The sequence below is a fragment of the Ctenopharyngodon idella genome, chromosome 18 (assembly GCF_019924925.1).
Source record: "Ctenopharyngodon idella isolate HZGC_01 chromosome 18, HZGC01, whole genome shotgun sequence".
Classification (NCBI taxonomy): Eukaryota; Metazoa; Chordata; class Actinopteri; order Cypriniformes; family Xenocyprididae; genus Ctenopharyngodon; species Ctenopharyngodon idella.
In genome coordinates, this window is record NC_067237.1 from 20,161,046 (window position 1) to 20,305,224 (window position 144,179).

At 36.7% G+C, this 144,179-nt stretch overlaps 1 protein-coding gene and 1 long non-coding RNA gene across 5 annotated transcripts; one reads left to right on the top strand and one right to left on the bottom strand.

Annotated features, from left to right (window-relative positions):
• Positions 1-4,613: 4,613 nt before the first annotated feature.
• Positions 4,614-18,522, bottom strand: LOC127500206 (arrestin domain-containing protein 4-like). Of its 4 annotated transcripts, none has more exons than XM_051871179.1 (9): positions 18,221-18,522; positions 10,282-10,530; positions 10,107-10,173; positions 9,783-9,930; positions 8,361-8,463; positions 6,447-6,703; positions 6,048-6,207; positions 5,726-5,877; positions 4,614-5,290 (listed from the first exon to the last, which is right to left on the bottom strand). In XM_051871179.1, exons 2-9 carry the CDS (start codon positions 10,520-10,522, stop codon positions 5,270-5,272), a joined length of 1,149 nt encoding a protein of 382 aa, XP_051727139.1. In that variant the 5' UTR covers positions 10,523-10,530; positions 18,221-18,522; the 3' UTR covers positions 4,614-5,269. The 4 variants fall into 4 exon arrangements, with proteins under 4 accessions (XP_051727139.1, XP_051727138.1, XP_051727137.1 ...); XM_051871178.1 differs by lacking the exon at positions 18,221-18,522 and adding an exon at positions 10,957-11,009; XM_051871177.1 differs by lacking the exon at positions 18,221-18,522 and adding an exon at positions 10,957-11,005 and having other exon boundaries at positions 10,282-10,544.
• Positions 11,176-82,619, top strand: LOC127500207 (uncharacterized). Its single transcript, XR_007926280.1, has 3 exons — positions 11,176-11,522; positions 11,894-12,035; positions 82,463-82,619. It is a non-coding gene; the product is annotated as an uncharacterized LOC127500207 (long non-coding RNA).
• The last annotated feature ends 61,560 nt before the right edge of the window (positions 82,620-144,179 follow it).

Sequence of the window (144,179 nt, forward strand, 5' to 3'; positions counted from 1 at the left end):
ATAAAAGGAGATTAGAGCCTGAGTGTAATGAACCACTTCAGCCGCATCCTCTGGTGCCTTTCATTTGCCTGTGGAGTGTATCTTTAAAAACTGTTGGCAGTGTGCTGTTCAGTATGAGAGATGGACAGACTTTTTAATTGTTTTTCTATGTAAACATATGCTTGATGAGCATCTTAAGCCACGGTCACACTAGACTTTGAGCATGTGAAATATGTACAAACACTACAACGGTTGTAGTATCACTATCTGTGGCGTTTATAAAAAAAGAAAACATATTCAACATATCCCATCTAGCAAAAATGTGTTTTAAAAACATTTTGCTTACGTTCCCATTAAGTTATGAATACGTTATTTCTGAATGTTCTCTGAATATTTAAAACATTCAGTTTTTTAAATGTTTTAAAAAAAAATTTTTTTTCTTGGTTATATGAATGTTAACACTGTGTCTACACCAGACGCGACTGGAGGGATGCGACAAAAGTGAATAGAACCTATTATAATCAGCGATGCTGTCTACACTGGATGCAGCGCAGCGAGGAGCGACGTGACAGAACAAACTCCAGACAGAAAACTGGTGCCCCGTTCTATTTCTGAAGTCCTTCAAGTGCTCGCACAACTTCTGACATGAAGAACAAATGGATTTGCAACGCTTTGTCGCACCTACACTCTAAAAAATGCTGGGTTAAAAACAACCCAAGTTGGGTTGAAAATGGACAAATTCAGCGATTGGTTTGTTTTAACCCAGAGTTTGGGTTAAATATTTGCCCAACGTGCTGGGCAGTTTTATTTAACTCAACTATTGTTTAAAAATTACTGTATTGCTTGCTTAAAATGAACCCAAAATAGGTTGGAAATGAAAAATCAGACACATAATTACTAGAGGCAACAATAATCATCAAAAGGTGAACATTTATTAATAAGCAATTTAATAACTAAGTTAATCTTAAAGGATTTGTTTATTGTTTAATTATTATTCATTCAACTTATTAATAAATGTTCATTTATTAAACAAATTAATAAATATTAATTTCCAACATACTTTGGGTTCATTTTAAGCAAGCAAAGTCATTTTTAAACAATAGTTGGGTTAAATAAAACTACCCTACAGGTTGGGCAAACATTTAACCCAACTGCTGGGTTAAAACAACCCAATTGCTGGGTTTGTCCATTTTCAACCCACCATAATTTGTTTTTAACCCAGCATTTTTTAGCTGTTGCGGCACGGCGTGATACAACAACTATCAAGTAGACCAGTGTAAGGGAAACATCCATTTTATAATTTTGCAAACATTATAGGGTTGTTACTTTTGAATGTTCTCTAAACATTATGAAACAAGTAGTAACATTTAAAAAATGTTAGACGAACATCCAAACAAAACGTTTCAGAAAAAGTCACATGAACGATGTATAAATAATGTTTTTGTGCTAACATTTTGAGAACATTATTAAAAGACCAGATAACTTTGAATGAATGTTCTGTTAAAGTTGGCATGAAACGGAAGTTGCAATAGTCTTTTCTTCCTTATTGTGACATTTTTGAAAGAAACGGCTTTTGGAATGAGAAAAAAAAAAAAAAAAAAAATGTAGTCTTGATAACGTCTTTCGGGAATTAATTTGATCGTAGGAAGTTGGGTGTTGCTAACTATGGACGCAAATCTGAATGCCAGTTTGCAGTCAGGTGTGGAGGATATTTAGCCCCACCCTGTGCTGACACACACGCTGCATCCGAAATCGAATACTTCCCTACTATATAGTATGAGAAAAACAGTACACCAAAGAGTATATGTAGTATTCGAAAAACAGTAGGCGAAAAGTCCCCGGATGACCTACTACTTCCGCCGAGATTCTGAAGTGCGCATTCGATGGACACTTTACTATCCCATGAGACCACAAGAGAGGATTTATGAATGGAAATAAAGTGACGCAATTGACGCTGGTAGGTCACGTGACAGCAACATGGCGGATGTAGTACGTTCGAATTTCATTCATACTACTCATATTCATACTATATACAGTGTACTTTTTTAACGGTCGAGGAGTAAATTAAAATACATACTCAGTACACAATTTCAGAAACAGCGACACGTCATGAAGAGATGTTGCAAGGGGGAGGGGATGTTAACATTTTTGATTAAAGAATCTTCTGTCACACGTCTTTATGTGATATGAATTCACAGGGCAATGTTCACCAAACTTGAAATTTGGAATGCAGTGAAATATGTATGAGTTTTCAATTCCTGTCTTCTGCATTTGCATGTGTATGAACGTTAGTCAACAGGTGTGTTCGACTTCATGTGGCACTGCGCAGACCGATCAGCATCTGACTTGAAGCAGTGCATGCCGGTTAGAAATTTTGTCCGTCTTAAGACGACACTTTGACATTACAGTTGCTGTTCATATTTCCAAAAAATGAGATCTTCGCTAAAAAGATTCAACTGTCCTCAAAGAATCAAGTCCTGTTTCACATTGCAATTATTACAGCCAAAATAAAATCCTCAGGATCAAGACATAAATATCGAACAGCTTAAAGCAGTCTATATCAAACCCTGTCTCTGTTCACAGGAGTGACAATGTTGCACTGTTTTGCGACTTCCAGATCAATCACTCTGTAAAGGGATGCACCATGCATGAAATTAATGCTCTAATAACTTGTTTTTGCCACATTCATAAGTAAGCGATAACTGATTTTAAATGGCTTTAACGGAAGTGCAACACATTATTGTAAAAAAAAAAAAAAAAAAAAAAAAAAAAAAATTTATATATATATATATATATATATTTATATATATATATATATATATATATATATATATATATATATATATATTTATATATATTATATATATATATATATATATATATATATATATATATATATATATATATATATATATATATATATATATATATATATATATATATATATATATATATATAATACAAATATTTTACTTCTGTAAAATCTGTAAAAGCTTTCCCCTCCCAAAAAGTGTCTAGCATTTTGTTAGGGTTCTTAATATTGAAACTACTTCTCGTTATAGCTGCTTGATGCAGAACTGTGGTATCTTATACTTTCCAATGTGAAGTGTTCATTTGTGTTTGCCTAAATAACAAAGTACAGAAGTGTTAGTGATATACATGAAAGAAGTGAATGAAAAATGCCTTTTGTTGACTGCACAGGATACTGGAGGAGAAGGATATGGAACATTGACCAAATAATGAGCAGCACATGGATGATGTATTTACGTAAAGCCTTGAACAAAGATTTGCTGTACCTGATGTGACTCATCTCTGTGTCTTAATATATGAGGTGATAGAAGATAAAACTGTAAGATCACATTAAATCCCCATTCAACCAAGCAAAAAGGCAGAGTTCATATTCTCATGATCTTCTAAGATCATAATAAAGAGTTGCAGACATGGTTTCTATGTAGAACATTGTTAATTTAGGGTGAGGGAGGTCTGAATGTTGCGGTAACACAGAAGTTTACATTATATTAACATGAAGGTTAACATCTTTCATTTCAGCCTCCTTTTTTTTTTTTTTTTTTAATCAATGATGCATTTCAGAGGGCAAAAACTGGCTGTGTGACGGCCACATGCTAAATAATTCACACTTCTTATAAATATTGCACATTCACACTTGGATAAAATCTCACCCGAGATATCTCTTTGGGTTCAGGGCATTCAGAGTTCAGGTGGCTCCGCCGGTCCAATAATCCACTTTATGGGACTACTGAGACACGGCAAGTTAAATACACAGATTGTGAGGTAGGTCTTCGTCCTATTTATGCTCATTTGGTTGCAGTATATAGGGGAAAAGTGAGGATGTTTAATGGTTGCGGAAAATGTATTTTTCAGTAATAGGCACATTTTTATCAGATTGGTTGACGCTGATGTTTTCTTTTGCGTCTGAGGGGATAAACTAGTGACATTTGTAAACTGATGTAAAGTACAGATTGTGAGCAAAAATGGTTAGCTTTGCAACATTTTTTTTTTTTTTTAGCAAACTTTGTTAACCTTTCTGGTAAAACTTCTTTTTTGTCAAATAATAGTTAAAAGTTTGTACAATAACATTGAAATGTTGTCTTTGAATGTCAAAATGGGCACTGAATGTGCCACAAAACTGCATTATTTGTTGACAGAAATAGGTGTGTGTAATTGTATCTACCTATCCATTCATCCATCAATCCATACGAATATAATAACTACAACTGTGAAATTTTCTAAGTGCAATCTCAGTGTAATTACTAGAACTTAGTATACAGTAATTATATAATAATATTTAATAAAGCTATAGTTCATGAAACTGTGAAAAGTGTTGCTGTGAATATTTCTTTATACTTGTGCACTTTTTCCAAAACTCACTGAGTATTTTTTCAGATGTCAATTTTTACAGTATGTGTACATCTGACACTGAATGACCACACCTATTTATGCCATTCTAATCTTTCCCATTCAAAGGAAAGGCCTCTGTAACAAATGAGGTGACGGGCGAGACTGTGAGGGGTTATTGATGAACATTTGTGCTAATTTGTTCTGCCCAAGATTAGGCATTTCAGATTATTACTACTCAAAAAGTAGTAAGACATTTTCAGAAAAGGCAAAATATCTTAAGCTGTACAAAAATGAATAATTTTATTATGTTATAGTGCTGTGAAAAACAATACAAATCCAGTTAACTTTATTCGGCTTAGTTAATTAACCATTTTTGTGATAATTTACTAGCTAAACGTGATATATATTACAACATAAGTGCACATATGCTTGTGATATCTCAACCTGGACCCAAAGCAGCACCTCATAATATTAACAGTTAAGTCTGTGCATCAGATTCAAATAATTACATAAATCACAGTATTTTGAAATAATACATTTTGAATACAAATTCTAATTAACATGTTCTTAAACCAATCATGATAGTTTCACATAGCCTAGACTGATGGCACTGCAGTTAACTCAGCCCAATTAGACGGGACGTGTCTGTCTGATTGACTTATAAAGAGAACAGTTTTTGTGCATTTTATTTGCAGTTTATCTGAAATTGTACATGTCACAATAACAGATGGAAGAGTACAGAAACAAACCCTTCAGAAAGTCAGAATAAGCTGCAAAGTGGACAAACCTTGATTATGATGTGCTCATGATCAAAACAGAACAAACATTTCACCAAAAAGAGCAGCAATCTGCAATTCATAATCCAAAGAAAAGGGGAAAATGCTATAGTGTAGGCACAAGGTCATTCTTTGATCTTCTCCACAAAGTAAGCTCAGTGTTCAGTTGGGTAAATCTGCAATGTGAAAAAGGCTTGATAATATGACAGACACTATTAAAGGGTTAGTTCACCCAAAAATGAAATTTTGGTCATTAATTACTGTCATTCCAAACCTGCAAGACCTTCGTTCATCTTCGGAAAACAAATTAATTGTGCACAAAAAGTACTTTGTCACTTCATAACATGAAGGGTGAACCTCTGTAGTCACGTCAACTATTTTAACGATGTCTTTACTACTTCTTTGGACCTTGAATGTGATAATTTGGTTGGTTTCTATGGGAGATTAAAAACCTCTCAGACTTCATCAAAAGTATCTAAATTTGTGTTCCGAGGATGAACGAGGGTCTTGCGGGTGTGGAATGACATGAGGGTTAGTAATTAATGACAGAAATTTCATTTTTGGGTTAACTAACCCTTTAAAGGTGTACCAGAAAGAATGGAATGACTGACCTCTGAATACGAGGGAGGAGGCTGGAGGCAGAACTGCTGAATGTAAGTGATTGCTGGGCCATCCAACAGCCAGTCCGGTTGTGGCTGGCAGGTCGAAGTTCTGCGCTCTTCAAACTGTTCCTCTGACACAACCTCTGCATAGCTGGGTGGGGCTGTCAGGGAAATTATTATTAATATTAAAGGTGGGAATATGTATATATCTGTACATATTTTAACTTTGTTTTTAATGATAATTTCTGTCCATCCAAATGTAATATGTCTATATATACATTTTATAATGTTTATAAGCTGCATTCACTGCATCATTAAATCTGCACCATACCTTCAGCTTCATCTGGTAGGGTAAATGTGGGGTACAGCAACCTCATGTCCACAACGGAACGCCTGCTCATGTTAAAGCTGTGACTGCCATGACTATCGGTACTGATCACCAGTGGAATCTGTACTTCTAGATTTTTGGCACCTGGTATCTGAACAATAACCTTAAACAGAGAAACAATAGAAACATAAAGAACAAAGACACAGCCATTTATATAATGGTGTTTTTAAATACATATGTTAGCAAGTAGAGGTTATAAAAATTATTATAATTATTAGTAAATCAACATTTTTTACATCTATACTATGCTTATCAGAAAAAAAGAATATTCTTAAGATGACTGGTAGCATTGAATATGAGAAATAAAGTCTTTCATATAATCATTATAAAATTATTACTCACTGCAAGCAAGTATTCTACTTTCAGGATGTCTGAATTCAGAATGGATGGAGAAACTGGAGGAATCTTCAGCGTGTTTCCATTCCACCTGCTGGAACAGTCAGACGGCACTACATTTCCACTAGCACTGGCAACCACCTGTTTGATGATTTTTGTTTTACCCTTGGCCATATAGGTCTGTATCTGGTATATCACAGCTTTTGGCACAACTAGACGAGAGGAGCGGTTCTCAATCAGAGCACAGATTGGGAGTGATTCTCCTAGAGAAGACATGAAAAAAAAAAAAAAAAAAAGTGTCACAAGATAAAAAGCAAACTATTTAAAATAACATACTGCTATTGTAGCAGAATGCAGGAAAATTGCTAAGCAGTCATATCTCCCCTGAAATAAACTCTGTGGAATCATAAGCCTACCTTTGGATCTGTGATGGCCAAAAAGAATTGGCCAAGCCAAAAATGGCTAAATATTTAGTGGTCTTTCAATGGTCTTAACCACTTTAATCACAGGAAATGGTCAGGAAATTAGAAAGAATTGCACAAATGCTGTAGATAAAGTAACTTAGCACAGAATATAGCCTTCCCAACTTGCAGACAGCTTTTTACAGAAAGAAGAGTCAGCGATGTTCCACTCAATGTTAATGGCTTCAAAAACAGTTGATGAGTTGAAACATGTCTCCCAGTTCATTTGAGTTTAATATGAGACCAAATATTCTTGATACGGTTAAATTCTGGCCAAATTACAGGCCAAAACATGATTTGTTCTCTGATGGACTTGTTCTCAAGCCACTTCTTGGTTGTCTTTGCAATTTGGGCAGGAGCATTGTTGAAAAATAACATCTGGTCATTCCTCTTTAGATAACAAATTTTCAACTGTGGGAAGCAAGCGATTCTGCAATATTCTCCTGTACTCCCAAGCATTAAATGACTTTTCAAAGTGAAGTAGTTCACCAATACCAGCAGCTAAAATGGCTCTCCACACCTCTTCCTCCATGCTTCACTGTGGTAGAGATGCATTTATTCTTATATTTCTCAGCAAATTTTTGAAGACACCACTCTGGAAAAATCACCATGCAACTTGTGTTTCATTGTGATTCATCACTCCACACACAACCTCCCAAATTCTGCTAAAAATCTATGTTTTTCTGAGACAGAAATGGCTTTTTAAGTAGAGCATCTGCTTAAATTTAGCTAATTTCCTGATCAATGATTTGTGGTTAAAGACAATTAAAAGCTTAGTGTTTAGCCATTTTGGGCTTGGCCTTTTTTTTTTTGTAGTGTGGAGTGTATATATTTTATTCAGAATATTTAGCAGCCATTACTCCAGCTTTCAGTGTCAAATGATCCTTCAGAAATCATTCTAATATGCTGAATTGCTGCTCAAGAAACACGGAAGCAGTGATACATTTTTTTCCCAGGATTCTTTTATGAACAAAGTTCAAAAGAATAGCATTTATTTGAAGTAGAATTTTTTTCTAACAATGTAAAAGTCTTTACTGTAATGTCACTTTTGAACAATTTAATGCATACTTGCCAAATAAAAGTATTAATTTCTTTCTGTATTAATAAAATTAATCACTCTTAATATTAATACTTTTGGTAACTTTAGGTTACCTTAGGTCAGGGTTCCTCAAATCCAGTCTTAGAGGGCCGCTGCCCTGCAGAGTTTAGTTCCAACCCCAAACAAATGCACCTAAACAAGCTAATCAAGGTCTTCAGAGTTACTAGAAAATTGCAAATAGGTGAGTTTGATCAGGGTCTGAACTAAACTCTGCAGGACAGTAGCCCTCCAGGGCCGGATCAGAGGATCCCTGCCTTAGGCTAACTTTAGGTTAGCAAAAACCTGCGATATTCAAATACTGTCATCCTGACAGTCCCAGAAAGCTTCAAAGCTAATAAAAATATACTTATTTTATCTTACCATTGAAATAGCCCTGTCGGTCTATGCTGACAGACAGTGAGATGGGACCCGAAGTAAAGATCCAGCAGCCGATCATCTTCTTACAGGTTTGTGACACTGGAGACTGTAATAACAACTCTGCATTACAGAACATCCTCCTGACCTCTGACTCAGTGCTTCTTTGCTTCAGATTTTACATTGGACATTGAGTGATCCAAGCAATTAGCTTAATTATTTTGCTGTCCTGACTATGTAAAGTTATATGGGTAGCTGTTTTTCAATATTTGCATTTAGCATCGTTTCACCTACTGCCAATAAGTTTAAAACAATTGTACCCGCCAGTTGAGAGCAACATTGTTTTAAGTATCTCTCTTTAGTGTCAGTGGTGTAATATAATCATATTCAAGTATACAGTAAATGAAAATGGCATTTCAGCCAAATATATTCTATTTTTTATAACCACAAAGACTCAAAGCATTGAAGAGAGAGTATTTGTCCAAGTCATCTTCTCTGCAAAACTTGCTGAAAAACTGAATTTAATTGCTCTTCCAGGTGTCTGCTACTTGGGAATATCCGTCTATGGCATGTACTAGTCTGGGAAGTGAGCTGCTTTGCAACATGGCTTCCTGTCAGGTATGGTATAACCAACTGTATGCAACCTGTTGAGTTCATGATCATCAGTCCCATTTACAGTACCATCCCATTCCGGTATTACAGGTTTTAATCTATGAGGCTGTGCTCTATGCTGACCTATATCTTTTACAATGCGGTTTTATCAATTATACATTTAATTTTGAACTGATGCTAATGTGTCTTTAATATGTCATATCCTGAGACCTTGATTAGCAGGTGTGTTTAATCAGGTTTGATGCTAAACTCTTCAGGTGCATTAAAATCACATACTAAGTAAAGTACTACATTAGAAGAGGAACTAACTTTACAGCCATTAAAAAAAGTATGTTCTGTATAGTATGAATGAAGTCAGAATGTACTACATCTGGTATGTTAGCTTTGTCATGTGACCTACAGCATCAGTTGCATCATTGGCCCTGTCCTAAATGGCACCCTAAACACTCGCGGTCTTCCTACGAGTCCACACTTTCGTGACGTAATGCCACTTTGACTGTTGGGAAGATATCTGCTGCGGAGCTCGCACCAGTGCGGGCTCAGCAAAAGTGCGCATCGAGGGCGCGGCACCTTTCTGAAACCTAAAATTGACAAATTGGACACCCTACGGTTTCGTGGACTTAATGGACACATGTACGCAGCAGCCATTGTAAGTCCATGAGACCGAAAGTGCTATGTGTGCCATTTGGGACAGGGCCCTTGACTGCTATTCACAACTCCTCTCACATGGCCTCATGGGACAGTAAATTGTCCACTGGATACACACCTCAAAATGGTTATGCGTGGAAAAACAGAAGGCATTTTTGACATACTCACTATTAACGTTGGCATATTGACATCAATAGGATTGATGATGCAAAGTTCTCTGCAAACACGTTGATTCTCATGAAATGGCCTTTTTAAAACTGCCTGCACCATGTAGTAAACATGGCCATGTTTTCCAGAAAACGAGGAAACCAAGGGACTAGGAGACAATTAAAAATTTGTAGTGTCAGTGCTCAGAGTAGGGGGAACACAAGAGTTAATTTTAAACTGCAATTAATATAGCAATATATACAATGCATTTACATCAAGTGCGTTGGGCCCCGTCCTATGCTTGGAATGCTCAACACTATTAAAAAAAACAAACCTTTAACTTACCTCTGAGGTAGCTGCAGTTCAAAAGGGATCTCATACACGCCACTATGAAGGATAAGGTCTTGGGTACCTAATCAAATTTTAATAATTCAAACTGTACTACATTAATGAGTTCAAAGGCAGTGCAACATTTCACACTTCAATTACCACAAAAATTCATGAGTAATTGCAGGCCTACCTGTTGATGCTAAAAGTTTCTTGGATAAGGAGAGATATTTCCTCTCTTCAGAACAGCGGGACCGTTTGTGCATCCAACTCACCTGAGCATATCCCTTCAGTAATACTTTTATGGCTTTGACTGTGGTGGCTTCAGAGATTTTGAGCGAAATATGTCCAGACACTACTTCACCAGAGCAGTAACCATCTCTCTGGTCGTTGTCAAGAATCAAATCCAGTGATTTTCCTTCAGTATGTGTCATCTTGGTTTCTGAAGAGTGAATACTAGTACATTTCAATAGGAAAAACACACATTGTTTATCTCATTGCAATTGTGGATTATTGCATCAAGATTTTGACAATGCTACCACTACTTCTACTAGGCCTGCCTGCCTGCCTGCCTACATATATATATACATACACATACACATACACATACATACATACATACATACATACATACATACACACATACACACACACATACACACATACACACACACACATACACACATACACACACACACACACACACACACACACAAACAATAGAACTTAAACGCATGTCCAACATGACGGCATCAAGTTATATGTTTGCCAATATCAACATAACTTTATAAAGACACATAAATACTTTCTAGCAATGGTTAAAAGGAACTACATAAATAAACAAATATTATGAAATCTTTTGAATTACTTCTCACTATTCTGCAGCAGCACACGCCCGACTCAGGTTGTTTGCAAGCCACGCCCAGTGTTTATTTATATGGGGGCTGATTTGCATGTCTTTCAGGCACTATCTCCTACCATCTGGATGTTTCTGTCATTCAATTCGAAAGGCATTTACAATAATACCGCAGCATATGAAGTACTGTACAGTGCAGAAACAGATAACATACAAAAAAGAAGGTAAAGAAATAAAATAAATAAATATAAAAGGTAGAATAAAATAAAAGTACCCCCCCAAAATAAAACATTTCATTAAAATATTTAATTATATAAATGTTACATTTATTCATATTTTACAATTACATTTAGATACATTTAGACATATACTTTTTTTTTTTTGGATTGGTCAGTTACTGACTCACAGCCAATCAGAATGCTTGCTTTGGATTTCATGCATCCCTGGTCCGTTAACGGCTCTGACGCAGCCAAACCGCTCGCAAGTTCGTAGATGAATCTGGAAAACCTGTTGTGGTTTTCAGAGGCCTTTCTGACGCCTAGAAACTTCCAGACAACTATCCACAGAGCTAATGAAAGGTTTGTTATTATGTTCCCGCTTGTTCACAGCACAAGAGTATATTCATTTTGCTGCATTGTTGTTTGTAATTGTACTCATGTTCACCACTTTCTGTAAAGATATCCATAAATCTCTGATGTATGCACTTTTGGCCTCTGGCTTCACTTAAAAAAGTACCATGGTAACTTACTACCTTGTTTTATTTTACATTTACCAAGGATGTAGTGTAATTTTGATATTAAATGTTACTGATAAACGTCCATTCAGTCAAGTGTACAGTCATATTAAAGTTCTTAAGAGAACACGGGCTAATTTGTTAGGTTTAAATGGTTTACAAGGCTTTCCATTTGAGATCCAAGTAGGCAAATAACACTAATTTTTCTATTGACAGGATAAGGTGTTTGTTTTTTTAATCTGTTAAGACCACCTCAATTCTCATACTTATCTTGGATCAGCAAACATCCCACCTTGAGGACATTTAATAGAAGATATTCTCCTCTGCAGAAGTGTCTTCTCTTTATCACCACCCAATGGTCAGTATATAAACCTACACAACACTGTGTCTAATGCATTATATTTCATAGAGCCATATATTCTCTGAAAAATTTCAGTTGATTCCCAGTGTTGATGATTACATACTACTTTCTATCTTAGAAATGCAACTCAGTAATCCTGAGGAAAACATTGTTTTGAAAAAAGTTTCAACATCCAAGTGTATCTTTCCAGGTGCAACTCGAAAGATGTTGCTTACCTAAAGTCATTTGGGATCCTTGTAAATTTACTAAGACAGCAAATGCAATAAGCAAGACTGTTAAACCCATTCATGATGGCACAAGAGAACTGTACCGAATATGGTAGAAAGCAGTAACAGTTAGATATACTGCATTGTTTGATAGGATTATTCAGCATGAGCGAAAAAGGGAGGTCAGAATCAGGTCATTGAATGCAATAATCTCAGTTACAGGCGCCATCAGTACAGAAATGTGAGGGTTTGCAGCTTACCTAGAGTGTACGCGAGTTGTGTGTGTGTGTGTGTGTGTGTGTGTGTGGTGCGTGGACTGCTGCAATCTCCCCTGTGGGCTAATAGATTCGAGATGACATGTTCTCCGCTTCCATGCTGAATGTTCAGTGAACTTTCTGGCACAGAGGCTGCCTCTAAAGTGGGTTCAACCAGAGGTTAATATAAACAAACAGCAGAAAATGGAGAGCCAGGGATTATTAAATGTTAGGATGACTGACAAATCCCTCATTGCCATTAGCCCATGGCCTTCACCTATGCCCTGCTTTCCAAAAAATACTGTACCGTGGCTCGACAATTTTCTTTCTTTTTTCTTTTTTTGACAGTGCCGTGTTTAGTTGGGTTTGAGAATTTGTAATGTGTGGTCAAAATATGAGTCACTTGGCCAGGGAAAGCTTTTGCAAAAATGTCCAGTCACTATGGATGAAAGATTGTGTGCCTACATTTTAATGAGTTTATAAATATGAAGTGTTGGGTACGTTTATGACAGCTGTGGTGGCCATCATCTAGCATAATTTGTTGATGTTATATCATGTAACTATTCTTATTATGATGAATTATTATTTTTAGTAGGTATCCCTGCTCTTGACAGATTCTTTTCTCTCTGTTTGACAGTATAATTTATTTTAGTTTCAGGGTACTAAACAATTATAAAAGGGAATATAACTTAATTTAATAATTTAAAATTGCAGTTCTTGATCTAAAATATGATCAGGAAGCATAAAATATTTATTTATTATTCTCAACATTTTATTAAACATAGCTTAAAACATCCCTTGCTTAGAGTCTTTTCCCCAATACTTTCTCTAGTACATAAAGATATAACAGGAAAAGAAAGGAGAAAATTTCAGTCAGAGTAAGAATAACAGTGCAGGATGAAATACAATTTGTACATATCTAAACATAAATAATATTTAAATATTGTCTATAATTGTCACATTTATTTATATATGGTTTTTGAAAAGTACTTCAGTTTTTTAAGTTGCAGAAAATCATATGCACTGCCCTCTTGTGGATAAGCGATCAAATTGCAAGCAATATAAATAAATTGCCCCTTTCTACTTTTTGTGATATAACAGACAAATATCACCATTCACCATCATCATTTGCAGCTTGCATTAATAAAGTATTGAGTTTAGTCTGTTATCTACACCTGGGTAAACCTAATTGCAGTTCCAGCTATGACAGATTGTGTATGGAACATGATTGTGTTTTTTTCCTTAGTTAACAATATCTGCAGTGCTCCTTTGAAATTCCTGCTCATATGGAAAGAGTTAATTCCAGGATGTGAATTGTCCCTGTCCGAGCAGCTGAAATTTATCACTGCCAACGACAATGTGCAAATTTTGTGATGTCGGCAGTGCATTGTTAACAGTGATTGTCATCTAATTAAATCGTGGCTCGTCACAAGAGATGCTTTTTATGCTGAGATAAGCAATGGGAGTCTACTCAAGCGTTCCCAAGATCAATAAAGATGTTCCCTTCTGGATTACGAATAGTCTGAGGGTTACATGGGGCAGAGGAATTAATTAGGAAAGAATTCTTATATCCCCCTATAGAGACACACACAGTTTAACTTTTATAGTTGGTTAGTTGAGGTGGGAAGGGGGTATTTAAATGGTTTGATGTCAGCCTTCACTCCGCTTTAATGCGAATGTTTAAGAGAAAGCATCAGAAAAACTTCTAAATCCTACTCTATCTCAGAGCAAATTAAAATGTTACAAGTGAAACTATTTTTAACTGATGTGTCCTAGCATCCTAGCATGTTTTTTGTACAAAATTGAAGTAAACAGTCTATTCAAAGGCATGTCAAATGTAACAGCTTAATCATAATCTACTAAATAAGAAATACTAAATAATAAATATGACTATTATTCTGAGCAAAAAAGATGACTTCCAGTCAAATTTGTTTTCGTAGATTTGTGCAGATGTATTGATTGATTTAGTGCATCCAGGCAGCAAATGCTTGGTGAGCCCTAACCTGTCTAAGTACACTCTCATCAGTTTTAATGTGTTCAGTCTCATTGACTTGACACAAGCCAGGGTCTCACTCCAATTCATTGCACCGTTCCCCCTTGAAAGAGCACAGCTTGAGACCCTTAACAAAATCAACAGTGCTTTTTAGTGCTGAAATGCAATCAAATCTATATATATATTAGGGGTGTAACGGTACACAAACATGATGGTTTGGTACGTGCCTCTTTAATGCTGAAATGCAATCAAATCTATATATATATATATATATATATTAGGGGTGTAACGGTACACAAACATGATGGTTTGGTACATGCCTCGGTACTGAAGTCATGGTTCAGTACAGCAGGGGGGAGAAAACTAAACATAAAATTGCTTGGTTTATTCAACAAATTGTGTCTCTTTAAATAAATTCAATTATAATTAACATTTTCTTAAGGATAAAAAAAATCTCAGCTAATTCTGTAAACTATAGGGAGCCCTTTCTTGCACATTGCTATAATATTAAAGGTTACAATTAACAACAGACCCCAAACTATTAAATTAAGTTGCTATTTATTTTTAGATATAATAATAAAAAAACAAAAAACAACACCAAAATAAATAAATTGCACACAGTGCAGGTATTAACTTCTAAATCTAATTATAAAAATTATTTTACAATTATTTTTCTATTCCAATTCATTTTTGAAATATAGTCATTTACACTGTCCTAACTTGTTTTCATGACAAAGTTATTTAAACATATATTAAATAAGACATTTCTAACAGGTAAAGTAAATATAATGAATATATAAGCTAATATAGTGCATATATTTAGTGAAATACTCCCCTCTAGAGTTCATTTCTCTAGAGAACTAACATGCTGTGGACACTAAATGACTTGCCTGAGGTAAATGTAATGTTATGTGAGATGTTATTCTCAAGCTGTTTTATTGATGTCTTTCCACGGTTGAAACACTTGTTGAGAGATTACACGTAAACATTTCTATGCATAGATTATCTGTTCTTCTTCTGCGCTTTTTCCTGTTGTGGCGGTTAGCAAACAGCATTGCATTACCGCGTGCGCCCCCTTCTTTATTAGGGTGTGGATCACCTGTGACCGACTGTATTCATCGTCTGACATTCGCACCGTGACTGTTTGGGACGAATACATGTACTGTTACACCCATAATATATACAGTATATGTAATAGTATGTTTTTAAGAATGTTTTCACTAGATATGGCAGACTAAATGCAGGGCATTTTATTGTCAATTGCGTGACTGGTCTCTTTTGTTGTTGCTGTGATCATGGAACAACCCCAGATATCACCTTCTTTGTTCAAGCTCTTTTGTAGATGGCGGCACATATGCACATAGTGTATTTTTACAGCACGCTCAGGTGCACGGCAGTGTCATCCCCCATTGCTTAGACATGCATGTGGGGAGTGAGAGGTGAGCTTGCTAAAAGACATGTAGAAAATAGACTGATTGCAGAATAGAGGTAGGCATGCCCGTTTAATGCACTCACACTCTAACCCTGCCATTCTTTCATCAGCCCCCACGCAACCCACCCCAAACACACACATTTTTCCATTGGCCTTGTGCAAACTGAACAAAGGGAACTGGTAAAAAGTAGAAGAGGAAGAAAAGCAACAACAGAAAAGCTGATGTTCTTATTCGTATAATCAGAGGGTGCTCCGAAGTAGCTTGGGGTTAAACCTTCCTTCACTCCTTGTTCCTATTTCACACTTTAATGGCATTTTAATGCGACTGTCACTCTGAGGCAGGGTTCACGGCATTCAGGTGTGGTCTTCAAAAGAGCCGAAGGAGGGGAAGCCTATAGTGCACTGCGTAGGAAGAACCTATAGTACTACAGTATAAATAACATATTCTTATGTACATACTGTATAAAAATTTTGTTTACATTTTTTCCAAGATGTTCTAAAATGTAAAATTGACATTTTAGTAGTAAATACTAGGTACATTTTTTTTTATTTCTCTATTTCAATATTTCAATAACTCTAATTCAATAAGAAAGGAAAAACTAAATGTTTGGTAGACCAATGTATAGTTCCTGTGTCCTTAAAGGGTTAGTTCACCCAAAAATGAAATTTATTGATGAAATTTGAGAGTTTTTTTTATCCCCCATAGAAAGCAACATAATAACCATATTCAAGGTCCAGAAAACTAGTAAAGCCATCGTTAAAATAGTCAACATGACTACAGTGGTTCAAACTTAAAGGGGACCTATTACGCAAAATTCACTTTTGCATGGTGTTTGGATATAAATGTGTGTTGGCAGTGTGTGTACACAACCACCCTATAATGACAAAAATCCAACCACTCCTTTTTTTTTTTTTAATCCCCATAAATCATAAGCAGTGTCTCAGAACAAGCCGTTTCCAGATCCCTGGCAGTGTGACGTCACATTAGCCACAGGGCCCATCCACGAATGTTTACAGACACTGCCGTTTTAACATAGAGCCGCTCTGAGTGAATTCAACCGTAATGCAGCATATATTCTTAGTTTCTGACATTATAGTGCGTCCTGACTGAATCCTGACACTGGAGAATCAGCTCTTGAAGCTCCACCCTCTTAGGCCGAGCGCAGCAGCTCATTTGCATTTAAAGGGCACAATCGGTGCATTTTTGCTCAACCCCAAAAAGTGGCTATTTTAACATGCTATAAAAAATTACCTGTGGGATATTTTGAGCTAAAACTTCACATACACACTCTGGGGACATCAGAGACTTATTTTACATCTTGTAAAATGGGGCATAATAGGTCCCCTTTAATGTTATGAAGCGACGAGAATACTTTTTGTGGGCAAAAACAAAAAAATAGACAGTGCAGGCTTCTGGTTATACATCTGAACGCTGGCTCAGTATTGACTGATGTTGTACACATGAGCAGCACGGCGCATGCGTGTTATGCTGATGCAGGAACCGGCCAATAATGAGTGCATTTTGACGTAGAACCTGGAAGCGCTGCACTGTGTCTACAATATAAACAGCATAGGAGAGTGACATGGAAGAGACAAAATTGTTGTATATAGTCATTATTTTTTTGTTTTGTTTTTGCACTCAAAAAGTATTCTCGCACTTCATAACATTAAGGTTGAACCACTGTCGTCACGTTGACTATTTTAATGATGTCTTTACTACTTTTCTGGACCTTGAATGTGGTAATTATTTTGAATGAACAGTTGATAGTACAGTAGTCAACATTTGAAGTGGATCAAAACCTTTCATCAAAGTTGTCCTAAAACCTTCTTCTTAGGACAACTTTGATAAAGTTTTTTGATCCACTTCAAATGTTGACTACTATATTATTCTTTCCATACTATTCCAGCAACTGTTTGGTTAGCCATATTCTTCAAAATATCTTATGAAGAAAGAAATTAATACAGGTTTGGAAGAACTTGAGGGTGAATAAATGATGATAGAATTTTCATTTTTGGATGAACTATCCCTTTAAGGTACTTTTTAATTGTTCTCTGAACAACAGATACTTTTCGGTCTTTATTTTCATCTTGTTAATTTCCATGTAAAATAATCACGTTATATCTGCTAACATGTTTTTAAGAATATTCTTTTTTTTTTAACATTTACAAAACTAAGGTTACAAAGGCTAAGTTGTAACAGAAATTCCCCTGTTCACCCAAAAAATGGACAGTCAGAGAGAATTTTAGATGGGTAGTTAATAGATATACTTTTCTGAGGGAGATGAGAGATTACTTACCTCATTTATTTCAGTTTGGATACACATTTGATTTGATGGGATCAGATAGGATATTCCTCAAGCTGTTCTCTTTTCTGAGCAATTAGATGTGCTTTGTTTGTACATATCATCAAACAGGCTGAGAACACAGGCTAAGATAACAAAAAAAAAAAAGAAAGAAAAAAAAGAAGCATACCTACATTTATTTTTTTAATAGGAAGCGCTTTTTAACACAAAAAATTAGAATAGACCTTGATTTGGCACCTGAGAGAGTATATTGTCCTCTGAGAGACAGAGCGGATACGTGTGAGGCAGATTCATTCAGGAGTTTCACATTAGCGTGGCGGCCAGTGTTATTACAGCTGTTATGAAATCTTGACAAAGAGGTGAATTCCACTCTCTCTTCCTCAATAATTGCTTTTTAACGGTCTGTCCTCTGTATCCATGGAAACATAAAAACGCCACACAGAATACACAGGAATTCCTGTTATTGCCTCAATGAAGCCATCAAAATGGATACATTTTAGAGGATATCTCAAGCTAGAGGCCGAATCTGAATCATCAGAGACTGTTCAACAAACCTGTAAGAGATACTTTTGATTTTTACAGACCCAAATGAGAGACGTTAATGATGCAGTGACAGACTAGTGACAACTATAATATTTATTATTTATTATTTAAACAACATCTATTATTTGCTTTTGAAGTTTCAGTGTACAACCTACTCTGTGGATTAAATGTGTGTGTGTGTGAGAGCATTAGAATGTAACTGCTGTCTTTGAGGAAAAAAAAGAAGGGAGGAAATGAATTTATCCCTCGGGGTTCGTTTGGAAATCTGCTCAGGTGTCGGCATTTTTAATGAATTTCTATAAATTCCAAATGACTGATAGTTGTTATCAGCAGCAGCTCTGGCAGTGATCTCTATTGCATAGTTAATTGAACAGCGAGCACAGTAATTAACAAAGTTATTCTCAGTGCTATAGGGCATTTGGTCTGAGCCATTATGGATCAGAATAGAGTGCTCTGCGATCAACAAGAAAGTTCTCGTTTCAGGAGAGCACAGTTGTCAGATGTCTCATGACCTCCCATGACCAGATTTGTAAGTGAACTGCAGTTAATTTATCATCAAACTGGAAATATATTTGACCAATTTACTGAAAACAAATCACTGCTTGCACATTTTAGTTAGAAAACAAAGTCAAACCCATTTTAGTTTCATAATGTGAATAATCAACTGGAAAAAATGTAGAGAGGGATCTTGGTTTTATTCATTAGGAATTGTTTGTATTGTAAAAGTGGGTGTTACTTACCATAATGGAGCAGGCAGGTATGGGGTAGGCTGAAAAGTTTTGTAATTTGTGAAGCCAAAGAGGAAAGTTGTCTTAGCATGACGCCTGACTGTCTATAGGAACTGGAACAAACTAAAGAATATGTGTGTGTGTGTGTGTATACATAGTATATAGAGTATATATATACTTTAAATATGCAATTATACTTTTGATGATAATATATAAATAATTTTCTAAAATGGTGTTTTTAAGAGATGTATTATGTGAATGCTTGGCCAAAGATGTGTCTTTTGTTCTGTTTATTTAAAATAAATAAACAGATGTGTTTATTTATTTTAAAAATTTCTATTGCAATAAAATTATCATGCATGTTTTTTTTTTTTTTTTTGGCCACAACAGTCATGTAGTTAGTCCTAGTGTGAACATGATTCTGATATCAGTTGTCAATTTGTTGTTTATTTGCTCTATTACAGGCCAGACTCGCCTTCTGTAGCCAATCTGTAGCCATTTTAAATTAGAGGCAGCCGCTGCATTTTAATCATGATCCAATCACAGTTGTTACACACATGTAGCATGAGCAGTAGTTTAAAAAAAATAAAAATAAATAAAAATTAGATTGTATAATTTCAAGATTTAAAGCAAAAACAAAAAGGTCTGACTTTAGCTTTGTGGACTTATGCTACATAAAACAAAAACTGCAGAAAATATTAATTCTCTCTCTGACAGTAGGTGGCGCTTATGGCTACATCTACATTAATCCGGATACATTTGAAAAAACGTTCTCAGGCCACATTAGCATTTTTTAATCAATTTCCAAATGTTGCATTCACACTGAAACGTCTGAAAATGCTTAAATCACCTTACGGTGTATGTGTAAAATGTAATAAAAGCTCACAAGATTATAATGAGAGAGCAGACAAAGTTCTCACACTGTTCTTCTGGTACAGTCATTGTATTAGCAAAATGTCCCACCTCTCACTGTTGCGCCCAGGTCACACTCAAAATCGTATGGTCTAAAACGCAATTGTCATCATGTTTTGCCACAGGACAGCAATTGTGAGTAAATTTTCTGTCATCTTTGCAGGAATGTAATATGAAAATTCTACAAGTAAACATTTATCGTTAGTAACACTATGAAAGTAAATAGCAGGCACAACAATGCCGATATATCCATAGATATTATTAGTACAATATGCGTCACATGACTAAACATGCGTCATCATTTTTAAATACTTCCCTTTTCAAACTCCACACTACAAAGTGAAAATAGCTTTTTCAGATTTATCCACTTGGGAGAGTGTTTTTAAAAAGCCTTGTTGACAAACGCTCTGTCTTTGTTGACAAAAAACGTCATCTCTGTGTGGACGGAAGACCAAAATGGAGAGAAAAAAGATGCGTTTTCAAACAAAAATGTATTAGTGTGGACAAGGCCTACGGAACAGTAGAGATAAAGCGTTTTCTTGGTTACCGCTGTACACAAAGCAGTGCTGCACTTCTAAACACTACTTTAAAAGGCATTATACAGAGGTAGAGGAAAAGAAAATACCATCAAATCTTTTCTGAAGATAGTCAGTTCCCTTCAGAGATACATTCATATAAACCCCCACTATCAATAAAATATTTATATTTTATTTATTTATATTTATAATATTTATAAAATATTTATAATTATCTTCCAATATTTCAAGCATCGCGGACAGTGAGCTGCTGGCGCATCTGTGCTCTCCTCTCCTTTTTGCGTTCGTCTTCAGCGTGTCCCGTCTCTGGTCTGTGTTAGCGTCCTGTCTACAGACTTTGTAATATTTCTATTTGCATTTTTGATTGGTCAGTTGACAGTTGCATTTCTATTGTATAACACTGTATAATACAGTACAGTAAAATTAGCAGTCATTCTCACCATTTGTGTGTGCATCCTTCCAAGATGTGTTATACTGGCCCTTTGGGGCCCTTTAGGCCCATCTACAAATTCTTTCTGTGGATTGGCGGAATGGGGTTGGTGATGGCTTGCCATGCCTGACTGGCCCCTGACCCTGGGGGTGACTCGCATGTCTGGGTCATGTAAGCTCCTGTAACCCACTTCTGCCCTGACAAGAGCCTGACAGCTGCCCTGCTCCTGTCTGTCTCACACAAACGCAATTACATTTTACTTACCATTTAATAAGCAGTACACTGAAAGCAGTACATGTTACTCCTGTTTCTAATGACGTACATGTCTGTAATAAGTGAAGAGGCTTCTGAGTGTTCTTTGCATGTCTTGTTTGACAACACCATCCCTATGTGACCTAGCTTTTGTTTACATGGAATAAGTCAAATATTGTTCTTTTTTTCACTAATCTTTGAGAAGGCAGAATGTTTCTCAGCACAGCTTGCCCCACATTGCTTAATGTGTGTGTGACTGGAGATGTCTGACCTCAGTCATACTATTTTTGCTCCCTCTGCTCTGAGTCGTACGTCAGAAGACACAGCTTGGCTTTATCGCTATAATGGATGTGCTCTGAATAGGACATTAAACAAAATAACCCCATTTCACCCTCAATGTAATGGTAGCAACACTCAGGTACATCTTTTTGTTACTTTCTTGTTTGAGTTATTTGAGGCTTATTGTTATGGGTATGGATGTATAATGGTGTTATTTTATAGACTGTTATATAATATTAGGGCATTATCACAATCAGCTGCATCAAGGCCATTTAAAGGCCAAGTGGATTTTGAACAAAACATAGTTTATATATGTATTAGGTTTTGTATATACATTACCATTCAAAAAATTGGGGTCAGTAAGATTTTTATGTTTGTAAAGGAAGTCTCTTATGCTTACCACTGCTGTGTTTATTGGATCAAAAATACAGAAATAACTAATATTGTGAAACATTACTACGATTTAAAACAACTGTTTTCTATTTTGATATATTTTAAAATGTAAATTATTCTTGCGTTGGCAAAGCTACATTTTCAGCATCATTACTCCAGTCTTCAGTGTCACATGATCCTTCAGAAATCTAATTCTGATTTGCTTCTCTGTTTTTGAATCAGTGGATGTCTGGGGGACATTAGTGGCATTAAAATTACACTTACACACTTTTCACATTTCACTATTCTGAATAATTTTTACAGATTTGCCCTCAATCAGTGCAGAAGTCATGAAAAATGTTTAGGTTCCTTGTGGTTTTAGCTACTATCCCATTAGATATCATTCTGTATATCTATGCTGGACTGAGTTGTGGTATTGAGAAGCGTGTGGAGCATGGACACGCCTGCTCATCAGAGATGACAGTTGGGATCTCGGGGCAGTGCTGAAGTGCTGCTGGCTATGGACACTGAGAGGGCAACACCTGCTCCTCCGCAGCTAACCTCCTTCCAGGGTACAGAAAGACATCACAGATGCCCCCTCCACTTCTCTCTTCTTACCAGACAGTCTTGCTCACTGACCCCATCCAGATTTTCTTCTCTGTGGTCTCCAGATACTTCCTGACCTGACCCAGAACACTGACTTACACAACTGCCAACACCTCAAGAACCTCTGTATTTCTCTGTTTCTCTGCTTTCTCTTCCTCTCTGTCTATCTTCAAATCATTGGGTGTGCGGTGCCTCTGTAAACTTAAAGGGATAGTTTACACAAAATTGAAAATTCTGTCATCATTTACTCACCCTGAAGTTGTTCCAAAACTGTGAATTTCACAGTTGGTCATTGGAACCCATCAATTGTTTGGTTAACGACATTCTTCAAAATATCTTCTTTTGTGTTCAGCAGAAGAAAGAAATTCATACAGGTTTGGAACAGTTTGAGGGTGAGTAAATGATGACAAAATTTTCATTTTTGGGTAATAATAATAATATTTTTGGGTAGTAATATAATAATAGTAATTTGTTGGTTCTCTCTTGTTTTTTCACGTGTTCATAATTTTTTTTGTATGACAGCCTTGCTCAAAATGATGTGCGCACAATTTGGCATGTTTCATTACCTTATCACAAATAAAACAATTGACTCCAAGCACAACTATGCAATATGCTGAACAAAATAGCATACATGAATTACTCGTAGCAGATCTATACAGGTGGAGCTGGGGACGGTGGAGAGTTTCTGAAAGCGCGCTGCAACTGCTACAACAAATGTTAACCATGTATTTGAAGGTTAAGCAGCGAGCTCATTGGCTACTGATACAGCATGAACCAGTCAGCTGTGCCCTATAGATAATGATGTGATTACGAGCAGATTGAGTTAAAGGACCTATCAGCCTGTGCCATCTAGAGTTTCATGACAGAACTTTGTATTTGAATTGAAAGGCTAAGGTTTTTTTTTTTTTTTTAAGCCCTGGATAATTTTGCTTTGACATACATTTCTTTCTTTTTATTTTTAAGATTTTATTTACTGTTAACAACTCATATTTTTATAGCACTTTCACTGATTTTAGACCCGAGTAAAGACATGAAATATATAACATGTACATATAAAAAAAGAAGTGTATTTGCAGTGAGAAAACAGAAATGAAGAACCAGGCAGTTTTGCCTGTCTCCTCTCTTGTAGTAGGTCTATTAGCTCATTGCTGCTCTCACACTATGTCATTTGAGTCTGTTACACTAGTAAACTGCCTTGTTACCCCTGTGTCGTGTTGTGCAGCCTGACCAATTACTTTTGATCTTAAGAGGACATGACATTTGTACGCTTTGCACTCCGAAGTGACTGCACATGTTAAAAGATGCATCATGCCTTTTCCCTCGCAAATAATTCATGGTGCCAAGTTTCTAAGGGCATTGCTCTTTGAACCTAAAAGTACAGGGTTTAAATATAGGTCCTTGGAGTAACTTGCGCTAGAGGGGTCTTTTTAGGACCACCTTGAACTGGGCGGGAGGATTACTTGGCTTGCCTTTAAAAACTACGTTTAAGTTTTACACGTCACAGTGTTTGCACTTTGAATTTGCATAAACTTGTCATCCTCATGCGTACATTTTGCGCATTTGTGGTTTTATAAATCTTTAACAGCGCATGTATATCTGCCTGGTCAGAGAGCTCTTTCTGACAGTCACCGATGAGACTGGCTTGAACTTTTGAACTTGTTCATGTTCTATGCAAAAGGATGTTCTATTCTCTGTCTATTGGGTATTTGGACAATTCCCACAGCTTTTAGAGGAGGTATGAAATGAATTGATCTAATAAAGCAATTAGATGATGTTTGAACGAATCAAAACGGGCGTCGGTGAGGATCGCATGTACATTGGCAAGGATTGAATTGATACATTCTGAAACACTGTGCAGTGTTTTGAAGCTTCTGCTCTGCTCCAGCTGTCTTTGAACACCTAGATACAAATACCCTCTTTCATTTTGTCTTATGCTCCTGCACATCATGACTCATTTGTACAGGGACCTTCGCTCATACAACCCTGACTCAGTTTGACGCAACAGGTCATCTTTGGGCCATGGCCCTTCATTTGGTACTCATCTTTGCAGAAAAGAAATATGAAGGCAAATATTGTACAAACTCTTAGCCAAAAAGTAGAGGTCAACCCAAAAAGTCAAGGCAATTCAAATTCAAAATGACTAAAAATATAACACCAGTAGTAGGTTATTATTAACAGTAAATGATTTGAAAAAACGGAAAATAACAGCAACTTTAAGCCACTTGATGGACGTGTTTGGCTGTTACATTTGCGTTTTGCGTCTTTTGCAGTTTCTCACGCATGAAACGGCATTCTTAAAACGCGGTGCTCAAGTTAAAAAAAGGTTCAGCTCACATCTCATAACCTTGCGTTTTTCCTATTCTACTGCCCGCATCAAATTTTTTTTTCAGCGCAATAATGCATGTGAATAGGACCACTTAGGACCAGTTCTATGTTACGCTCCTTTATAGAGCGCGTCACACAAGACCGGCTGATCAGGTGCGCCGTCATGTGGTTATCACTGTTATCTGTTATCATTGCAGTATTGTCAGCATGTTTGGCATAATTGTATAATTGTAACTTTTGGTAACATTTTTATTCCATATTTCTTGATTTAAAAAAAAAACTTGGCAAAACATTAAATTCAAATTAATCGAAAAAATTGCCCAGCCCCAACTGTGATATTCCATAAAAAAAAAAAAGAAGAATTGTCAATTTTGATTTCAGAGTGACTTTAAAGATATGTCACTTTTACCCCTCTAGCGGTTGAAGAATAGAACTACAAGTTACAGTACTTACAAAGGAACATTGTTTTGGTCATTACTTGAGTTGTGCTTTGGCTCCAGTATTCTTTGCAGGTATGAATCTAATGGTGTGAGATTCTTACGACGATTGCCTTATCAGTGCGAATATCACCAACAACATCAAAACGAAATAGGGAATAAATCCCAAAGACATTTGCTATCTGATGCTTTTCATATCAGATAAGGTAAAATGGTGGAAACTATTTCGGTTCGAGATTCATTTGTTGTGGCTTCAAGCTACTACGACACCTTCCACTGCAGGTAGTAGTTGCCTGCCCTTCTTTCCTTTTATTTACGGATATGATGTAATCTCAGATAAATGACAGATGCATGCAGTTTCCTGGGAAATCCATCCCAGCAGCTCTAAAATCTAAATTATTGTAGGCTTACCATAGTCATTTAGAGTAAGGCAAAAACACAATTTGGTTTTATAATGTTAATTTCAAACAAATAAAGTTTCACGGTATAGCGTTAAACTTTGAGATTCTATTATTTTGTGTACAGAAGAAAAAGTCATAGGAATTTGGAATGACTTAGGGGTATTGATCTAAATGATAGAGAGATAGATACAGAATGTTCATTTTTGGCAGAACTATCCCTTTAGCAATAGTTTATATTTCTATTGCCATTTTAGCTGTATGCTATGTGATATTAATATTCTGTCTGCCACTACATGATGCAGCTATACAGTACCTCAACCAATAAGCTACAGGTGGAAAACTGAGCTTGTATAGTGATTTGTTTTTTCCTGTGCAAAGCATTATGAAGTATTTGTTACTCTGATGGTAAAATTGAATGGAAAAGACCACGAGGCGATGCAAATGGGTCTTTTGATCTGTCAACAGCCTGCAGATTTTTGTTTCCTCTTTTACCCGGTAACTGCTAATGGGTAATATGATGTATTGCATGTCAGCTTGGCATTATTAGATACGCACTCAAAGACTCTTGTTCATAAGGATTTTTTTTCTTTTTTTGCTTATTCAGCCATTTGAATTCTCGCCTTTCATATACAAAATTACTCTGATGGATTGATAGGAAAACATGTACTAACAGGGAGAGAGAGAGAGAGGCTGGCGTGTTTGCTCGTGCTGGCAGAGCGGATTGTGGCATCTGTTGATAAAGAAACAGCATACTGCTCTTCAGCATGTCTAAGTCTGGTTTATTCTTTTTTCCTTCCTGAAACAAATTTTGATGTCTTGAGTGTTGTCATCTGGTTGTTCTTTTGTATGATATTTACCTTTATGCCTAAATGACAAATATTGAGTTGATTGTTGTGAGGTGTTGAAGTTTGGGTTTGTCACATCTAAACAAGGGAATATAAAACATATATTGTAGTGTATCTTGATTAATTTTGAGTAATAATAATGACCAATGTGCACTTAATCACTATTGTGTGGGACAATATGTAATTGGTGTTGTTTTTGAACAATGTTGTTAAAGTGTAATATGGACTAGTATAAAGTGTTTATTATGGATATTAACTACACAAATGTCACTTTGCTTCATTCAGGCCAAGATGAGTGTCTTGTGTCTTGACAACTTTAAATTCCTGTTTGGGGAAACAAGTGCCCCCTGGTGGTAATGAAATGAACTGGAAAATGGAGATTTGATTTAGACTGAAGTTTAATTCGCTATCTTAAACACTATTTGCCATTAATTACTCATACTATTTCAGTTAGTCAGTCAGATATTTGAGTAAACGCAGTGTGAGCAGAGCATCAGCGTTGTTAATACTTTATTCATTCTGTCGAAGGAAAATAATATAGAGATTGTTTTAATCAAAGACCTTGTATTTTTTGTTATATAACAACTGGATGGAACAATAGATACAATCCAGGTGAATATTACATAACATCTGTTGAATTAAACGTAGGTTGAACTGTAAGCAAATGGTGTCATTAAAATCATGAGTAAAAGTCATGGGAGATCAGTGGAAGCAAATACTAAGCACATGCTCAAACAAACAAATAGGGGATGTGAGTGCTTGCACAGCCAGATGGTTCAAGCGTGCACGTTTGCATGCGGAGGTCATCAGAATGTAGAAAATAAGAGAGAGAGAGAGAGAGAGAAAGCACGACTCTTTTAATCCCATCTGCAGAGCCGCATTCCCATAATGGGAAATTAATAACATGAGCATGATTTCAGATTAAACAGAGCAGTTAGGACCATTAGATCACTTTCATCGCTGGCATTAGGGCAGTGGATCAGGGATTTTCCTCCAACACAAATCCTGCAAAGTAGGTCAGTGTCTATTGAGTATTAGCACCATGGCTGTGTTTAGCTCCAGGACAAGGAATTAACCCTTGGGATGGCTGGACAGGATAGGGCAGGGGTTGTTTGAAGGGTAAGTTGAGGGGATAGAATGGAAGGCATGATTGGATCAGCCCCCGGTCACAAGGATGGACGTAGTCAAATGTAACAAGGCCTAAACCTTATGCTTTACTTATAATACATGTACGCCCTCTTTGCATTTTCTCTCAATAGAGCCAAATAACACTGCTGGAACTGTCTAAATCTCCACCAGCACCTGTCAGATGGCTCCCCCATTAGTTTCTCACCCATTGGATCTTCTTTATTGCTAAGCCCCAATTCCAGGACCAAAAACAATCAACTTATGGAAGCTTGTTCTCGCCATGAAATAAAAAAATAAAAAAGGTAATTGCAACTTTTTATCTCACAATTCTGACTTTTTTTCTCAGAATCGCAAAAAAACTCGCAATTGCGTGTTATAATATCCAATTGTGGGGGGGAAAAAAGACTGACTTTTTTCTCAGAATTGCGAGTTTATATCTCACAATTCTGACTTTATAACTCACAATTGCATGTTATAAAGTCAAATTCATGTCAAATTCTTACATTTTAGCAGTAAGTTAAATTAGAATAATAAGACATTATAGGGCTGTTACCAATCAAATGAAATCCACAATCCATCTTTCCACTGCAGAGGAAACAGAATCTGCATCTGAAGTGGCATTTATATATAGTTACACAGACTGTGTAAAGAAGCTCAGAGGTACATTAATGCATTTACACAGCAAAATTACAACTGCATAAATAATGTTTTAAATATTTTTTTGGGATACACAAATATAAGATGTTGGAAAAAAAAATGCAATGATACTTTAAAATATTTTTTTTAACCTCAGTATGTTTCTATAAGCTTCTTTGACTTTCTTTGTGTGTGCTTTTGCGCTCATTAGTCTTGATTTCTCAATGAGAATCTCTCTCACACAGAGACAGGCTTAGTGAGTTTACACTGAGTGTAATAAAATCAAAATCATTCTCACTGTAAAATATTTGGGGATGGAAGTTTCGGTGCTTCCCTAGTTATATTGTAAAATATTATTATAATTCAAAATAACTTTTCTATTTTACTCTATTTTAAAATGTAATTTATTGCTGTGATGGAAAAGCTGAATTTTCAGCAGGCATTACTCCAATCTTTAGTGTCACATGATCCTTTAGCAGTCATTCTAATATGCTGATTTTATTTATTTATTTATTTATTTATTTATGGTGAGTGATCCCTTTAAACAATTTGTCCTTAAAGAGGCTTTTAACGCTGTGCTGTCTTTTAACTTTAAGGACACTTACTTTGACTAAGCGATCTCACACCTCTCCAGCACTCCCTTTCTGGTGTGATCTGATGGTCTAATCCGGGACAGGATATTAGAATAAAAACTGTGGGAACTCTCACAGGAAATGCAGCACTGAGGGGGGACGTTCTTGTTGAATTACGTGCATAGTTTATGACACATGCACCACGCCTGTGCCCGGTTATTTCCACCTGACTTGCTGAACCCGGATAAGCTGCATCGAGGCAAGATGACGATGAACGGAAGGCGGTGTGTAGGTGGAATGTGTACACTGTACCAAGGGCTCAAATGACTTGACATGGCTCCAGGGACTCAGCTGCCTGGCAAAAGAATAATCAGCACACATACCAGAAGAACCAATTACAATCAATGTCTGTAATAACCACGTCCCGGAGTTGTCAGTGACAAAGATCATGAACAGAGGTCAAGGCCCTCTCAGATTAGTGGGGCTTGTTTTGCTTGGGTAGCTGTGGGCCCTGCAGGGGAACAGGGACACTGGCAGCTCCTGTCATATACCTGCGGAAATGAGCTAGGACCCTGATGTACTTCCAAATGGAAAATTGTCTTTATATCTAACTAAGGAGGAGGCTGCAGTATATTCGGCTGGTTGAAGCATGCATTCGTGTCTCAGAGTAACAAGCATTTTTTTTTTAATATATATATAAAGCAGATTGATTTTTTTTTTTTTTTTTCCCGCACAAAATGTTCAGTCTTGCATTACCATGTCAAAAAGGAAGTGAATAGACTGATCCTTCAAGGATAAATCCCAGAAAATGGACATTGGGTGAATAGTAGCACATAACAAAGAATGACATCAGTATCAGTGTTATCAGGCAGGTTTGAATAGGAGGAGTAGATGTATGCAAAATTGTGCCTAATGGAGCTGATATAATAGATTGGGAAATTCCTATTAATGACACATCAGCAACCTCCACTCTGGGCTGATCGCACAGTAATGTCATTAGCTCTGGTATGCAGGTTTCTGGGAAGAGAGACTACCGTAGTCTTCCGTTGAGAGAATGGAGTCTGGCGCATGGGAAAAGAACCAGAGCAAAAGGCAAAGGATAGCGAAGGCCATTTCATTGAAAGACTTCTCATAAAGGAGTTTTTGAAGAGTGGGGACTCTACAGGGAGCCACAAGCCTGGACTCAGTATTTGAGCCTCTTGCATTTTGCCTAGCCTCTGAAACACATTGAAAGAGAGAATTGGACTAAGCTCTGGGGTAATCTATGATGTCATTAAAAGTGACAACATCTGCTTCATCTGATCTGATGCTACTTTGTATGTAGCATCAGCTCCCTATACCAACTCTTAAAGTGGCAGATCACTTCAGATGTGCTGAATATCTATCTGTCTATCTATCTATCTATCTATCTAGACTAGTCTTACTTAGTAGTGTTGTCAAAAAAATCGCTATTTCGATATGTATCGATACTGAAATATCTGAAACGGTTCCAATACTCCTTTTCTGCAGTATCAATACACCGACTGTGAGTTAACAGTTTGACACACACCTGCCTCCTCTCAGTGACTCGTCTCATTTTCTCCGGTTGGATAGTGCTTGTATTTTGCATAATTTTAGTCATTACCGCAGGTTTCGCGCTCGCACCAAAAGTGAGCGCACCAATGATCTATATGAGCGGCGCTCTCATAAAGCCGCTTCTCAAACAGCTTGCGAGTACCAAATTGACTTCTTTTTCGTGGCTTATTGCACTTAACGGTCAAATACAAACAAAATTTGTCAAAATGCCCATCTTGCCGAGTATTCGGGTAAATACAGCCAGTTTTGGAATGTAAATAGTTGAGAGAAAACGCATGTTGTGTAACAGTATATTGGATTCGTGCATAAGCTCTTAAAGTGACCACAGTCCAATAAACCTGTCTGAATAACTTTTGTAACTTTAATTAAGCATTAATCTGTATTTAATTTTTACACCCTGTCCTAACCAGACCCGATGCGATTTTAATCAGAGTTTTTGTCCTAATCAGTCGCGACGGCGACACGCGCCGATTCTATTTTAGAAATGGTTTCTATTTCTCTGCGACGTTGTGGCTGGAACAGCAACACAAAGTATGGCAATGATAATATAAGGTACTGTTTATGTGCTTTATTTAATGTTAAAAGCGTCTAATGTGAGTTTGAATATCATTCTGTGTTCCCAGCTTTTGAGCTGTAATGGAAAAAACACTGGCTAATTCACCTCAAATCTTGAAAATCAATAAATGGGCACAAGAACGTTCAAACTGTCAACTCAATGCAAACAAACAAGTGTATTCTATGACAAAGATTGGTTCAGTCACTCCTTATGTATTTTAAATAATGTTTAAATGGTGTAATATTTATGAATTTTACTATGTACTTGGCCATTTCATTGTGTCTGCTGTGCTCTTGCCGAGAGAGCCCACCCACACTCTCTTCTGATTGGCTGTGGTTTTTGATTGATTTTATCGCTTCTCATTGTCGCGTCACGTCTAGTGTGGACGGTTAAATTACTCTTCGCTAGAATCTTATCGCATTGCGTCTTGTTAGGACACGGTGTTACAATGAAAACCATCCAGTGTTATTTTTTTATGTTTGATTACTAAGCTATTACAGCTTAAAGCTATTACAACCAAATTACCCAAATTATCAAAAAAACAAAAACAAAAAACAAACTATGAGATAATAACAAATTATCTGTATGGCGGTATATTGTATATGGCAGTTTTCCCTGTGGTATCGAAAATGGTATGGAATATCAATATTTTTAAAGGTATCTTATCAAAAAAAAATTCCAGTATCATGACAACACTATTACATAGCAATTACTACTATTTTTAGTATTCATGTAATTCTCTGTAAGTGATGATCTGAATAAACGTGATAACTATTGCTTAGTGTTTGCCAAAGTCAAACAATCGGCAAACTCAACAAGTGATAGCTCATATAATGACAGGACAGGAGTAAAAGCAGACTTAGATATTAGTTACTATGGCAACTTGAGCAGAGAAGTGTGTGTGTGAGTGTGCAAGAGAGATATGTCTCCCTGCAGTAGGACAATGACGCCAGCTGTGTGCATGATTGGCATCCCAATCTGTTTTGAGTGATGTGCCAGAGGAGAGGTGGGAATCCGGTGTAAATGACCTCTTTGACCTTTACTGAAGTTCTTTCCACCATATTAGAGTCTTTCACAACAAACAGACTTCTTTGTGTTCATTATGTGCTGGTCAGCAGACTCTGAACTTTGCTGTGTGTTTTTTATTTTATTAAATTCTTTAATTCTAATTCATTAAACCTTTCTTGAAAATTGTAAACGATAAATATAAAATGCCTCATTCTAAATATGATTTTCACAGTCTGCAGAATCAGTGAATTTGTGAAGCCGCGATGTCAGATGGTAAGGTTACATTTTATATGACCTCATGTCAGTGCAGCGCAGTTGTTTACACTGCCATTATCGAATCTTTCAATGGCATTACACAGTAACTTAAAGAGAATCATAGGTGAAGGTCAAGGCTGTTACAAGAATACAGAAGATCAGATCACACACTAAAGAAAGAAAGAGTAAAAATTTAAAAACAGCAGGTTTGAGGACCTGATGGGGTTTGCTCAGAGAAGTTACAAAAAAGCTTGTGAAATTTATAAAATCACTCGTCAGAAGGCTCAGGTCAGTGGGTTTACAGCTGATAATATGATGTTAGATGGTCTAGTGGAAAAGCAGGGGGCAGCGAGAGGTGAACAAGCAGAACCCATTGTTGTCTCATTAGTTCTCCTAAAACAGAAGGTGACCACATCAAGTAGCAAAATATACAGAGATAAGTGTTTTTAAATGTAGTTTCTCATACATTTGTCCTTACATTACAGAGGCTTGATATTAAATAAACCATGCTTTTTTTTATTTTAAATTTAAAAATCATGCTTTTTTCCCCCTTTTTTTTTTTTTTTTTTTGGATTGGTTGTGAAAAGGCAGTGCTTTTTGCAATATCAAGGGGAACAGCTCTTTTTAGTGCATCCATTCCATGCACTCACCTTTTCTGGCTGCAGAGGGCACTGAAGACACATGGCACTGTTAATATTAGTCAACCACTATGAAGAGAAGGCAAGCTCATGATCTCTGGAGAAGTTGTGTGAAGAGATTTTAAAGAATGGTGCATTGAAGGGCATTAGATGATGCAGTTTTTGACACACTCAGTAAAACCTGCTGCTGACTAAAAATATTTATATCTTAGGAACAAAAAGCAATATTTAATAGCAGCAATAATAAAAAGGATTCCCCAGGAAAAAAAAAAAAAAAGTCATCAATTAAAATCTGTAAATGTTTTGGTTTAAATATTTTTGCAGTTTATCCAGTATCATCATCTTTTCGTATGTTCATATATATTGATATATAATATAGGACCTATATTATAGACTATATAAATATTTTTTCAAGGTGTGAAAAAAGCTGATCATATCAAAACAAAACTTAAAACAAAACTATTGGAGTTGTTGTAAAATTACAGTCAAGTCTCTGCCAAAGTTGACACTGTTCTTTTTTTTTAGTTTCTCTTTGAGTCACTCTTTTGTGAAGCGTCTGTTTTCTTACCAAAGCCACTTCTTGTACTTGAGATTAAAGTACATATAAGCTTCAGACAGAGAACAGAAAAGGAAAAAAGAGATATACAATGAGAAACTGCCAGCAATTTAAGAACGGATCTCAAGAAGCTTAAATCCCTCTAAGCCTGAGCCCAAGCAATTTTTCAGTCATGAACAGGCATTGCTGGACACACAGCCCTCCAACGCACATACACTTTAGCGTCTTTTCGCCTCTGCCATAATGTGTAGGATAAGGATTAGGGCATTAATACCATTGATGGCATGTTAATTTAAAAAAATGTTTTTTTTTGTTTTTTTTTACATTCAAAGTCAAAGAGACCTGGATCCACTTAAAGTGATATATTTGTATCAGTATGATCCATGTATTTTAGTATTTATTTATTTTATTTATTAATTTTTTTTCTACATTTGCCTGCACATGCTCACTGAAGAAAGGGTGCTTGACAAAACGCATGATTACAAGTTGTGTCTGTGTCAGAAAGAGAGAATCTGATGTATAGCATTTGTTAAGCTGTTACTCTCTGTAATGACAGCCAATTTGAATGCACATGTAAATGCCTGGGAGAAGTTTCCTCCATTCTTCTTAGCACAATGAGGGCTGCCTCACCAGTTCCTAATATATATTAATCTGGCACTCAGCACTTTGAAAAAGGGTTGTTGTGTCGTGTAATGAGCTGTTCGTATAGAGAAAGATATTAGACAAGCTTTGGTCGCCATGGCAATTTTCCAAACAATGTTTAAAACCACGTTTGGTAATTTATAAGAAGCCACGTCTGTAATTTATTTTACATGCCTCCATCACCAAAAGGCCCATTTTTATGTATAATTAGTCATTTGTCTTTTAGTATCTCCAAAATGTGCATATACAGTGCTATGCTAAAATGCGCCACTATATCATATTAAGTTATAAATAATGTACTGGTGCAATTAATTAATTTTATATGTCTCCCCACCCCCCACAAATTCCTGGCAGTGTTTTACATTTCACTATGTCAGCAATTACTGATGCACTTCCTAAACAATGACATATCACATTCATTTCTTGAAGGTGGGCCAGTGTAGAAATCACTTAGCACTTGAAGAAGGAGCTATTTTATGCGTGGAAAGCTGAAATGCACTTGTTACTTATGGATTTTGGAATCATGCATATTCTTACATAACAGACCATTACTGATAGTTGTATGCATTTTGCTGACACTTGGTAAGGAATTTAGTACACTCTAAAAAATGCTGGGTTAAAAACAACCCAAGTTGGGTTGAAAATGGACAAACCCAGAAGTTGGGTTAAATGTTTGCCCAGCCTGCTGGGTAGTTTTATTTAACTGAACTATTGTTTAAAAATTACTGTTTAATAAAAATGTATATGTTTAATAAATGAACATTTGTGAATAAGTTTAATGAATAAAAATTAAACAATAAACATTTATTAAATAGCTTATTAATAAATGTTCATCTTTTGATTATTATTGTTGCCTCTAGTAATTATGTGTCTGATTTTTCATTTCCAACCTATTTTGGGTTATTTTTAAGCCAGCCATATAGTAAATTTTAAACAATAGTGGGGTTAAATAAAACTGCCCAGCATGTTGGGCAAACATTTAACCCAACCGCTGGGTTAAAACAACCCAATTGCTGAGTTTGTCAATTTTCAACCCAATTTGGGTTGTTTTTAACTCAGCATTTTTAGCAAATTTAAATACATAATAAATGTAGTTTCGCTATTATGATCTGTTTTTATCTCCCTTATTTTACGTAAACAAATATTGAATGTATGCCTATAGGACTGATTGCAAATGTTCAGGCATTGTGTAAATCAGAATGTGATGTAGAGGGCGACTGTAACACCATTGTAAGTCTCTAATTGACACATGTATTGAACAGACCGGAGGGGTCTCATTAATCCTATGAAGAAAGTGACTGGTCACAACATAAGACATCTCAAATCAATCAAGATCACTTGGACACCATTGACAAAAGTAATGATTTCCTCACCTGTTGTGAGTACTAGTTTTAAGCTGCCACCACCTGGGTGCTGAAGCACAGACCGAAAACGTATACTGAATATATTTTAGAAAATATCTTTTATTCTTATCTGATAATTAGCAGATCAGCAAGTGTAAAATAAAAATGAAACAAAACATTTATTATAATTGTTATAAAAATTCATGTTATATTGTGTAAATGTACATTGTTAAACTGTAATCTGAACAAAAAAAATTAATTTATTATTATTAACTTTCTAGGAATTTTCCAGATTCAATTAAAGTTAAAGGGTTAGTTCACCCTAAAATGAAAATTAAGTCATCATTTACTCACCATGGTGTTGTTCTTCTTTCTTTTTTGGACCACAAAAGGAGAATTTTTTAAAAAAATGTCCTGCTCGCTCTCGTCCATATAATGGCAGTGAAAAGCGAACAGCAAAAAAAAATAAGACACAAAAGAATCAAAAAATGGTCCGATGTTACACGTGTTGTATGTTCCAAGTGTGCTAGGGGTGTACGATAGGGTTTGTTAAAAAACAAACTGAAATTTAATGTATTATTTAACAAAAATCACCATGGCCGTTGGTCTTTTGTGCATGGCTGCGCGCATTTGTGAGACTCTGTTAGCGCCGCAGTTCACTCCGACTCACCCAGAAAAAGCACACAAGTTGTGAGAAATTAATACTAAGAAAAACGCGACATGAAATACAATCCATGTACTTTCTTGTCTGAGGTAAATATATCAGTTGCATTCATTGCAAAAAGAAGTCATTCTGACTGTTATCTGACAACTGAAGTTACGGTCTGGACATATTCAACTCAGTGAAGAAACTACACGGATACTTTTTTGGGGGATTTCTGGGCGTTATATTTCATGTTGTGTTTTTGTTCATTTTGATTCATCACTACTTGTGTGCTTTTTTTGGGCGAGTCGTAATGAACTGCGGCACTAATAGAGTTTTGTGAACACGCACTTCGCGTAGCCGTGCAAGAAGACCAAGGTCAGGATTTTCGTTAAATACATTAATAAAATACATTATAAACAGAAAACGAGATATACGACACATGTTGCATGGGATCATTCCCTGATGTTTTGCATCTTTTTTTAAAGCTTAACACTGGTCGATATTCATTGCCATTATATGGATGAGCGCGAGCTGGACATTTTTTTAAAAATTCTTCTTTTGTGGAACGAAAAAGAAAGAACGGCATACTGCATTAAAACAACACCAGGATGAGTAAATAATGACTAAATTTTCATTTTAGGGTGAACTAAGCCTTTAAGGTTTATCAACTGATGTTGGCATGTTGTTCAACACTGAAAATATTGACTGGTCCTAATAATAATAATAATGATGAAATATTATAATAATTAAAAAATTAATAATAATTAAAGGTCACAGTAAGGCAATTACAATTGAATAATAAAATAATAAAATAGTTTGTGGAAGTGCTATAAAAAAATTCCAGCTTCACATTTCTCGTTTTAAACCTTAGCTCTTCCATTACTGTACATTACTGTAACCACAACTTATTTATTTATTTATTTTTTTAACAACTAAGGGACGAGTCTTTATTTTCTGTGTTAATCAATGTTATGTCACAAATGCTGTCAAAACTAGAGCTTAACTTGTATTGAACTCGGATCACTCCTACTTTCTGAGACACAAGTGATAACATCTTTCAGGTACTACCAGATGGAAAAACCTGGTGTGACTAATTATTGTATATTTTCCTTTAATTATTATCATTTATAACTAGCAAAAGAAAAACATCAGCAAAGCTTTGCAGAATGGGAACAATGCCAGCATTCCAAATGAAGCGTTAGGATGGCCTAGACTCGTCCACTATACCAGCCCCTTCTGATGCCAGTGTGTGACTACAGTAGATTGTTACGAGGAATCGATGCATTGCAAAGCGGGCTGTTCTGGAACTGCCATGTCTTTACACAATGGTGTTATATTTTATGCACCGGCAGGGATTATTTAGTGCTCCGTTATTCAAGAATAATGCCAAGAGGCGTTGTAAGTGTATCAGCAACAATAGCACCTTTCAATGAAACATTCTCTAGTGCTCATTACTGTGACTAAACAAGCCAACACTCATGATCCAAGTCTACAACTACAAATGGCTGTTTAATAGACCACAGTGGTAAAAAATAACTCTTGAAAATGACCTTTAAATAAATCACAGAGACTCAAAACAGACTATGGTTTGCCACAACAATTAAAGCTATGTAACATACGCCAATATTTTTTTCCTGAAGCAAGCAGATAAAAAAATGCATTAGTAAACAAATTTGTGATGATTTAGATACAGTTAATTTTAAGTACCTTGATTATCTAGTATTTAAACTTGCATGCTAATAATGACAGGACTTGCCATCACTTGAACAAGATTATATACACACGTGCTTGTTCTGAAATGGGTAAAAGTGCCTTGGTGAGCTATTTTTCCTTTGAAAATCGGTGTAAAATATTGCTTACTATTCTTACTTATTTTCATCTTTTATGGGGTTTGGGGTTAAATTTTATTCAATTTTTTTGGGAGCATTAAACTCTATTTCTTCTAGTTTTTTTTTTTTAATAAATAAGCGATGTTGTCTTTGATGGCTGCTCAACAAAGAAGGAGCTGTCTTCAGCTGTAACCTCTACACACCGGAGTCTGGAACATGACACATGTCAGGCTATGATAAATGGTGCAGAGTCCCAGTAATTTCACCAGGAATGCCCTTGAGATGCCCAAGACCCTGATCGGAAATGTTATTGTTGAATTAAACCATAGAAAGAAATTCCCCCACCACCGACATGAACAGAAACACACATAACAAAAAAGAAAAGGAAAAAAGTAATAAACTTTGCTCCTCTCTTATGCGTATATGTGCATGAGTTATGCTAGAGTGGTCATCCATCTTTTCTACATTCTTTATGCAGTTATGTTCTTTTGGTTAAACTGAGATTCAACTTAATACTCATATGATAAATGGCATTTACGTGTGTGTGTGGTTAAATTGGCACTATCATACTAGCGTCACCCACAGAATCTGTTTTCCTCAGATACTATACAGTATGTCTGTTATACAGATTTCCCCCCAAAAGTTCAACTGGGGTACATGCACTCTTCCACCCTGAGTACAAGTTATTTTGCTGTGAAACGTCTTCCAGCTATTTCCTCACACTTTAATTAGAATTAAACACTTACAAACCTTAGTGATTGCACTGCTGTGAAATTACATTATGAGCTCAAGCTCACTGGGGGAAAAAAAAAACTCAAGCCAAACCACAAAAAAAAAAAAAAAAAAAAAGCAGAAATAATCACCAGAGTGGTCCAGTTTTACAGTACTAACCTTTCTCTCCCATTTGCAACGTTTTGGCTGGCAATTACTCCAAAAACTAATGCTAAGCACCCCTCTCTCGTTGTCCCTTCCGTCCTTTGACAAATAGGGCGTCCGGGCCTTTTAATTGGAATGGAAGGCATTGAAGATCTATTAGGGCAGGGCTGGAGAAACGGATGAGGCCGTCAGTGAGCACGGCAGGGAGCGGCGGAGCGAAGTCCCCCATCGCCCAGCTCTATCCATAACGGCCCGCGCATGCCACATGCTTCCGCTGTCAGATGTGCAGTGCCATGCCGGCCCCCCAGGGGCGGCACATGAGTTCCCTGGCCAATGCAGTGCTTCAACCTCACATTGGCACTGTTTGGCTTTTCCCAATTTAGAACACCTTCAGCACTACAAGGACTCGACTGCGCTGCTATGGGGGAGCCTTTCACCCCTGAAAATGGAGCTTCTGGTCGTCACAATGGCGATAAATCAGACTAAATGTTTGAGTGGCATATTGTTTATATCAGCAGTAAGTTAGCAATGGAAAATGCATTGTAGAAATGGGACTTTGTTTGTATTTTTTACATGTGAAACGTAAGTGAATTCCTCAATACAAATCATTTATAATAATTGTACACTTTAAAAATTGCTGGGTTAAAAACAACCCAAGTTGGGTTGAAAGTGGACAAACCCAGCGATTGGGTTAAATGTTTGCCTAACGTGCTGGGCAGTTTTATTTAACTCAACTATTGTTTAAAAATGACTATATGGCTGGCTTAAAATAAACCTAAGATAGGTTGGAAATTAAAAATCAGACACATAATTACTAGAGGCAACAATAATAATCAAAAGGTTGATTAATAAGCAAATTAATAAATGTTTATTGTTTAATTATTATTCATTAAACTTATTAATAAATGTTAATTTATTAAACATATTAATAAATGTTAATTTCCAACATTTTGGGTTCATTTTAAGCAAGCAATACAGTAATTTTTTAACAATAGTCTAGGTAAATAAAACTGCCCAGCAGGTTGGGTAAACATTTAACCCAATTGCTGGGTTTGTCATTTTCAACCCAACTTGGGTTGTTGTTAACCCAGCATTTTTTTAGAACTTATAATAAAAATAATATAAAATCTAAATAAGAAATCTAAAGAAGCTGTTTTTTTTACCGTTTTCTTTTTTTTTTTGCCCATCAAAGGCTTTGTGTCCTTCAATTAAGGATTTTTGGCATCTTCATTAAGTCAGCTCTCTATTGTAAGAGCGCTGTATTTTAATTGGTGGACACTGACTGTATTAAACTGCCATTTATTTTTGAAGCGAGTGCTTTCCCATCCACTCATACAGCGATGTGTGCAAACTTTTAAATTATCATCTTTCAACAATTAATGAACTCATTGTGGGCTGCTGAGAGGATAGAGTTACACACATTAATCTAGCTAGCTAGATTATCTTACAAAGTCTAGTCCCATGGTAGTCCTTGTTATCTGACCAAAATGATATTGAGTTGTGAACAGCAACACTGGCCAAAAGCATGTAGGCTGGACAGTCTATTGATAATTGTGCTCTGGACGTACAATACATGTGGAATATGAGTAGATAGATTATTTTGCTTGATGACTTGATACATTTGAAATGGCAATGCAATCATGAAGTGTTCTTTTCAAATCCCACGTAGTTAAATGTAAATATTTTCTTTTATTGCAGACCCGTTTTATTGTGGTTATTTTGTGATTTTACTGACTTGAATGAACTTGACCTGTACTGTACATGATTGTACTTAACATCCATCTCTCAACAAGTCTGCCTTTTAGCTGGCCAATGGATTCGTGCAGAGGGATAGAAGAAGAAATAGGACGTTATGGTCAATGGTGTTGACAGAAGTTGAGCTTAGGGATCTAAATTTTGTTTTGACATTCGCCCCAATGGAACAGTCCAAGTTCTCCCTATAGCTTGTCCATCCATATGTCTCTGGCCAGTGAGATTATTTGTCTTTCGATCTATTTTGTGTTCCCGTGGTTAATGGCTCATCATGAAGTGTTTATGACCGTCCTCGGGATGTCGTAGATGGCTCATCCCATTACTGGTCATTCAGACCTCTGAGCTGATCATTAGATGACAAGTGATCAATGATTACTTTGTGGTGATGTAGTCTTTGTTTTTGGACAAGATATAAAGCCAGTCCAAGACGTGTTTGGTGAAAGAACGAAAATAAAGCCCCTGTTTTCACTGTGGTCGTTCAGCTGGCTGCCTTCAATTTTATACCTGCAAAGTTTCAATCTAGCTTTCACCCACCTCTTTTAACATTTAGCTTCCCCCAGCCTCCTCTGCCTGCCTTTTCTCTCTTTTCAGGATTACTCTTAGAGACCGCTCTTGTGCTGTTATTTTCAACCCTGGGTGGACTGGGGTTTTGGTATGTGTTCTGGAAATACTTCAAAGAAAAGCAAAAAGGCAGCAATTTTCTGCTTGAATATCCCTCTGACTAAATCCATTGATCATCCTTGGGGTTCCTGAGAGAGAGGGAGTGAGATGGAGAGGCGTGTTTTATCCTCTAATAACTCCTACCTTCACCCCTTCCTGCCTTGCCGTTGTTGTGTTGTTGTTGGTCGCACCTCTGCTCTATTCCTTAGAGAGCCAGTGAGATTGAAGTTATTTTATGCTTCAGCTCCCCGGGCCCCAATTTGAAAACTCTGCGTGTCAGTTTTTCGCACGTTGCTGTCATATGGCAAGAAGTGGGCTTTTCTTTTTCTATTCTAACCTTTTTCTTCTGAAGGCATCTGGAGGAGGATTCTTCAGAATGTGACATCTAGGTCAAGTTAAAGAGAGCCAACTTTGAGTTCAGAGGTGCTATTGCAAATGGTCATGGAAAATATTGAGAACAATATTTATGCACTCCAGCTCCGGCATTGTATTCCATCTTTCTTGACCTCATTCGACAATCGGATTGGTCTGTTTACTTATCTGAGCCTTAATCAGGCTCCAGCCGCTATTGTCCACATCGCTGGTTAATAGCGCATTACAACCCTGTAAAAACATTATTAGCAGTGTATTAAAAGTTTCAAAGGTCACTAAAGCCAAAGATCATTATCTTTGCAAAGAATGGATTTCGAAATTCCTGTATTACCTTGAAAACAGATGGGAGGAGGGCCTCCCTCGGCCGAGCTCTGAACACGGTTACGTAGTGACATGAAATGACACATAAATAATCTGCATCCACAGTGTTGACAAATGAACACGGGGAATGCACAGAACCCCTCCGAGCACCGCTCCTTCCCAGAAATAACCACCGTCACAAATGATTGAGATTACAAGATTAGCCCCCTTGTTCTTTTCCATTGAGCTATGAAAGCACTACTGTGACGTTTTGGAAGGTTTCAAGGTTACCTCTGCTATCTCTTTTTCTTACTAGCTATGCCTTGACAAGCTTGGGTGAAGGGTGGATGATAGGGGGGGAGGGGGGAGGGGTTATGTGGAGTGAGGGTGAATGGGTCATACAGTTGCTAGGGTCATAAGTCAATCCTAGTCGGGTTGGGAGGCTGGCACTGGCACCTCTCAGACACCTCTCCTCACCTGCCAACATGCACTGTCTCCAACAGACTCCGTAAACGGCAGCTAATTGGGAGGTGATGACAGACAAGCCGGGCTCAATTTGCAGTGCTTTGGAGACGACCCATTCCCTCTCGCTCTGAAGCTCAACAGAGCCCTGCCCGTTCACGAGACACTAAGATCACCTCTACAGTGACTCTTGCTCCTAGCCTCATCACATTCACACTCATAAGTGAGGAAAAGGACATAGAAAATGTATGAATACTATATATATATATATATATATATATATATATATAATATATATAACTTTACTTTTTAATTTATTTAATTGCATATATTTAACTTATAACCCCTTGAGGTACACTGTTCCAACCTCGGGATTGATGTCATTTTGTTTACCATGGTATACATTTACTATATAGAATACTATCTAGAAATATTAATAAAGATAACAAATTATACATCATTTGAAAGTTCTAAGAGTTTACTGTCAATCTATGGTGCCTGTTTTACGATATAGATGCTCCAGCAACAGTAATATTGTAATTTGTTTCGGGAGTGCAAAAGACAACACGCAAAATCAAAACGGGACTTCATACCTTTGTTATGAAATAGCAATCGTGAGATGAATCCAATCTGTCGCACTTGAGTAAAATGTCCATGTCAAGCGTCCATTGAAAAACATCGAACAGCACTTTATGGCCACAAAAGCGTTAAATCCATGAAATATTGATATATTGTCCATCGTTTGCGTCATATTTCTTCGGAACGATCTGCTCTCCATCATCGTTCTTCAATAAATTATGCAATCTGAGCACCGTTTATGTTGTAAAACTGTATACAATCGTTTATATATAACTCTCACAAACAAATGAGCCCACCTTTAAAGTTTATTTTTCAAAATAGTGCAGCAGTTTTAGTTATAATATCCAAGCAGTGCTGTCAGGTTTTGTGGATTAAAAAAAAACTTTTTTCTTCATTGACGCTGTCAACCTTATTTGTCATTGACCCCTTTATCTTTAAAAAAATAGCAAATGGCATTGATGTGAAATCTTAAATGTATTAAGTGCTGAACAAAACCTCACACTGATTAAGCCTTTTCAGATTAATCAGTTTGCCTTGAGCTCGATTGTGCCACCTCATTCCAGTGTGTTTGTCATGTTTTTGAATTGATGGAGGCTGCCCTTGCTCTCAGAGCTTGCTGTGTTTATGAGCTGAATACTCCAATAGAGAGGATCAATACCTTCCAACCGTGTCTTATAAAATACCCAGGAGTAATTAAGCGTGAGCACCGGAGCGCTTCCATTGAAATGTTAATGACAGAGCTGAACGGTATAGTGTTCCAGGCCATAGGAGCAGCTTATGCATGACTGTCTTAAAACTGAGCTTTATGTTGCATTTGTTTCTGCTGTGAGAAATCGAAAGGAATGTTTGGCTAAATAAAGTTCTAATTGAACAAAAATCTATGAGATTACATTAAAATATTTTGCTTTTGTCCAAGGAGCCATGCGACTTTAAACTGATACTGCGAGCAATAAAGAGTTTCATCATGTGTGGTTGGCAAATAATAACAGGGAAACAAAGTGAGACAGTTGTGTTAAACCACAAATCACCCAACCTCCCTGCCTGTGGGTTGTTTCGGGTTAGTTAGCATGGATATTCACAGCCCTGTGTATCATCGTCCTTGCTTCATGGGTGAACCCATCCTCCAACCTTCCCCTTTTCAAACATGAGCACATTTCGCCATATAAATCTCACTGAGCATTTACGCTACACTAATAACTTTCTTTCTCCACTGCTTGATTGCTGAAGCTTGAGCCTTGACACTTGTGATGCACTCTGCCAAGAACATTAAGTATCCAAAAGTGATAAAGCTTCAATTTGCTAGACCATTAGACTAATTACTGCAATAATTAAGTAACTACTTGATTAGAACTAATGGGTACCTAATTATCCAGGAAGGAAGGATCAGGTGGTAATTAATAGAGTCAAGCTGATGTCTTATGACTTACCGTCCCTAGTTACCAGACATTAGGGAATGAGAATGGTAAAAACAAACATCACCACTCCAGTGTTTGTTTAGACCCCTGTAGGAAACAATCTGTTTATGTGGTTTTGTGCAGAGTGTGGGTGAAATGACAGGTAAACTGAATTTACTGATGATCATACTGGTGTCCATTTGTAAACTCACTCCATTTAATGTTCTGTGCTTGTCTGCGAACTGAAAAAAAGATGATTTTGTTATTTTTTGAGGGTAGCATGGATCCTTTACTGGCTCTGATATCCCAGAATCCTGTACATGCACTCTGAAAAACAAGTGGGAAAAAAATCTGCAAATAAGACAAAATAAGATATTTATATTTGAAGTCTTAGCATTTTATGTAGTGTTTCTTCTCAAGTAAATTTGTCTTGTTTTTTCTTTTAGATGTTTTTACTGAAAAACAAGTTTAAAAAAAAAAAAAAAAGGCTAATTAAAAACTCATTAAGAAGTCATTTTTTTGCAGTGCAGTGTGGTGGTTGGTGGAAAAAATGGTGTGTGAAAGAGCAGTTAAATAAATTTAGTAATGTCGCTTTTTTCAAGTCATAATTCATACATTTATTTACTCATTTATTTACTCTCTGCTCCTTCAGACGGCATGAGAAATAAGCATTGTATAGTCACTAAGTAATTGCATGGGTATCAGTCAAATCACATATATTAAAGGATTAGTTCACTTCAGAATTAAAATTTCACAATAATTTACTCACCCCCATGTCATTCAAGATTCGAGGAGCTCTTTGACTTGAGTGTATCTGAGTGAGGTCTGATATCAACAGTGTACAGTCTTATTCAAAGAGCAGCCTCTCCCTCTTTAGATTTTTTTAAAGAAACAGTGGGAAGAGGATTTGGGAAGTGTAGTCACAGAAACAGTCGGGCAGTCAGTCATTAAGAGAATTCATTCAAGATCTATTTGTGTCAGACATGGACTACTGCAATTTAAGATAATCCATAGGCTACACTTTTCTAGAAGTAAACTGTCAAGAATATTCCCAGAAACAGACCCAACATGTTCTAGATTTCACAGATATGAGGCTACTTCAGGTCATATGCAGGGCTTGACATTAACACCCGCCAACCCGCAAAATGCGGGTAGATTTCAGCTGTGGCGGGTAAGACAGCCACTCCTACTAGCCACTTTGGTGAGTTGAATATAATTTCAGCCTACAGCCTAATCAAAGGTAGCCAAGCTCCTCGTAGCACAAAATTACAATCCGATCACAATTCGTTATCGATTAATTTGCAGTTAGTGAAGGCGGGATCGGCGGAATCGCGTTGAATGACACACAACAGAAGTGCTCTCTCGCGTGCGCGATCAGATCTCCTTGCGTCTGAATAGTCAAAAACACGCACACACAGATTTTAAAATCGTGTGGAGTATATCGCGTGAATATAGTCGGTTATGACTTAAGTGTACGTAAACAGGTTGGTAAAAACTGGATATGTGTCAGTATATTACATGCATGCATTCAGCAGCCCAATTAAATACCTGTCTGTCATTAATGTTAATCAAACAACAAAAGATGTTAAATAAATGTTAAATAAACCTACTGTATCTGGAAAAAAGAGTTTAGGCTATTTAATTTACTATTGTATTTGTAATTTGCTAATTTGCTTCTTTGTTCTTATATATAAAAAGTTAATGTCAAGCCCTGGTTATATGTTTCACTCAAAAAAATTATACTTTAAACTAACTCAAGTCCATTATGGACAGTGGTTCCACACAACCAACTTAGTTTGTATTAACATTAAAAGTTTATTTTTAATCTATGCAAAATCCTTGTGTTGTGACAACACAACTGACTAAGGAAGAATCTATGTAAAATAGTTATGTCCAACCAACTCAATTCAATCATGGACAATGGTTCCACATGATTGAAACAAGTAAAACCCAATAGAATCAACCATGTTTAACTAGAATCAATTGTGTTCATTTAACTTGAATGAATGGTTTTAATTTAAATAAAATAAACAGTTTTCATATAAATTGATTTTTACAAATAATCCTACAATTAATGCTTCTTGTTTAGTCTTGTGATTTACATAATTTTTGTGATGTGATGTTCTGTGTTGGCAGTCTAGAAGTGATACTGGTTTCATCCAGAACGCTAACATAGTGATAACTTTATTATTAAAGTAATTTGAAATTTTGTTAGCAGGTCCTCAACCCAATCACAAGCCCCACACTTGGTACCACAATGGTAACCCCAAAACTATTAACATAACAGAAACTTTTAAATACCAACATAATAGAACAGTAAACATTAAAAAGTCTCTCCATTTTCTCATCTTGCTGAAAACTGCTTAAAATAACACTTTATTTCAACATTTTCTCTCCCAGTTCAGCCCCTTTGCAAAGCATGATGGGAAGTGAAAGTCCTGTTTGATTGAGTCCTGGTTGAGTTTACTTAATTGAAACATGTTATTTTAATATGAAAACATCAAGTTCAGTCAAAAAGTAATCGTTTCAAGTCAATTTAACATGAAGCAATTAAATCTGAACCAGAAACCTAATACAATGGTGTTGAATCAAAATAAGTTGTTTAAATAAAGTGAACAGCATCAAAAAATAATTTTGTTGAGTGTGGACATGCCCAGTTCTAGGGCCATTCTGGTCTGCTGTGTTTGAGACATTTTCATATGTGAAAAAGAGATAAAACCAGATCCCATAATAGCAATATTTGGTGTGGCATCTGAGAACCTCTTACTACCACCAGGTCAATCGGATGCACTGGCTTTCTCTTCTTTGTTGGCCCGACGGCTTATACTTCTACTAAACAAACCACCAACACATATCAAGTGGGTAGAAAGTGTCAAGGCATATTTAAAATTTGAGAAACTGAAGTATTCCATGCAAGGCTCTGTCTACAGATTTTTTTAAAGTCTGGAGACCTTTCCTTTTGTATCTTGAAGATAGATTCAGTCCAAACACTTATTGCAAGCTCCCCCCTTGGATTTGTCTATATGTCATCCTAGATGTTTATGTCTTTCTATCTTCAGTCGAAAAGAAGTTTAAGGTTTTTGAGGAAAACATTCCAGGAATTTTCTCTCTATAGTGGACCTCACTGGGGTTCAATGGGTTGAAGGTCCAAATTGCAGTTTCAGTGCAGATTCAAAGGGCTCTACACGATCCCAGCCGAGGAATAAGTGTCTTGTCTAGCGAAATCATCTGTCATTTTCTGAAAAACATTAAAGTTCTATACTTTTTAACCACAAATACTCATTTTGCACTGCTCTGTGATGCGCCACGCTTTACGTAATCATCTTGGAAAGGTCACGCGTAACATAGGCAAAAGTACTGATCCAGTGTGTACAAAGCGAACGTGTAAATACTAAGACAAATGTTCTTTACAAAAAAAGGTAGAATAACGATGTTGGATGATTTTGAAGTTGGAGGAGAAAACGAGATGGAGTTTTTTGCCCTACTGCGGTACTTCCGCCTACGTGATGCATGACCTTTCCAACGTGATTATGTATGCGTGGCACATTGCAGAGCTAGTGCGAGACAAGCATTTGTGGTTAAAAAGTATATACAATTTTTTTTTTTTTTTTTTTTTTTTAAGAAAACGACCAACTGTTTCGCTAGATAAGACCCTTATTCCTTGGCTGGGATCGTGTAGAGCCCTTTGAAGCTGCATTGAAACTGCAATTTGGACCTTCAACCTGTTGTACCCCAGTGAAGTCCACTATATGGAGAAAAATCCTGGAATGTTTTCCTCAAAAAACTTAATTTCTTTTTGACTGAAGAAAGAAAGACATAAACATCTTGGATGACATGGGAGTGAGTAAATTATCAGGAAATTTTGAATCTGAAGTGAACTAATCCTTTTATTTTACATAATGAGTCTTAAGTATTATAGTAATATTCATCAGATTGGATGAACTTTCAGTTAACTAGGATTGTACAAACTCACATCTGGACTTTATCATTATACATAAACTTTTTACTTCACAGTGACTCAGAGAATTCTCCCAAGTTTTCAATCACAAATACCTTCTGAATTGAATGAATAATTCAACGTATGCTGTAATCACATCTCATGATACAGATATTTAGGACATCTCAGACATTGAAAGAGATGGATGGGGAAAAATCTAAAATTTATGGAATTAGAGAATTAGCATAAAGAGTATTATCTAAACATATAAAGCATTAAGCTGGGGTGTTGAAAAGGTCATTAAAATTTAAGTGGATTGAATACAAAACCTTAGACATGATCCATCAATCAATCAGTCCGTCTGTTATTCGATGTATAATTGCTATAAGACGGGCTGCTGCTGCCGAGGCCTCTCGCCATATGTAATATGCATGACTGTGAATGCAAGCAAAAGAGAAACCTGAAGCTTTTTGATGTATAGGACCTTTATTAATGTTTGAATAATATGTGCCTGGAGGGAGGGCTATAAATTAGAATTGAGAATTGAGATATAAATTTTTATGAGGAACCCCTCGTACATTTCCATTATGTATTTAAAAATGAAAGAATTGCCTTGATTCTGATTGAGCTTGCAATTGTGTGGAGTTCTAAAATTGTGAAAACACACAGAGCTGACGGCCGAGGGGGAAGAGTCAATTCCTAAAGTGCTGACTTTTGCACATTACACTGACAAGTCTTTCATTATTTACACCTGTGATAAATTACACAAAAAAATCAGTAAACAAAGGGCTGTTGTTAATGTTCCATCAACATCCATTTACTATATGAAATGAAAGTAGTGCTTTTAATAATTCTTTTCTATTTCTAGGCAACTCCCACTCATTAGGTTACATCATTGGTCAGGGAAGGGATGTTTGGAGGCTCTGTATAGTACAACAGGTGACTTCTCTTTTGACTTTCCTCAGCATACTATTGACTCGCATTAATAGAGTGGCCTTTGAGCAGTGATTAGCTGGGCTTGAAGTCTTTGGGTCACATCAGCAATTCATCAATGCACTGTATAGACCCTGGATTGAGACATATTATCCGTTCAGCCATTTCTGAGCTCTGCCCTAATCAAAGGGAAGCAGGTAATGCCTCATAATCAGTCTGGCTACTGCTTCTCTCCCTGGACCAAGTCTAATAAGGGGAAACGGGATTAGGAAGGGCACTGATCTCACCTTTCCGATGATAAAAGTGGGACTCTGTTCTTGGTCAACGAGCACTGTATTTTTTTTGCACTAACATTTACTTTGTTCCAAAATCTTCTGAGCTTCTTCAGGGAAGGCAATTCCAGAATGCATTGTGATGAGCTCAGTGGGAAAAAAATCCAAGATGGCAGACAGGATAAGAGATGTGTTGATTAGAAGAAGTAAATAACCTAATGTGTAGAATTTGCAATTAATTATTTATTTATTTTTTCATTTGAGATTTTGGCTTCCTAGATTATGACAACAAGATAATCGAGATAAAATTAATATTATTGTGCTGCATTTCACTTCACAATGCACTCGTTTTGATAATCTCAATATTGACCAAAATAATTGTAATTATAATTTTTGCCATAATATCATATTTATAATATAGATATTTAGTCCTATTTTAAATTAGTTTAAAAATTTTAATTTTTATATTTTTCATTTTCATTTTAAATTTTTAGTAATTTGGTTGGTTTTATTTTTCATATTTATTAGTTTTTTATTTTAAATATGTCTATAGGTTTTATTAAATTTTCTTTCAGTATTAGTTTTAGTTATTTTAGTACATAACATTAAACTTAAAGAAAAATTAGAAATGTTGCATTGACAAGCAAAATAAGTTTATTTAATTTAAAGTAACACATATTTTTTTTTTTTTTTTTTACTGTATAGTAACCCTGCATCAAGCAACTCTAAGTACTGAAATATATTGATAAAACATTGTTCATTGTAATTAAAATTGGATTATTTTGCTAATATTTACTATGTGCTGTACATTTTTATTCTTACTAATCACAGTGTTAGGCTAGCAACATGCTAACATTAAACATAGAAATCAATTGAGAGTTGATCAGTTTGTATGGTGTACGGAGTTTCTCTCTATGCAGAGCATTCCAAATCACTCACTTGTGAGTTTTAATGTTTAGGATGCTGCCTGTATAGGCAGTGAGGCAGCTCACTAGGCTTTGGTTTAGTTTCGGACAGGGTTCCACTTTAACGACTCCAAGTGCTTCTGCCCCCAGGTCTCAGTTACGGGTAGTGCTGTTTCTGAAAGACAGGAGTGAGTGGCGAAGTGAGGGAGGAAGAGGACGGGAAAAGAAAAATGGGGGGTTTACAGATGCCTGCTCCACCAAGGGCTTCACTAAGGGGCTTAAACAAGATGAACATTAAGGGCACAGTTATGTTGTCTCCCTGGGTCAAGCAGGGAGAAGCAGCCTTTGATGTTGAGACAGGATAAAAATAGTGCTGTGCTTTTCCCTCTAGTAGGGAAAGATTGCACCATAATGTAGGGCCGTACACATGACTGGCAACAGCAGTGTCAATTAGTCAACTGTTTACGGGCCTCTCTCTGTGAAATGCCGCTCTCTGAAGAGAAAAGTGTATTTTTTTTGAGGAGGGTTATTTGTAGCTCTGTGCCCATTTGTGCTCCCATCTGTTGATGCTGGATTGCACCTCAAAGACCAAATGTGGGCAAGCAAGATAGTTTAATAAGTACCCAAGGTATCTTAGGCAAACACACCAGTGACAATCTGGATTGCCAGTCTCTCAAAGGGGTTTCTACTAAATTTAGTAAATGTAAAACTTTCAAGAGTAAACATTGCTATAGAATAAGAGAAAATATATATGATTGACCCACAAGGGGATCAGATAGGTGCTTTTGTTCGCTAGATAATCTGGGGAATCCAAAAAGGATACAAACATGCTTGTCACATGGCTCATTTTCAAATTTTTAGACTCCCTGAATGGTCTCTTAGCACAAGTCTTGAATCTATAACTGACAATAAATATGTAATTTTGTACAACATTTACAAGAAAAAAATGTATGTTTTTTATTATTTTATTTTAAATTATACATTTTTATAAATTTACATTTTTGAAATTGAGAACATAGCAACATATACACTGTAAAGTTTTTGAGACGCAACCATAGTGTTGGAATGACTCATGTAATTATTGTTATTTTTGACAACAGCACGGATAGAGCATTTTAACATCGCACAGTTGTTAGTAAGCCACCGTTGACTGAAGCACCATGTTTAGTTTCAGCTCTTTAGGCTGTTGCTTTTATATAATATGCTCTCTCTGGTTTATTGGTTGCCCCAGAACACAGGGTGTAACTTTTGTTTTTAGCTTTAAGAATAACATCTTAGGTAACACTTTATTTTACAGTCTCCTTGTTACATATGTTACAATGTACTTACTGCAGTAATAACAGTAAATTATGCATAATTACAAGCAACTAACCCTAAACCAAACCCTATTCCTAACCCTACTCTAGTACATGTTGTTAATTGATATTACTCAGTACGTAAATGTAACAAGAACATCTTTAAAATAAAGTCTAACCACATTTTATATTACCAGAAAATAATATTTATAGTTTTCCTAAACTTAATACAGAATTAATTCTGAAATTAATAGACTTTTATAAGAAAATTAATGTTTATTGGCCTCAAACTCTCACAACATCCTAATTGTTGAGACCTGGAATGAGGTTTAGGGGTGTGACGAGATGAGACACGAGATTGGGTTCACGAGAACGAGACAAGACAAGATTTTTGCACAATATTTTTAAGAAATCCACAATGACAAAATTCATGACTGGAAAAATAGTCTGCAGGTGCATTTTGAAATGTTTTAACTAATCATCTTGTAATGAATGTCATTTCAGTTCTACTTTCTGAGTATGGATTATCATATGCATTGAAAGACAACAATATACAAGCACTGTAAAAACTCAACTCAACAAACTCAACTGACTGGCTTCTCATGATTTCACATGAGTCTCTTCAGACCTTACTGTACATGAATTATGAGCTTCCAGAACTTCTGATTGAGGCTGTGTGTGACCTCCTAATTGAACTCCATTCCACAAATTGAACAGAGAAATAAAAACAGTATAAATAACAAAAATGAATAAGTTTTTTCATATTCTTATTAAGTGCAATAAGTGCAATCATAATCAAAGTACTCTCTCAATATTCAAAGTGCAAACAGAGACCAAAACTGAGACCAGAGCTAAGAGGTGGTTACAACTACACAGCCCAGCCTAAGATAGGTTTGATATTGGGAAACAGACTATTGTATGTAGCCTAATTTGCTTTTGTATTCACGATTGCACATACTCTGTGTATAGGAAGTGACGGTGCTGAGTGCGCATTTTACAAGATAAGACATTTATTAGATGCTTAGACTTTGTTGTGCAACGAATCCTCCGCCATGGTCTTGTCAGTCATCTAGCCTTACTCTCATCATATGATCAGTGAAGTGTGATTCCTGCTGCATTGTGTGCCACTCTGGAGCTCATGTTGGATGAGCAGAACAGACATTTACAGTAATTTACAATCGAAGCGACCATTATCCAACTAAATTAAATGGTTTTCATTTCTATAAAAAAAAGCAAAACGACAGTTGCGGCGGTGCTGTGGTGGGCACCATAATATAATGTAAACGTAGCGGTGGCATACTCTATGCTAATTTCACTCTCACACTCCGTCATGGCAATATCGCAAGACGGCTTTTCACCTCGATGAAAAATCTTGTCACATTTTAATATCGCGAGATCTCATGGCAATTAATTCAATTAAGTCACACCCCTAATACTTATGATTCTGTGAAATTGGTTTCCTTTTGTTTAATAGCACTGTACATCAGACAAGCTGTCCGTGTCCAAAACGAGAGTGGCGTCACTGCATCCACAAGTAGTTGTGCAGTGTAGTTCTTAAACTCTATCATCACACATCACACTGATTTAAAGTTAAGTAGACGGTACATAAAACAAATACTGCAAATGTAGAGTATGCTTAATGTAGAGTGTTATATCCCAGATAGTAGAGTTACAGTTTTATATTCATGCGAAAATAGGAAGTTAAGCAGGCGTTTTGCATGCAAAGACACCCTTTCATTGAGAAATGAAGTGCCACTGAAGTGTATCAGTAACTACACAAGTACAGTTCTGCTCTGCATAATAGAAAAACATAACAATAGATGAAAACGATCCAGTTAAGGTGTAGCTCATTTGTGCAGAAATCCAGTTGTTCTAATGTATGACTTTACTCCTCAGCACTTACCTATTCTGTGTAATTATACAAGGCCTTAGCTCTCTCCCTCTCTCACTAATTCACAAAGGCCGTGGTGAATTGATGTACGGCACAATCATCTGCTAGGAGCTGATGTGATTTAAATGAAACTAATTAGGGAAATGTCAAACATAATTAATAAAACAGGTTTAAGTTGCGAAAACACTGTCAACGGAATGAATGAAGATGCCGCTGCTCTTCTCCCGCTGCTGCCTCGTTCTCGCGTTTCAGCGCCGTTCAATTAGGTCATGGATCCGCTCTTCTCTCTCTTTGGCTCCCTCTCTTTTTCCACCTCTCCGTTGAGTTCCAGGGAAAAAGAAGGGAAGGGGAGGGAGGTGGAGGGGGGGAGCCACCGGTCTGAGGACGGGAAATAAATTTGCCTGTCCATCCGCCGCCTGGAAGAAATTAATTGCAGACTCCTCATCCTGTCTGGGTACAACAGGGGCATTAACATAAGCAATTTGCGTCCGACTTCTTCTGCCGGCTGCTTAATAGAGCATCAGACCTGGCCGATAAGGCTCGGGGTCCCTGATGCATTAGCATTTTCATAATATCAAAATATTATAGTGGCGTGAATCGCCCAAGCCCCATTCATTATTGATAAGAACAAAAGGTTTTATAAATTACAAAGGGAGAGCATGACCTATAATTACGGCAAGCAAATTAGGGTTGTGTGGTAAAGTCAGTTACATTTGGAAGCAAAATAATGATGCGGGAGCCCTTTTCTCTTTTCCGGCGGGATTAGAGGAATAATAGATTTACTCGCATCCACAGCTGGGACTGAAGAATATGTTTGTGTTGTCATCAAGGATAGTGACTGGAAATGGTGGGACAAGCATTTTTGGCTATCATAGCAATGGAATGTGTACAGAACAGATTATTACATCATATACTGTACATTAGTAGCTCTCAACAATTTATAACTGTTTTAAGATATTTCCTATAGTATTTCTGCTGTAATTATCACAAAGCAGCTTGTTTTCAAACGTTTTTTTATTAACAGAAACTAGGAAACACAATTCTATTTGATTCTAAAAGTTGTGTTCATTAAAGGGTTAGTTCACCCCAAAATAAAAAAATGGTCATGAGTTACTCACCCTCATGTCGTTCCAAACCTGTAAGACTTTCGTTCATCTTCGGAACACAAATGAAGATATTTTAAATGAAATCTTAGAGATTTCTGTCTCTCCATTGACAGTCCACACAACTACCACTTTGTCACTTCAAAAAGTTCATAAAGAGATCGTAAAACGAATTCATATGAATTAAATGGTTTAGTCCAAATTTTAGGAATAGACTGGATCGCTTTATTTGATGAACATTGATTAGTTATCAAACAAAAGATCAACCGTATATGCTTAACGCACAAGAATAAACCTCATTGGTTCTTGCGGAAGCTCAAACGTGCTGCATAACACACGAGAATGAACCTCATTGGTTCTCGCACAGATCAAGCATGCTTAAACTTCCGTTTACCATATCTTATGTGTGCGTTGATGAATGTTTGTATTATTTTAGTATAATTTATCTAAATATTAAGTCTGTGGCCCCCCTTGAAGATATGCTGAGGCCCCCTAGTGGGCCAGGGCCCCTTGGTTGCAAGGCTGCTTGATTATGGCTAAAATCATGATTAAAAATATTTTATTCAATATTGTAATCTAATCGCACTATTAGGAGTGTCTGATATGACCAAGATCTTATAGTTATTTTTTTCCATGACCGCAATATGTATCAAGTTTACTTGGCTGGAAATAAAGTTGCTGTGATATCAAAATTTTAGAAACCAGTGAAATTATTGATACCATTTTCGATACCACAGCAGAAACTAATATTAAGTCTAACCAATGTAAAAAAAAAAAAAAAACTTACTTTGAACTAAAATTTGATTATCGCACAGTCCAACTAAAATGTTCGGATGCGGTTGCCAGAACTTTACCGTAAAAAAACAAGGTAGCCACATTTTAGTTTTTATGGATTGAGCTTAAATTTACAGCTAAATAATGTTAAATCGGTAAATACTAATATATATAGAAGGTGCACACAGTTTCATGCACACAAATACAAAACACCCTTATGGTAACACACATGACACTAAAGTCATGAAGAAGAAACCTAGTTATTTCATGAAATGTCATTATGTGAAATGTCCCGTTAGATTTATTAGTTTTTCACTGTACTATAGTTAGAGATCCTACCGCTAACAGGTTTTTCGGTAGCATTGTGCAGTTTTTTTTTTTTGCCATTAAAATTACTATCATTATTTACAGTGTAGTGAGACAGATGTATGAAAAAGCCTTTCCAAGTATTAATGTTCATGTAAACAAAGATTTTTATTGACGTCGGTCAACTTCTTAGATATTTGTACAATATGCAGGAAGTGACCTCTAGTTGCTAGCGTTAAGCATTCGTCCTAGTGAACTGAAATACCCTTTAAAACAATCCTCAGGTGCAGGGTCTCGCACAAACTGTTGCATGATGGGAGTAACCTTTTTTGCTCTGACCTAATCTGTTTGAAGGTCTTTGTCTTGGTGAGGAAAAAAGTGAGGAAGAAAGATATCATCCCTTCAGCCCCTCAGTGATTCATCATGAAGGAAAGCTTTAAGCTTGAATTAAATATGACTTTGTGACACAGTGAAGTTTAAGGGAGGCAGGCATCCACTGAGAGAAATGGGTTTTTCTTATTGTCTGCTGACCTGGGCTCATGACTGATGAGGGCTCGGTTATCCTACTGAATTTTGTGTTCTATTCCCAGAAAGTAGCGAAGATCACACTCCACTTTGCCCGTGGATGAAGGATAGGTTGTGTGTATAGCTCAAATGCACTGTATAAAACACAGTTTATTGTTATTAAACTCATTTTGACTCGGAAACTGACCAAATTGTAACATAAAGCAGTTTAATTGCTTTCTGAGGCTCATATGTGTTTAAAACCACAATAGCTTCTAAAATGATCATGTCAGCACCATAATGTGTTTATGAACTAATGCGTTTTAAATAAATAATTAATTGAACGAATAAATAGAAATAAAAACTGCAATGCTAACAATATGGAAATATGAGGAGTAGCCTACATGCTACTAATTAGTATGAATCTCCACAATGCTGAAAGGAATGAGCTGTACAGTCCCTCGAGTTTTCTTATTGATTACACAGGATGCAAATGTAATTTCTTCCTTTAATGACTCTGTCCAAAAGCAAAATTTCTCTGTTTAGGACATAACCAAGTGCACAAAGCAAGTCCTTAGGGATGAATGCAAATACAAGCATAACATTACTGTAATAAAGCATAGAGTTCTTGCTAATAGTACATCTTAATGATTGAAATCTACCTCATCAGATAAGCCAGTTCACACATTACCTAATCAGAGCACTAAACGAAGACGTTGTTAATGTAGTGCTGTATGAAAAGCACACAAGTTCTTTCTGTTTTCCCCTAGTTACTTTAGTAATTAATCTAAATGTATGGAATTATATTACCTTCTAATAAACAAAGTTTTGTGGTGTTTGGACTAATAGTTTGGAAAACTTCTAATGAGCTAATATCAGAAGTGTTTTGTCAAAGTCCTTTAGTTAGTTAGTCCTCTGTTTACACCTGGTATTAAGATGCATTTTTTTGTTGATCCGGACAAGTGGATGGCGCTGAATACAGGTGTAAACGGGGTCTCGACCAGTACAGAGGTAGTTGAAAAAGCATTAAATTGGATTGCTTTCATAGTGTAAACTCTCATGTGGTTGAATGTGTTCGAACAGCTGCAAAAGACCTACTCTCCTATTGACCTAATTGCGTAAACATTATGGAAGAAGCGCTAGCCAGATGGGATTTAAACTTTGTCGGCTGAAGACCCAAGTTTGGTTTGAAGACGAAAAATGTACCAAGCACAATGTTCTCACCATTCCTGATTTCTAACGCTCACTCACAGCATTCGGCGTGGTCTTGCGGCTATCAGAGCAGAAACGAAAGCTGCTGCTCGCCGTATGTTTTTTCCGGCGTTTCCTTTCGCTATATGTAAATTGTGTGAGCTTATTTAGTTTATTAGATCGATAGATCAGAAAAAGTCCATATTTTAACCTGCACATAGACCCTCTCCTTGAAAAAATCAGCACAGAAGTGGTTGAAAATGGACAAAGAGACGGATTAAAACACCAGGTGTAAACGGGAATGCCTCTCTCTTGTGTACTTGTGATCCGAACGACCAAAACGCATCTTAATACCAGGTGTAAACAGGGCCTTAAGTGAAGCACATACGGTTTTGGGATTTTGTTCAGCAAAACAATTTTGGTTGCAAAACTAGAGATTATGGTCTTATATGGTGAAAAATTTAATCATCTTAAAAACACTGAATAGGCTCTACCTATGTTTGCTCTGCATGTGTGAAATGTGTATTTGTTGAAACTTTGTTTTTTTTTCTACACTAAAAACAATTTTCACTCAGAAATTGCTAGTACATTTCACAAATAATTGCAAAGAACTGGCAAATAACATTCTGAATTGAACATGAAATTTTGAAGTAGAAAGACTAGCTTTTATGTTGCCTCCACTAATGCACACTTATATTATTTTAATCTTTAAAAACGCCAATATTTACTAATACTGTTAAACTTAAGATAATTTCAACATAAATATCTATTTTTCATACTGTACATTAATGTTGTGATGCCTAAATTTACTTGAAACATTTAAAACTATTGATATTAGTTTTTATTGTATTTTTCATATAATTATTTAGACAAAATAGTATAGAAGTTTAATATCAGTAATTTATTCGTTAACATGAAAATATCCGTCAGTTAAAAGTAGTACTGTTTGATTATAGATTCTAGGAAAGCTGTGTGTGTAACAGTCTAACAGCGTCTCTGTTGCTTGTGTTTTTAATTGCTGGACTCAGAATGTCAAAGTCTTGATCCCTTAGCGCAACAGCCTCTTTATCATTCATTAACCTCTATCTGTAGTGTTTTCTCCTCTCTCTCGTCCCATCATATCCCCATACAGTTGAGGCCATGAAAAACGTCCCCTAACCAACCCAAGCTCTGACACACTAATGTATTGCAAGTTTGGTGCCCAACTAAAGGTGACATCATATTTTTTTTTTTCTCTCTTTCTCTCTTGCCAACCTTCCATCTAATTGCCCTGTGCCAATAAGAATTAATTAGTCTGCTTATTTTTCTTGGGTTTTGGAGAGCTTCCCCATCTGGCGGGAAGGCGGTCCTCTGTGAGTCTGATTAATGGCGCTGAAAGACAGTTGCTGGAGTGCCTCCGCTCGAGCTGACGGCTTGTGTTCTGGTCCGGGTCAGAACCCACAGCAAGCTGCGCGGTGCCACCCCATTATACAGCCGCAAATTTCCCAGACTCAACCTAGAGCGAGTCTACAGACCTCTTCCAAAAACAGTAACGTTGACAACAAAGGAAGTGATGACCGGGACAATTACACACCTGCTAATTCTTTCAAGGGCTATCAATCACCTGATTGGATGGTCAAGGATTTCACCTCAATCTGACATTGATATAAACAAAGTCAAAAGCAAACAAAATCGCTGAATGATAAGTTGACAGCGTGCGATAGGACAGCCGTCAATACGTGTAAAAAAAACGGAGATTAAAAATGCACAGTAGACGTCAACTGGGCCTCAAGATCACTTAACATTACACAGCCAACCTCAATCACAAAGTGAAGATCTGCGTGGTGACAACTGACACAAAGACAGGCTCAGTTTCTCTCTCCAGGTAGATGACAAATCAAATAATATACAGTGGGCTCCAAAAGTCTGAGACATATTTGCATTTTTCTAATTTAATAGATTTTTTAAAAAAGATTTTAAAAGAAGTTATAATAGCAGCAAAACAATTTGAGTAAAATGTTTAATTGAAAAGTTTACGTGAATTTTTGGTACATTGCCCTTTTTCTTTAATGAGAGCAGCACTCAAGCTGGCATGGATTAATAGTGCAGAATTTAAGATTTTTATTTATTTTGTATACACTACCTTTCAAAATGTTAGGGTCTGTAAGATATATATTTATTTTAAGAAACTGATACTTTTATTCAGCAAGGACCTATTAAAGGATTAGTTCACTTAAAATTTTCTGATAATTTACTCACCCCCATGTCATCCAGGATGTTTGTCTTTTTTTCTTCAGTTGAAAAGAAATTAAGATTTTTGAGGAAAACATTCAACGTTCACTGGGGTACAACAGGTTGAAGGTCCAAATTGCAGTTTCAGTGCAGTTTCAAGGGGCTCTACACGATCCCAGCCAAGGAATAAGGGTCTTGTCTAGCAAAACAATCAGTCATTTTCTAAAAAAAAATAAAAATGTATATACTTTTTAACCACAAATACTCATCTTGCACTAACTCTGCGATGCGCCACGCATTACATAATCACGTTGGAAAGGTCACGCGTGACGTAGGCGAAAGTACCGATCCAGTGTCTACGTCTAAGTGAATGTGCAGAGACTAAGTCAGACGCCCTTTACAATATAAGGTAAAACAACAATGTTGGATGATTTTGAAGTTGCAGGAGAAAATGAGATGGAGTTTTTCACCCTACCGCTGTACTTCCGCCTACGTCACGCGTGACCTTTCCAACTTTATTACGTAATGCATGGCGTATCGCAGAGCAGTGTAAGACGAGCATTTGTGGTTAAAAAGTATATACATTTTTTTTTTTTTTTTTTTTTTTTTTTTTTAGAAAATGACTGATCGTTTCATTAGACAAGACCTTTATTCCTTGGCTGGGATCGTGTAGAGCCCTTTGAAGCTGCATTGAAACTGCAATTTGGACCTTCAGCCCATTGCACCCCACCCCCTAAAGTCCACTATATGGAGAGAAATCCTGGAATGTTTTCCTCAAAAACCTTAATTTCTTTTCGACTTAAGAAAGAAAGACATAAACATCTTGGATGACATGGGGGTGAGTAAATTACCAGGACATTTTAATTCTGAAGTGAACTAATCCTTTAAATTGATCAAAAGTGACAGTAAATACATTTATTATTTCTATCTAAAAAATTATGTTCTTTTCAACTTTCTATTCATCAAAGAATGTTGAAAAAAATTTATCATGGTTTACACAAAAATATTAAACAGCACAACTAGTTTCAACATTGATAATAATCAGAAATGTCTCGAGCATCAAATCAGAATATTAAATTGATTTATGAAGGATTATGTGACACTGAAGATTGGAGTAATGATGCTGAAAATTCAGCTTTGTTAACACGAATAAATTACATTTTAAAATATATATTAAAATAGAATAGTTACATTTCGCATTTTTTTTGTATTAAATACAGCCTTGGTGAGCATCAAAGACTTATCAAAAACGTTAAAAAAATCTTACTATCCCCAAACTTTTGTTTATACATTTTAAATGTGTATGCATTTTCCCCCCTCAAATATATTTGTTTATGTGAACAGTTCTCACATTGCACTCAACAAAATGTGCCACAGGCAGATGACCGACCTCTCTCACCTGTCTGCACGTTGAGACGCATTCACCATGAGGTAATGCAATGCCCTCCGGTCAGTGGCTGATCCTGGGCCTGTGGAGCTCTTTCTCCAGCTCTGATAACTTTAAGCTTCCAGCCAAGGAGAAGAAGAGGGCTGATAGATCTCCCAGGCCACTGGAGCTTGGACTCATTTGTCAGCCACATGTCAAAGGGAAGATGACATTTACAGCCCTGTGAAGTGACTGCCTCCAGCTCGCCGGGTAGCCCTGAAGTAATAAATGTTTACCTTAAAGGAAGAGTGCTGCCAAAACCGACCTCTCTCCGACGACAGAAAGAGGGCCTTTCTGCTCTTGGGGTCCTTATTTCCACCACCCCTCACTCACGCTGTCAAAAAGAAACAGATTAATGATACAATTTGCCCGACAAATCATATTAGTGGAAGCGGACACAACGGTGAAAAACTTTTGCGGTACCTTTTCAAGAAGCGATATCAGTTCAAATAAAATGTATTCCTGTCTGACATTTATAAAGGTGGGTGGTGAGACGGAGAGGAATATAATGATCCTCAGAGACGGAGAGATGACCAGCTTTGAACAACAGTGGAAAAAAAAAAAAAAAAACGTGCTGGAGAAAAGTCTTTTCATAAGTGGCCTCCATGAAAAAAAAATTCTTTGGCTGTTTACAGTGAGCTGATATACACAGAGTGCACTCAAAAACTCTTATTGGACACATGCAGAATACTGTAGACCATATCCAATCAGCAAATCTTTTATAGCGGGAAACAAGCACCTCACATCATCAGAAAAGGAGCTCAACCATTGTCGCCTCTTATTTCAGTCTGCAACTGAATGAATAGACAGAAGATACAATGTTTTTTTTTTTTTTTTCTCCTTAGCAACCACAGATATTTGTCTCCTGTTTAAGTGCCTCTGTTCATATGATGGCTATTTATATGATTGCATTTTGTTCATATTCATCCTCATAAAAAGCCTGGATGATTCACCACAAGGAGTGAAGTCCTTGAAGAATCCCTCCTGACAAATCTTTGAATGCTCAAATAACCTTAATATTTAAAGGGATAAAAAGAAGTGTCCATTGAGATGCTTTAAAAAAAGACTTTGAGTATGAGAATGGGGGGGTCCTCAGAGGCCACTTTTCACGGACAGTACGGCAATCCGATTAGATTGGAATAGAGCCATACAGGACAGGCTGTGGAGGTGATTCAGTAGCTCCAGGGGGAGTATGTGTAGTCTCTTCTAATCATTGGTCTCGCACTCCACAGAAGACATGGAGATGACGAACTAAAAGACTCTATGTGGAAGGTGTGTAGATCTGTCACGGACATAACACCCTATAATCCAGCCCTCACGGTGAGAGAGGCACATGTGAGTTGAAGCAGAAATGGAAAAATGAGAATCATCCCTTCCTTCTGGGTTTGATTGACATTTTTATTTCTAATAATTGTAAATTTTATTTAAAAAAAATGCAAAATAGGGGATATTTCAGTAATACAGGAATTATAGAAATAAGTAAAGCCATGTCTTTGAATTAACTCTGGGGTCTCAGCATGTATTGACATGCAATTAATTGCATGCTTATCATGCAATAAAAATAAAGTGATTTTTTTTTTTTTTTTTTTTTGTATAATAGTACTAGTAGTACTAGCATTGTTGCTATATAGTGCTATTTTTATTATTACTTTACTTTGGGTTGGAATGCACTGTCTGTTTGCAATTTTTGGGTTCTCAATCTTTAATTCATACCTACAAACATTTTTGAATTTATTTCTGAAGTGAGACTGTCTTGAGAAAAGTTTTGATGGCAGCTTCTTTTATCTTTCCTCTGTATGATGACTAATAAAGTAGTGTGCAGGGGTAACCGCTGTATTTATGCTTTTTCATAAGTGACACTTACTGTCATTTCCTTTTTCGTTTAGCCTGTCTGCCATTTTTGTTCAGAGCGATTATATATAACATACATAATTTATTAGGTTAAAATGTAAGGTTTATCATTTTATAAAACTTTTTTTTTTTTTTTTTGTATTATTTGAACTGTAAAATTTGAATTAAATGAAACTATAGTTTTTATAGTCATTTTCACATTTTAGGATGCTATCACAGACATTGGTGTTGTTTTAAAACAAGTTTGCTACCTAAACAATGTTTAGTTCTATTTTAATATCAGAATTTTCTGCAACGTTTTCAACTACTGATTTCAAGAAATGTTTAGAAGAAAATCCCTCATTAAAAAACGTAATAAATAAATACATTTAATAATAATAATAATAATATAATGTTGTTTTAGTTTGGATTACATTCCATTTTCCTTTTGTACTTTCCTCTGTGTGGTGATAATGTTTGACAATGTGCTTCCCTTCACAAAACCCAGCAAGCAAATCTCATTAAAAGCTTATGGAGCATGCCATCCAAAAATCAATGCTTCAACAGTATGTGTGGGCAAAATGACAGAGAAGCTAAACTGTGAGGTTACAATGACCCCTGCGTGGACTATGGAGGGGGGTGTTACTTTGACATGGGCCTACAGTAGAAAGACAATTGAGATAGCTGGAGTGCAAGAATAAAGAAGTGCACGGAAAGATAGAGAAAGAGCTTGTGAAGGTCACTAAAAGGTAGAGAGAGACACAGAACACACAGATTGTAGAGAAACAGAGAGAGAGAGAGAACTGGGCTGCCCAGTGGCGGCATGTCAGAGGTGGGAGCAGTACTGTTATCTGCTGATCCCAGAACTTCCCGGAGGAGTGGTGGAGTCCACCCGTCTCACGTAGTGCAGTGTGCATAGGGACAACTCTGCCGGCTGACAGGAAAGCTCGATTAGCGTGCCACAAAGAGGCCGCCGCACAGGAACACTTCCCTCGGCCAGAGGGGGTGCGTCCGCAGCGCACACACTCCAGGCCTCCTTCCTGCGGGGGTGACAAATCACACACGGCAGTTCACCAAAGAGACAACGCCAGGGACGCATAAAAAAAGGTGTGAGAGGTCACACACGCAAACATGTACACTTGTAATGAAATGCAACAGGTTAAAGAGTAGCTTTTGAATATGACAAGGAAAACTGTATTCGATACAACCATTAATTTCACTTTAAAATGAACAACACTATTCTGGCAAACTTTGATTGCAAAACCATAAGTCCCAAAAACACCCAATTCATTGACATCAAATGCCTGTGAGGGTAAAGCTGCAGTCACTTTGACCATTACTCGACAAAATTTCGCCGGTGAACTCTAGTCATTCCAATTAAAATCCTTGTGAACGGGAATTGTGTGAGCTTTGACGTCTTACATCTCTACGCTACTGTTAATGGAGCTTTTCCCCTGAAATTTCCCTGAAAATGTTCTAATGTTACTGCACCTTTTAATAAACCTTTGTGCCCCCCTTCCTTGGAGTCTGCACACACAAGATTGTTAACCTGAATCAACTAGTTCGGCTTTACCAAACTTCTTTATAATTTATCCATAGTGTCACATACTTCACCTCTAGGAGAGTCTGTTGGCAATGCTCCAGAGAGTGAATTGAATATGTTTGGGCTAGCCTCGGTCCTGCGCGTGCTGCCTAGGATCACACAATGGATCCCGGCCGGGGAAGTGGGCCTGGGCCAGATGGGGAGAGAAAGATAGCAGAGGCGGGATGGGAGTTGGAGACCCGGTAAGCGGGGATCTGGCAGCCCGTTAGGGGACTCTGTCCTGGAAGCCCATTGTTCGGGAAAGGAAAAACACAACAACAACAACAATATAAAAAGCAGTGACACTTCCCGAATCTTTTTATATGATCACGCGAAGAACAATCGGCCAGGCGGAGCGCGTTGTTGCGGGGATATTGGAGGAAGCCTCCCCTCTGAGGCACTAAATGATCTTTTCACACCTCTTTCGAAAAATCGTGCAGGAAGAGGGATGAAAACAATGCGATTTGCTGACTAAGAGCAAGTGTGTTCTGCTCATTTGTGAGATTACAATGGCCTTTGGCCCAGTACAGACACGAACAATATTAAAGTGACAAATGGGGAATCCCAGATTAATGAAATGCAGTCATACCGAAACAAATATTATGCATCAAACATTCTACGTCATTTAAACATACGGCCTTAAAAGGTATAGTCTTCGGTTTGTTTGGATGTTAGCTATCACATCAGAAGACACTTGATCGTCCACATCCTCTGTTACAAATTTGTGGCGAGGAGATATTTAAGACCTCGAGACCACACAAGTTGCATAAAGTACTATAGTTTCTCAGATAGGTCTTGAAATAAGATCATCCTCTTTAGATGACAGAGATTAGGATGTGCGTGCTTGTGTGTGTGATGGAGAGAGAGGGTCTTTGTCTCTCGGTCTCTCCCTCACTCGTTCTCTTTCTTCTAACTGAGAATGCTTATCCTGCTCGGTTGTAGATTTCAGTAACCCCGAGGTCGAGCGCTTGGTATACCTCCAAATCATGCTGTTAGCTGGAGTGTAAAATCCTCTCAGGGGAGGGATGCATGAGGAGATAAGTGTCCTGTGGTGTGATGCAGTAATATTTGGCCTCAGAGCTCTAGATGAGACGTGGGCATTTCCACCGTGCACCTCTCACAACGCTCGGTTCCTCTCTCTGGTCCAGATGTGAAACCATGGGTTGATTAAAGAGACAATCTGAACTAGACGCTAAGGGAAAACACAATATTTATGAAGGATCTCTTCACTATCTGTGGGCTGATGTGATAGCTTGTGCTAATGCATCGCCAGATGGAATGGGGTTAAACGGGCTCAAAGTGTGGCACTGTGGCAAAAAGGAAAGCATCTGTGAGAAAGATAAGAAGGGTTAGTGAGTTGAAATTCAGCAAAATGATACAGCAGAATTAGAATCTGAATCTGCAAAAGGTTATTAAACAAATTCTGTAAAACAGAACAAAAATGACAATTTGGCTAATTACGTAATCAGTACATTTTATCACCATGTTTTCAACATTGATAATGTTAAGAAATCAGCATATAATATAATAATAATGAACTTTTTAAAGCTACATGGCACAAAGTACTTTACAGAAGGGAAAAAAAACATGAAGAGCTTTACAAAATATCAGGCAGACGTAATAAAACAAACACAAAATAATACAAAATATCCAAAACACACAAAAAGACTTTACAATGTAATAAAAGCAAGCTTATACAAATAAGTTTTTAAGTGAGACTATAAAAAACAGACACGGATTCTGTGGATCTAATATCCATTGGCAGGCTGTTCCATAGCATTGGAGCCTTCACTGCAAAAGCTCTGTCACTTTTTGTTCTATGTCTGGATCTTGGAACAGCCAACAATCCATAACAAGAAGATCTGAGACATCTAACTGTTTAATAAGGTCTTATACTACGGGGCTGTTGAATGCTTGAACCTGATTGGTTGACGGACTTTCTAAGGTGTGCAATTATTTTCAGGGAAACATACAGCTAAAGTAGTGCACAACAAATTAGTCCAACACATAAGAGCGTTTTTAAGGACAAAAGCCTGACAAATGTCTTCAAATACAACACCTGAACAATGTCTTGAGGTGTGGTAACCATAGTATAAGCCAAATAAATGACTCCGGTCCATTGAATTATTAGAAAATAATGCACACCCAATATTTCACAAAATTACAGTTTATTGTTTACTGTATTTTTGATAAAAAAAAAAAAGTCAGCTTTGGTTAACATAGGAGACTTCTTTCAAAAACATAAAAATGTGTAGTATAATGCTTGAATAATACATAAGTAGCACAGCAACTGGTTGTAGCACTTCCATTTCAATTTAATTATTTAGCAAGAAAAAGATGTTCTGTTGCTGCCTGGGCATGACCCTGAGTGTCTCTTCTATCGTCACTCATTTAACTAAACGAAATCAGTCAGACAAGAGCTGCCAAGTATTTTTAGCCTGTTTGCATGTCCTCTTAAATCTTCTGTTGAAGTGTGCGGACCCTTATCCTCCTTTGCCCTTGTTGATGGCATATTTATGAAAGGTATAATAAACAAATATGCATCTGAGACTTGTAATATCTGACATGCTTTTGTTTGTGCGAATGCATTTAGTTTTTTCCCCTGGAGTGTACTGAAAAATGCTTTGACACATTCTGGCAGGTCACTGTGATCTCTCTTTTTACCAGGCGAAACATGACGTAATGGCTTGGCAGCACACTCTAATCCCTCTATTGGAGATCAGTTGGATTTCTCCCAGTCGGAAAGCACTATGTATGAAAGCTAGCAAGAGCCAAGCACAAAGCATGCGGCCCAGCAGGTGAGGTGAGAAAGGTAGCGTACACAGTGGCAGGTGTCGTATGACAGTTCGTAATACACTCCGACAACAGTCTTCCGGAGCTCGCTGTCTCTCGTTCTCTCGCTCTCATCTCTCTCTCAGGTTCATGGGGTGATCTGTGTTTTTACATGGGGAAAGAAAGAGAGGGCTTTTTTGTTGTCTGGGTGAACTTTGGGATTTTGGCTCAGGCAGAGTTCAGCTGGGTGTTAGGTCAAGCCGCTTTCACTGCGCCTCGGTTTTGAAAGGCAGGTTCATATAACGCCAACTCATGGCTGGGTTGCGGAAATGCTAGATTAATGAAGTCGATTGTGGAGGACCCTTTGGCCTTGCAAAGCTGGTGGCCCTCTGAAATCTCAATGAGCCTACTGACACCCAAAACAAGACCCTTTTTTTGTGTGTGGGCATCAGGGGGGAGCAGAGTCATGCGGAGATTGATTCAGAACATTTTTATGTTACGCGCAGCTAAGGGAAAAAAAAACGAAGCGAGCCGATGAATAGAGATACTTTTTCATGCGATGAAGTCACTGAACTGAATCTAACCCTCAAAACCCCGGCTGTCTGAAAGACATTATCTGCTTCCTTTGATTCAAGAGGTTTTCAGTCCTGCCTGTTAGCAGCACTTTGTAACAAACAGCATTATTTACTCAGCTCCTGCCAGTGCTATTTGAAATGGGATGAATAACCTGCGTGTACTCTCCCATCCAGTATGCATCCCTCCCAGGAACTCCAGCTAATCCCGTGGAAGGGATTTAGTGCTGTTTTCTCACTGCCTGCCATTACACTACTATTATCACACTAAAAACAAAGGCTCGAGAAAAAGTGGTCATGAAAAACAGTGTGGCTACACTGAATGTGAGCAGCAAATGGCGAAGCTATTAGTTTAACGTCATTTCTCAGTAGTAAGACGTTAGATTCACTAGTTTTTAAATGTTAGTTTTTAGTTGCGAAGCCATTACATTTATTACATTTCTCTGTAGTAAAGTTTAGTGTAGCTATTATCCTTAAATCAGCTTTATTTCTTCTGATATTTCAGCAATCCGGTTACATGTCCATTTTCTGTCTGTTTAGACTCAGAACTAACGATGCCCTGTTTGCAAATTAATTGCTCTTTTGAGTCAGTTCTTTTCTATGAATTCGTCAAACACTTCAGTCTGAATAGTTTGGTTCTCTCATTCATGCACTTGAAGTAACATATAAGTACCATGAATATATAAGTACCATTCAGTATAGAATGATATATTTATCAAAGTATTACAGTACTAGCTGACTTGGTGATAAGTTATAGTACTTAAAAACTAGTCTATGGAATGTCCTCATTTACATAGCAACTGTAGATGCACAGGAAAAAAAGGGTTTAAAATTGTACCTTTAGGGGTACAACAGCTTGTTGGTGGGGCAGTACCCTTAGAAGGACATTTTTGTACCTTTTTTACTCAAAAAGGTACATATTAATACCTTATACAACAACAGTCAATATAGTATGTTGCTTTTCTGTTTTAATTCTTTATTTTTTTAGGTGTTATTGTCTTCTAATTAATAAATATTAGATCAAAAATTCCTGATGACTATTTTTAACATGTAATATTTATATAGCTTACTTGTAGCAGGATTTTGGTCATGTAGTTTGTGGTGTAATTAGCTTTAGCTTTCTCTGGTTTTAGGGTGCGTCTCAATCAGCTCTCTAGCTCCATAGGTTGTGAATCAGTATATCGTGTACACAAATTTGGGCACTGGTAAGGACTGTAAGACCCCTGGCTCACTACACATTGGGACAATGATGGTGATATGAAAGCGTCCTCCTTGTAAAATGTCACTACTGTTATTTATGAACAACAGCAGAACTGATATTTTCTGACATTTATTTTTTTTATGTTATTTAAAGTATATTATGATAAATACTTTAAAGGATTAGTTCAACCAAAAATGAAATTTCTGTCATTAATTACTCACCCTCATGTCGTTCCACATCTGTAAGACCTTCGTTCATCTTCGTAACACAAATTAAGATATTTTTGATTGAATCCGAGAGGTTTTTTTATCCCCCATTAAAAAAAGCAACGTAATTACCACATTCAAGGTCCAGAAAAGTAGTAAAGACATCGTTAAAATAGTTGACTTGACGACTTTGCGCGCAAAAACAAAACAAAAATAACGACTTTATTCAACAATTTTGTCTCTTCCCTGTCAGTCTCCTACACTGTTTACATTGTATAGACAGCGCAGGTTTCTATGTTAGAACGGCTCTCAGATTTCATCAAAAATATCTTAATTTGTGTTCTGAAAATGAACGAAGGTCTTATGGGTTTGGAATGACATGAGGGTGAGTAATTAAAGGTGCCCTAGAATTGGCATTTTACAAGATGTAATATAAGTCTAAGGTGTCCCCAGAATGTGTCTGTGAAGTTTCAGCTCAAAATACCCCATATATTTTTTATTATACCATGTTTTAACTGCCTATTTTGGGGTGGAATTAAAAATGCTCTGATTTGGTGTGTACACCTTTAAATGCTCGTGCTCCCCGCCCCCAAGCTCGTGACTCCATTAAACATTGCATAAACAATACTGGAGTTCACAATATAACTCTCAAAATGGATCTTTACAAACTGTTTGTGATGCATCAGATCACGTAAGTATGGCATGTCTGAATGAGTTCGATAGTGTTGCACGGCTAACGGGGCTAAAGCTATGCACAGTTGGAGAGACTCGATAAGAATGCAGATGCGTTTATGAATTATACAGACTACAAGCGTTTTCAGGTTAAAAATGAAAATAACGACATGGCTCTGATCTCCGTGAATACAGTAAGAAACAATGGTAACTTTAACCACATTTAACAGTACATTAGCAGCATGCTAACAAAACATTTAGAAAGACAATTTACAAATATCACTAAATATATCATGATATCATGGATCATGAACAGTTATTATCGATCCATCTGCCATTTTCGCTATTGTCACGACATTAATACTGCCTTGAACATGGGCTGGTATATGCAAAAGTTGGGGGCGTACATATTAATGATCCCGACTGTTGTGTCACAGTCGGTGTTATGTTGAGATTCGCCTGTTTTTCCATGGTGTTTTTCACACACAAGATTTACATATGAAGGAGGAAACAAGGGTGTTTGAGGCTCATGGTATATCATTTCCATGTACAGAACTCTTATTATTCAACTATGCCAAGGTAAATTCAATTTTCAATTCTAGGGCACCATTAATGACAGAAATTAAATTTTTGGGTGAACTGCCCCTTTATATGTTACAGGTTTTTTTTTTTTTTAAACATCTATTGTGTGTCATTATGTGTCCAGAGTTGGCTCACCTGATTTATGTTTCGCGCTTCAGAACTTCCATTAAGGGAACATAGTGAGCATCGATGCTCCCTGGTTTTCTCTGTGAATTGTGGGACTTTTAAGGGGGCTGACTTTTCAGTGCACTGGAAGGTTTTTACGATTGATACAGCATTTATAATGGCTGACCCCCTGATCAGTGCCCTGACTACTAAAATAAGGAGCTGATTGAGACGCGCCCTTAGTTTATCTTAGCTAATTTGGTAGCTATACTTACCTCTAATGAGCTGTGCTGTTTACCTTTGTGAAGTGAACTAGATGATTTAATGAAAATTTCAGTGATTTAATGGCAAGTTTATTACTGCAAGTTATTAATAGTGTGTGTGTTTTTTTTTTTTAAGCAGCTACCTGCTTACCTGTAATTGACATACAAGCCACATGGACATGAATGATTATGAGGGTTCTTTTGGATAAAGATTTTCTTTTGATTAAGGTTAATGTGTGTGCAAGTGGAGCAGACCCTGTTAAATAAAGCCCAGTTCATGGGTCCGGATTGGATTGATCATGTCTAGGCCGAACTGGATGCATGTTAGTGCAGTGGCCATATGCTTTCCTGGCTGCTTGCATAGGCTGACAAATACACATTTACAGTACTAAGAGGAAGGTTATTATTTGTTTTAATTTAATTTCATTATTTGTGACATGAAAATGCACCCTAGTGCATCCATTAAAGACCCACACAGGTACACATATGCTTGTGTGCCACACTCACACAAAGAAGAGAGGGCATGATAACAGCTGTCTTTTATTCTGTGCCGAACAGGATCTAACACCACAGGAGTGAATCTGGGTCAGAATACTTGGGAGACATGAATATCAGATGGAGTTCTGAAACTGGTGAATTAATATGTCTTTCACTGGTGACATTTTCTGCTGGCATATGGCAGCAAGCTCATGGGAGAGCAGGGCCTTTTTGATGAATATTTTTGAGTCCAAAACTAAAGGATGGTTCTGGGCATATGTTGCCGTCTGTTTTTGCCGTGTGAAATGATAATGCAGCAGTCACGCTTCATCTGGATGGAGCAATGCTGAGGAAACGGTCCAGCCAGTCATTAACCCTTGTTGTGCAAAGAGATGGAGCCATAGAGACTTTTGACAGTCTCTCTGTATGTCCCTGTCTCTCTCTATTTATATTTTGTTTATTTTTTTATATAAAGATCTCAATTGGATATTTCTAGTCTCACATTGCCAGACCTTTGCTGAACAACATGAGGTCTGTTCCACAAGAACCGCCCACTTAGACAGGAAGAGACCATCTGGCTGACATATAAAGGGACCAACCGGAGTTTGTTTTGCTTTTATGTGTCCTGTTTATCTGAAATACACTACCGTTCAAAAGTTTAGCATCAGTAAGAAGTTATTAATGCAGCATGGATGGTCAAAATTGACCATAAAGTAACAAAATGCTGTTCTTTTGAACTCATAGAATCCTGTAATAAAATGCATCATGGCTTCTACAAAAATATTAAGCAGCACAACCATTTTCAACTGTCATAATAATAGGAAATGTTTCTTGGGCAACAAATCAGCATATTAGATTGATTTTTGAAGGATCACGTGACACTGAAGACTGGAGTAATGATGCTGAGATCAGCTTTGCATCACAGAAATAAATTACATTTTAAAATATAGAAAAATAGAAAACAGTTACTTTAAATTGCAATAATATTTCAGAATATTACTGTTTTTACTCTATTTATGATCAAATTAAAGCAGCCTAGTCATTGAGACGCATTTAAAAGGTTTTGTAGTCAGGTCATCATTTAAATGTTCTTTTTAGTTAAAAATTACACTTGAAGTATTGCAGTTTAAAAAAAAAAAAGCATTTCAGTTCATTTTAATTCTACTTTCTCAAATTTAAATTTGCTGTTCGCTGCCTCGGTTCAAATCAATTCACATTCAAACTGAATTGAAATTTCTCTGTTCATTTCTGAATGATGCACAACCCTGGTTTTAGACCAACAGATATTTTGATTAAAAATGTCATTGAAATTACAATGAAATTACAAAATTTACTGCTAGTTTTTGAGCGTTTATTGAGTGAGGACTTATAATACATAATTTTTTTTTCCTGACTGACTGATGAAAATGATGAATAGGAAGGCCAATCAATAATTTTAGTGTTTGCCAGATCGAGAAAGTGTTTTCCAGTTTTGTGAGCAATATGCGACTTTAGACTCACCCTAGCGGAATCGTTTGAGGCTGAAACTAATAGTCAAGTTGATGACCACAAATCCCATGGTGCTTTGCGGTCAGTTGCACTGCAAGGCTGATACCTGACATTTCGAGCGTCATCTCAAAGTAATGTAATTTGTTTATCAGACTTGGATCGAAGAGGTCAGGGCAAACTCTCAAGCGTCTTTAGCTGAGGTGGACTGATATTGCGATAGACAGTACAACAATGTGGTATTCAGCAATCTCTGCATGAGAATCAAAATTAAAAAAGGCTAAAGTCAAAAATTAATTATCCATCTGAAACCAATGTAGTGGAAAATGTAATTTATAGAACAATTATGGAAATAACATGCTTAAATGAAGTATATAACACGCACATACACATAGTGATTAAGTCAATATATTAGCACTCATCTAGCTAATGTTTTTCAGCTATTGAATGTAGTAGCACTTCTGCGGCTTGTACCATTTTCAATTAAATCAGAATTTCATAAAGCATTGTTTTTACACTCGTAACAGGTGGCGGTCTCTGAAATTTCAAGTTGTTAATGGTTTTTAGTTGTTTCAATGACTCAACCTTGACTTTCTATGAGATATATACAGAGTTTTTTTGAAGTCTTGACAAGTGCTTGTGTCTTTGTGCACAAGTGTTTGCGTCTGCCGAAGCTGGCGGAGTGAAGCTCCAGCAGAACACACACATACACACTAACACACACACCTATTCTGTTTCTGGTACCCCCCACCCCCCCGCTCTCAGAAGCCCTACAGCACACAGAAGTGCTTTATACCAGACTCAAGTCACCCTTCTCCCTGTTCTCGCTCCATTGGGAACACTTCTCTCTTAGCACTCTCATTGGCATGCTAAAGAACTCTGATATTTTTGTCTGACATATTAAAGAAGGAATTAAGCAGAGCCATTGAAGGGCTTATGTCCTAAGCATTTTACTTTTTCATGGCTTTTATTTGAATGCCAGCCAAGTAGATGAGTAGAAAAGATGGGGAGGGAAGCGAACAGAGAGGGAGCTTATTGACAGCACTGTGGCCAGTCTCTCTGAGGGACAGGCCGAAACAATACGCTGACTGTTCACTGAGACCCTGCGATACTGTAGTGCACCGAGAAATAAGTGTCCTTTCTGTGCTTGTTTTTTCTCTCTCTCTCCCAAGAAAGCTGTTACAATGAAACCAAGTCTAAAGCAGCAATTTGTAAGTCAAGAGCCTGGCAAAGTGGATTGTAATGGGGGGAGGAGGGAGGCTGAAGGAGATTGGCTCCTGGAACTGCCACCACTTGTTCCAGGGGCTTTGTTCAACAGAAGGGGAAACTAGTGCCCTACTGTCCTTCACAAGACCGCTAGTGTTCTCCCTGTTACCTCGCTGGGTATTTCTCACTTAATCAGACAATATGTTAAAGTTCACTCAAACCTGAAAATTCTGTCATCATTTACTTACTTTCATGTTTGCATGGCAACCTGTATGACTTTCTATCTTCTGTTGAGTACTAAAACAAGTATTTTAAACTGGTTTTGTCCATGTAATGAAAGTCAACAGGGTCCAAAACAACATTGTACCCCACTGACTTTTATTGTATGGACAAAACAACACTGAGAACAACACTTTTGTGTTACACAAAAGAAAGTAAGTCATATAGCAAACAAGCATCCTTTTTATGTAAATTAGTACTATTATGGATTAAGATTATTATTCACAAAAGTCAGCGATTATTTGTCTGGCGCAATTAATGTTGCGCTATTACCGCTGTGTACATTTTCAGCAGTAATTCATCAAATGATGCATTGTACTGTAAGTTGTTGGATGCACTTTTATCTGTTTACGGAGAGGATTCAGGTGGGTCAGTGGTGCTAAATAATTATATAAATTGATTAAATAAAATAAAATAATTTGAGTTATTCTCGCTTATTTATCAGTTTTAGGTGCCTCTCAGTGCCCCTCACACCTCTTCCCTGTATAGGTCAGATAGAAAGGAGCTGGGGTCAATTTAAAAGTTAAGAACAATATAAATGCATAAAAGTATCATTGTCCCCAAATTTAATTTAATTTAATTTAATTTAATTTTTATATTATTAGTTTTATTTTATTTTATTTTGTAATGTTATGTTATTTTATTTTATTTTTTATTTTATATTATTAGTTTTATTTATTTTATTTTATTTTTTATTTTATTTTTTCATTTATTTTATTTACGGTAGATCCTTAGTAATTACAAAATGTGTTGTTTTTATGGAGTGGCCTGGTTGAGTATTAAACCCCTGGCCTGAAATTTGTCTCAGGATACCATAGTTACACTATTTATTTGGCTGCCAAAAGCATTTTTCTCCATTGATGGCCATTCAAAATAAATTTAATTTAACTGTAAAAAATTAAAAGTGGTTTCAACTAATTATTATTTAGTAACTAGTTCCACAGATTTTTTTATGTTCACTCAATTTCCCTCTTCAAAGTGTTACTTGAATTGATATTTTATTTATTTAGTTGACCCAAACTTGACTCCAACTTAAAAAATTCGTTCATTCAACTAGTTTTTTAGTTCGTTCGACTAAAATATTTAATCAGGATTATCTGGGAATCATAACTAGAAATTGCTATTGAATTATATTAATTAATAATTTTATATTGAGGTCAACAAAATTATTAATTGGTACCAATCACACAAAAAACACAAATAAAAACACATTACCCTTTATTTCATCCTCTGCATTTATACCATTTCCATACAAACTAAACATGGAATAATTTTTGCAAGCAGTTATTTTGTATTATATTATAGTCCATTTTTTTTACCTGTGCTTGATTATTATTCAATTATTTATTTATTTTTCCCTTTGGCTTTGAGTGGATGAACAATTTCTAACCATCGTAACATGAGGATCTGTTCCTATTACAAGCAGGCCGTACTGGTGTGTAAGCAGTGCAGACTCCCAGTAGTAGGGTGATAAATCCAGTGGACTGTTCAGCAGCAGGGAACATTACAACATTCAAGAGATGGCTTGCCCTGCTCTTTAGGCGGCCGTTTATGACGGAGTCCCCAACCACAATTATGGGAGCCTTGGGCTGCTACCGGAAACAAACCCACTGACACGTTGACAAAAATCCCTGCCCCGTGTTTATATGCCGTTTTGCAAAGAAATCGGAAAAGGTAATCATGTATGGAGGCTGGGGTTAAGAAGCAATGTAACAGTCTATTAACTTTAATATAGATATGTGGAATAAGCATATGCTGAGGCCCATTAGCATAAATCTTGGTTACACACGAGCGGGCCGCCACAGCGCGGCACGGGCACACTTTCTCTCAGTGGAGAGGTCTAATGACAAACACTCGGATGAAGTGAGCCAGCTCGCCGACTCCTCACTTGAGCTCTCAATTAGAGGCCCCACTGTTTAGCTCGCCCTACCATGCATACTGCTCGCTCCCTCTCAGAGCCACTTCTGAGCAGTAAGGAATAAATAGCGGAGTAAAAAACATTGTGATAATGTTGTTATTTATAAATAATAATGCTAAGGTCGGCAAGTTATTAGCGGAGTACAGTACACTGCAAGCAAACTTAATAAAATATGATTACTAGGGAAAGATTATGCTGTAAAACTTTACAATAAGGTTAAATTCATTAACATTAGTTACTGACTTTGATTTTTAGAACAGTGCTTTTACAGAATTATTAATAGGTTAAGGTTAACTTCCACATATATTTATCGATTTTTAACATTTTCAAGTTGTGTTAAGAACAACAACTATTATTATTGTTATGAAACTTTTTGTAAAGTGTTGCAGAATACTCATTTTCCTCTTTGCCTTCTTTATCATAATCTGTTGTTTTGCTTGATTTTTCATAAATCACAGAAATTTTCGGGAAGGTCTGACAGCACACATGGAATTGTATGAGGAAAAACAGACAATAGCGAACAAGTAATTGAGACAAAAAGGTTTGTCAGAGGAAAGAAGGTTTGGGTGTAGGAAAAAGGAACACTTTCCATTTTGTTTGATTCATCATCAAAGAGGACTGAAAGGATGCTGAAACAAGAGAGATATTCCTGACTCGACTTTCTGTAGTCCCTCACTACAAAACTCAGTTCTTAGTGTTTGATGTTTTACTGAGAGAGGCTTTCAAAAGAACAGATGTGCTTAGAACTTCCAGGAAAAAAAGGAAATAGAGAGAGAGAGGGAGGACACAGGAAAGAAGATTAATCGCGTTGTGTGCATGCGTTTTATTCTTTCATTGTTTACATTCAAAAACAATAGTTTGTTTTCTTCTTCGTCTTATTGTTGTCATAGTTTGCTATTGTCATCATTGCTTCAACTTTTATTGTTCGGTTAGGGTTATGGTTAGGTTGTAGTGTTGTTATTCAAAACATGTATGTTTGTTTTATTAAAACTGATGTGTGTAATATTTTTACACATGCTTTTTTTTTAAATGCTTTTTCATATCCCAGCTTGCTTGGCGGGATGCATCGATAAATTCAGAGCAACTGCAACAATGAGTAATTAAAGACATTTTTAGATTATTTTAGTCAAAATGGCTGAAAAATCACAAATACAATCATTTGTAATATGATTAAATTGCTTATCACCTTGACTAATAGGTGGCACTTTTCCAAATTGATGATGAGTGGTCAGTGTGAGGAGACAGTGACACATAGAAAGTCTGGTGTCAATATGCCAAAGCATTGCAGAGCCTCAGAATCAGCTTGGAGTCATGCCATCAAATTTGTTGATGCGTTCTTCAAGAAAGGTTTGTCCAGTCAAATAGCTTTTAATAACTTTTAGCCAGAATGGTCTGAAGATGATCTGAGCTGATTTTGGTGAAAATCGGACAAATGGTCTAGGAGGAGTTTGAAAAAAAAGTAGGTTTTCAAAGAAATTCAAAATTCCAGACAATAAGTTTGACCGAATATGGCATGATTGGTATTCACGGTATGAATCAAAGAATCTATCAAGACCAGTTTCATTAAAATAGGCACAGTTAATCAAAAGCTATTATCCTTTAAAAAAAAAAAAAAAATATATATATATATACATTTTGACCAGAAGGTGGTGCTGTTCAGAAACTTTTTGAGTACCTCCGGGGCATGGTCCTGATGACACATACTGAGTTTCGTAAGGATACACTAATGCATGCATAAAAGAAGTTATAAGCAAAATTAGCCATTTTTCATTATCTCCTGACCAGTAGGTGGTGCTGTGCTGAAACTGTACATGAAGCCTCAGGTCATGCTTGTGATGATGCGTACCATAATATTTCTCAATACGCCAAAGCATTGCGGAGATATAGCTTCACCTCCAATTTGGCGTGCTCTTCTTCAAATTAGTTTGCGCGTTATTCAGGAATGGCTGGGTTTATCAAAAAGCTTTTAATAACGTTTTGGCTGGGCGATTTTTCCGATTTTTTCGATTAATTCGAATGTAATGTTTTGCCTCGATTTTATTATTTTTTTTAAATCGAGAAATCACGATTTTGAATAAAAATGTTAGCAAGCGTTACAATTAGACATGCTGACAATACAGCAATGAAATCCGTATTAGGAGAAGAAAATGATCCAACCTCATGATGGCGCCGGCGCGCCTGATTAACCGCTCTCATGTGACGCTCTATGAACGTAGAACACATCACTAGTTAAGCGGCTGTTCATTCAGAAATGCGTTATAAAAATGACGCAGGCAGAGGAACGAGAAAAATGGGTTTCATGGGTGAGACGCTGCAAAAGACACAAGACCCAAGTGCAACACCTAAAAATGTCCGCCAAACATAAAAACAATAGGACAGATAGCGCAGTGGAATGCAAAAACCTGTAAAGGACTAACGTTACTACTGTATGTTTGATATTTCATGTTTGCATGATGGTGACAGGCTGAAAGCTGCTGTTTTAAAGCATTTGCTGTTAATAATAGCCTATTACTGGTGTTATTTATTGCTATTACTTTTTGGCTAAGAAATATTTAGCATTTTCTTATTTTATATTATTTCTGAGCATATAGGATGTGTTTAAGATAAGTTTGTACAACATTTGCCTTCATATTTCAGGCATATTTTCTGCAAAGATATTTAACAAATTGTTTTACATTACACCATGTTGATCACTTCGTCTGTGGTGCACTTGGAATGGAACTTTTTTTTAACCAGATTGTTAATAAAGAGAATGTTACTTAAATCATATTGTAGTTAAGTTTTTAAGTTGACTAGTTAAACAGTAAAAAAAAAAAAATAAATAAAAAAATTGAAATTGAAATCGAAATCATGAATCGGTCAATCGTTCTGAAAAATGTTTTTTTTTTTTTTTTTTTTTTTTTTGCCATATCACCCAGCCCTAAGTTAGATACTCCAAAATTGCTCTGGTTAATGTTCAGACTCCTCTATCTGGGTGCCGAATTTCATAATTGTCCAGCGAACGGTTGGGCGGCCATAGACTTCAACAGCAGTAGAAGAAGAAGAACTAACGGATACAATAGGTACTTTCTAGTTGCGTTGTCAAGCAACGCTTGACTTTCTTTGCCCTTGACATAGGCTCACTTAATAACACCACTGCTTCCTCTCATTGTTGTCTGCTGTCACCCTCACATCCTGTCAGATGTCACACAGGGTCTGAACATAAAAAGCCCAGACTTTGTATCTCTCATTCTGCTCTCTCTTTTCACTTAAAGACTAACCAGCAGACATTTGCATGCTGCCACATTACAGCATCCTATCTGTCTGTTCCCGCAGCAATCCGCATGTCTGTGAAATTGCTACGCGGCATATCTGTCGTATAAGCCTCGCGCGTGGATCACATCGCCATAGAAATAACAGCATTGTAAAAGTCATAAATCACATGATGGAAAAGCCAAAACTCAATTGAGTCGGAAACCATTGTGGCGTCTTCGGGGGCTAATTGGATTGGTGTTTAGCAAGACCCCGGGAGGAGGCTGGCCTAGCGTTCATGCATAAAATTGTCTTTGTTTCTCTCCGTCGGCCGCACTTTTACTTCTCCCTCATTGCATCTCAGCCTCCTCCGCCAATACCACACTGCACTGGGAGGCGTATTAGCACACCTTTGTGCCAACGCGGGAGGAGAGGGCGGGGGGATGGCAAAGAAAAAACAGAAATGATCTGGTATTAAATTTCAATAACACATTTCCCCCATCCCTCCAGAGTACAAGCAATCAAGGGTTAAATTGGATCTGTAACGTATGCTTGGTGACCCACAAATCGCTTCCCCATCAAACAGACTCATTACGAGCCGGCAAGCAGATGAGTGTTTGTGCGCCCCTGCCTCTGAGCGGCAGGGATTGTGTGTATTACTACTAACACGGCCGAGGTATTTAAATTTTGATTTTTTCGTAATGGGTTTTGACATGTTTCATTTCCTCCGGGGGAAGCGCCAGAGACCGCCGAAAGTAAATGTTGCTAAAAAGTCATCAAGGCAGAATATTAAAATGCCATCAAATAAGAATTTCGCTAATGTGATGGGGCCGGGGCCGCTGCAGGTACGTCACACCGGGGTCAGAGGGGTCCTGGTTCTGGGAGAAACACTATTTGTTCCCCTTGGCTGGCTTTTTTCTGGCCTCTTAAATAAATTATTAAAGGACTTATATCTCTCGCCCTCGGCCCGCCTCTTGGGCCTCTCAAAGTTCAGCCACACCATTTGAAATGAAAAACAGGCAAAAAAGGCTGAATGATCTGATGGACACAATGCCGTAGAACGGCAGCCTATTTCCTTTCATGAACCAGGGGAGTATTGCATTTGAAAACGGTCTAGGTGCATGTCGCGTGCTTGTTTTGTTCTACCGACGGGTAATTTACCTTAACATAACCACAAGTAAGTGGATCTCTCTTTAAGCGCGCCGTATTCACTCCCCACTCCCACACAACTCTGTTTGGAATGAATACCGTAGCATAAGGCATCTTATACATGATCATTTTGAGCTGATAATTACACATTTTGGGAGTCTGGCAGGATTGGACACTCACGTCTGGGTGTTGTGACAGCATGATTATTGGAAACACTTTCTGCCTCAGCGACTAAATTAAAACATTTGTCTGCTATGGATCCCCTAGTGCAGAAAAATAAAAAAGGCAGCACAATATACGTTGCGCACGTTTTGAATATAATCCGTTTCTTAAATACTCCCGTTTCTCTTTCTCGCCATGTTCCCTCTATTGTTTTCTGTATTCCTCGGGTATTCCTTTTGAGCCCATTACCAGCCTGACAACCCACCAGCTGTCACTAATTGCCCACTAATGGGCTGCGGTGGTGTGATGGTTTCTCTGCGAGGGGCGTTCCAATTCTGTACTGGAGGTCCTTCTGGCTTGCCAAATCAAAGGGGACATACTTAAAAGGCACGTCATGCTCTTCCCCTAAAAATCCAAATAAATCGTCAAACAGAAAGACACATCTCCATACTTGTGTATTCATTTGTTTCGGTGTATTTCTTTAGAATTTTTTTAAAAACCACTTCAAGTAGGCACCGATAGCCTCGTGAGCAGAACACTGATATGAAGCGTTGTTACGCTTTGGGTGACCCGGCTCGCGGACCTTTCCCGTCCCCCTACCTCTCTGCCACCTCGCTTCCTGTCCACTCTATACTATCCTATCACAATAAAGGCAAAAATAGCCAAACAAAAAACAAAACAAAACAAAACAAAAACACCAGTTTTTCTACTTCAAAATTTCACTTTTAATTCAGTGTGTTGCTTTCCATTTCTTTGTATTTAATTGTGAAATGGAATGAAAGTTGTTTCTACAGCAATTTTTTTCAGTGTACCTTTCCTCTCAACGCTTATGCTGATATGTGGAATCACGCGTGGTATTTGTAATCTTTGCGGTTGAGATTTTAGCAGGAGACAAGCAGGGCACGTGTCTGCCCTCTGCGTCAGCCAGCCTGCTAATAGATGTGAGAAGGTCATCTGGCATTAGCGGCAGAAGTACGTTAGCATTTGCGCTGAGCGTCTCTCGCCAGACTCTGTGCATGTTTGAAGGCGCTTGGACAAGCAGGCCCTTTCACAGTGATGAATGGCTTTTTTCAAGCGTTCTGCTCCCTAGTTATGAGAAGGGTGACCTGGTCATTGGACGACTTTATGAAGCTATAAAAAATGTATGTCAGTCTCCAGTCTCTAATGCCATCCCCAAACAGAGGAGGAGGGAGCGGAGAGGGGGAGCCGGAATGGTAAAAAGGCCATTTACCGGCGCTCTAAATAGCTCTCTGACTGCCCTTCTCCACTTATCTGACAATGTCCTTGTCGTCAAGACAATTTCTTATTCTGTTTTTTCTTCCCCCCCCTCTCTGTTTTTACTCTTTTATAGGACATATTTGAATCGATGGCAGACAGGCCCTCTAAACCCACTCCAACTTCTGTCTTTCTCTCAGCCCACTTGGGATCTGCAGTCTAATACACCACAGACTAAATCTGCTGATATTCTTGCAGTATTTGAAGCATGGGTGGAATACTTACCGGCTGTATAATGAACAGGTGAGAATGTCTTTATTTACAGGAATCGCTGGAGATGGCACATAGTGAATGCATTAACTGTTTTTACCTGCATAGCGATTTTATGATATACAAGGGTGTAACAATACACTCATGTCACGATTCAGTACTACACACGATACTGATCTCATAATACGATACTCTCACGATACTTTAAACAAAACCAAAATAAAGAGTTAAAATGGAAAGATATTTAAAAATGATTACTTCTAAAACATATGATAAACGGTTAACAAGAAGTATTGCTCATTAAAATGCTAAATTTGCTATTACATTAGGGGTGGACTTGAATAGGTTTGGACTTCGTCCTTCTTCCCCATGCACAGGGCAATGGTGGCACCAGAATAGAAATATTCAAGATTCTGATTAGCTAAAACATACAGAATTATGTTAGACACTCTGCCCCTGACATTACATACATTAAAAAAAAAAAAAAAAAGTTATTTTTTAATTTATCAATAATAATTAACATGTTGTGGCATTACCATATTTGATTCTTTCATTTTGGGTGAACTATACACAATGCATATTGTCACTATCCACAATACATATTGCTGCATTGTGCACAATATATTGTTGCACCCCTATTTATATTGTTCTGAAGGACCAGTTGAATTAGTAAGGCATCAGCGTTGACTAAACACTCATATTATGAATGTAGAAGAAATGTAGCTTACTGAAACCGTAAGAGCAATGCAGGGCCACATCTGAAAGCCAAGATCAGGGATTTACTCACCAACAGTTTTCACCTCATTTCCATGTAGCATAGCAAAATCCCATTAATCACAAATGTCTTCTTTTTAATAAATATGCAAATTTATATTAGCCGATTGGTGTTACTCCTAATGTGTCATTAATAAAACATGAGCCTCTCTGCTCTCAGCCTGCAAATGTTTTGGAGAACAAACATTCAGGGATAGGGAGAAGATCCTGGAATGCTAATAGTCTGACTGGATGCTGGAAAATCTATATATCCAGGAGGAGTCCTTTTTAATTTTTGGAGATGTTAAACACTATAACTATTACAAACCTCCCGATGATTTTCGCTTTAATTCAGTCTCGGTTCCCAGCACAGCATGCAACTTTAAATTGAAAAGTATGATCATTTATTTATGAAAGTAATTGGGTCATGATGTCTGACAAGTGCCATCCTTGCCTTTTTGAGACCTCTTAGGCCAAGAAGTGGATTACAGTCATGTTTTATTCACCGGGCTTGAGTCACATTATTGTAGTGGCTTATTATAGCTTCTTAACCTGCCTTGTGACCTGCACAGTCCCTGTACTAGACCATAGGCCTTGGGCTTGGTGGTCTTGTTAGCACAGTTAATGGTGGATTATTTCAGTTTTTGAACAGTCAGGAAGGATGTTGGTCTTTGATAGACTCTAACCTCAAGGGCTTTTTAGCCAATTCAGAGGAATTAATTAATCATAAATGACTATTATGGATTGTACTTTATATAAATGTCAGTCTGTAACTGTGATGACTTTGCATGTGTAACCATAGAGCCTGTATTTATTATGGCATTATCTTGAAGTATATGAAACTAGAAAGCATTTAAGAAATAATTATCACACATTGTCCTTCCAGTAGTTATTGCATATCCCTTTTGACATTGATTATGTCGTAAGTTATGATTGCATAATTTTAAAAGTCGACAAAAATATTAGGTGGAAGTAAGGGCCAGTGAGACATCAAAAATTGATGATGTTATTGTTTAGATTCAAGGAAAATCTGTGTGATGTATGACTTGACATGATTGCTTGTTACATACAAGCTTATTCTTAGTCTTAATGGTAGGGTAGGCAGTTTCATAGAGGCTAGCAATAGCAAACATAAGAAAGCATGAGATCCCACCCTCCCTTCAAAGTGCTCTCCCAAGCCACGCCTCCTCCAAAACACATAAACGCGCACATATCTCAAAACACATAACATTACAATAATAATTAATGTAAACAACTTACAGAGCTCCTACTTGTACCACTTAACTGCTGCAGATTCATTTCGGCGTTGATAGTGTTGACATAGAAACGCAAAAATCTGAGTCTGAGGACGTGAACTGCTCCGAGTACGAACGCCATGGGTTGCCGTCACGTAATTATGGTTATGAACGTAGGAAAAGTTTGTTGTTTTGGTACATGAGGAAATGTAAAAGTTTGCTGCTGTTCATTTATGGTGCCCGGTGACTGTCTGTCTACAACTGCATATCCTCATGGAACGCGCTGATGACGTGTGATGTCTGTGCGAGCAGGGTGCGCGGTGGTATGGAAATACATAGGTTGACAGGCAGGTAGGACATCCTATTGATTGATTGGACAATTTTTGGTCCTGAGACTTCCACAGAACACATATGCACATTTTTTTTTTTTTTTTTTTAATATTTAGACCACTTCTATTATTGATTGCTATCAGGATGTGAAGAGAGTTTCAACCATATATAAGTGTTTATATATATGAGTCAGAATGCACACAGGCTAATTTCGAGCTACAGGCAAAACAAGTGAAAAATGTCAATTTTGGTCTAAATTGAGGTTTTTAAATATGAGTTCATTAAGCCCTCATCTAGCGATCCCAATGCTCTCAAATAGCAATTAATCATCTAAAAGTATATTTATTTGTACGTTTTCTGAGAGGAGTACTGGCACTTCCCCTCAGCACAAGTTTGGTATCATTTTAAAGCGCAGCGTTCCAACTTTGTGAAAAACTTATACCCTACCTTTAATATCTTGATTTATATTAACACATCATATCCTTGATCTGAATAGTATACGGGGTGTTTCTTCAACTTTGGGCTCATTTATGACACTTTTATATTTTTATCTTTTTTATCTTAAAATATGAAAATGCAACATAAAAATATGAGTGAAATAATCCTAAACCATTTAAATATTTATTGTGCACTGCTTGTTTTGTATTAAAAATCCAATTTCCACCACAGAATACTATTAAACATCATTTGAGATGTTAGAAATGTTCATGACTTTTTAGAAAAAAAGAAAGAAAGAAAAAAAAAAAGACAAATTTCCTGTGTTGCATGTAGGTACAGTACACTGTTGGACATTGATACTATTTGACAAAATGAACACTATTGAGAGTGTTAAAAAGTGTGTTCAGATCATATACTGTATTTGTTAAACGTCGACTTTGCCAAAAATACCCATAGAAATACCATACTATGCTCTGTACATGTTCATTATAATGTCTTTTACATGGCTTATCAAAAACAACATGAGGCTATTTTTCTTCAATAGTAGCACACTTGTTGCCGTCAGACTATTTTAGACTCGCAGCCCTCCGTATTGTGCATTTCCCCAAACGGATAAACGAAAGAGATTATTTCAGTATCAGCGGAGTTAAAAGCAAGTGAGATGCTGGGGCCAAATTGCACGCCTCTGTCTCTTCATGTGCAATCAATCATGGAGCTCTCCTCGGCCACGCTGTTTTAAAAACAGCTGTAATCTGTGGTCATTGTCGCCAGAGTAGATTGTTTGGCAAACTATTACCATAACTGTCAGGCCAAATCAGAAAAATAATCTCATCACTCCGGACAGATGCAGTTCCCCTGCATTATTGATACGGTCATCTCAGAGAGAGAGAGAATTATAAAACATAGTTCTATTTACAAAGGGAGATTGGCTGGGTCCTTGAGAGTGAGTGAGAGGGACAGGTACTTCCAGGAAGTGAGATATAGGCAGTCCAGAAGGGAGCAGGAAGGGAAGGAAAAACAAATTTCTTGGCTTCTTGGGGTCACCTCACCCCATGGGCTTGCTTCCTCCGTGAAAATGAATCACCCGGATACACCGACTGAATACTCAAAGTGCTTTCCCTGCCTCTGAGGCCTTGACACTTAATATTAGATTTTACCCCCTTTTTTATTGCAAAATGGGGTGGCTGGGGTTGATCTCAATAGCAAGGTAATCTCTGCATTACTCTTGAAAGCAAAAGCGTGTTAGCATAAATATTTTTTCCTGCAACTTTGTGTTCGTGGAAGTGTCCATTTTTTCACAGGAGTGTGTAAAGTGATTTGTCGACCAAGAAAAAACACTGAATGCACATTGCAAACCCATTGCACAGTTAAAGTCCCCCTGTAGTCAATAATTTTATCCCTTAAACTCATCTTTGATCACCAAAATGACATATTTAAAAAAAAAATTCCTGTGAAAAAAAAATTCATGCCTTAATAGAGCTTGAATGTAACTCCCTTGCTTCATTTAGTATACGCGGATATATGAATATGCAAATTAGCCCCGCCTCCACTCACTCACACCAGCTCAGAGTTCCACTCGATCAACTTTACTGTAGTAAACACTGCACAATGGCAAGTGGAAATACTGGTTTAATTCAGCCATATACTATATGTTTGAACCAGAAACTGATTCATAGCGGCAATTGATATGATTAGCCTTTTGCTTGACTACGTTATCAAACAGCTAATAATGTGTTGCTAATGTAACACAAACAATGTTCCCGTTCGCCATCTCAGAGTCAGACAGCTGCCGTCTAAAAATCAGTATCATTAGAAACTCTTTCATCCGTTATATTGCTAAATTTCCTCGATTTTTCATATCAACAAGAAAATATTCCGGGATAACCTGGATTCTCTTGAGACCCCCCTGCTTCAGAGCATAGTAATGATATGCTAAAGTCTGTACGCACTTTGCCTGGATTGGTTGCAAGTAGTGTTGACAAGTCCGCAGTTTTCCTGCGGAATTGGGCTAGATAAACACTGTTGCCGCAGGTTGTTTTTCATGTCTGTGGGTTGAAGCAACCCCAAATAACATGGTAGTTTGTCCCTGGAATGAGAAATCTATCTGGGGAACCACGCCAAAAAACATGGATTGTACCAGCTGGAACACAATTTTTACCGGGGAACCCCCCTGAAACGCAATTGGGCTAGTTTTGAGTATCAATTGGGCGGGTTTTGTTGTGAAAACCTGGCAACCCTGGTTGCAAGGTAGTTTGTGACGTAAGAAACACCGGCGATTTCAAACCATGTTTTTTCCCCTTTTTTTTTTTACAGTTGACTAATGAATATGCACATGGTTTGTCTTAAAACATATTAAAAACACCACATAGACATACAAACAACATTAAAAACTTGATTTTTACCACAGGGGGTCTTTAAATATTAAAACTACATTGTATTTTTTTCTTAGATCATTTTAAGCGCACATCCAGGTGTCTTTCGTGTATGTTCTTTAAATCTCTCCTGTTGACCCGTGCAGCCATGCTGAACCTTGGAAAGCCCTAAATCGCAGGTCCGCCGTTTGACCGGTTGCCAAACTTTGTGTTGTAAAAACATGTGTCCTTCGCTGGCACGGGACAAAATTTGGCAGGATAGCATACAGCGGCTTACAAGATCTAGCATATGGAAGGACAAATAGTCTCTCACCCAATGCATCAGGTCTGTGCCATCTTCCCTCACAAAAAAAGAACATGATGGATGTTGGAAGATGAAGGCTGGGAAGGATCCAAGCAAGACTTTCAGCCAATAGTTAGTAACAGCCGGGTTAGAGTTACAGCACCCTTGGCTTGGGAGGGCTTGCCAGGAATATCCGTTGTCGATTTGTCTTAGTGTTTTTATAAAGGTAACCCAATGCCCTTTGCTTGGATTAGTATGATGTTCCCAATGGTTGACATTGTTATGTGGTGTGGAATTGATCAAAACTTTGATTTAGCCCTGACTGATTCAGCTGTGTTTTAGCCTGAGGCTTGCTTTGGAAATAACTATTTAGATATTAAAGCCAGTGTTAATGATTCAATAAACCAGTGATTCATACTAAAAATGACAAGAGAGCCACTTGCTTCTAAAATTAAACTTTTTAGTTGAAAAATTACAGAATGGCTCAATAAAGATACTCTAAAATGTCACTCTGTTTTGTAAGAATATTTTTGCCACCCTAAAACAAAAAATATTTTTTGTTACAACAACATTTTGTTGTGATGAATATTTTTAGTAATGGTTCTGAATAACTGCAAAATGCCCCATGAATGATTCACCGAGTGGGTGATTCTGATTTAAACGATCATTTATGAATGAGTTCATGACTGGTTTGTGTATTTGACTGACTAATACTAATACTATACTAGTACTAAGAGTAATACTAGTTTGTAAGAGTTTTGTTCACAAATTAGAAATATTGTTTGTTTTTGCATGTAGAAAACATAGGCGCACATCCTAAAGATGAAATGAACTAATGGCGTCTCAAAAAAAATGTCTGATGAAACATTTTTAATTGTCACAATTTTTTTTTTTTTTTTTTGCACATTTGCAGTTATTTTAGTTGCAATCTAAATGATGTAATGATGTCTGCTTTGTTATTTTAGTGTATGTGAAGCAGGATTGCTTTCTCCATTATTGACTCTAGTACACATTTCCCTTTAAATTAAGTGTCTAATATTAAAATCTTACATATTGAAATACACAAAAAGCAATATTCAGTATGTTGCCATTTATGAAAATAAATGACATCTTTTCATTTTCCTCTGCACTCATTATGTACCTGCGATTAATCCCATGAATTACATCCTTTTTTTTTTAACATGATTATGGCATTCACGTTAAAAAAAGAAAGAAAACAAATTAGCAATCTGTATTTTCCCCCTGACAAAGAGCCATGCACAAAGAGTGAGAGTAAATGCGCTGTGTCACAATTGATCATCCTTGAGGGGAAAAAGAATGTCTGAATCAATTGAGGCTAAGATTGAGAAACATTTGCTCAGGACGCTGGGCAGACCTGGCAGTGGGACTTCAGGACCTGAGTGTGATAAATTTGTCCTTATTATCCCTATTGATGTTTAAATTTCTTCAGGGCTGTAAGTACACAGGCACCAGGCAGTGACAGAGGTATGGCGACCTCCTTCGATCCATAATTTACACCTGTTAGTGGACTCCCCTATCGTTTGTGAGTACACTCAGGCTTAAAGGTTAACAAAAGAGACGCTGGACCGGCTCTGCTGCCGAGGCAACGGATCAATGTCAAGTAAATAACCTTTTCTACCTTATTTCCCGAGCAGTATTGATCCATTTTCCCCCTCCCCGTTTTTCCTCTCCATTCAGCATTTTGTCATGTCTCCAGCCAACACGGGACACGCAACAGCAGTTTCCCATTGGAAGTGCAAAGTGTCATCTCATGACAGTCCTATTTTGAATGATTTCTCTGTTATGGCACGTGAAGACGATCGTTTCTTGGAGAAGACAGTTCATGAATTATTCAGTTTTAGAGATGAATCAACTGTTGAATTTCTATGTGGAAAAATAAAATGTACAATAATTAGCAGTACATTATACAACATATGGACACTTTAGTGTTCATGGTACAATAAAACATATACTAAGTAAGTAATAGTAATGACAACATGCACATAATTTGTAATTATATTGTAGAGATGTTTATAATTAAACATTGACCATTGTTAGTTAAATTATATTATAAAACGGTTAGTTCTTGTCCTTGATTCTGATTGGTCAATAGCTGTGTTTTGTTCACAATGAAACACTGCTATGACTGGTTCACACAACGGTCTGTGTATCACTACACAACACCCTTAGCAACCACTCTTAGCAGCGTAAACTGTTCTCAATTTATATTGTTCATTGAAGCTTACTGTATTATGTAGAAGAGTACTGTGAGAAAGAGATCGAGTGAGTGAGTTTATTACCTGCATTCAGATTTAGCATTTTCCTTCAGGCCAGTCCTATGTTCATAATAAAAAATCTGTTTAAATGTCCAATGTATTATCTTGTCCTTTTAACAGTTAAGGGTTTTCCCATGACTGACAGCGCTAGTCAAAGCATTTGTCAGTTGCGCCTCATTCCATGTTCACAACAATTCAGTCTTTTCAATATAAAAGTCTTCGCTACTGACTGACACACTAATAAAGACAGTCTTTGCCACCATCTAATGGCGTAATAATGTAACTTCTGTTGCTGTTCACAGTCAGGGATTATTTTTTTCGGCGGAAGGAAGGCATTTACTGATTTTGCTTCATGAACGTAGCATTGATAAATTTTTTTGGCTTTGGTATTTATATTGTGTGGTAACTTTTATAAAAGCAATAAGGTAGTTGCTTATATTATATTATATCATTCAGTTGGGGGTAACACAAGTAACGTGAGTTAAGTAATCAGATTACTTTTTTCAAGTAACGAGTAAAATAACGCATTACTTTTAAATGTATGCAAAAGTAGCGTAACACATTACTTTCCATAAAAAGTAACTAAGTAGCATAATTAGTTGCTTATTTTTTAGGAATAAACAACTATATTGTAAAGCATTACTTTTAAGTAAGTAACTTTCCTTAACACTTTTATATTATATTATATTATATTATACAAATGAAGTGGGCATATATAAAAGTGCATTTAAAGCACTTCAAAAACAGAAATTCAATAGCAGCATTAAACTAAATAAGATTCTGTAGGCTCGGTTGAATAATCTTAAAACGGACAACCCAGGAGGCTGCAATTGGTCGCCAGTGTTTTGTTTGCCCCCGTTTTTCCCTCTAAAAGCACAGAGCTATAGCAAGAAAAGATGAAAGTTATTTTCTTCAAGTGAGAGCCAAAACCGAATGAGGTCAACCACAACTTAGAATGGAGAGACCCTCTCCACCTTTTCCCATTGCTGTAGTTAAGCATGTACTGCTCAGAGAGATTTGTAATCGTATAGTCCACTTGAGTCACGGATCTCTTTCAAGACAAGAATTCTGAATGACCAAAACAAAGTCATTTCCTGGGAAAAAAAGAGATTGATGGTTCTTTTTAAAATGTTTGAAAAGGCAGAACCAGAAAACGTTTCTGAATGCAGGTGGATGTGGCCAAGGGGAAAAATGTTATTCCATATTGTGCCACTTGAAAAAGAGTGTTTTTTTAAATGGATGATTAAATGTGTCAGATCTATTAGTTTTAAAACAGAGAAAAAAATAAACTAATCTGATCTTTATTTTGACCATTTCCAAGAGCATCGGGATCTCGATTATTAGGAGCGTTTGGTTTGCTTTCAGTAGCATAACATTTAAAAAAATAAAAAATTCCAATGCTGTATGTCAATTTCAAATTACCCTTAACAAACTAACTCCAGGATTATTCTGGGATTAACAACACCCTTCTGCTATTGATTGTGTGTAATGCTTTTCATTTCAGTTTGGATTTATTTAGTTTAGTGGCCAGGGTTCATCAATAAGGCTATAGTATTGGACTGAAGGGCTGCAAGGCCTTGGTTGTCTCAATCCTTTCCCTGGTTCAGTGATAGGTGAACTACTCAGAGAACCAGATATTTCTATGGCTGCCCAACTGACAAATCAGCCTGAGAATGAACTCACTATTAAAAAAAAAAAAAAAAAAAACTATACTCGCCTTGCTGGTAATGTCATTTTGGTATTCAGCCTTTCAAAAAAGGATGAGCGCTGCAAATGTAAGTACTGCATGTTTTTACAACCAAGTTATTTACAACCAACTAGTTATTATTGTATAGATAATCGATACAGTAGATGTTTTTTGTATTAAAGGGATAGTTCACCCAAAAATGAAATTTTTCCCATGATTTACTTACCCTCAAGCCATAATTTGGCATAATATCCATCCATCCATCCATCCTAATGGTACATTTCTTTGACTTTTATTTAATAAACTAAAATTTTGTATTTTTTTCTATTCTGTTTTTTAAAAGTATAGTATGTTATTTTTAATTAGAAGTTAATTATAAATAAAGTTATACAATAATATTATAAATGATAAAATTTATTTATAAATGAACATTCATTTTGAGCATACTGGCACTTGATTTTTATAATGCCTACAGCGAAGATGCATAATAAACAAATTAGACGACACCAAAAGGATATCAGTCATGGCATGTTATACAGCTTTTGTTGGTGGATGCCAGCTGTTTTAGCATGTGACCTCATGATCACAACAGTAATTGAGCCATCAGTGTCCCAGTGTTTAGTAGATCAAGACCCTTACTAGTGCCCGAATTATAGTGTTCACAACATACTGATTGACGTCAGGAGTGGAATGAGACACACCCTCTAGATTGTTTTGTCTAGGCTGCTGTCCAGTGGACTACTATTGATTTCCCCTGGCCTGTGTAGATCCCACTCCAACATGAGTGATTATCAAGCCTTTTCCTTGTGATGACACTGCACTTAGGTTCCATCAGCTCAGCTTCTCTTTGATGAATGTGCCCTGCGCTGCGACTCCCTCCCCTTGTGACATACACACTGGGCTGCGAGTGCTTGTTAGTCTGCGAGCTCTTGCTCTATGCGGTTACAATTCCACATCAAAGTGGTGGCTACACACACTGTTCTCGTGTCCGCCTGCCGCTAACCATGGATATACATTCTGTGCAATTATTCATGAATGCTGATGTCGGCCATGCCGGTGTTTAGAAAGGAGCATGCAAATACCAAAGGGTCAGACTCTATTTCGTGGCTACATAGACTTTGTAGAGTGGATGCAAAGCCCATCTGTAAGAGGTGTAAATAAATGGAAGTGACATGGATGGAGAGGGAGGAAAGAATAGTTTTGGTTTCCAAATGCCATAAAATTTCTCATTTCCTACTCTCTGAGTGAGCAAATCACTCACATGCTCTCTGTACAGTTGTCACATCGGAAATAATATAGCTGCGGACAAGTCCTCTGTGGCTGCTTGTCCTCAGCTGAACTTGTACACACAGTTGTGTACATCTGTGCCCCAGACACAGTTAGATCCTGAACTTCTATTGATTTTTAGGGGCCACTATGGGTGAGAGAAATAGCACTGAAACACAAGGTGAATGGGAGTCCATGTTCATGCCCTTGTGCTACAAGAACACCTAGTTTTGCGTGTCTGTTGGAACAAGAGCTCTCCAAGGAGAACAGCAAACCAACAAAACAAATTAAATCAGAGGGCAAACCAGGAGCAGCAGGAGAAAAAAAAGGTATTTAGGAAAAAAAAAAAAAAATGAAATGATATATGGTAAATACTTTACATGACATCTAAAGCCACTTTTTTTTGCTTTTATCTGCCACATTGTCTCTGAATTATCATAATTTGAGGCCTTTTTCCTCAAAAAAATGTTATTGATATGATACTTGCAGTTACAATTACATAATTTTTTTTATGTGAACAGCCCCACGTAACCCCTTAACTGTCACCATCCCGCTAGCGGGACGTTTTCAATCATATACTTAAAACAATAATATCTTAGTCTAAACCTAAAATAATATTGACAAACTATATATCATTTGAAAACTTACAGATTATAGTTTTTATATTTCTGATTTGATTTAAGACAAATTACAGAGGAACAGTAATTTATTAATTTGCATCAACAATATTTTCAGACTCATAAGGCATGCTCAGACATTTATTTTGAAATAGCAATGAAAATGAAAGAATTATTTTTTTTTTTTGTATGTCTTTTATGTGTTAATACTGCCATTCTGCCCATCGTACTTCTGAATAGGATGTCAGTTTCATAAATTGTATGAACATTATGGGGAAAAAAAGGATAAGGTCACTCAAATCATAGGTTATATGAAAATGGTAGAGTCCTTATGTGGTCATCAATGGAGCCTAGTGCTTCTGCGCCCAAACAAAATCTGACTGAAAGCTCAATTTTTGAGATATCGACCTAAAATTTGAAACACAACTTGATTAGATTTTAGATTTTGGAGTAAAACTGTTTTGTAAAATATACATTTTATATAAATGATAAGAAATCATATTTTTACATTATATATTTTCCTAAACTAAAACTTAAACAACTATTTTTTTAATTTCACTTTCACATTTTTTCTTTTACTTCTAAAATAATCTGCCAAGTGTCCCCTTTATAAGGAGATCAAACTTAAGTCTGTGCTCAGAAGTATTCAAGATATGAAACTATTTAAGTTGGGGTCTGTTCCCCAGTAATGGGAGTGACAGTTGTGTGTTATTTTGTGGCATTGCTATCTCTTTGAATTGTAATTCTGCAAATTACTCTTCCTATCATTTCAGTCCAACTTCCTGTGGGGTGTGAAATTTAAATTCACACTCTTGAATTGAAAGGGAATTATTCAATAATTATTCAATGCTAAATTTTACCTGACTTTGGTTACCCGTTTTAGTATTACTATTGTTATTAATTTTACTTATGCATTGCATGTAATATGGACACCGCGATTCCAAGTTTTACAGAAAAGACTCAAAATGCAGAATAAGAGCAGGAAATATCTGTGAAGCAGATACATTATGTGAACACTGTGATGGGGCTGTAACATTTCTCCATTATAATCTGTGTGTCAACCATCTCAAAACTCTCTTGCATGTGTGTGTCTCTCTTGTGTGCTTTGCAACTGTTATAAGAAGTATTGGTTTGGGTTGCAGATGGCATTAAAGTGCAACACAAACTGCTCTGATGTCTGCCATTCACAGCATCATTAGAAATGAGTCCTGAATAGATGTATCTCCGTGACCTGTAAGGCATAAGTCTGAAAATGTTTTTTTTTTTTCTTCTTCTGTAATGTACATGACAGATGTAAAGCTCGGGATGGCTTTCTCTTATTACAAAATAGGATTTTCTCTTAGCTGAGGCTTATCAAAGAGTCATTAGAAAGAATAAAAACACAGTTCAGTGTGCATTTGAGTGCACTCCTCTTATAGGACTTTAAAATGAATATTCCACAAAGCCATATTTCATAGTGAACTTTTGACACGTGAGAACAAAAAAGGCATTGAGCCGAGGCTATACAGTGTGAAACAAAAGAGGAGGCACTGAAGGACAAGCGATGGGGCCCTTCGGCTGCTATTCTGGAGTCTGGGAGCATGTGCCGCAGGTCCAATGACAAAGAGCACCTGCTGGTGTCACAGAGCTCTGGGGGAAGCTGGAATATGGTTGGGTGGTGGGGGGCTGGGGGTGGAGTTGTTGTCTGAGGGAGAAGTTTATGAGAGACATGGATGCAGGGGTTATTTTCAGTAATGTGAATTGATCGCAGCGACTCCGGGTGTTTTGAAGAGGACCACCAGCAGGTCTGTTTTTGTGAGCCGAGACCTTTACTTGTCATTCACTTTTTAAGCAGGTGAAAAATGGCAAATGGTGCCCCAGTTCCTCTAAAGGTGTAGGGCCTGCTGACACAGACTAATGGGTCGTAGTTCATGAGGTTAGTGCACACCACATGTGTGTTAGTGGAAATGTTGGTTCTGTCCAATTACATATGAAATATATATCTGTCTTCTAAATGTAAACTGCTTAAAGGGATATTTCATCCCAAAATCACAATTCTGTCATGATTTACGTACCCATGCCATTTTGAATCTTTTTCAGTACAACACAAAGTTTTTTGTGACCAAAATTATTCATTGATGATCTGGTAACTGTTACGACTGGATCATGTCAGTGAGTTGAACTGAAGAATTGGATTGAACGGACAAATAGTTTTGTTAACTGGATCAAACGATTCATTGAAAATATTTTAATCATAAGAATGATTCATAAAACACTACTCAAAATATATGTTGTTTATAAATCGCTATTCCTTTCATGAACTCTATGAACAGACCAAGAAGAATTGGTGCAAGATTTTATATGTTCCTCTCACAAAACGGACTTATGGACCAATTTTATGGTCTTTTTTTGGCTATTTTGGAGCTTAGCCACATATTGAAAGCGTATTCACTTTCACATATTGAAAAAATAAAATAAAGGTGATTAAATGATGACATTTTAATTTTTGAAAGAAGTGCTTAATTGTATTGAATGCGCATTTGTTACTACTACTTGCAGAGAATATAATAATGAAATAAAAGGACACTTGAATAGAGTACAACTTTCATGACACGTACACTTTTAATTTTTTTTTTATTAAAATTTTAACTTAAAAATGTTTTACTTAAATTATGTTGTAATACTACACATTGCAATTACACTTATTTTGATGTTGAATTATAGTACAATTGAAGTACTTGAGGTTAATTTTAACTGTATCATGTTATTTGATATTGTATTTACAGTTAATGTTTTAAATGTACTAAATTGCAAATCCATCATTTCAAATATGTAATTACAAATATATTTAAATACATGACTTATAAGCTTCAATAGAAATGACATTAAAGTATATGCTAGTTTACCATAAATGCTTGTCAGTAACCATAATTCAAAGACAATATAAGTAATTATGAAATTACATATACCCCCGGTTTCACAGACAAGGCTTAAGCCTAGTCCCAGACTAAAATGCATGTTTGAGCTGTTTTAACTGAAAGCAACTTGCACTGACATATCTTAAAATATGTCGGTGCCATTGTTTTGTCAAGATGCACACCAGTAATGTTTTTTTCAAAGGCATGTTTATAAAAGCTACTTATGTCCTAATTGAACTAAGTCCTAATCCTGGCTTAATCTAAGCCCTGCCTGTGAAACCAGGGCATAAAGATGTACTTAAGTCCTTCTTAAGTGGGTCAAAAAAAGATCTATAAAGTTAAACTACAATACATTTTCATTTAATTGTAAATATCATGCAGTTAAGTGTCAGAAAGCCTTTTAAGTATACTTTAAAATACATAATTTCCATAATAAGCACTCTTTTAAAAGTATGTTAAAGTTCTTTTTTCACAAGGGTATCCCTTTTAGTTATGCCTTCTGTGGTGTAGTGAAGATTTCAGCATAGGATCTGCACTGTGCTGAGGAGGGCAGAACTTCTAATTATGAGTTTAGATTACTGCAATAAGAGATTGTTGTTGAGAAAGGCTTAAGTTTAACCAAGCCCCCATTGTATAAATATTCCTACACTCCAGGCTGAGGTTTGTGCTGTAGTTTTGGCAGTGTATCAGATGCGTTCATGCTTAAATCAATCTGTGGTTTAAAAAGAAAGAAAGAAAAAAAGACACACATGAAAAGTGACAGCTCAATCTCTGAATACTGTCTGGAGGCATTGTAAGGGAAGACAGTGTCACTTTCTGCTTCTCTGTTAAATGGTAACCTTAGGTAGCATAGCTTGTGGCTAATGTTAACATATCATTTGAGCTTGTCACCTAGAGGTTAGAGTTACATCCCTGTTTAGATCTCAGCAATTAATAGTATATTAGTGGCACTGAGTCAACCACATACTCTATAGGTGTGTCACTAATACAGTTAGTGTAGCTTTGCATGCCATGTCCCTTTTTTGTTGTTTTGTTTTGTTGTTATACACTTATACAGTATGAAAGGCATTTTACATGGTGGATAATAGCCAGCAAGCCTTGCTTACAATCCTTTCACGCCTCTCATGTACAAGAGATTTCTATACACGAGATTGTCGAATGTGTCAGTGCAAATGCAGTGATGCTTAAAGGATTAGTTTACTTTACAATTTACCCCAAGATTTACTCACCCTCAAGCTGCCCTTATTTAACCCGTGTGCACATCAGTTATGTTTTTTTTCATAAGTTGAATACGGAAGGGTAGGATGCAACATAAGCGTTTTGAACTGCGAGAGGCAGGTTACACTTTCTTCGTAAGTTGAATACGGAAGGTGGTCTGGCAGAAGCTAGATATTTTACTTTATAACTTGTTAAATATGGATATTTTTCTTACACAAACGCATCACTTCACTTCATAAGGCCTTTATTAACTTTATTAAAAGAGTGATTCTGACAGTTTTTATGAAGGAAGTGCCACTAGATTGGTTGTGATTTGCATATGCATTTCTGATTGGTCAGTGACGTTGCAATGTGCCTACATTCTGACCATGGTTACTTGACTTACAGTAATAGCGCAATGAATGGAAAATACTTTTAGGAATTGATGGATTTTTCTTTCTTTTTTTTTTAAACAAAATATTTCTTAATTTTATTTTTGGGGGAGGTGGGAGGGTGCTGGCAGTGGTTGTCAGGGTGGTTCAAAACAGCAGTGGAAGCATTGGCTGCAAAATGAAGTCAGGCCTCCAGGTTTTTCTGGGAAAAAAAGTTCTCTGTGGTCCAAGGTCAATGACCTGCTCTGTAGCACTCTCCAGTCCACCTCGGGGCACCTGCTAATGTCAGGCCTCTTTTAGATTCCCCAAATCGTGGCTCACCACTGGTTATTTTCAGCAGTGCTAAGTGATCCCAGTGACCCTGGAGGTCTGACATGCTGCTTTTTTTTTTTCTTTACCAGAAGTCAAATGCCATAGCATTGCCCCGGGATCAAAGCCTTCAAAGTCAAACTCTGCTTAGGCAGCCATTGAAATCAGACCCCTGAGTCCAGCCAAGGATGCGGATGGAGTCGGATCATGGCCTAGCTGTAACTCAGATGGTAGCCAAGTGGTGGGGGCAAATGCATTCTCTCCCCCCTGTGAAATAGCTCTTTTATTGGGGTCAAAGTATAGCTAACTGTCGTGGCTCAGAAGGCTCATTAAGTTGCACCTAATGGACAGAGTGTTGAATATTTCTGTAAAACTGTGAACACTATGTTTGCGTTTGTTTTCCATGGCCTCACGGCACATGTGGCTCTATTTAGGGAAATGTTTTTCGGGAAGTCTTGACAGTTTTTGTATTACTTTTCCACACTAACATGTGATGACATGCGGTCCTTGAACTTGTGTGTGCCAACTCATGGAAAATTAATAAACAGACAAAAATGTCTAAATAGAAACCAAATTATGGTAGCACACAAATGAGGATGGCAAACAAACATTTATCTTTTTATAGCTAAAATTAATTAACAGACAAAAATGTTATGAAGAGTATGTCAGAACACAGATCATGGTAGCACACAAATGAGGGTGGCAAACAAACATGTGTCGTTTATATGTATTTTTTTATACAACAATGAAACCAGTTTTTCCTGCTTAGTTTAAAGAAAAGATTAAAGAAAAAAATGACTATATCCCACAATTATAACATTATGGGCCAGATTTACTAAACTGGGCAAATAAGCGTGAGAGTTAAATGCCATAAAAGCGCCGATGGGAGTGGAAAATTTTGTGCGTGATCTACTGACGACGCGCAAATTAATGAACACAGACACAGCCGGATCATTTTCATAACGACCAACGCAATTTACCAAGAGCAGCGCAAATTAGTGTCTGCTTTAAGACATGCTTTTTGTGTCCGTTAAATAATGGCGCAAATACCAGTAAATTGACTAGCGCAAACCTTAGTTAATCACCTTGCTTGATTCATTTAAATACTCTCCTCCCATAAATATTGTGTCTAAAAGGGAAAGTCCTTTAAATTCATATGCAATAAGGTCAACAGCAAAAATAATCCTGTCCACGCCACACCAGTTTTTTAACGCCAAAAGTAGGTTTGCGCTGGCGCAAGCTGTTAGTATATCTGGCCCAATTTCTCATAATTGCAACATTATGTCCCTTAGTATTACAATTTAACTAATTGTATTACAATTTGCAATTGCAACTTCTTTGGTACATGCGACTTTTTCCTCACAATTGCGACTTTATATCTCACAATTGTACCATTTTTTCTCATAATAATTATTATCAATATTATAACATTAAATCTTGTAATAATATCACAAATGCTACTTTTTTCCATATTTGCAACTTTTTTTTTTTTTTTTACAATGTTTCTTTCTTTCAATATGACTTATACTGTATCTCAGAATTGTGACTTTATATCTGACAGTTTTAACATAATTTCTCATAATTGCATCATTATATCTCCTAATATGAAATTGAATTTTTTTTTTTGTATTTTCGACTTTTCTTGCAAATGCGACATTATATCTCATAAAGTTATTTCATATCACACAATATGATTTTTCTCACTATTGCAATTTTTTTTCTTGAAATTGTACATTATTTCTTATTTTAAATTTATCTCACAGCTACTTTTTTGTCTCTAAAGTGGAAATTTAGAGACAAAGAGACAAAGCTTTCATATTAATATTTAATGATGGAATGGTATTCTGAAACTTTGGCCATGTTCTCTGACCTCAGTATAAATCGTGTGCTTACAAACAGGCCATTAAACCTGCTTGCATTGTTCATAGACTCGAGCGGAACAAAGTTACCCGTCTATTGGAGCCAATTTTTTGATGTATAAAATCCTGGGTCGAGAAACATTAACTACACACAATCTCTCTGTTCATCCCTCCCTGGATGTCAGTCTGTGTGTTCTTTCCCTTTCCTGTCCCCTACCCACCCCTTCCAATACGCAGGAAATGGCGTCTGGCCTCTTGACAGATAATGTGACACACACGTGTGCGGACGGAAACTGGGGCTGTGAGCCACAAAGGGCCACAGTGGGTCCTGGCCCCTGATAACATCAGGGAAGGAGAAGAGAAGAGAGGTGTCTACGGGAAGTTACCAGGTTTGGGAAGGCCTGGAGAATCCCGGTTATCTCCCAGAGGAGTCAGGAGTTGGAGTGTGGCCCTCCCCGGCAGCAGGCCAGGCTATGGAGTGTTGGGACCTTTGTTTGTCATCACCATTTCCTCTTCATCCTGTGTCATGACCTTACAGAGTTCATTTCAAACTTGAGAAGTCATTGACTGCTTCTTAAACCTTCAGAATATGGAAGAAGTTGATCATTAGATGAATAGACTTGACTGCTTGTTATCAAGGAATTTGTGAAGGAAAAAGGTGTGTTTGTGCAAAAGTGCTTTAGCTGTGGAATGCAAAGCGAGAACCACATATTGTCATTTCAACTGAGACATAACAAATATTTCCTCTACAACTTCACTTTCCAACAATGCTTTGTTTGGTGGGGTTGGTGGTGTAGAGTGATTCTGGTCTAATTTTAACTCATTTGAATTTATTTAATTGATTGCGTAACCAATTTATTTAAAAGTTACACTTTTGAATGTTGCACATTGTCAAAATCTTTTCTAGTGTACATAGTTAATAGAATATTATATCATGCAACTAATATGAAGTCTGTGATTGATATTGTATCTGTAACACTTTACAATAAGATTTGATTCGTTAATGTTATTTAATGCATTAGGTGTGAACAATTGTATATTTATACATTAAAATTAATCTAGATTAATAAATGCTGTAATGCTGTAAAAACTTGTTAGTTCATACCTAATGCATTTACTAATGTCAGTGTATTGAACTTCATTGTGAACCTTAAAGGGATAGTTCACCCAAAAATGAAATTCTGTCATCATTTACTCACCCTCAAGTTGTTCTAAACCTGTATTCTTTTTAAGTTTCTTTCTTCTGTCGAACACAAAAGATGATATTTTGAAGAATGTGGGTAACCAAACAGTTGATGTCCCCATTGACTTCCATAGTATGAAAAATAAATATTATGGAAGTCAATAGCTGCGTTTCCACTGTCGGGCCTAAAGCGGGCATGCTAGTGCGTGCCAGGGCCAGTCTGGCACGCACTAGCATGCCCATCTGTGTGTGGAGACGGAGGCGCCATGGATGATTACATGTAGGTTACCACCTAACATCAGCATTAAAGACTTTTAAAAACATTAAAAGTCTTCCACTGTCACTTCCGGGGCTTGATCGTGCCTCGTCGGGGCTTCCTCGGGGCCAACGGCCAGGGTTTTTCGGCCCGCGGAATACCTTGGTCCAAAGCGGGCCAGCTCGGGCTTGAGGGAGTGGTTACGAACAAAGGCGGAGTTTATCTGTGTGTGGAGACGGAGGCGCCATGGATGATTACATGTAGGTTACCACCTAACATCAGCATTAAAGACTTTTAAAAACATTTTAGCTCAAAACTTACTTTCAGACAGCAGCAAGTGTTTGAAATAACTTCTGTTTGTGATCTGATGTGGATTCTGATCACCAAGACTATGCGCGCTATTACCATTGTAAACATGGTAAATACGATGGCTTGAAGAAATCAGATAAATCATATACGTAGGCTATCACAATCATGTATTTATTTTATCTGTTAGCCCGTCTCGTCTCTTAATGGACTGTATAATATCCATATTTAGCTCTGCATATTTCATAAAATAAAGCAACTCCAGTTTTTCGGGATTCCTCTGTTTCTCAGACTGAAAATATAACTGTTGGGACTGTCACTGGAGAGAGTGCTAAAGCTCCTCAGGTCGTATTTTTGGTGAAAAATTTGTAGAAATTATCATTCTTTGTAAATGTGATGTAATCATACTGTCCCATGACTACAAATAAACAGACGTGACTGAATAAGTGCGTGTGCCCTCTTTCTTTTGTGAAATAACAGTAAATACCACTTTATTTCTGTGACTAAGGTTTTATCTCGACAATTCATTATGATCAATTTGTTTGGTAAAACATTGATGCTTGGGTTTTTAAATCTTTAAGTAAACAACAAAATGCCAACAAACGCCTGCTTTCATCATATTCACTTTACGATCTCGCTAGTTTCCAGTGATTTCTTTCAGATTATTTTTCTGATAAAACTTCCATTTGTTTGTGAAATGACGGGTTTGTGTGACGTTGTTCCAGAGAGGCGTGTTACGGGCGGGTTTTAGTGAAGCGCTGCGGAGCTTCTGGCCCGATGGTGGAAATGCAGCATGATTTTGGGCTCGGTGCTACAAGTCCGGGGCTGTTAGCCTAGCCTGGCCCGCAGAAAGCCCTGGCTCGCACTGGCCCGACAGTGGAAAAGCGGCTAATGGGGACTAGAAACTTTTTGGTTACCAACATTCTTCAAAATATCTTCTTTTGTGTGCAGCAGAAGAAAGAATTTCATACAGGTTTAGAACAACTTGAGGGTGCGTAAATGATGACAGATTTTTTTTATTTTTGGGTGAACTATCCCTTTAAGTTTTACAATTATATCTAATACAAGCATATGCATTAAGTCTTTTAAACTGCTTTCTCTCTGTCCTGTGAGCACATCAAACCCAGATCTCTGCTTTGAGGTTTGCAGTACAACATCTGCAAAATTGATGACTTCAGGATGCTTGGGTCCACTCCTGAAACCAAACTTCAGGAAACTTTGCCAAATTGTTCAGTGGTTTGTTCTGAGTGCGGAAATGTGTTTTCATCTTGTTATTGTTACAGATAAAAACTTAGTACATCCCTTCCACCGCTGCTAGCCTTTCATTTTAAAGAGACAGCTCCCCTGTGCCCTTTAAAGAGCAACGCACCGCCACTCGAATTTAGAGAAAGCTGTTTGCTGGAAGACACCCAGGTTCTCACTCTTTACTGGATCATACTAATGTCCTCAAGAGCTTATTTCTGAGAGTGAAATAATTTGATTAAGGGCTGTTTGCAGAATGATGCCTTACCTGTCATAATCTTTTGATATCTGTCTGTCAAGATTAATACAGTATTAAACTTGGCCTGTAAATCAATGTCTTTTCCCCTCTTTCCCTTATCATCAGCTTATGGTTATCAACAAGCAGGTAAACGGGTCTTGAGTGTGGGTAACTTGTGGCAGAATTTGCGTCGGGCCACCAGGTGAGGGAACTCAACTAGCATAGCAAAAGAGAAGTAAATCATGCCTGCGTTTTAGACGCAGGCTATAAAGTAAATCTACTGACATTTCCCAACTGAGTCCGTTTACATTCCTGCTTCCTTAATTCTGTCACTCCCCTAGTTTTTCTAATGTGCCAGTAAATCTTTTAGGCAATGAAAAAAGCTAAGAGACTGATTCATGAGCCATGCAAGGTGTTGTGCCTCATCAATGTTTCTCTTAAAAATCTGGTTCCACTTGTAAATTTTAGCTAGCGCAATCATTAGCGGTCTGCGAGGCATGGCAGCCGCAAGGCTATCCTTTTCAGAGGAGTTAAAGAACTCTCAAGCCGCCAAGTCAGTAAATTCAACTGACGTTTCTTATGTTTCTGTAGTTGTTTTTGTCATTCTGCCTGTCCTCCACTCTTCCACTTTTAAGAAATCTTGCCCAAAGCAACACAAGCTTGAGATCTTTTTCAATAAAGTCCAAAGCTATAAGAACCTTTCTCAGAGAAGCTTGATCTCATTAGGAGACAATCCCCATGTCCACACCGCTCAGAGTTTGTCAGGAAGGGTTTGGGAGGGGGAATATGATTCCGTCCCCTCCGTTCGTACATAACCGCAGTGGATGGGGCTGGAAATAAAGGTGGAGGTTAAAAAGTACAGCTGGTCTTTAAACTGCAGTACCTCTAACTTAAGGATGGCTTGATTTATGGAGGTCTCTAATGGTATCTCTGTCCTGATCTGTGCTGCCTTTCACCCTTCTCTCATCCCCAGCTTTAAACTCATCAGGTTCTTTCAGGGCCCCTCGTTAATCCTGGTGCCTACAAAGGAAGGTACGGCTGCAGAGAATTAGGGATTTGGGTCCTCCACCCTCTGCTGTCCCCCGCTAAATGATGAATGATAAACTGATGAGCAGGCCTAATCCAGAGAAACCCACTCCCGCTGGCTGCCTTTACATCCCCCATACAGATGTACTCCTGGGTGGAAATTTGCCATGAAATTGGGAACTGGTTTGTGCAGAATTCCTTATATGACGCTTTAGTAAATGAATAGGTACAGTTGACCTTCAGTCCTGAGGCTTTGGAGTAACATTCCCTCATCATGCTTTGCTGCAATGGTGGGTGGGCCATATTTCTATCACTTCCAATGAAAGAGATCATGTGTATTTTTATGAGACAGCTCAGTCTCTTCTGAATGTAACTTTAGTGTGAAAGAAAAACAAAACGAAGAATTGCTGAGAAAAGACAAAGATGAAAGAATTTAACATTTGAAAATTAAAATAAACATTTTTATTTTGTTTGCAAATTTGAATTGTTTTACTTGATAATTGATTTTAATTTAATTTTCAAATTTCAATGAAAGGGTTAGTTCACCCAAAAATGAAAATTCTGTCATTAATTACTCACCCTCATTTTGTTCCAAACCCATAAGTCCTTCATTCATCTTCAGAACACAAATTAAGATATTTTTGATGAAATACGAGAACTCCCCCATAGACATCAACGCAATTACCACTTTCAAGGCCCAGAAAGGTAGTAGACATCGTTAAAATAGTCCACATGACTACAATGGTTCAACCTTAATTTTATGAAACAACAAGAATACTTGTGCGAAAAAAAAAAAAAAAGAAAAAAAAAAAACTTTATTCGACAATTTCTTCTCCTCCGTTTCAGTCTCTGACACTTTTTTTTTTTACATTGTAAACAGTGCTGCGCTTCCAGGTTCTATGTCAAAACGCCTGCTCCTGCATCAGCCCTTTCTGGGCCTTGAAAGTGGTAATTGCGTTGCTCTTTATGAGGGATCAGAAAGCTCTCGGATTTCATCAAAAATATCTTAATTTGTGTTCCGAAGATGAACAAAGGTCTTACGGGTTTGGAACGAAATGAGGGTAAGTACTTAATGACAGAATTTTCATTTTTGGGTGAATTAACCCTTTAAGAATCATTTATTTATGTAACTTTTTCCTCACTATTTACTGTATGTTTAAAACTAACCGCTACTCTCAACCTACAGCTATGGTAAAGCCCCTTATTTTATCTGTAGGTAATAATATAGTAAAGTTATAAAGTGTTATGTAATATGGTAATTTGAAGCTTTAGGAGAAACTTGGGGCACAGAATGAGCCAATGAGAGTCCTCTTTATGGTATTACCTGAGGCTTACCGCACACACTATGGCAGGTTTATAATTCTAATTGCATGTAATTATCATCTTGTCTTTGTAAATTAGATGATAATAACATGGTTGGGCAGTAAAAGTGACAAACCTATCCCCACTGTGTGGAGGGTCTTTTGTTAGACGATATGCTAAGTAGCAGTGATGGAAGCCTTGATGACAGCTCTGCATATTGAGTGATGTAAAGCCATGGCAATTTGCTGTCATCCCTAGATAAGCAGACAGGTACAAAGTAAAAGGGGGAACGAAGCGTTGAACAGACTAATAGACTGGGTGGCTTCGCTCCTCCGAGGACCCCTCTGGCTTTGCCTTCAGGGAATGTTTTCTAATGGCATCTGAACTGGTGGTTTCCATCATCTAGCAGAAGAAGAAAGCACCCTATACGTCGACTTAAGACGACACAGTCGCTTTCGACGGCCGACTCTCTCCCTTTGTCTGTGTGGGGGGATATGAGAGCCAGACTGTGAGAGAGTTTTAACATATGTGGGAGATCAAAGGAGTGACCATCATTATTTTTTCCTGTCAACATCCCGGCATCCTGTTTAGCTCGTACTGATAGAAAACAACCCCTCCCCGCTCACATCAAACATATGGAGAGACAAGGACATCAGATATCCTGCGTCAAAATGTGTCCTACGGCAGATTATGCTCACATACTAAAGCTTTCCATGATCGTATGTCGGAATACACCTCAGCGATGGGTTTTAGTCTGATGATAATGTGGTGCGGTGGCTTTTCTGCCTCTCGCAGACTGTAGGCAGCTGTGGCGGACAGACAGAGCGGTCGTGTTCCAGCCGTAAAGGGCTTACGCTTAATCCTCTGTTGTTGCTGTTCAGTGCCGCCTTTATTCTGTAAACCGTTTCAGAGCAAATGATGGCTACCGCAGAGTAGAAGCGGCCTCCGTTCATCTCGAGTTCTTCTCACAAGCATGTTCTCCAGCTTCTGGCTGTGTGCATGACAGTCTGTTGTGATCTCTATGACAAGATCTGCTCCCCAGGGGGTCTGTAGAAGAACACACACACGGTGACACACATATGTGCATGCACACACATACACCAACCCCCATCTTTTTCTCTTTCCTCCACCTATCTTCCTTGTTCTCTCTCTCCATCTCCCTCTCGAATACAACAATCCTTCCCCCCCCCTCTCCCTCCTTCTCCCTCTTGATGTAACCTCTCTGGCTAGACACAAAGAAAGCGAGAGAAGGGCCCTTTAAGTTGCAGATTGAGATCTCAAGTGCTGACACAAGAGGAGGACCGATGGGGCTCTGGAGTGATATCTTTGTATTATGCTCATGGTCTCATGGTGCTCATGGCTGCTAGATTACACTCTGATCTAATGCTGACAAAAAAATAACCAGAACTAGCTGCACAAGGAAATGGCGTGATTGTTTGGTAGCTGTCAGTGGATAAGAAATGCTACATAGTTAGTCATCATAACCTATACCACATACTCCAACCCATATGTGCTTGTTGTAGTCATTTTAGTCAATCAGCGTGAATCTCTCCTGCTCTGACCACTTCTACTTTTCTAGGAAGACTTTCTGTTAAATTTTGGAACATACAGTAGATGTGGAAATTTGCTTCCAATCAGATCATCAGTAGCTGGGTTTCCATTATAGATTTCCATTACAGATATTTTCTAAATATCAATTAAAAAAAAAAAAAGATTGCAAAATGACCGCGTTTCCATTAACCGATGTTATGCGACTAAAACATAATTTTTTTCTTGTGCGACAAGTCATTCCAAAAATCATGCCAACGGATGTTAGTAGATTTAGGTATATCGCAGCCACTGCACTAGCCATTATTTTTAAACAATGGAGACGTAGGCGTGTTATCCAAGCATTAATGATAGCCCCTTATAGGAGTGGCCATGTATGAGGTGTTTCTGGATGTTTCTCCCTCATATCTGCTTCGAGGTCTTGGTATTTTGTGGCATTTTTTTGTTGTTTCGAATCCAGTATTCCCGCAATTCTTTTGTCTTTTATGAGTTTAATAAAGAACTCTGTCACGTGTTCTGTCCAAACATACCGCGCCATATTTAAAGAATGATCGACTTTTACGTACTCCAGGTAACCTCTAAATGCGGAAAAACGTCTCAGGTTACGCATGTAATCATGGTTCCCTGAGAAGGGGAACGAGACGCTGCATCCTCTAGAGAGTGCAATGGGGAATGACACTGTCATGCCGGACCCTTACACATTTTTTTTTTTTTTTTTTCTTTATTGGTGCATTGGCTACCATTTATATAACCAAAAAAAAAAAAAAAAACATAGTTAAACTATGGTTTTTGTTGCAAAACCATGGTTAATTTGTGATTTGCCATGGAATAACTACAAGAACCATGGTTTTTTGGTTTTATTCATAGTAAAACCATGGTTATTTTTCGTAAGGGGAGGCATTCAAATTGCCTGAAAAACCACCTCATGCGAACATAACGTTTTTACGATATATGGGAGTTTTGCAAAATTGACGTGATTCTATTGGCCGTATTTTCAATTCTCAATTTCAATTTGCGCAAAGGGTAATGGAAACACAGCTAATGAGGCATTCCAGTTCATCTCAAAGGTTTTGTGCAGGCCAGTCAAGATCTTTTCTTTTCTTTCTTTCTTTCTTTCTTTCTTTTTCTTTCTTTTTTTTTTTTTTTTTTTTAATGAATTGCTTTGTGCACAGGGGCTTTGTGATGCTGGCTTAGAAAATGACCCTGCATAAACTTTTGCAGCAAATTTGGAAGCACACAATTATCTAGAGTATCTAGAATGTCATTCTGTTGTGTTTCTTTCTTAATATATTATTAAATTTAATATATTCTTGTAATGACAAAGCTGAATTTTCAGCATCATTATTTCAGTCTTCGGTCACATGATCCTTCAGAAATCATTCTAATATGCGGATTTGCTGCTCAAGAAACATTTTTTATTATTATTAATGTTGAAAACAGTTGATACTGTGGAAACAGTGATGTTTTTTTTCTTTGATGAATATAAAGTTTAAAAGAAGAAGTCTTTAGTACTGTCAATATTTTTTGGGATGCTTAGACAAACAGGTCAATGTTTTGTTAGCACAAAAGTGTTTATGCCTTTCAGGCGACTCACAATGACTCATATTTGTATGAAAGACAGTATTTTAACATTGAGAAGTTACACACATCACCTTTAAATCAGCAGGTGCTGCACACTGGACCACACGAGAAATTTAAAAGTTAATTCTCAGAAGAATCGTTAAAAAAACTATTCAAAATGGCTCTGTTGGCTAGCTTATACGAAAGACCATGTCCTCCGTCAGGCACTATAACTAATTTGAAATGACTTCACAAATGCCTTTGTCAAAGCAGACAATCTTAAAGTAACTTGATGATGATCTCATGGGTGTAGGCACCCTTCTCCGTTCTGAAACGTGATTATCCATCGGAGACTACAAAAGTGATTTTTGTGGAACTCGCATGCATGGAATGATTGAAGCTGGCGTCAGGCATATAATGTCATACTCTGTCCATACTGTCACAACCCATTACTTCTAAATGGACTTCCATCTTCTTGAGTGAAACCTAACAAAAACAGTTGGGACAGCGAGCAAATGTGCCGTCCCCATATTTTTAGTAATGCACTGTACATTCAATTTTAAGGCTGTGGGTTAGTTTCCAGCCAAACCACAGAAGACTGCTGTTTGAGTCTGCAGTGAAAGCTGATTTGACAGAGATATCTGACAGCTGTGATAGTTGGCTATCAGATCAGCTCTGCAAAATCGAGTTGAGAGAGATAGAACATAATACGAGGATCGCTTTAGAACTCAGCCATGCAGGAACGGCACGAACAAACATTTAACAGTCATGTCCTCTTCCAGTCCCGTCACTCACGGATGTCTATACTGGTCAAGTATTTTGGTGACATTTGTGAGAAAAGTTAAAGGAGAAAGCAGTGCAGGAGTATTTGGAGTTCACGTTTCCTTTTCTGGCACGGTCAAAGTGGATAGCCTGAGGCGTGCTAACCAAAGGCTGGACGCAGGTATAATAATTACCTTACCGTGGAGCATATTATCCGCACACACCTCTTACGGCCTGATGAGGGCCTCTAAAGTCTTATCACTGTTTTAATGTAAGCACTCAGCAGAGAGAGCAGCGCCGCAGGCACAGACATGAAAGAGGCTCAGCTCCAGTACTCCACTCCTCCGTGTTTACATTAAGCACCAGGCTAAGAGAGCAGACTGCAGAGCCTATTTCACACACACACATTCAAACTTTTGCACTTTTCACTGTTTTTTTTTTCTTTGTTTTTTTTAATTTTTTATCAGAGGTAGATGATTGTAGCAATGAATGCACTCTGTCGAACAATTCACTTTCAGCAGTGTAAAAATAACAGCTGACCTAGTAGATATGCTCTGATCTACAATTTCTTAATTATTTCATTATTCACTTTCTCTGACCGAACTTTCTTTTTTTGCTAAAATAATTCTAGACAGTGTTTATGTGTCTGCGCTGGCGAGTATATGAAACGGTGTCAATCGGCAGTTCCTTTTAAAGGGGTCCTTGATTATGATTTCACGTTTTTTTACTTTAGTTAGTGTGTAATGTTGCTGTTTGAGCATAAACAACATCTGCAAAGTTACAACGCTCAAAGTTCAATGCAAAGGGAGATATTTTCTTTTTCAGAAATTTTAAGGACTTTTTAAGGACTACAACAAAGAGCTGGTAGGGACTAAGCTTTTTCCCGGGTTGGTGACTTCACAAACCCCAAAATGTATATAAACCCTGCTCCCGGGAACACGCAACAAAGGGGGTGAGGCCATGTTGGGCTGCTTTAGAGGAGGGGAAGAGTTGTTGCAGTAGAGTGTTGTTGTCATTTTACGCCGGACTGCTTCACAAATGTGGGTCAATTCAAAGCTGGATTTGCACAACAGATTAACATGAAAGCACATGCTAGTCGATGAGTTTAATCAACTCCACAGCAACTCCACAAATGTATCTACTAACCGTTCAGAAACATCCAGTTTTATACTAAAAGTTGTAACTTCTTCCTGAGTCTCTCCATCAGTGTCCGACTCCGGTTTGAACAATGTAAGGCTAAACACCGTTACTGACCCGTACAGGCTTTGTTGTTGTTGAGCAACCAAAGCACGAGCTGTTAAAGCTCCGCCCTCTTTTGGAAAGTGGGCCAGGAGCCGCAGCTCATTTGCATTTAAAGGAACACACACAAATATAGCGTGTTTTTGCTCACATCTGAATAGGGGCAGATTTGACAAGCTATAATAAAAGATCTGTGGGGTATTTTGAGCTGAAACTTCACAGACACATTCTGGGGACACCAGAGACTTATATTATTTTATCACAGACAGCAGTTTGTTTAATCAAACAACAAAAGACAAAGAAAAAATCTCTCACTGCTCTTGACTGAATAACTCTTGTAACTTTATATTTTTATTTATACAGTGAAGACTATAATGCAGTGTTATTTTACATTTGATTACTTTATTCAATTTCTATACTTGAAAACTACTTTTAGACCTACCTGAAAAACCTGAAAAGCGCTGTTTATTTCATTTGTATCTTTGTTCTACTGTATTTATTTGTGCTGTTGCTTGTAATTTGATTATTTGTTCTTTTTTTTCTTTTTTCTTTTTAACCATGTACTTGTCTTTAATAATGTTTTACATTTATATTAGTTAGGCCAGTAGTTTTAGCTGTGGTATCGAAATTGGAATCGAGGATTGTGAATTTTCACTTTTATCTACTGCCTGCTTTTGCAAAAACAGTTTTATGTCCAGTAAAAAAAGTATTAATGACCGGTAAGTTTTCTGAAGTCACCAGCCATTGGCAGGTCTGGCAAAAAGTATGTTTTCATTTAACAAATATGCTTTGTATAGCTCATTTTATATATATATATATATATATATATATATATATATAAAATTATTAAAGTATCTTCTAATTAAAACTATAATACTAAATGTTAAATAAAAGGGGAAAAATATTTATTTATTTATAGGGGATCGTAGTGTACAGAGCTATGTCAGGACAATCATCCACAACCTCAAATTAGAGGACTTTATATAAAATAGCTGATTAGAGAATGTGTATGATGTAGTAGGCCTATCATAGTTATCACTCTTGTCAGAGCTCTAATTTCTAAAAGACACACAACGGCGACGTGGCTATTTGATTTGCAATCGCACTTTCCTTATTTCAAATCGTACAAGGCTTAAAACATAAACGTGTCAAATGTAGAAAATATGTATGATGTTGGCTAGTTGTTTAGTTGATATCACTTTTGTCAAAGCCCCAGAACACTTTATTTTAGTGTCCTTGTTACATAATGTTACGTGTGCTTATTACAGTAATAAATAAAGTTTGCATAATTACAAGCAACTAACCCTAAACCAAACCCTAACCCAACATGATGTTAATTAATATTACTCAGAACTTATTTGTGTAATAACACTGTAAGGACACTTTAAAATAAAGTTTAACCCAAAAATTACTTTATTCATATTAATGTATAAAAACACAAGACAATTATGCATTTTGATATCGTAGGCTCTCACAAAAATCCACATGCCCACAACCTTTTTTAAGACATATTACTCTTGTAGAAGCCTGCACCTTATGTTCCAGGGTTTTGGACTGAACACATCTTTTCAGATGGTTATGTTCCATCTGTTAAAGACATATCTTACCATTAGGGATCAGGGTGATAATGCCACCTCTGTTACTGAGCTGCTAACCTTATTATATGTCTTTCGGATAGAAGACATCTGTGAGCCACTCCTCTCATTAGCTATTTGATGTATGGATGACATGGCCTGGGTTAGGACTATATAACGTCCTATTAGAGATAAAAAATCATCTTTCTGATCATCGACTGTACTGTGAGTTATTAGCCGGAGAACAACAAACAAGTGTGAGCATATATCCTGACTGTAAACACAAACATGCAACTATACTATTATACTACTTCAGTTTATGCTATTTGTTTTCACTCTGTAAGTTCCAAGGATGTAACCAATTATTCAATATATGAGGGTACCAGAAGTGAAAACCTTGTTTCGATCGAACACTTTTCTGAATATTGGTATTTATAGCATTGCTTCTTTACTCTCTATTGTATTGTCACCTTGTAACTCCTCCCACAACTCCCTCGTTTTCTCTCTTTTTTTTTATAATTCTCCTCACATATTTTGCTGTCATCATACTGATGTTTTTGTCAGGTCTGGCCTTGGGGGTAGCAGAGCAGCAGGTTTGTCCTGTGTGTTTCATTTTTTTTTTTTTTCTCTCCATCTTTCCCATCTTGCTGTTTTTCATTATTATTGGTATCCGCCTTTGTATTTCAGGCAGGCAGAGGGCTTGTGCAGAGAGGAGACCAGAGAGGCAGTAAAAGTCAGCAGTGGTAACCTTGTCCGCCCATGGTCACGGGTCATTTGGCAGGCGCGCTACGGAATTCATTTCACTAAGAAGGAGAGAATGCGAGGGAAGAGCGAACGAGAGGAAATAGGAGGGGATTGAGAGGGACATTGATGGAGCAAGAAGGAGATGATGAATTTGAATAGCAACAATTGTATGGTTACAACAGCCTGATGTCTCTTTTAACCTTTTTAATCAATATACATGGCATCATAAGGGTACTTTTTTGTAGTTATTTCTGATGGATTATTTTAGTAAACATCATTGGTCACAGGCGCTTCTGCACTCTGCCAAAAATAACTTTCAGTATCTTAATAATTGTTTGGCCAAAACTGTCCCCATGTGCACTTCAATGTTTGCTTTTTCATTCAATAAGTATTTGAAATATGCCATGATCTTTGATAAACAAAAAACATATTGACATTTGGCGATAACAGATTGAGTTATCGTAACTATTATGACTGTGTTACCACAGTTTTTCCGATACAAGAAACAAAAGTATCTTATTTGTTTATAACCCATGTCCGGTTATGTCTAAAACTAGCCTTCCCAGCCTGCATGTGTGAGGTTGTTGTTGAGACTATGCTGAGCTTTGACACGTACATCTCCGACAACCGAAAGGAATATTACTAGACATTCCTTGAGAAATCAGAGAACACAATACAAGTTGGGATATTGTATATTTTATTGGCATACGTGCACACATTCCTCTTCCCTCGCTCTCCGTGGCATAATTGAGACCAATAGGCCGAGACCCAGGTGTGTAATGAATATTACAGACAAGATAGTTGCACAACATCTCAAGCTAGCATTGTGGCTTCCCTCTAAAGAAGACAATGGCTTTTTGTATTTACTCCCATTTCCTTCCCTAATGAAGTCACAGATTAAAGTGAAGCGACACAAAGGATTGTCTGTTTGCAACGAGAAGCACCTATCCAAACACAGTGAACGAGGGGCAAGCCTCTGCAATTAACCCTCCGTAGCTGGAGAGGGCCGGGCAGATTAGCTTGCGGTATGTTACATTATGACACCGGCGTCTGCATCTGCAAAAGTTGCCGGTATCACAGAGTGAAGAGCAAAGTGTGACTGTAGTTTTGTACTTGCAGTACATACACACAGCAGTCTGGCACCTTTGAGGGCTCTGCCACCTCAAAATTATTTCTTTTTTTTTCTTTTTTTCTTTTTTTTTTTTTTTACGGTAGTTGCCATCCATTGAGGTCTCTGATTGAGCTGCAATGGCGATGTGTTGGCTTAAAGAGTTAGTTCACCAAAAAATCAAATTTCTGTCATTAATTACTCACCCTCATGTTGTTCCAAACCCGTAAGACCTTTGTTCATCTTCGGAACACAAATTAAGATATTTTTGATGAAATCCAAGAGGTTTTTTTTTTTTTTTAATCTGCCATAGAAAGCAATGAAATTACCACAATCAAGGTCCAGATTAATGACAGAAATTTCATTTTTGGGTGAACTAACCCTTTATTTCAAATAAGCTTTTTAATCTTGTTTATTACTAGTGTGGTTTTTGCACAGAATTGTCAAGTCACTTTTAGTTTATATAGCACTTTACACAATACAGATTGTTTCAAAGCAGCTTTACAGTGATACACAGGAACATAATGATTCAATGATGCAAATTCAGTTAGTCAGAGTCTTATGCTCTTTCAAAATGTTTATGGTGTTTCCAAGGTGGGATCTGATGTACAAAAACACACTTTTTCAGGTTGCCAATCTAGAACAGTGGTTCTCATCCTTTTCGACTTCAAGGCCCCCCTTTGTCCAAGACGAAGACCCTCCTATCTAAGCTGAAATGTACCTCTGGAATTTCTGTTGAAATAAAAATAACTCTAAAATATGTCAATTTAATTGTGCACATCTTTATTTTTTAGAGTTTTTTTTTTAGCATTTTAATTTAGATTGCTAATTTAACAAAATATTAATATAGTGTAGTAGAAAAAATATTTTTTATAGGAAATAAAATCTTATTATTGGCCCCAGTTTTTTTTTTTTTTTTTTTTTTTTTTTTGCATTTTTGTAGTTTAATATATTTTTTATATTTTATTATTAGCAGTTGAGTTACAATAAATAATTTTCTTACAGGTTTAAATAGGATTTATTTATTATTATTATTATTATTATTATATAAAATATTATTATATAAAATTTATTTATTTATTTTAACTCAACTGCTGATAATAAAAAATATTTTTAAAAATATATTATTAAATAAAACATTTAAATTTAAATTTTAAAATAATTTAAATGTAGTTACATTAACATAATTTCAGTCATCATTTTTTGGGGTAATTTACTTACACTGTAAAAAAGAATTGAGTTTATTTGCAAAAACAGATAACTCAGTTTTTATTAATTCTCACAAATCTTTTTTTTTTTTTTAATTGTGCATTCCAAGTAATATCAGTCAAACTGTAGTTGGGTTGTTTGATTAAGTAATAATAACTCCAAAAAATACAGGTAACTTACAAAATTAAAGTTCATTGAAAGTGTTTTTTTTTTTTTTTAAAATATTAAAAGATTGTTTTTTAGCAAAAGCAGATAACTCCAACAGTCGTTTTTTGGCCAAAGCAGATAACTCCACATTTTATGTTTCAGAGTTAAAACAACCCAAGTAATTGCTTCGTAATTGCATTTAAAACACACACAAACACACGTGTGCACACAAACGCACACACACACTAACAGATCGGCACACATGCACACACGCACATGCACTCACTTTTAGTCAGCTTCGGTGAAACTCCCCTGAACTAGCACGTCTTTTTGCAGTGACTAGCAGCCTTGTCACCTGACCTGAATACTATGCGCTGATTCATTAAAACTTATCGGTTTCTGTACACAAACAACAAGGGCGCTTGTCGTTTTCTGCTGTAAAACGTGAACTCGCAATGCCTTGACAGTGGACAATACCGGCTTTTCCGACAAAACATATTTAGGGTTTAGAACGTGCAATATGTGGAGAATAACACACAGCAGTCAGTTCATTTTTAAAAAAAGTGCCGTTTATCGTTTTTTGCAGATGAACTCTTCAATTGTTGGTTTAACTTAAAGTAAGTTACTAGTTGCCTTAATTTTGAGTTCACTGAAATTAAAAAATTGAGTTCATACAATAAAGGCAATTGGTTTAATCAACAGAAACTCAAAATATGTTATCTGAACAACATTAATTATTGAAGTTGATTTGACAAAAGAAAAAATGTTGTGATAACAAATCATGAAAATATTTTTTTACATTATATTTATATTTCAACAGAAATACCAGAAGTACATTTCAGCTTATATAGCAGGGTCTTTATCTTCGATATGTATATATATATATATATATATATATATATATATATGTATATATGTATATATATATATATATAATATTATAATATATAAATAATATATTAAATATATATTATTTATTTAGTTATTTTTTTATTTATACGATATGTCCACAAAGGATACATATCTGCAAGCTATTTTTGGGCTGATCACGGTTGTCCTTACTGTGTTAATTATCTGTCTTATATTTGTGACCTGCAGTATTTCAGTGTTTTGAGATCTCCCGTCACCATACACACTACTGCTTATGTAGAGCAGGACGCTTAATTAAATTGCCGCAGTTGGCTTAATGTGTTATGATATGATACTGGCCTCCCTCCCCCCTGAACCTCCACTTCTAAATAAGATGTAGTGTTAGATGTACTGTAAGTCATCGCATTCTGTTTTGCGCGGCTCTCTCCCATTAGCACCTAACACTTAAGGGATCTCTGGGTAAATGATCGACTCTTGCGACAGTTATGGGTCTCCGGCTGCAGATGACAGAGCTTTTTAAAGGCGCAGTAAATTATTTTGAAAGTAAAAGCAAAGTCTTGCTTTTTTTCCTAGCAGAATGTGTAATGCTGGCATTTAATTTATTCACCATTCGCCTTTATGGTCGTATATTCGTGACCTTTGGAGTTTTTTGGTGCACTTGTGCAATAGAAGCATTTAATGTGCAGTTACGCTAGAGCTTAAGTTTACAGAGCTCACGCCTGGTGTTTTGAAATGGTTGGAATACATTTAATTGGAGCAGTATGGGGTTTTATGGAGGAGCTGTCTTTAGTTGCGTGCTTTCCCAACCTCTTGACCCGAAGGCATACACCTGGTATGGGGTCAGGTTACAGCCTGGCTTCCAGGCTTGCAGGTCAAGACCTGGAGCTTCACACAAGTCTAATCCCTTGCATGGCAACATACTTGACTGAAGGGACTGGTCCAAGCACTTCCAGTCATCCTTGAAAAATTACAGCACGCACACACACACACACAAAACCTCTCTCCCTCTCCATTCCTCTGTTCCTTCCCCAAAGTGATGATTTAACTCTTTAAGGATGTTGAGGGTCTTTTGTGGGGCATTAGCCTGCTGAGAATTATGGGCTTAAATGAATTATGATGAGTGCATCTGTATGCACAGCCAGCCTGGTGCGCTTTCAGGATGGCAGGGTGTGTGTACATGCATGTGCGAGTATGTGCGTTTGAAAGAGACAGAGAGAGGGAGAGCGCACATGTGCATTTAACCCTTTGGGGAACGAGCAGCTCGACATATTTAAGTCTCCTCCCTGCAGTCCCTGAATGGGGTTTAAAGCATAAGGCATGCTAATGACTCATAATGGCAGTCTTATGTGATTCACCGCCTTTGCTGTTCATGTATGCGGTGTACGTAACTGATTCGTTTCATGATTTCATGATTTTCACTGAAAATGTGTTATTTATTTATTTTATTTTAAATAATAACAATAAAAATAAAAACATGTGAAATCTATAATGGAAAAATCCTGAAATATATTCACATTTTCTTGGAGGTTCCTTTTGTTAGTGCTTGGAAAATTAATAAATACTAAAATAAATATGATGCACATATGATGCATTATAGAGATTATATTCCTGTGAAAACCACAAAGAATTTGCAGCATTGTTACTAAAATTTCGCAAAAATGACAGCGCATGAACAATAACAAATCATTTTGGCACGTCCAGTGTGAAACCGTGGGATAATGGAAGAGCAGACACATATTCCTCCAAATGGGTGAGACACTCTAATTGGATTCATTGAGCAGAATTAGTGTCTCCCAGCTTTCACCCAGCCATCTTAGAGCCAGCTGGGTTCACAGACTCCCCTCTGTGAACTGTGCCCCCGTCCGACTGCTACTATTAATGCACACCAGGGGGAGCAGTTATACTGCAGTTCCAGTGTCCACGTTCACAGCACACCAACTCATTGTTTCCTGCTGTGAAAGCGGCTGCAAGCCATGAAGCACAGATTTTGTGTATAGTTTGAATAATAAATACTGCTACAGTATGTTGGATGTGCATCAAACTGCTCCTTGGTGACATGTATCAAGAGTTCTCAGAGGTACGCTACAGTTTGAGAGCGAAAGGAAATAGATGTTAGATGTTGAACACATGCCGTCTGGTCTGAGATTTCCTGGTGTCTCCCTCATTGTTCCCCTTGTGGAGCATTTTCAGTTGACACTTGCTCAACCACATAGTGAAGGTTTTTATTTTTTGTCAGTTTAATTTATTAATTTTTTTTTTTTTTTTTTTAGTTTTTTTTATTTAAAATGTGCATTCATAAAAAATATTAATATTAAAATAATTATATGCTATATATAACATTTATGTATTGTACTCTCTCTCTCTCTCTCTCTATATATATATAATTAAATGTTAAATATTAATACAATAATAATAATTGTATTTAAATGTTAAACTTTTCATCTGGGTTTGTTTAAATGGTAAGATTTATTTTATTTTATTTTATTTTATTTTATTTTAATTTATTTTATTTTAATGGTAGAGTTTGGACCAAATAGTGAAGGATGTAATCTAGTTGTTCAGCATTTTTGCTCACTACACTGTAAAAAATTATTTATATGATTTATCACAACATTTTTTTTTCTTTTGTCAAATCAACTTAAATAATTAATGTGGTTCAGATAACATAATATTTTGAGTTTCTGTTGATTAAACCAATCGCCTTCATTGTATTAACTCAAATTTTTAATTTCAGTGAACTCAAAATTTTAAGGCAACCAGGTAACTTACTTTTTTTAAGTTAAACCAACAATTCTTTTTTACAGTGTACATAATTTCTGTACTGTGTATTACTTTACAGCTTTGTTTACCTAATAAATGTAATAATAATTAATAACAAATATTTTTAAATTCCAAGGAAATAATAATGACAAAGGAATAAGCTCCCCTTCTAAGAGAAAATAAATCAAGAGCAAACCACAACAACCAAAGTCTTTGTTAAAATCATCACTCGGGTAAAGTCCCTATTACTCGCTGTCAATCATGCTGGCTGTCATTTGATTGGCCGCTCAGTCTAGCAGTGAGTGGCAGCTGCAGAGAGATGACATAAGTGGCCGGTTTAGAATGTTCTCTCTCTTTTGTACATGTTCTATTGTGGTGTGATATTGGTGCCTGTCTGCTTTTAATGCAGCAGGATTACTCAGCGCTTTCACCCTGTCGCTCAGTTTGGCTCAGAGACGCCCTGCTGAACTATGCTCTCCAACCATCATCTCCACCATGATTACCTGTTTCAACAGCACTGCGCTCACGGGTAGGAGCTCATCTACTCGGGTCTGCCTGATGACAGCAGCGGGGCTTCTGTTAGCAAATGAGTCTGTGAGAGGAATGTTCTCAGGGAGGTGACAGAGCTACACGTTGCAAACGCATGTATTAGGCTGCTGACTTTTGAACGGGTTCTTAGTACAGGACAGTCAACAATGTTTTGAGCGCAAACTGAAATTACACAAGAATTGATCCGCGCCGCTAGCGAGTCGCGTGCATCCTTTGTCCTGTAGCCCATTAGTGGTGTGAATTTTAATCAGAGGCTGACTTAGCACCACTATATTTCCTGGCACTTCTTCACTGGCTTCCTGTCTTGTCTCATCTCATGGGAAACACGAAAAACAAGGAAACGTGGCAAGACTGCGTGTCTCCGTCTGCGTCTCATGCTGTCTTTCTTCATCTGTCTCTCTCCCTCCCTCCCTCCCTCACTTTTAACACATCACACCTTTCTGTTCCCGATCGTTTTTTGAATTCTGTGGCCAGGTATATAAATTAGGTGGGGGAAACGTACGCAACAAAATAATGGAGGCTTCATTACTAAATAAAATGTGAGATTTTTCGCCTTTGCCATTTGTCAGGATCAGGTGAATGGCTCTATTACTTCACTTCTTAAAACCTGTTATAGCGCCATATAACTGACATATGGCATTGCTTCCATTTTGATCCTGGACATTTATGGGGCCGTAGTGAGCGTGAGGAATCTCTCTGGTGCCCTTGGTTTAATAGAAAGGGTGTCATACTTCTCTGATATACAGTGACTACAAAAGAAAGAAATCCAAACTCTTGTGAAGTCTGCAGATATTTAGTATGTATTTATCTAAGGGTGTCCTATACAGCATTTCTGATGGCAATTGTGGCGTAACAGCATACACAGGCATTGTTTTTTATTTTATTTTATTTTATTTTATTTTATTTTATTTTTCCTTTATTCAAAGCGACTTAAAAAATATTTGAAAAAAAAAAAAAAGGACTTACAAATTATTGTTTTTTGTTTTGTTTTGTTCTGTTTTGTGTTTTGTTTTTGTTTTGTGTTTTTTTTTCTGTTTTGTTTAGTGTTTGGTTTGGTTTGGTTGTTTGGTTTTGTTTTGTGTTTTTTGTTTGTTGTTTTGTTTTGTTTGGTTTTTGGTTTGGTTGGTTTGGTTGTTTGGTTTTGTTTTGTTTCACAGACCACTTTATCCAAAGCGACCTACAAATTATTGGGAAAAAAATACAAATAAGGACTTACACATTTTATTATATATATATATATATATATATATATATACAGTCTGTGTATGTGTATATATATATATATATAATATTAACTTTTGCTGACATGGTGACCCTTTACTAATTTTATTTAAGTTTAATTGTATTTACTACACCAGGAACACATAACACAATTTTCAAGAGATAAAGTTTAAGATAGCCATGTTGTTAGTTGCAGACATTGTGACCATTTTATTTATTTTTTTTTTTTTTTTGGCTGATGATCACTGAACCTCGGCTTTCATGATCTCTCTTCCTCACCCCTCACTTCCTGTCCTCACTTTCCAAAGCTAAAGGGAACGCTGCGGCCGTTCACCCCCTCCATCTTTCCTCTCTCCCATTCTTTTCTCCTCTCCTGCCAGGAAAAGCTCTCGCTAGTGTCACTTTTGACTGATTGCTTGTTAAGGCTTCATGCTCTGCTGTCTCTATGTAGACTATGGCCTCTAAGGATCTGCTATTCAACATCCTCTCTAAGTCTCTCTGATAGATGACATGAAATACTGTAGGAGTATTAAGAGGTTTTAGACTGGAATGCTGTCTCCCATCTCTCTGCATATATTACACACTGTGATTATTAACACATATTTTAAGGACAGCCTTGTAATTGACCTGACGGTTTCCAAAATATAAATCAATTTAATGCCCTGAACTTTGCTTTCCCCCTTTTTATGAATTCAGTTTGAGTGGGAGTCTGAGGACTTTTTTTTCCTTTTTCTCGGACTGTCTTTTTTCCTGGTAACAGGGTAAAAATTGATTACAAATATAAATAGATGGAAAATATTTTAGTATGAGCTCTCTCTGTAATGGTCTCATTCAGCAGGTCAGATCATTACAAATATGTGTTTAAATTAGTGGTAAATGAATGCAGACTTTATTGCAGTCTAAATGATTTTAGAACACAAAACATTCTGAAGGAAAAACATTGCAAAATTACTACATGTTTTTAATGTTCACAGATGGATAATGTTTGAACAAGATATCAAACTCAGGGAAATGCATCAAATCGTTTGGAGTTTCTTTTTTTTTTTTAAGCTCAAATGTAATGTGTCCAAAATGTTAAACAAATAAAAGAGGTCTTTCATCAGAGGGTAAATGGCAAATTCTATTACAAACAAAGTTATGTTGAAAGTTGACAGATTTAGAAGTGTGCAATAAAAGGTTTCTTTTATTTTTCAAAGACACATTTGAACTTTTGCCCAGTAAAATCCAACCAGAAAGTGTGATTTCTGATGTTTGCTAATGACAAACTGTTTTACTGATAAACAGATTGTTCAAGGAAAGTGCAGGATGAAGGTTTATTGTCAGAAAACATTTGTTCCTTAGTTTCATTTCAGGCTTAAAGCCTGGGGTTTTGCTTTTGGAGTTTGTGTTTTACACATTTAAAATACACTCTTTTATTAAACATTATTCAAAGATGGGGAAAAGTGCATAATTAATAAAAGAAACATAAAAAAACATTAAAATAATACAATCTGCATTTTATTGAAGAAGAAAAAAAAACAGAATATATATATATATATATATATATATATATACATACACACACACACACACTGGAAAAATTATTTTTATGATTTGTTATCACATTTTTTCTTTTGTCAAATCAACTTAATTAATTAATGTTAATTAATATTTTGAGTTTCTGTTGATTAAACTAATAGCCTTTATTGCATTAACTCAATTTTTTAATTTCAATGAACTCAAAATTTTAAGACAACCAGTTAACTTACTTTTTTAAGTTAAACCATCACTTATTTTTTACAGTGTAGTTGCAATAAATCAAAACTTGCATATTAATATGCATATTAACCTAATAAATCTAATGAATCATATAAAATATGCATATTTTTCTAATAAAAAAATGAAATATAATTGTAGTAACGCTCTCTTTTTTCCTTCTTTTTTTTTTTTTTTTAACAATCACACGTCTTAGGCATGGTAAGGCCGTTTGGCTCTGTTCGTGCACTATTCCCACACCATAAAGCCCTGAGTAGAGGTATGTCTGTGATCATTTGACTGTGACTGCTGGAAAAAAAGGCCCAGTTTATCTTGGACTTAGACCCATTCCTCGTCATTGCCGGTGAGAGTTTGTCTTGGGCTTGAGGTTGGGGGTGGGAGCCATTTACACTTCTTATTTAGCCTTTTTCTGAAGTTTGAAATCCTAATGGTTAGTCTCCATTTTCTGCTCTGTGGCGGTACCCCCACCAGAGCCCCGTTCAGCAGCTCCACTGAGCCGTTTGTGTGTAAAAGGCCTTCCCTTTTCTTCGGCTCTTAACCACACAGGCTCGACTTCACAGTCCGGGCGACGGCCCGTGGACAGCACATGAAAAACTGCGGCGGCATATCCTGCGCCTGCTAAGTCCTCAACTAATTAGCAAAAATGGTCTCTATTCTATTCTTTTTCCCTCCCCCTTTTAAGCATTTAGTCTCGGGGGGTAGTGAGAGAATATAAGGGAGTGAGAGCACAGGAGGCAGAAGGAGAGAGAGAGAGAGGGAGGAGAGGCATCTGAGCTCTCAGCTGGGCTGTTTTGAAAACACACTTTTGAAATCCTCTCCCTTAATTCATGCCTTTTGTTTTTGCTCCTTTTGTATTTGCCAGTTTGACCATATAACATCATACATCTGGTCTATAGCTTGTTTGGGGCTTTCTCACCCAGAGACCTATTGCCTCCTCCTGAGCTCAAATTCAAGTGATCGTGTAACATAAAAGAGTCTAAAGTGTGGGCTGAGAGACCGAACAGGGCTAGACAGAGAATGTGTACAAAACTTAAAAGCATTCCTCCACTTGTTTCTCTCTCTCTCTCTCATGTATTTTTCTCTCTTCTACAGTGCCATCTCTTTCTCCCTGCATTTCAAGGTTAAAGGGAGAGTTCACCTACGAATGAAAATTCAGTCTCTTGTTCTCATTTACTCATCCTCATGTTGTTTCAAACCTGTTTGACTTTCTTGAAATTTTGAATGATGAACTAGTAGATAATTTCAATGCAGTTACAATGAAGAGGAACTGAAGCTTTCAAGAATAAAAATGTGACTAATCAAATATATTTTAAGTCTTCTATGATAGCTCTGAACAGAAATGTAAATTGTTTTTCATTTCGGGTTTGTGAACCTGACCAACACCGTAAAAAAGAATTGTTAAAAAAGTAAGTTACCTGGTTGCCTTAAAATTTTGAGTTCATTGAAATTAAAAAATTGAGTTAATACAATGAAGGCAATTGGTTTAATTAACAGAAACTCAAAATATTATGTTATCTGAACCACTTTAATTATCTAAGTTGATTTGACAAAAGAAAAAAATATTGTGATAACAAATCATGAAAATATTTTTTTACATTGAACTGAGTCATTGAATAGATCCAACACAAAATAATCTTCTTATTTTATGGCTTCAGAAGACTTATACAACACAATGTTTATGAACGTTTTATTGTGCTTTTGTGTCCTTTGTGAAACATTCACTTTAAAAGCAGACAGTTCATAATTCAGTATATCTTCTTTTGTGTCCCATGGAAGAAAGTAAGTAATGCACGTTTGAATCAACATGAGGGTGAGTAAATAATAGCTAAATTTTCATTTTTTATGTGAACTATGCCTTTAAAATCTTTCCAACTATGACTGGCCATGTTACGGCGTTCATATTTATTTTATTACTTGATTTATTTGCTTTGCCTAAACTTTAATGAAGTCAAATAGTTTGAGCTTAGAAGTCTTAACTTATACAAACATACAACTCTAAATGAAACCTCAATTTGTCAGCATTATTTTCCCTGCGGGTGAAGAGGGTCAAGTCCAAAAAAAAAAAAGAAAAAGAAAAAAATGAAAATGCAAAATCAGGTCTTTCTTATCAATTGCAGGAAACTTCATGCACAGCAAGAAAGCAGCTCAAGGGCTCTCAGAGGAAAAAGCATTTGTTTGCTTAGCTTTGGCTGTTCACAAAGCAAGTGAAAGGATACTTTTTAAAGATCACCGTGTTTTGTTTTTTGTTTTTTTACTTTAAAATCCAAGTCCCAGAAAAGTGGTACGGAAATGTAATTATGAATGATTACATCCAAATGGGGTTAAGACTTCATGTTACTACGTTGTAAAAAAACAACAACAACAAAACAAACAAACAAAAAAACACGAAAGTCTAGTTGTGTTGTCTGCGTCATGTGTATATCTCTCTGGGGAAATGTGGGAGACAGGGCAGGCCCCTACATGATGCTTTATATTTTGACTTTGCATATTTCAAGCTCTGTTTCCTGAATCATCAGTGCTGTGTGTGGGATTGAAGCGACTCAAACTCAAATTTTATTTAGAGAATGAAGGGTTGAAATAATCACTTCCATTACAATGCAAAGAGAAATCAGGGTTCGTATGAGTTTGTTAGTGTGTGTTGGAGATTTCTTATGAGCAAAAGTTATATTCTGTCTCCATTTTGCAAGTGTACTTGCTGAAAAATAACTTTAAAGTTACATTAAGCTTGGTTATGCTGAACAACAATAATAATAATAATGATAATAATAATAATAATAATTATATTTTAGTGCTGTCAAACGAATAATCGCAATTAGTCGCATCCAAAAAAATGTGTTTACTTAATATATATGTGTGTACTGTGTATATTATATATATATAAACACACACACACACACACACACATACATGTATATATTTAAGAAAAATGTACATGTACAGTCAAACCAAAGTTTATTCAGACACCTTGAACATTTCATTCATTAATACAGTTTATTCACTATAGTTTAAAAAAAATGATAATATGACCAGATCTCAGAGTTAAACTGTGTCAGAAAAAAATAATCTTAATTATGTCAGATAACACTTATGCAAAACATGGTCAGGTCAAAGTGTCTTAATAATTGTGCTCGTGAGAAGGCGGAGCACAAGAGAACAACGGAGCTATAATGAACATACATGTTCTAATTATGTGTTTATTAGTGGTTGAATTTAAATCAAATACTGCCAAACTGTCCATACTACTTCTGAATAGGATGTCTACTTCATAAAATGTATGAAAATATGGAAATATGTGGTTCAGATCACGCAAATAAATGGAGGCGCCCTTAAATGGTCAGTAATGGAGCTTGGATGTCATCTAGTGAAAAAGTTTGGTACTGCGCCCAAGCAAAATCTTACTGAAAGCTCATTTTTGAAATATATCAACCTAAAATTTGGAATGTTGACATTTTTGGCTTGATTTTCTTGCAGTTTAAGAGTAAAACATGTTTTGTAATATATATAAACAATTATATTTTTACATTTTCATGAACTTAAACTTTTTTTATTTCACTTTCCTAATTTATTTCACTTCTACAATAATCTGACTAGTGTCTTCTTTAAAACAAAACCAACCTTAGGTCTATATTCCAAAGCATTCTTGAATTACAACCATTTATGTTTGGATAGTGCATTTTCATGTCTATGCGAAAAAGGGGGTTGACAGTTAATTAAACCAGTTTTTCTCAGAATTCCGTTCCTGAAAATCAGAGCGATCAGCCAACTTCAGATAACTATAACTTTTGTTGCAGACAAGCTATGAAAATATTTTTTTGTTAAATATATACATGCAGGTGTGTCTATTTTTATATACATAATAAATATACACAGTACACATATATGTTATGTAAACAAACTTTTATTTTGGATGTGATTAATCGTGATAAATCATTTGACAGCACTATTATATTTACTCATCTGCCACAATGTCATGCCTTTTTTGCCTTTTCATTATATTTGAATTATAAGCAATTAATATGTAATTAATTTGCTTACATTTTTATCCATTGCAAACACACAAAAAAAGCTTTTAAGAAAGTGTCTGCATATCCATATGTGCATTTATGCTCTGACATTAAAGACTGCTTTAAGGAGCTAATCGTACTGGGTGGGAACCAGCTCATTTTGAAGGGGATTTTACCAATCGCCCTATTGGCGGCTTTACTCCAATGAGAAAAGAGGAAAGAAAGAAACAGAAAAGAAATGGACTTAGGAGGTTTCTCTCACAGTTAGCTGTCACCCACCGCACATAAAGGCCCCCATGATGGGCTGAGTTAAGCACCCCAATATTCACTCATTTGAAGGGTTTAGGCCACAATGGCAGGGCCTAAAACACCCATCACAGGCCTTTGGGACAGAAACTTTTTTTTAACACCCTTTCTTTTTTGTGTCCATCTCCCCCAGTGCATGAATAGCTTGCCAGCAGAGTAGAACAGCCCACCTTTTCTCATTAGTCTTAGTGGAGGGAATACCCTGTCTGCTCAATAGGAGAGCTGCTGGTTAAAATATCATTAGCCTACATCAGGATTCAAAAACGCATTGCCCGAGCTCAATTAGTGGACTGAGCAGGGGAAGGTGCCACAAAGCACCCACAGCCTATTATATCAGGCACAACTATATAAATCCTCTACGGTCATGGAGAAGTCTAAAAACATCATCTTTTTATGTGATGTTCTTTATTGCTTCCAAGCTATACAAAGGAATAGACTAGAATTGAAGCGTAGATCTCAAAATAAGGTCTATTCGACTATTTGCTGAACCATTGGCATCTTTTACGGTGGGGGTGCCATACTTTTTTCTTTTTTTTTCCTTTTTTTTCTGAAGGCAACTTTGTCCTCCATAACTTTATGAAAACATTTTTATTTTATTTTTTATTATTATTTTTTTTTTTTTTCTCCAAGTGGTCTGTAAATTGATTTAAGTGATTTTAAAATAACAAATACAATCAATATAATTGACAAAAGGCATAAACGTGGAATTTCTTGATTAATAACAATAATCATAACAACAACAATAAATTAACTGATTGTTTTAACATTAATTTGTGAAAGTCTCACTTCAGTGTACGTGTTTAAAAATCGATATAATAAACTGTAACAAAACTTTTTTCGCTGTACATATTTGCCATAAATAGTTTTACATTTCTAAATCTGTGCGTGCATAAATACCTTTACTTTACTTTTAAATGCTGTCAGTACGTACATATTGTGTATTTTGAATACATACAGGCCACGTACACACTGTAAGTTTCAGGAGTGACAAACGCATTTAAATGTGGGAGTGAGTGCCCTAAATTATCGTTCATTGTGTGTAAGGAACGCGACTCACTCCAGAAACTGTGATGATTGACACCATGGTAACCATAGCAACGTTCTGGCGTCTTGTATTTGGTATCTGCTTTTCTGACCAATGAAATATTACATCGACAAAAGACTCATTACGTTCAGCAATTTTAACTAAAGCACAGTCGACAGAGGCGTCGTGTTGTGCTTATGCTTGGAAATGCTGCTTTACAGAGCGTGCTCTTGCAGTGTTGCCATGTCCACTTATTATAAGCAATTTTGGACTTGTTTAAGCTTGGCTCACAAACCGATCGAGTTAATAAATTAAGCAGGTTTGTATCGCGATATTTTGGTCTTATTTGCAGAATAAATCATTTGGATTTATTTTGGTTTATTGTGGGCATGTTCTTGTTCAATGATTTTCAAGCAAGATCTGGCAACACAAATGTGTAAAGGCTTGTACCGTTTTCCCTGTGATTTCTTGCAAAGCACATAAAGAAAAGAGAAACATTTCTGATGCACGTTAAAGGGTTATTTCACCCAAAAATGAAAATTCTGTCATTAATTACTCACCCTCATGTCGTTCCTCATGACTTTCGTTCATCTTCGGAACACAAATTAAGATAGTTTTGATGAAATCCGAGAGCAAAAATAATGGCTTTATTCAACAATTTCTTCTCCTCCCTGTCAGTCTCGTATGCAGTTGACGCATTGAACGCAGTTTAGCACTTCCGTGTTTACGTCCGAACACTGACTCATTATTGGCCGGCTCCGGCGTCAGCATCACACGAATGCGTTGTGCTGCTCATGTGAACAGCGTCGGCCAATACTGAGCCTGCGTTCTGACGTAGAACCTGGAAGCGCTGAATGTAAACAACGTAAGAGAATGACACAGAAGAGAGGATATTGTTGGATAACGTTGTTATATTTGTTTTATTTTTGTGCACAAAAAGTATTCTCGTCGCTTCATAAAATTAAGGTTGAACCACTGCAGTCATGTGGACTATTTTAACGATGTCTTTAGTACCTTTCCTAACCTTGAAAGTGGTGGTTAAATTGCTGTCTATGGGGGATAAAAAAACCTCTCGGATTTCATCAAAAATATCTTAATTTGTGTTCCGAAGATGAACGAATATTGCCATCTGATAAAGAATCACTGCTCTAAACCAGTACGTCATTATTTTGTCACTAACTCTAAGCATTAAATGCAGCACACTTGAGATTGGAGCGCTTTCATTCTGCACAGTGGTGTTATCTGGAGATCAGCTCATGTGCAGGTCCGACTGATCTGTGAACATTTGAGAAGGGATTCAGATGCTTGGGCCTGAGGCCTATAAAACCCTGAGCCTACACATGAAGAGATCCCCATAAATCAATAGAGGAGAACAGCAGCCCCCCCTTCAGAGAGACACAGGCCCTGAAACACCGCCCAAAAACACACAGACACACACACACATGCAAGCAGATACGTATAGACAGACTGATACATATATCCGTGGAATGCAAACTCCACGTCTCCCCTCCATACACAAATGTACACACGCTCTCAACCTCAAAAAGGATCCCCTCAGACAAGCAGGGAAGAGAGAAAAAATACTCTCCACCCCGACAGAGGGGTTATAAATTAGGAGGTGTCAGTATTACAATGTATATTAATAGTCACACCTCTTTTTAATGAGTTTGGCATTGAGAGCTGAGAGGAAATACAAGTCATCATGGTGCTGCTCATGCACACCCCGATGAAAGAAGCTATAATAAATCTTGTGAGAGCAGGGCTCACCATAAATATGTATCGCATAAGGCATCTGTTTTACATTCTGCATATAAATCAGCAAGAGTGCTGAATAGCAATGAATCAGGCGGCCGACGCTTGATTTGATAACAAATTGACTCTGAACTTGGGAGGGAAGAATTTAAAGCTCCCCCCCCCTTCCTAACTGAGGAAGAACAGGTAGGAACCCCAGAGCCGAACATGGGATAGAAGGGAAGCCCCCGTGGAGGTGATGTCAGGGAGAGCTGTGACCCGGCTTTCTTTTATCACCTTATGAACTGCAGGCTGGCACACCTCGCTGTTGCTCCTGAGCCAGATTCCAGGGCAGCGTAATGCCTCAGATATACAGCGCTCTCCTGAGGGGGCGTCAGGCTAAAAATGACACCGCCTTTATCTCAAACAAAACAAAACATGGTTTGTGGCACGCTTTTTTCGAGATATCACATTGATTTATACATACTTCATAATCGAAAACAGAGAAGACCGTAACCTTTTTGTTATTTTAAACAATATAAAAATTACTTACAAATGTCACTTTGTTACTTTAAACATTAAAAAAAGAATTTTAAAAAATGAAATATTGAAAACAGTTTTTACTGCTAAGTATTTTTGTGGAAACTGTGAAACACTACCATTCAAAAATTTGGGTAAGTAAGAATGAATGAATGAATGAATTAATACTTTTTTTATTCAGCAAGGATGCAATAAATTGATCAAAAGTGACAGTGAAGACATTTATGTTACAAACGATTTTTATCGTTATATAATTTAGCACACATATAGAGGACAGTCTAAACTTTCACCATAGCAATTTTGGAGTCTCTCTCTCAATCGCTCTAGCGCCACCAACTGTCCAAAGCTGCACTTATGTTTATGCTACCTATTCATCAAAGAATTCTGAGAAAAAAAAATAAAAAATAAAAATAAATATATATATATATATATATATATATATATATACAGTTGCAAGAAAAAGTATGTGAACCACTTGCAGAATCTCTGAAAATGTGAATAATTTTAACAAAATAAAGAAGATAATACAAAATGCATGATATTTTTTATTTAGTACTGTCCTGAGTAAGATATTTTACATAAAATATGTTTACTTATAATCCACAAGACAAAAAAAATAGCTGAATTTATTAAAATAACCCCATTCATAAGTATGTGAACCATTGATTCTTAATACTGTGTGTGGTTACCTGGATGATCTACGACTGTTTGTCTGTTTTGTGATGGTTCTTCATGAGTCTCTTGTTTGTTCTAAACAGTTAAACTGAGCTCTGTTCTTCAGAAAAAATCTCCAGGTCCTGCAGATTCTTCAGATTTCCACCATCTTTTGCATATTTGAACCCTTTCCAGCAGTGACTGAATGATTTTGAGATCCATCTATTCACACTGAGGACAACTGAGGGACTCAAACACAACTATTAAAAAAGGTTCAAACATTCACTGATGCTCCAGAAGGAAACACAATGCATTAAGAGTCAGGGGGTGAAAACTTTTGAACAGGATGAAGATGTCCAAATTTTTCTTATTTTGTATAAATATACATTTTTTTCATTTAGTACTGCCCTTCAGAAGGAACAGAAGATACTTTCATGTTTCCCGGAAGACAAATTAAATACAATTTACCTTGATCTTCAAATTCCAAATGTTTTCACCCCCCGGCTCTTAATGCATTGTTTCCTTCTGGAGCATCAGTGAATGTTTGAACCTTTTTTAATAGTTGTGTTTGAGTACCTCGGTTGTCCTCAGTGTGAATAGATGGATCTCAAAATCATTCAGTCACTGCTGGAAAGGGTTCAAATATGCAAAAAATGCTGGAAAACTGAAGAATCCACAGGACCTGGAGATTTTTCTGAAGAACAGAGCTCAGTTTAACTGCTCAGAACAAACAAGAGACTCATGAAGAACCATCACAAAACAGACAAACAGTCGTAGATCATCCAGGTAACCACACACAGTATTAAGAATCAATGGTTCACATACTTATGAATGGGGTCATTTTAATCAATTCAGCTATTTTTTTTGTCTTGTGGATTGTATGTAAACATCTTTTATGTAAAATATCTTACTCAGGACAGTACTAAATAAAAAATAACATACATTTTGTATTATCTCCCTTATTTTGTTAAAATTATTAACATTTTCACAGATTCTGCAAGTGGTTCACATACTTTTTCTTGCAACTGTATATATATATAAACTGATTGCCTTTAACCATTTAAGTTTAAAAATGTATATTTATGAGTACTGTGAACTTATTACATTTGAGTCCACATAATATTAAATTAAACTATAATTCCACTTAGATACTTTGTTTAGCTGAAACTTAATTAAATTTCATAAACCATTAAAATAAGAATCTTAAAATTAACTCAAATCTAAATTAACTTCTAGTTAGCAATAGCACAAGCACACCATATACTTTTCTATTAAATAATAATTTCTTTTAAATAATAAATAATCTATTAAATAATAACTTTAAGTAATATTTGAGTAAAATGAACTTGTTGCATTTAGTATATTTGACTGTTTGATGGTTTCCACAAAATTATTTAGCAGCACAAGCGTTTTCAACATTGATAATAATAAGAACCATTATTAATAATTGAGCACCAATTATAATTGATAATAACTGAGAACCAAATCAACATATTAGAACAATTTCTGAAGGATCATGTGACACTGAAAACTGAAGTAATGGCTGCCAAAAAATATGTACATGTGTAGAATATATAGAATCCTTTGTTTATTATTATATATGTGAACAGATGAACAGAATTTTGATTGGATTGTGAACAGATTGGTGCCTATAGTGCAGGTTTGACATCAATTTCATGAAATCTCATGACATCCAATATTTGATTTGAGAGCAAACATGTTTGGAACGATATGAGAGTGAGTAAACAATGCCATTTTTTATTTTTGAATTAATTATTCCTTTAAATAGCTTATACTGTAGACAGTGCTAGCAAAAATGTCTGCTAATGTGAACTTGATCTGCTACATTTGAGTCAAAAAAGAAATTCCCCAAGAAATTTTTAGAAATTTTTAATCCCCACACCTACTATTTGAATGTATGTGTAGAGTAGGTGATAGAGGAACACAAATGTTTTGAACAACTGGCTGATCATGCAAGCTGCTGCAAGCACCATCTCATTTTTGAATGCCGTCTTATCGTATTACTTTGAATTACTTCATATTCCATTTTTTGTTGATCTGAAACTTGACTTAGTCATTATCTTACTGTACACTCACTTACATAGTCATTGCAGTGGGGTTATCTGGGTTGGAGCACAGATTATCCCAAATGTGAACCCATGAGGTTTAGTTCAAAGATGTAGTATGACTTGCTCGCCAGATTCCCTGTCTTTCATTGAACAAAGTGGCATGTTGAAACAGAGGTCTCTCTTGGATAGACATGTTAAATCCTTTTGACATGAGCACAATAGATGTAAAATCAGGATGATTAGAAGGTGTAACATACTACACAGAACTCAAAGACTGGAATTATCTCACTACTACTGTAGATGTTTATATATGTGAGTTCAAATTGAATCAAAACTGTCTAATCTAGGTCTTTACTCATTCAAAAATTAGTTGAGAGATCGCTGCACTTACATGCCACTCCAGCCAGACTCTTCCCTAATACAACTTACAAGACAATGAATGTATTGTGCAAGAGACAATTACAGTATAAGCAAGTAGCTAAAGGTAATAAGTCAAGTACTAATCTTCAGTGGCAACACTGAAAATGCTACAAAAGATTTCTATTTCAAATAAATGCAGCTCTTTTAAACTTAATATTCACAAAGAATGGTGACACAAATCTATTAAGCTTTCCACAAAAATATTAAGCGGTACAACTGTTGATTATACAACATTGATAGTAATTCGAAATGTTTCTTAAGCACCAAATCATTTTAGAATGATTTCTGAAGGATCATGTGACACTGAAGACTGGAGTAATGATGCTGAAAATTCAGCTCTACCATCAAAGGTAGATGTTTTTAATACTTTTTTTTTTTTTTTTTTTTTTTTTTTATAAATATATATACAATTAAATGTATATGTATACATTTAAATGTTAAATATATAGATTTAAATGTTATATATATATATATAAAAGATATTAACTGTATTTGATCAAATAAATCTTGGTAAGTAAACTAATGTGGATATATATATATATATATTTTTTGTATCTCACCCAGCTATGTGTGGTTCAGGTAAACCCTATGTTTTGGGGGCAAAATGTCATTGACAAAATAACATTTTTGGTCCTCTTGAGGAAAACAGCTAATAAATCATACTTGGTGTTTTGAAAATGTAAAAATGAAGAAAGATTTCTGTAATGGGTAGGTTTATCGGATAGAATATACGGTTTATACAGTATTAACATCATTATTTCTATGTAATGTCCCCATAAAACATGAAAACCCAATGTGTGTGTGTGCGTGTGCGCGTTTTTGTGACATATCAGGACACAAATTTGTATAATGACATGGGTATGACATAGGTATTACAAGAAGAGGGTGACTTATGAGAACTTTACCCCATGTCCCCATTTTTCAAAAGGCTTATAAATCACACAGAATGAGTTTTTTTTTTTTTTTTTTTGAGAAAGTAAAAATGTGCACAGTTTTCTGTGATGGGTAGATTTAGGGGTAGGGGCAGTGTAGGGGGATAGAAAATACGGTTTGTACAGTAAAAACCATTACGCCTATGGAATGTCCCCACAGTTCACAAAAACAAACGTGTGTGTGTGTGCATTTGCATGTACAAAGAGCTAATGTGGATATATATATTTTTTGTTTTATTTTATTTTATTTTATTTTATTTATTATTGTATTTTACCCAGCTATGTAACTCCAAAACTGTACAAATTAAACACATAGATCCACTAAATTACTTTGCTAAGATGTACTTTTGCATTGAGATGAATGGTGTAAAGCCTTAGAGATACCAAGCATGTACATACATGGAAGATAATAGAACATCCTGAGCTCGCTGCTGCAGGGTGGGCCTGAAGTACAGTGAAGCCATTGTTGTTTTCACAGAATGTGTGCGTTTTGCGTTAGCGTCTCTCTCTGTGTGTGTGTATGTGCATGCGAGGAGATGAGAAAGAGGAAAACACACAGCAATGGAGCTGTAGGAAGATTATTGTGAAAAGAAGGGGGGAAATAATCATCAGAGGAAGCCCAAATGGGATCCCGCTCCTCAAACATACAAATGATCTTGTGTTAACAGCTGGGCTCCAACATCTGTCTGCAGAGTCACATGCCCGGAGAGCAGATGCTTCTGCTGCCTGAGCTGTTTGTTATTGTGCTTTGTGTTGCCCTTGGGCTGGGCAAAAGGAAGGTGGGCCTTTTTGTTACATGTTGTATGGCTCCAGGGCTCAGACTGTACATGTGAGACAGACACAGCAATCAAGTTACGATCAAACAGTCTTTGAATCGCGGGCTTGCTTCAGCGTTCTGCAATGTTTTTGTCTTTGTGCTTTGCTGTTTCTTGCTAGTTTATCACTATGGAGAGATTGAATTATTGGATTCCCTGCATTCCTTTATTTATCTGGTTGCTTTTCAACAGCCAAAATGACTAATACATGGCTGAGTCTGTCTTTTTTTAATCATTGTTAACACATTCGAGCATCCAGAGAGCAGAAAACGGAAGTCCTCTAATGAAAAAGATGCATGTAGGTGGACGATATCGGCCGGCGACAGCGGTAAGACAATTCGGCAAGCGTCTGGGTGTGAATTTCACATCCTACCTTCTAACATGTCACGGTAGGGTGTAATGATATGAAGTGGGCAGCGAAATGCCTCCCCTGATAGATGTTGAGGCTAAAAGTTGACACGCATAAACCTGCCCTATAATCAGATAATAAACATCTTTCTCATCAAGCCAAGCAAAACAAAATCATTAGGCAGGGGACTGCAATTTACTTTCCTTGACCCCCGTATCGATTACGCAACGGCTTCTACACAAATATCAAAGTAATTATTGATTGCTGAAGGAGAGGAAAAACATAACAGCTGGATCCGAAATAGCTGAGTGTGGGAGAGAGCAAGAAAGTGTGGAAAGAAATACGATGCTGGTGCTGTGGTCAGGCCATCACAATAGGAGCAGCACAGGGACGTGATTAGGTGTATTAATTACCCATGCTGGCCCTAAAGTGTGTTTGGACACAAGGGCTCAGCGGGGAAAGAACCAGGAGGAAGTTTAGCGGCAAAAACATCAGACGCTGTTGAAACCGTCGGGGGATTCTTCTCCCAGCTCCGTTCTCCTTCCTCTGGTTGTTTTCTTCAGACGTTCCACATGCTGAACAAGCCTCAGGGTTCTTGTCTGGATGCTGGAGAAAGCGGGTTTATTTCTATTGTTGATGAGGATCAGCTTCTTAGTTAAAAGGTGAATTAGAGGGTTCAATAACACAAGAGGACTTTGAATAAACACAAAGATTTTAACGTTGGCCGCAGTCGACGTGTCAGAAGAATCCAAAATGTCTGTTTGAATTGGAAGCGATTGTGGAAAAGTACAGTGGCATTCTTGTAAATGAGTATTGTGTTGCTCCTTTTTAGTCTCTTGTGGCATTATCAACAAGTTATCAGATTGTTCAGAGAGATTTGTTTGAAAAAAACAATGAAGGATAATGTTTCTTCCATAATTCATCTGTGTGAACAAATTTTTATAGCCGACTACTATTGACGGTTTAGCCTTGACCTCATCATGTTCAGGCTAAAGCAACAAAGGATATAGATTTAGCAGCTCACTAAAAGGCTAAATGTTTTAACTTAGTCATATTTCACCCAAAAATGAAATGATCATCATTTCTGTCATGTCATTCTAAACCCGTATTATTGTTCTGTTGGAAAAAAAAAAAAAAAAAAATGTAGGTGTTTTCCACACAACAGTTCATATCCACATTATTTTTATTGTAAGACTGGATACGGCAATATGTAACTTGAATATACGAGGCTTCCAGTTAGTTTAACTGTACAAAACCAGTCTGTTATTCTGCTTGATATTGCAAACTGGTATGTGTTATCATATTAATTTAATTTATTACCGTAATCATAAACACACTGGTTTGTAGTGCAAATAGTTTTACAGTTTAATGCATGAGTTATTCTTCTAGTTACTCCCCTATAATGGCTAATGAATCTTGAAGTGTAAAATAAGGCAGATACAACAGCCATACCACCAAACAGACAATCTTTCCTCCAGTGAGCTGTGCTGTGATCAGATCATCGTGTGAACAGATTTGTGAACAAATTATTCAAATTCATGTTGGGAGCATTATCAACTTCATTTATTAATTGAAAAGATATGATTTAAAAGAACTATTCATTGACTGTTTTGTTTTTGAAGCCTAACATACCGTCGCTGTTGGGAGGAAACCTTGTATCTCCATATTCCCCCCATAAATCATTACTATTGGTCACCCTTTACATCTGTCTGTGGGTTTTGCCAATGTTTAAGAGCTTGTGACTAAACCTCGTAACTCCATTGGATCCTCAAACTGTGGGGTAAAACCGCATAACTCCCCGCGGCCTCTATTGTGAATGAAGTGCTTAACGCAGTTTGGATCGTCTCTGCTTGTTTGCAATGCAAGGTAGAGCTGCACAAAATCTTGATAAATTGAGAATCATGGTTTTTTTTTTTTTTTTTCAAACAGAGATCACAATTCTCTCACGATTCTAAACAGTCAATTAAACAAAATAACGTAATTTACTAATTTTCTGAAAAAAAAAGTTAATTGCTGAAGTCTGTTTAAAAATGTTTAATTCATTTGAATAAATTATTTTTAAAAAATAAGTTTGAAGGAATGTTTCAATGACTCACTCATTAGACTTCAATTGCTTCATTACTGGAATAATCGCATGTCCTGATTTTTAAGTTAGACGCGTTCCTGCGTCAACATAGAGGGAAATGATAGGTGAATAACACTGATGTAGAAGCACAGGCTTGTTGTAAGCCTAAACTTGACATAAACTGTAAATTTGTCCCTCAAATCTGATTGATTGATTGGAATGTTATTCCAGGATCAACAAAGATGTTGATGCACTTGGTGAAATCAGGTTCTGCGGAATAATCAGTGTTTTTGATCAAATCTCTTGAATGAATGATTCAATGACAATTGAATTGAACTTGTCGCCATTTACTGGTGTAACAATGTAATTGATACAATCGTAATTTGAAGCGCCAAGTTATTTTCAAACGGTGATTTGCTCTATTGATTGCTACCATAGACATCAGTGTTTATATCCAAACTATAAACTTTTATCCCAGTACTTCTGTGGTAATTTGAATCTTTGTAACACAGAAATAACAATACTGTGTGTTTGAAAAGACTGTTTGTGAAGCTGTTTCACAACTATAGCCTACATGACAACTTCTCTCTCTGTGTCAACGGCAGCGCCAACACAGATTTGAATCTTCTGGTGAGATTTTGTCAAAGGTCAAACACAAAGGCAAATCATTGTCATTTAGGAGTAAGGTCACATGGGTGTTTGAATTGAGATTGTGATCTTTTAACCATTAATTGTGCAGCTCTAATGCAAGGGTAAATAAAGAACTGGTTCTTTGAATAAGTACAGCGTTTTCTTTCCTCAAGAAACACTATATATATATTAAGGCTATGGAGAAGAGTGTCTTAGTCTAGCATTTATCTTTGAGTCATAGCCTGTAGCACTTTGTCTTTAATAACATGAGATTTTGGACAAATGACAATAAACTGAGCGCCCACATAGCTACAGTAAACTTTATAACTTTTAAGTTGATGAAAACGTAATGCGATGCACTTACTGCCGTTCTAATGATGGACAAAACACGCATGTCTGATATTCTCTGAAATTTGCTGGTCAAATACCTCGTAACTCCAATTGAGCTTGATTTTGGTAAACTGTTAATAATATAATAACACACGCAGGTGTCTGACCTTATATAAAGCCACAATATCAACTTTGACAGTGCAGTATTTAATTATTTTAAAAAATACAGTGGTTTTTTTTCCATTTCCTGAAAAGTAGCAGTTTTAGAGAAATGAGGTTTACACCTGACAGCGACAATATAGTCTTTATGAACTGCCGCTTTTTGTCTTGTTTTGTGTTTCAAAAAAATAATAGCATATACATGAGTTTAAGTAAATAATGACAAAACATGACATTTTTTTTACATGAACTACCTCTTGAACTGCTCTTCCATGGGTCAGTTCTATTGTGTCTTTGACCCCAAAATGTGCACAGGAAGACATTAAAGATGTATTATATGTACTCTTCAGTTTACATAGTTTACATAGTTTTATCACTCCTTGTGAACAAAAAAAGCACTGTATTATAGTAAGAGGCCTATGAATATGCTTAATAATCCATGCATTTAATAAAAAAATAATGTGTATCTATGTACAGTACATTAGCTTGGTAATGCTGTTGCTGGCATGAAAATTGCATGCTGTAAAGACTTAAAGTGCATCAACGGTACTACATTTCAAGGTGAACACTGGCAGAGGTCATTCTGGAAGATGAGTAAAAGGATAGATAGGGAATCACAAAAAAAGAAAGCACTGACTTGAGAGGAGTTTTTCGAGCAACTTGATTCACACCTGCACTCTCTCCGTGGCAGCACGTCGGACTGGGGTCGTCTGTTGCACGGCAGGAGGATTTGGGGATGATTAATTGCGCTGTCTGCTGAATGGAGCTCTCGAAACAGCGGGATCCTCTGCATATGTAAATACAAGCAGTCTCAGCACAGCACCGAGGAGCAGGATTAACAAAACGACTCTGCTCCCGGATTCCGACCAATTCACCAATCTTTTCTATTAGCACTGACAACCCACAGGCGTGTGAGAAATCCCACAGCCCTTTCATCTTCCCAAATAAAAAACACATTAAATATCAGGCAACCCTTGTCGTGCACAGTCGAGTGGCCTGAGAAATGGAAATCCGCAGCTTAGCGCACAACCATTTCTGCACAATCTTGTAATTAGACTATAACGTCAGCGAATGCAAACCAAACATAGGAGTAATAATAATAATAATAGTTGTTGTTGTTATTATTACTACTACTACAGCTACTATTACTAATAGTAGTTGTTATTATTATTTAAATGATAACCTTCTGTTTGCCATTAGAAAATAAGACAGTTAAATAGTTCTACTGTTAATGCTGGCCATATTATTCTGTACTATTCACTGAATTTAAGTCACATTGGGGACATTTGTAAATTGTTTTACATCCTAATTTAAAAGTCATTATTGCACCTTTGTTTTAACTTAGATAGAGAAGAGACTATTATGGATTATTATTCACAACTTTAATTAGGACTGTAAGTTATGAATAGAGAATACCGTGGAGTTACAGTCAATAAATTAATCCTAACAGCTTCTGGTCTCCTCTTAACCTGCTCTTTGTTTACAGAAAATCCACCTCTTCCTTAAGTATGAATTAAGGGATTTCTATATTCCCTTAATAGCCCATTCATTTCTTCTCTATTCATCCCCAGGGTGCACATCACCACAGAAATGATTCATTTTGACCAAATGTCACAAAAATATAGTTAGTCTATGCAATACAAGAAGGAGATTCATCTGAAGATTTCTTTAGTGTGTGTGTGTGTGTGTGTGTGTGTGTGTGTATAAGAATATAGAGAGTGAGACAAGAATGGAGGTTGGGAGGTTGAGAATCTCTTTAAATTACCACTGCACATTTTACCTTTCATGGTATTGATTGTACATGGAAGGGATCATTTAGATTTGAAGTTTTTCTTTCTTCTCCCTTTCTTGTCACTGGATCCTGGGGATCTTATAAATTCTGGGCCACTTTCATCAGAAGAATATACTTTTCCCCCTCATGGTGACCTTTAGAAATCCCTCTGAAACGCCAGACACCCCCAGAAGTCAGAGATATCACATTATCACGTTTTCGTTTTTTTTTTTTTTTTTTTTTGGTGAGCTTTTATTCTTTTCCCTTTTCCCTTTTCTACTGGAATCTATACTTTTTCATGGCATTTGGAAAGGTCAGACATGTGTTGAACATCCAAGTTGCTAATGTTTGCAAAAGTTCTCTTTTTCATTGACGGAGCGAATATGGTTGGGTGGCTCCTTTAAACACAGTCAGTCAGTTTGTTGTGAAGAGGGACATGTAGAGTTACAGTTACTGTCCCATACTGGCAGGGCTGTAACCACCATAGATATTGAGAGGGACAAGTCCCCCTCAATAATTAAAAATTGCCAAATTGTCTCCCCCAGTATTTGATATTCTCCATGCTGCTCTGCTGCAATTCATTAAACACAGGGCCGTGTTTCCCAAAAGCATTGTGAGCTAAGTTGATTGTAGTGACCATTGGTGGCAATAGTTCTACGATCTACTTGGGCTTACAGTGCTTTTGGGAAACGCAGGTTGATTCACTGCAGTCACATTGGCTGTTTTAATGATGTCTTTAGTACCTTTCTGGACCTTGAAAGTGGTGGTTAAATTGCTGTTTATGGACGAGTCAGATACCTCTCAGATTTCATCAAAGATATCTTAATTTGTGTTTCAAAAATGATGAACGAAGGTCTTACGGGTGTGGAACGACATGAGGGTAGATAATTAATGACAGAATTTTCATTTTTGGGTGAACTAACCCTTTAAGATTTGACAATTGTTTTACAATAGAAATGTTCAACGGCCAGCAGTAGTAGCCAGTGATGCAAACTACTCAATTTTATGAAAAATCACCATTTTGAAATGATTCATGTAATTCCCTTTATTCCCTTAAATCTCCTTTAATACTTAAATTATTTAATTCCTTTGAATTAAATCATTTCAATGTTCAAAACATGGTTACGGACTTGCATACTGGCACTTTTTCTATGCACTAAAATATTGTTTTAATCATTTGATATATGTAATGTAACAATACAGTATTTAGATAATTTATTTCATTTTTTTAAAGGCTAAAAAGCTTTTTTTTAACACTTAGATTGAATAACTGTACGCAGAGAATGAGGCCGTATGAAGCAATTAGCGACTCAGCAGCGGTTTGGTCTTGAAGTGAACATATTTGAACCTTATATCCCCTCATATCCTCCGGAAGCCCAGCACGGTGACTCCCAGATGATCCCACGGCCGTCAGCGCCCTGAACAGCATTGCTTGCAGTGAGAAGGCCATGAATTACTGTACACTGCGGATTTCATTTTCTTTATGGTAACAATTAACCTCTCCCCAAATTCACCCCTTACTCTCAAGGTCAACAACCCATATGCACAGCCTTTGTTCCAGCTCTGCTGACCCGTCCTTTACCTCACACACAGTTCTGTTGTATGTATAGTCAGTATGCATGAGAATATACTTGGGAAATGTATAAAATTATTCATAAATTGTGCCATACTTTGTCACATTAGCTGAAAATCACATGATAACACTTTATATTATTTTATTTTAAAATTACTTCTAATTACTTCTTATTAATAGTTAGTAAGGTAGTTGTTAGGTTTAGGTATTTGGTAGGATTAAGGGATGTAAAATATGGTCATACAGAGTAAGGCATTAATATGTGCTTTATGAGTACTAATAAACAGCCAATATCCTAGTAATATGCATGCTAATAAGCAACTCTTAATAGTGACAATTGGACCCTAAACTAGTGTTACCATAAATCATAATTAATATATAGGTAATGTAATACAAAATATATTATGTCATATTATATCTTGACTTTATAATTTTAATACATTTTCTTATTCATATTCGAATGTGAATGAATCAATGATCCGTTAATGATTATGTAATATTTGTTAATGACTGCTAGAAGACTTTTTATTTAATATGTTATTATCATAAAATGTTGCTACGTAGTTAATTTAAAGCCATCAACATTCAGCAAACTTAGCTAATTTACAGTATTAATCTTTCCTGTTGCAATTTCTCTTTAATAAAAAAAGTGGAAAAAAAGAAAAGAAAAAAAAAACAGCTTTACAAAATTGGGTCATCGAATGATCCTGAGCCTAATATATGCTTTATAAAGGAAATATTGTGTTTAATATTTAAATCTAAAACACCAACACAATACAAACAGCAGGTATGTGTGTGGCATGCATGCTGGGAGCTTAATTAGTTTAGTTCGGCATTCATCTTGGAGAAAGCCACGGTTCCTTTGATGCACCGAAAAAAGACACACATATGCGTGTGTGCGCACACACCACCTCTCGGTGTTGTTAAATCACTGCTTCACCATAATTTGACAGTTTAGTATTAATTAGTGAAACACCCCATATAGTTTAACACACTATTATTGATGACCAACCTCACTTAACTCGCCCTCCCTGTGCAAACCCCAGTTAGTTAGCCGCTCTCTGGAGTATCTCCTACTTTAGCAGACTGCCACTAAATGCATTATATTCTCACGGCTCCATCTCTCATACACCCGCCTCGCCCTGGGAGTCTGAACCAAATGCATAATTTAAAAAGTCCTTAATCTGCGATGGCATTCCCATTTGGTCGCCAGCAGACTGCACTTTATGATGTCAGCTTTCTTCCACAAAGGTCAATAGCAGTTTTCTCTAGCCCTTCACTCCCTCCCTCTCTTTCTCGCTCTCTTTCTTTCTCTGAGGTCTGGTGTAATACGCTTTATGGGCTCGAGTCCTGACACCTGGTGACATGATAACCTTCTCTCTGCTCCAGCCTCGGCTTTTTGCTGCTCTCTTGTCACTGTTCTTTCAGATGTTGAAGCTGGGTCATTGTACACCAAACACATACCGAATACCTTCTCTCTCTTTTTTTTCCCTCAGTTTAATTGCAAAGCAGTACAACTTGGGTGCATTTTCTCATATTTTATGAACTGCTGAGCTATTTATGATACTCTTCAATTTGATTTGGTCTAATTTAAATACATTCTCCTATCTCAGCTGAGATTGATTTTCCAGAAAAATATAAACCCTGTATGGCACTGTGGTGCTATCAAAACATTGTGCAACATAGCAATGTTGACTTGAC

Coding starts and splice junctions, on each gene's coding strand:
- LOC127500206 (XM_051871179.1), bottom strand. CDS start 10,522: ATGACACATACTGAAGGAAAATCACTGGATTTGATTCTTGACAACGAC. Junction 10,174..10,281: donor GAAACTTTTAGCATCAACAG/GTAGGCCTGCAA, acceptor AAATTTGATTAG/GTACCCAAGACCTTATCCTT. Junction 5,291..5,725: donor CTCCTCCCTCGTATTCAGAG/GTCAGTCATTCC, acceptor TTCACATTGCAG/ATTTACCCAACTGAACACTG.